The sequence below is a fragment of the Sorex araneus genome, chromosome 6 (genome assembly GCF_027595985.1).
Source record: "Sorex araneus isolate mSorAra2 chromosome 6, mSorAra2.pri, whole genome shotgun sequence".
NCBI classification, from domain to species: domain Eukaryota; kingdom Metazoa; phylum Chordata; class Mammalia; order Eulipotyphla; family Soricidae; genus Sorex; species Sorex araneus.
The window spans coordinates 85963138-86104658 of NC_073307.1; the positions used below are offsets into that span (position 1 = coordinate 85963138).

At 52.3% G+C, this 141521-nt stretch overlaps 3 protein-coding genes across 3 annotated transcripts; 2 read left to right on the forward strand and 1 right to left on the reverse strand.

The window, feature by feature from the left end:
* The first annotated feature begins 31776 nt into the window (after positions 1-31776).
* Positions 31777-59461, forward strand: CCND2 (cyclin D2). Its single transcript, XM_004610442.2, has 5 exons — positions 31777-32234; positions 34124-34339; positions 37174-37333; positions 45837-45985; positions 53855-59461. Exons 1-5 carry the CDS (start codon positions 32040-32042, stop codon positions 54002-54004), a joined length of 870 nt encoding a protein of 289 aa, XP_004610499.1. The 5' UTR covers positions 31777-32039; the 3' UTR covers positions 54005-59461.
* An 11751-nt stretch (positions 59462-71212) lies between these two features.
* TIGAR (TP53 induced glycolysis regulatory phosphatase) lies at positions 71213-99731 on the forward strand. The gene is made up of 6 exons (XM_055142071.1): positions 71213-71361; positions 78631-78668; positions 83124-83245; positions 88103-88180; positions 95525-95635; positions 98016-99731. Exons 1-6 carry the CDS (start codon positions 71330-71332, stop codon positions 98451-98453), a joined length of 819 nt encoding a protein of 272 aa, XP_054998046.1. The 5' UTR covers positions 71213-71329; the 3' UTR covers positions 98454-99731.
* An 11540-nt stretch (positions 99732-111271) lies between these two features.
* Positions 111272-121975, reverse strand: FGF23 (fibroblast growth factor 23). The gene is made up of 3 exons (XM_004610606.1): positions 121792-121975; positions 113757-113860; positions 111272-111703 (listed from the first exon to the last, which is right to left on the reverse strand). The coding sequence occupies exons 1-3, from the start codon at positions 121973-121975 to the stop codon at positions 111272-111274; spliced, it is 720 nt and encodes a 239-aa protein (XP_004610663.1).
* Between the last annotated feature and the right edge of the window lie 19546 nt (positions 121976-141521).

Genomic DNA, 141521 nt, shown 5'->3' on the forward strand with positions numbered 1-141521 from the left:
TGACAGGGATTCTTCTTTTCTTTCTTCCTCCTTCTCCTCCTCTTTCTCCTCCTCTTCCTCCCCTTCCTCCTCCCTCTCCTCCTCTTCCTCCCCTTCCTCCTCCCTCTCCTCCTCCTCCTCCTCCTTCTCCTCCTCTTCCTTCTCCTCCTCCTCCTCCTCTTCTTCTTCCTCCTCCTCCTCTTCTTCCTCCTCCTCCTCCTCCTCCTTCTCCTCTCCCTCCTCCCTCTCCTCCTCCTCCTCCCTCTCCTCCTCTTCTTCTTCTTCTTCCTCCTCCTCCTCCTTCTCCCCTCCCACCCCTTTCCTTTTGGGTACCACGGTTTGCAATACAGAAAGTGTATCATGTATATCCCTTTACCCACTTTCGACACTCAGTTCTTGCTTGTTCCAACTATTATCATTATATTGGTCCCTTCTCTACCCCAGCTGCCCTCTGCCCCACAGACTTGTGGCACGCTTCTGTATGTTTAAAAGTTTCTCATGATAAGAGGAAAAATTGTGGATCTGGAGAGACAGTATAGCGGGTAGGGTGTTTGCCTTGCATGCAGCCAACCAGGGCTCGTCCCCCGGGCACCCCTAGGGTCTCCCAAGCACTGCCAGGAGTGATTCCTGAGTGCAGAGCTAGGAGTAACCCTTGAGCATCTCCAGGTGTGATACCCCCACCCCCACAAAAAACAGGGGGAAGTTAACTGTCACTGTATCACTGTATCACTGTCATCCCATTGTTTACTGATTTACTCAAGCAGGCGCCAGTAACGTCTCCATTCGTCCCAGCCCTGAGACTTTAGCAGCCTCTCCTTACTCATTTTTCCCAACGATTGGAGGCTCTTTTCAGAGTCAGGGGAATGAGACCTGTTATTGTTACTGTTATTTGACATATCGGATACACCACAGGGAGCTTGCCAGGCTCTGCCGTGCAGGTGGGATACTCTAAGTAGCTTGCCAGGCTCTCTGAGAGGCATATATATATATATATATACATATATATATATTTCCCTTTATGATGATGTGTTCAAAAATATGTTCACTCATGCATGAGGCTTAGCCAGAGCATGTGGAAAGCGACCTGGAGCGTGGCGGAGGTGGGGTAGTGGAGGTCGGCTGCCGGGGCTGGGTCCCTTGGGGTGGGGAGGGCTTTCACCCACCCCCCCTCTGGGCACCCCTGGTGTAGAGTCCGGTGGCATGGTTATGGGGGCCTCACTTTATGCTCCCTTCCGGCAGAAGCAGCCGTGAGTTTGGAGAGTGGCCAATGAGGAGATTATCTCGTGCCAGCAGGAGGTGGTTTATGGCTTATGGGGGAAGTTAACTGTATCACTGTATCACTGTCATCCCATTGATCATTGATTTGCTCAATCGGGTGCCAGTAACGTCTCCATTTGTCCTAGCCCTGAGATTTTAACAGCCTCTCTTTACTTGTTCTTCCCAGCGGTGCTGCATTGAAGGCTCTTTCAGGGTCAGGGGAATGAGACCCATCATTGTTACTCTATTTGGCATATTGAATACGCCATGGAGAGCTTGCCAGGCTCTGCCATGTGAGCAGGATGCTCTCAGTACCTTGCCAGGTTCTCTGAGAGGGAGAACTAGGCTATAAGAGGTCTCGCAGCCTCGAATCTGGCCACGCGCTTCCTGGAGCATTGTTTTATAGTCTCTGGATCTCGGCCATTGATAGGATTACACGATGCCAGGGGCAGTTTGTGAGTGTGGCTGCCAAGCTACTGAAAAATGTGGAAAATGTGGGATCTGGGTGGAGGAGGCCCAGCAGCCTTGGAGATCTCAACCCCGGTCCCTCTCTCTCTCTCCCTCTCTCTCTCTCTTTCTCTCTCTCCCTCCCTCCCTCTCTCTCTCTTCCTCTCTCTCTTTCCCCCTCCCTCTCTCTCTATCTCCTTTTGTGCATTATGGTTTGCAATACCGAGACTGAGAAGTTATCATGTTTGTTCCTTTACCTACTTTCAGCACGCAGTTTTTACCCAGAGTGACCATTTCCAATTGTCTTTGTCCTAGAGGTCCCTTCTCCGTCCCAACTGCATTTTCCCAAGCACTTCAAGCAGGTTTCCAACCAGGGACCAATCCGCCTGGCCCTTGTTTTTACTGTCCTTGGGTATCAGTCTCATATCATGCTTCTTTATAGCCCACAAACGACTGCCATCATTCTATGTCTGTCCCTCTCCTTCTGACTCATTTCACTCAGCTTGATACTCCCCACTTACTAGCAAATTTCATGACTTCTTTCCCCTCCCTCCCCTCCCCTTCTATCCTCCCATCTCTTTCTCCCTCCTTTTATCTTTCAAGAATGATTCTCTTATTCTATTATTATGTAAACTTTTTTCTGAACATTTCTCTGGCCACTTGCCTATGCTGTCCACCCCTGGTCTTGGTAACTGGTCACTGGTCACAGATCTACTTCTCATGGCCTCCTTTGCAGTCTGTCTATCGGAGTGTCTTCTCAGCTGTGGCTTGTGTCATAGTTACCCAATAAGTTATACCGATAGCATATTTATCGATATAAATATACAAATACAAATATAAACGCATTATATTTATATCAGTATTATATATTGATATAAATATATTCCGCAGGTAATGTGGAACTTTGTGATCTTGGACTCTGGGCTCAATGGGACCTGGGAGCAGAGATCTCTGCCTGCTTCTCCCAATCTCTGGCAACCCAGGGGTCGCACCCATAAGCCACCTTCTGCCGGTGCCAGATAATCTCCTCATTGGCCACCCTCCGGAACTCACAGCTGCTTTTCCCAGAAGGGAGCATAACATGAGGCCCCATAACCATGCCACCGGACCCAGACCCAGAGGCCGACACGCTCCAGGCCGCTTTCCACACACTTTCCAAGCCTCACGCATGAGTGAACATATTCCTGAACTGCGCTACACACCATCATATACATATATATATATAATAAGGGGAAATATGTATATATAATAAGGGGAAATATATATATAAATATATATATATATATATATACTTCTCGTAGAGCCCGGTGAGCTACCGGGAGTATCCCACCTGCACGGCACAGCCTGGCAAGCTCCCCGTGGCATATTCGATATGCCAAATACAGTAACGATAACAGCTCTCATCTTCCTGACCCTGAAAGAGCCTCCAATCATTGGGAAATACGAGTAAGGAGAGGCTGCTAAAATCTCAGGGCTGGGATGAATGAAGACGTTACTGGCACCCGGTCGAGTAAATCAATCGATGAACAACAGGAAGACAGTGATATAGTGATACAGCTAGTTTTTTGTCATTTTGTTATATAACTGGTGAGATTTAAAGTGACCAGTTGGGAGCTGGTGAGTTAATTCCTAAGATCAGGTGTTTGCCTTGCATGGGGTTGACCCATAGTCAGGTACTACACCTGTCCCTTGAACACTTTTGGGGTGACTCCTGAGCACAGAGAGCCAGAAATAGCCTATAAGCTCCACTGGGGATGGCCCCAACCCCAAAATAAGACCAAAGGAAATGACCAATCAAAGTGCTTGGTTGTCCCATCATCCGTTCACACCTCCCCATAACATTGACACGGAGCATCTCAAACCCTTGGCAATTCTTGCACGCTGGGTACTCTTCGGATGTACCCCCACCCGCGTCCCAGGCACTCACTGCCCCGCCCCGGCAGCGCAGGGCTGAGGCGCTGAGCTGTGCCAGCCAGGGGGTTAGGAGTGCCCTCCCTCTCCTCCCTCTGTGGAGCCCCGCCGCCTCCAACCAAAGAGCCCCTCCTATCTTCGGTCCTCAAGCCGGAAGTGAGGCTTGCGCAGGCAGCCCAGCATCCCTGCCCGGGGCCCATCCTGCCCTTTGGAGGGTGGCCCGGGCCTCCTGGTGCTCCCCCTCCCGTGCTCCCTCCTCCCGCAGAGACAGCCAGAGGCTGGCACCGCTTCTTCCAGCCTGTGATTGGCACCCTCGAGCGTCCACCACTCTCCAGGCATCCGAGCTATGCCAGCGTGACTCTGGCCCGGGCGCCTGGCAGCCGCCGGGCCCCGCAGAAGGCGATTCGGAATGTGGCTGCGGGTTCGGTGGCCGTCAAGTGACGTCCTGGACGGGAGGCTGTGAAAGTCGCGCCTCACGGTCCGTGGAACCCACGAGACCAGCTGCCCGTTTAAACCCACAGCGGGGGCTGTAAGCGCAGTGGGGAGGGCGTTGGCCTCGCACGCGGCCAACCGGGGTTCGATCCCCGGCATCCCATAGGGTCCCCCGAGCACCGCCAGGAGTAATTCCTGAGTGCAGAGCCAGGAGGAACCCCTGAGCATCGTCAGGTGGGACCCAAGAAGCAAAAGAAATAAACAAATAAATAAAAATTTAAAAAAAAAACCCACAGAGAATGTGGAGGGGGCGCGTGGAGGAGCCCATGGATGGGGGTGGGGTGGGGAGGGGGCGCGTGCAGAGGGCGCAGGGGGGAGTTTTTCAGGGATGGAGATGTGTGGGCACGAAAGCACGAAGCACAGGGAGGTTTTGCTTTTATTTTCTAAACCTTTGTAGTAATTTTTATCTTTCTTTTTCTTTTCATTCTCGCCCTGGGGTTATTTCACGTGAATTTAAACTAGAAACAGTCTTCCAGAACGAAGCTGAGGGGCCAGGCGGTGATTCAAAGGGCCAGACAGAGCACCGGCTTTGCACACAGGAGTCCCTAGTCTATCCCTGGCATGGCACGCTTCCGTGAGCACTGCTGGGAGTGACCCTAAGCACTGCACCAGGAGTATCCCCTGAGCACTGCACCAGGAGTATCCCCTGAGCACTGAACCAGGGGTATCTCCTGAGCACTGCAAGTTATCACTGTCACTGTCATCCTGTTGCTCATCAATTTGCTCGGGTAAGCAACAGTCATGTCTCCATAGTGAGGGTGGTTGTTACTGTTTTTGGCATATCGAGTACACCTTGGGGAGCTTACCAGGCTCTGCCGTGCGGGCGGGATACTCTCGGTAGCTTGCCTGGCTCTCCGAGAGGGGTGGAGGAATCGAACCTGGGTGAGCCGCGTGCAAGGCAAACGCCCTACCCGCTGTGCTATCACTCCAGCCCCTCCAGGGATTCTTGTTCACTGAAGAAAAAAAAGGAAAGAAAACTGAAACACACCACAAAACAATGTTTAGCGTGATTCTACTTGGGGTTCGGTTTACAGTGCAAGGGACTGGACTCGGGACCTCCGAGCTGCCGGGTCACTACATTCGCCAGCTCTGTTTTGGTTTTTCCATCATGACTCAAAGAAGAAAATCAAAGATCTTCCTTCGTGGCAGTTGGGGAGGGGGTGGGTTATCTGTGGTCACCGCGGGAAAATGAGAATACGTTAGGACAACCTTTCTCTCCTCAGACTGGATGTAGTATTAATTAACCACGCTCTTGGTTTGAGTCCAAAGTCTCATCTTCAGATTGCACCTCAGGCTAGCGCTTCCCATCGTCTTTCAGGCGTTAGCTACGCCAACGTCAGACAGACAGACACACACACACACACACACACACACACACGGACACGGACACACACACACAGTCTAGGATTTTGAGTTTTGCTTTTTCTTTTTGTTATCTGGGAGGAGAGGCTGCGTGGTGGGGTGGGGGCCACACCTGGCAGTGCTCAGGGGCTACTCCTGGCTCTGCATTCAGGCATCACTCCCAGTGGGACTCGGGAGCTCAGACAGTGGCAGGGACTGAACTGGGGTAGGTCACACGTAAGGTGACAAGTGCCTTGCCCTCTGTGCTCTGTCTGGCTGAGTCTCACTCTTGAGCAAATAGAAGGGGAACTTAAAAGCTCTAGGAGAGAGGGATCCTGGATGCGGAAGGGGACAAGTTAACGATCCTTTCCACTGGGAACAGATCGATACTATGTTTGCCTTGCACATAGCTTACCCTGGTTGCATCCCCAGCAGCTCATATGGCCTCCTGAATCTACCGGGAATGATCCCTGAGCACAGAGCCAGGAGTCAGCCCTTGAGCACAGCTTGATTAGGGGCCCCAAACCCAATAATAATAATAATTACTCTTAATATTATTAATATTAAAAATATGAAGGTACCGGCAGAGGAACCCAGGTGTGTGGGACCCAGGGCTGAGACCTCCAAGCCTGCTCGGATCGGGACTGGGCCTCTTCTGTTCAGATTTCCCATTTTCCAGTAGCTAGGCGGTCACCCCCAGGGACTGCCCCCAGCACCGTGTAATCCCACCAACGGCAACATCCAGAGACTTAAAACCAAGCTCCTGGAAGCAAAGAGGCTGCAAAGCGGCCACGCGACATCTTATAGCCTACTTCTCCCTCTGGGAGAACCTGGCAAGCTACCGAGAGTTTCCTGCCCGCATGGGAGAGCCTGGCAAACTCTCTGTGGCATATTCATATGCCAAAGCTAGTAGCAATGATGGGTCTCATTCCCTGACCCTGAAAGAGCCTCCAATGCAGCATTGTTGGGAAGGACGAGTAAGGAGAGGCTGCTAAAATCTCAGGGCTGGGACGAATGGAGACGGTACTGAGACCGCTTGAGAAATTCGACGATCAACAGGATGATGATGATGATGATGATGAATTAATAAATAAGCACCCTCTCCCCCTGCATCAGGGGGTGGGGTGGACAGAAGGCAGAAGCTGGAGAGAGGAAAAGGATGATTTTCAGCAGTCCCCAAGGCAACGCTGTACCCACCTCCCGCCACCTCTTTTTGCCTCAAAGATGCCCAAAGTGCGGAAGTGCTAAGAAGAAGCAAGAAGCACAGGATGAAGCAGAGACGGGGGAGAAAGTACTTGGTGCCAACACAGGACCCGGCGGCACGACCAGGAAAACTTGGTCGATGTGGAGTTTTAGTTGGTGGCTGCTTTAATCGGTGCCACACAGAGTGATGACGGGTGCAGGGGCTCTGGGGGCCACGTCAGTCACACTCAGCCTGGCAGCTCAGGTCTGGTGGTCCTGGGAATGGACAGGGCTGCAGGGCTCTGGAGGGACACCAGGATGCCGGACGCAAGGCATATAGTCCTGAGGTCAAACTCAGGATCTTACATGTTGGAGAGGTGGTAAAACAGGAGGGCATTTGCCTTGCATGAGGTCAACCGGGCTTGGTCCTCTGCACCCCATAAGGATGGTCATTTACTGCTGTGCTGGGGCTCAAACCCAGGGTTTCATCCCCTGAGCTCTACCAGGGTGATCCCTGAACTCAGAGCCAGGAATAATCCCTGAGCACCACCAGGTGCGGCCTCTAGAAGCAAATCAACTCAGGGCTTCACACATGCGAGGTATGTGGTCTGCCCCTTCGAGGCACATCCCTGGCTGCTATAGGTTATCTATGCCTGTCTGTAGCCCTGTAGCACTGACATCCCATTGTTCATGGATTTGCTCAAGCGGGCACCAGTCACGTCTCCATCGTGAGACTTGTTATTACTGTGTTTGGCATATCAAATACGCCACAGGGAGCTTGCCAGGCTCTGCCGTGCGGGCGGGATACTCTCGGTAGCTTGCTGGGCTCTCCGAGAGGGATGGAGGAATCGAACCTGGGCCGGCTGTGTGCAAGGCAAACGCCTTCCCCGCTGTGCTATCGCTCTAGTCCATGCTTGTCTGTTTTTTAAAATTTATTTTTTGGGTTTTTTGTTTTGTTTTGTTTTGAGTCACTGTGAGGCACACAGTTACAAAGCTGTGTGTAACTGCTCTGTAACTCATGGTCGGGTTGCAGTCATGCAGTGTTCCAACTCCCATCCCTCCCCCAGGGTGCTTGTCTATTTTCGCAGTGCTGAGGTTTGAACTCAGGGTACCAGCGAAGCAGATACTCTACAGCTGAGCTACATCCCTAAGCCAGGCTTGCTCTTTGCTCCCAAGGCTCCAACAGGCTGGTGACAAGGTGTTGCTGGTAATTTGAAAAGCAGTGATCATGTAGAGTATCACTTAGGACAGTTGTTCTCATCCTTGGGGGGGGTTGGGGGTGGGTTGGGGGGGACAGAGCGGGCTCGCACAGACTGCTATGCTAAGGGTTTCATATCCCTCGTTGCAAAGGATAAAGGCGAACAAAGCAGCTTAAATCGCACAATCTAGTCCCGAGCAATAGTCCAGCGGGGGAGGGTGTTTGCCTTGCACGTGGCTGACCCAGGTTCCATCCCCGGCATCCCATAGGGCCCCCCCAGCACCACCATAAGTAATTCCTGAGTGCAGAGCCAGGGGTAACCCCTGAGCATCGCCGGGTGTGACCCAAAAAGCAAAAGAAAAAATAATTAAAACCTAAAAAATGAATAAATAGGAGCCGGAGCGATAGCACAGCGGGGAGGGCATTTGCCTTGCATGTGGCCGACCCGGGTTCGATTCCCAGTATCCCATAGGGTCCCCTGAGCACCGCCGGGGTGATTCCTGAGTGCAGAGCCAGGAGTGACCCAAAGAGAAAATAATTAATTAATTAATTAATTAATATTAAAAATAAATGAATGAATAAATAAATAAGCATCCCACAATCTAGACTGGCTTCAGCAGTAGAAAACGCCAGAGGTCAAGTTCATGCACTGGCTCCCTCTCTTGGGCAAGAGGGACAGAATCCTGCTGAGTCTTGTGGCCCGTCAGGAGAGCCCCCCGGACACAGCAATGGGTGCTGTTTGGCGAGTACTTCTCTCAGGGGCAGGACACACCGTGACGCCGTCCTTCACACGCTGATCCTCACAACAGCCTTATGAACCCCGGATGGGTACCATCAGCATACCTAGCCTGGGGTGTAGGAAACTGACGCCCAGAGATTCTCTGGGGGATTTTCTTTTCTTTTTTTTTTTCCTTTTGCTGCTACACCCCAGAGTGCTAAGGGCTTACTTCTGACTACAGATGTCACAGCTGCCAGCTTATGGGGGTGGGGTGACATATACAGGACCGGGGATCAAATCTGGGTGGGCTGCATGCAAGGCAAATGCCTTACTATCGCTCTGGCCTTCTAGAGAATTCTTCCACAGCAACCTTCCCACCATTCGCTAGGGAAACTGTGAAGCTGCCGCCATTGGAAGAACATCCTAGTGAAGAAAGCTCCCAACGCTGGACCTGACTGAACAATTAAGCACGTGTGCCACCATCTGATTGCTTTCCAGAGGAGTGAGCAACCCACTTGAACGCTTATATAGAGAGGTGCATGGGCAAAGTGCCTACCACAGCACCTGAGGAAAAGCAAGAGCTTCATAGAAAGTCCTTATTTCTTGTTTGTTTGTCTCTGAGCCACCCCCGGTGATGCTTAGGGCTTACTCCTGGTCTGCACTCAGGGAAGTGTGCCCTGGGGTGCTCCCTGCCCCCTGGAGGTGCTCAGGTGATCATATGGGGTGCCAGAAATCAAACCCAAGTCAGCCACGTGCAAGGCAAGTGCCCTACCCAATATACTATCTCTCCCGCCCATCAATATTTTGTTTTTTTGAGATGCTGTATCTAAGGTCTGGTTGTGTGCTGGGGAGAGGGGGATAAGAAGCTTGATCCGTGATTAAAGATGAAAACCCATGTATTTTAATAACCAACTATTTTTAGTGTTGTTTTCCTCCCAAAGCAAATTTAAGGATGTTGAATAACCACTGAGAAGTGGAGAGAAAGAAGAGTTATGTAATGTCTCTCTTGCCCAAACTCAAGAATCCTTTCTGATTGCCCCTGGTGGAAAAGCTATTATGAAAAGAAAAGGAGTTTCGGAACCAAAATTGTGGATGTTGGTCTGCCACTAACCAGCTCACTGATTTAATTACCTTTAGTTCTCAGTTTACTCATTTTTGAAATTGAATATCTGGGCACAAAGAGCTCCATTTTTTTCCAACTCTGAAACTGTGTGAAAGTAGAATTCTCTTTATATTTTATATATATGTATATATTTGAATTCTATCCAGAAATTATAAGACAAAAATTATGTAAAAGATTAAAAGTGATAAATTTTTAATTCTGGGAGCCAGTTTCCAAATTTGAAAAATTCTGCTTTTGTTAAGAGAAATTTGCATATAAGTGGATCAACATGGAAAGTATCATGCTAAGTGAAATGAGTCAGAAAGAGAGGGACAGACATAGAAAGATTGCACTCATCTGAGGAATATAAAGTAACAGAATAGGAGACTAACACCTAAGAATGGCAGAGATAAGGTTCAGGAGTCTTGCACCATGTCTTGGAAACCGGCCTCACATGCTGGGGGAAAAGGCAGCTCAGATACAGAAGGGAGAACAAGCAAAGGGTGTCGGGAGGACCCTCTGGGGCTGGGAGATACAAGCCGAAAGTAGACTATAGACCAAACACGATGGCCACTCAATACCTCTGTCGCAAACCACAACACCCAAAAGGAGAGAGAGAACAAAAGGGAATGCCCTGCCATAGAGGTGGGGTGGAATGGGGGGGATCGGATTGGGGGGTAGGGGGTCTCCTGGGATCATTAGTTGTGGAGAATGGGCACTGGTGGAGAGGGATGGGTACTTGATCATTGTATGACTGAAACGCAAACATGAAAATTTTTAAGTATGTAACTATACCTCACGGTGATTCACTAATTAAAAAAAAAAGAAATAAAATATAAAAATAGACAAAAAAGGTTTTTGGGTTTTTTTTTTTGCTTTTTTTGGGTCACACCCAGCGATGCTCAGGGGTTACTCCTGGCTTTGCACTCAGGAACCACTCCTGGCGGTGCTTGGGGGACCATATGGGATGCCGGGGATCGAACCCGGGTTGGCTGCGTGCAAGGCAGACGCCCTACCCGCTGTGCTATCGCTCCAGCCCCAACAAAGGTTTTTTAAATAAATAAATAAAATATATACACTTCACTTGTATCACTTGTCATGTGATCTTCCATTTGCTCGAGTGGGCTCCAGTAACGTCTCCATTCACCCCTGTCGTGTGCTAGTGTAGCTTAATAATATCTGCTCGCTCCAGGAACAGGAAGAGCCTCAAACCATTCATTCAGGGTTTTGACGAAGAAGTCTGATCATCAGGGGAAAAAAAAGAGTTTCTTGTCTTGGGACTGAGAAACAGTACAGTTGGTAGGGCCTTTACCTAGCCTTTGGCTGACCCGGGTTCAATCCCTGGCATCCCATATGGTTCCCCAAGCCTGCCAGGAGTGATCCTTGAGTGCAAAGCCAAGAGTAAGCCTTGAGCACCTCCAGGTGTGGCCCAAAAAGTAACAGTAACAACAGCAATCACAAGAGTTACTTGCTAGTGAGGTTCTTCCTAGCAGGCGCTTCTCAACCTTTTTTCTCACAGTGACCATCTTCCGACATTGCTTCCTTCCAATGCCCCTGACCCCATCCTACTAGCTGACCCCTAATCCAGAGCCATGATCTGCTGTTGGTGCAATTTCACTTCTGGCCCTTTGGAATATCCTGAGAGTCCACAGGGCAGGAAGGAAGCCAGGGGCTATGATCCTTGGTTGAGAAATGTTCCGGAGGACAGAAATATGAGAAAAGACTAAAAGTAAAAGAGAGGCACATTTCTGATCAACATAAAGCAGAATTTTCTTACATATTGGGAAGCTCACTTGTTAAGTTGCCGTGTGATGGTTGTTGGGTTTTCCAGATTACCTGAGTATTCTGTCATTAGAAATTACTCTTTTGTCTCTAGTAATCCTTTCTGTCTTAAAGTCTGCCTTTTTTTTTTCATTTGGTGTTTGGGGCACACCCGGCGATGCTTATGGGTTACTCCTGACTCTGCACTCAGGAATCACTCCTGGCAGGGCTGAGGGGACCACATGAGGTGCAGGGGATTGAACCCTGATCAGCCGTGTACAAGGCAAGCGCCCTCCCTGCTGTACCAGACCTACTTTCTTTTGTGTTATTTTGTATTTGTTTTGTATTATTTGTTACTATTTTATTTTATTATTTGTTATTATTATATATTATATAGGGCTGGAGCAATAGCACAGCGGTTGGGCATTTGCCTTTCACGCGGCCAACCCGAGTTCGATTCCTCCACCCCTCTCAGAGAGCCCGGCAAGCTACCAAGAGTATCGCACCCACACGGCAGAGCCTGGCAAGCTACTCGTGCGTATTCGATATGCCAAAGACAGTAACAATAAGTCTCAATGAGAGACGTTACTGGTGCCCGCTCGAACAAATCGATGAGCAACGGGATGACAGTGACATATATTATATACAATATTATATAACATGTAATATAATATATTATATTTAATATTATATAATATATAATACAATATATATTATAGGAAATGGGAAATTTTATAGTCTACTTCTCCCTCTGGGAGAACCTGGCAAACTACTCGGAGTTTCCTGCCCACATGGGAGAGCCTGGCAAGGTCCCCATGGTGTATTAATATGCCAAAACCAGTAACAAGCTGGGTCTCATTCCCCTGACCCTGAAAGAGCCTCCAGCACGGCATCGTTGGAAGGATGAGTAGAGAGAGGCATCTAAAATCTCAGGGCTTGGATGAATGGAGATGCTACTGAGACCGCTCAAGAAATTCGACGATAAATGGGATGATGATGGTGATGAATATATATTATACATATAATTTTATTATTATTTGTTATATAATTTGTTTTTGTATTATTTATTTTGTATTTGCTCCAAACCTACTTTGTTTTGTATTAGCATAGTCACTCTAACCCTCTATAAGTTAATATTTGTAAGATTTGCATTTCTCCACCTTTTTACTTTATACTTAATGGTTCTTTGACTTTAAAGTTTGTCTCTTTGAACGGATGAAGAAACTATGGTACGTCTACAAAATGGAATACTACACAGCCACCAGGAAAAACAAAATCATGAAATTTGCTTATAAATGGATGGATATGGAGAGTATCATGTTGAGTGAAATGAGTCCGAAGGAGAGGGGCAGTCACAGAATGACTGCACTCATCTGTGGGATATAAAAAATGAAAACTGTAATATGAGATTAATACCCATGGACAGTAAAAATAAGTCAGGCCCAGGAGGACTGGTCCATGGATGGAAGCTTGCCACAATTGGAAGGGCGAGGGAGATGGTAGTTAGGATGGAAAAGGGACCAGTTAGACAATGATGGTTGGAAATGATCACTCTGGACAAGAACTGAGTGCTGAAAGTAGATAAAGGGATACACATAATAACCTCTCATTATCTATATTGCAAACGGTAACAACAGAGAGAGAGAAAGAGAGGGAGGGACAGAGAGGGGAAGGGGAGAGGAAGAGGGGGAGAGAAGGAGAAAGAGGGAAGGAGAAAGAGGAGAGAGAGTGAGAGAGAAAGTGCCTGCCATAGAGGCAGGTGGGAGGGCCAGCAGGGTGTCGGGAGGGAAACTGAGGACACTGGTGGTGGGAAGTGGACACTGGTGAAGGGATGGCTATTGGGACACTGCATGACTGAAACCCAATCATGAACAATCTTGTAACTGTGTATCTCACAGTGATTCACCTGTCACTGTCACTGTCATCCCGTTGTTCATTGATTTGTTCGAGCGGGCACCAGTAAAGTCTCTCATTGTGAGACTTGTTACTGTTTTTGGCATATCCAATATGCCACAGGTAGCTTGCCAGGCTCTGCCTTGCGGGCGGGATACTCTCGGTAGCTTGCTGGGCTCTCTGAGAGGGGCGGAGGAATCGAACATGGGTCGGCTGCGTGAAAGGTGAACGCCCTACCCGCTGTGCTATCGCTCCAGCCCGTGATTCACCTAAAATAAATAAAGTTCGTCTCTTGTTGGATCCGCATGTCACTGGTTCATGCTTTATCTGTTCTGCCAATCACTTCCTTGTGATTTGAGTGAGTACTTGAGCCACCTACGTTCAATACAATTGCTTCTAAGGAAGGACATACAGATGCAACTGAGAGCATCCTTTGCATGTGAGAGACCCAGGATCAATCCCCTGGGAGCAGGCCCTGAGCACCCAGCCAGAGTACCCTCAAGCACATTTTTTGGATCTCAAAACCAACCAACCAACCAACCAAACAAACAAACACCCTAATAATAATAAAAACTCTGCCTCGTGTATCTTTTCCAGGAGAGTTTATTGGGCTGGGAAGCTAGTCTGAAGTCTGAAGTGTAGGTTCATATGTCTGGCGTGTGTGAAACCCTGAGTATGACCTCGGGGGGCTCTAAACCAGAGCAAACCTGGGAGTGGCTGCTGGTGACCCCACACACTCACTGCCACCCAATCCCAATGCCTCCCGGACTGAGCATAGAACTTTCCTGGCACGGGAGTGCCAACCCTCTCCCCCCCAACCCCCCCCAGCACGGCTCGGGAGAGCCCCTGTTAAAACACAGAGAGTCCGTACAGCTGATACGGTGCTTGCTTCGCTGGGACCTGGGTTCATTCTCTGACACCCACCTGGTCCCCCTGAGCCGTGCCAGGAGTGATCTCTGAACACAGAACCAGGAGTAAGCCCCGAGCATGGCCGAGTGTGGCCCCCAAACCAAAAATAAATAAATTTTAAATTTTTTCTGAATAAAAGTTTATCTTCTTAATGGGTGCCCTGGGGATTGCAATTAAAATCTTAACTAAAAACCAATGTAGCCCTGATTAATACCAACTTAATTGCAACAGCATACGAAATTACTGCTATCATACAAGACTGCTTTTTCTTCTCATTCTTTTATGTCATAATTGCCATGCAATGGCATATTTGTATATTAGAAACCTGCCAACATCATTTTATAATTATTGGCTTTTTCAGGAGAAAACTTTAACCCAAAAACCCACCCTTGTTAAACAGACTGTTATACTTGCCTGTGTAGCTACATTTTCTAGTGCTTGTATGTCGAGGGTTCTTTGTCTCAAATGATAAATCAACCTTGACTGAGTGTTCCCTACATGTGATGAGCCACTATTTTATTTTCAAGAATTTCTATCTTGGGGCTGGAGCTATAGTACCTCGGGCAGGGCGTTTGCTTTCCTTGCACGCAGCCGACCCAGGTTTGATTCCCAGCATCCCATAGGGTCCCCTGAGCACTGCCAGGAGTAATTCCTGAGTGCAGAGCCAGGAGGAACCCCTGTGCACCGCCGGGTGTGACCCAAAAAGCAAAAAAAAAGTTTCTATCTTTTGAAAGTATGACTGATTTGACTATCCTTGGGAGTTTTCCACCTCTCTTCTGCTCTCCTCTCTCTCTCTCTCTCCCCCCACCCCTTCTCCTTCTCTCTCTCCCTCTTTACCTCCCTTTCCAGCCAGCTGTCCCCCCTGCCATATGTATTTAGTATGCTTGCTGATGTCCCACTGATCTCTGCAGTTGTTTATTTCTTCATTCTTTTTTTCTCCCCATCGCTCAGGCTGAATAATCTTAACACTAGCCCGTTCTTTCTTCAGCGAGTCCAAATCTGCTCCTGAGGTTCACTCGTGAATGTTTTCCTTTTAGAGCTTTTCAAGCCCAGAATTCTTTTACAATAACCTGTCTCCCTGTGCATAGTCTCTCTTTCTTAGGCTTCTTTTGACTTATAAATGGTTTCCTTTAGCGCTTGGAATATATTCCAACATTTAAAATAACCGAGTTAGGGTCTTTATCAGGACGATATCTGAGTTGCCTCGGGGATCATTTCTACCGCCTGCTTTCTTCCCAGCGTGTGCAAAGCCAAACGTTCTTATTATGCATCTCACTTCTTTGGACTGAAAACCGGCCCTCTTAAAAAAAAAAAAAACGGAATCAGATAATAACCTTGCAGATCAGACAGTCACACACATACGTGCACACACACACACACACAAAGCCAGGCTTTGTCGGTGTTCCTACTTCGGCTGCCATTTATTCCGTTACCTTTCCTGAATTCCATCAAGTCTATTTTTCTGCTTGTACGCAACCCCTCAAGTGTCTGTTTAGTTTGCTCTGAGGTTATCTGATGATAAAATATTTCCTTAACTGCCTTGAAACAATATAGTCTCCACGCCTGAGCCAAGGGGCTCTGGATGGGGGCGGGGGCGAGCCTGCCTTCATCATTCTGGGAGGCAGTTTCCAAACTCAGTCTGAAGTCTCCTGTTCTGCCTGCACTAAGGTTCATAACCAGCAACTTCCAGGATTGAGAAGGTCTTTCTTTGGCCTTTCCCAACCCGAGCATCACTATGCTTGCAGCCTTCTCAGAATTCCCAGAATACTGAGGTTTACAAAACATGTATGGAGAGTACATTTTTATTTTATTTTATTTTATTTATTTATTTATTTTCTTTTTCAGTCACACCCGGCGATGCACAGGGATCACTCCTCGCTCTGCACTCAGGAATAACCCCTGGTGGTGCTCAGGGACCCTATGGGATGCTGGGAATCGAACCCGGGTCAGCCGCGTGCAAGGCAAACGCCCTCCCCGCTGTGCTATCGCTCCAGCCCCTGGAGAGTACATTTTTAGGTCTATCCATTACATTTTTCTTTAAAGCCAGCCTCTTGTTATTCACCCCAGTGGATACCGCCACCTCAGGGAGTTGGAACGTCCACCATTGTCCTTGATTGTCTCTGAGAAACGCGCAGTGGATAGCACTGTTTGCACCAAGTCGGGGGCAGAGACAAGCCTGAGAATGGAACTTGGTCACTGAACCGCTCTGTGAGTCAAATCATGACATTTCTCTGGGAACAAAAAAAAAAGCAGGAGATGGACAAAAGGAAAATCTATTTAGAGATGCACAAGTCACAGGCAGTAGGGTCTGGTTAAATAGAAAATTAAAAGCAAGGTACCGCGGGACTGGAGCAATGGCACAGCGGGGAGGGCGGTTGCCTTGCATGCAGCCGACCCGGGTTCGAGTCCCAGCATCCCATAGGTTCCCCTGAGCACCGCCACGGGTAATACAGTGCAGAGCCAAGAGTAACCCCTGTGCATCGCCGGGTGTGACCCAAAAAGCAAAAAAAAAAAAAAAAACAAAAACAAAAAAAAAAACAAGGCACCGAGTACAAAGGCCCAAAGTCGACAACATTCACAAGAACAAAGCACTTAAGGATGAATGGTCAGGGCCCAGAGAGATAGCACAGTGGGGAGGGTGTTTGCCTTGCACACAACCGACCCAGGTTCAATCCCCAGCTTCCCATAGGGTCCCCCGAGCAACGCCAGGAGTGATTTCTGAATGCAGAGCCAGGAGTAACCCCTGAACATTGCCAGGTGTGACCCAAACACAAAACAAAACAAAACAAAAAAGGAAAGGAATAAAGGTCATTTGGAGAAAGCATAAAATATCAACAGAGAGAACAGAAAGAGAAATAGGGAAAGTCTAATGATGCATTTTCAGTGGGATGAATCCTTAGCTTCTTTAGTTCAGGGGCTAAGGGTACAGTTTCAATACTAGGATAGTTCTGAAGCTTGAAAAATGCCTCAAAGAGCGTATGCTTTGCATGCAGGAAACCTCAGTCGAATCTCAAGCTCTACACGTACCCCACACACAGCTGGGTGTGACCCCAAATCATCACAGTCACTGAGTGACTGTGGGTGTAAGTAACCTGCTGCCTCTATAATTCTAAGAAATAACTGGCGTTTCTTTCTTGAACTTGAATGACTTGCACTCTGATTTTTAAATGCAATGCACCTGGAGAGATAGTATAGTGAGTAAGATACTAGCTTTGCTAACAGGCTGATGCAGGCACAGTCCCCGGCACCAAATCTGGAACCCCAAATCCCACCAGGAGTAACCCCTGACTGCAGAGTCAGGAGTGATCCCTGAGCACTGCTGGGTGTGACCCCCTACAAATTTTTTTTATTATTTTTTGTTCTTTGGGGTCACACCCTGTGATGCTCAGGGCTTACTCCTAACTCTGCACCCAGGAATCACTCCTGGGCGGGGGCAATAGTATAGCGGGGAGGGCGTTTGCCTTGCATGCGGCTGACCCCGGTTTGATTCCCAACATCCCATATGGTCCCCCGATCACCGTCAGGAATACCCCCTGAGCATCGGCAGGTGTCACCCAACCAAAAGTCACTGTCACTGTCATCCCGTTGCTCATCGATTTGCTCGAGCAGGCCCCAGTAACGTCTCCATTGTGAGACTTGTTGTTACTGTTTTTGGCATATTGAATACGCCACAGGGAGCTTGCCAGGCTCTGCCGTGCGGGCGGGATATTCTCAGTAGCTTGCCGGGCTCTCCGAGAGGGACGGAGGAATCGAACCCGGCTCAGTCTCGTGCAAGGCAAACATCCTGCCGCTGTGCTATCGCTCCAGCTCTTAAAAAAATAAAAAGGAATCACTCCTGGTGGTGGTCAGAGAACCATGGGGGGAGGGGCAGTTAGGATAGAGAAGGAACCACGATGACAATAATCGTTGGAAATAATCACTTTGGAAAAGAGCAAGGCGCTGAAAGGATGGGACACTGGTGCTGGGAACTGTGCACTGGCCGAGGGAGGGGTGTTGGAGCACTGTATGACTGAAACCTAATCACGAACCGCTTTGTAAGGGTCTATCTCACAGCGATTCAATTTTTTTAAAAACCTATTAAAAATATTTTTTAAATCTATTAAAAATAATAGGTGGGGAGGGGCTGGAGCGATAGCACAACAGGGAGGGCGTTTGCCTTGCACGCGGCTGACCCGGGTTTGATTCCCAGCATCCCATATCCTGTGCACCACCAGGGGTAATTCTTGAGTACAGAGCCAGGAGTGACCCCTGTGCATTGCCGGGTGTGACCTAAAAAGCAAAAAAATAAAATAAAAATAATAGGTGGGGAGACACACAAACTTAGACCCGAGCCCCTTGCTGCAGAGATGGCCCTGGACTTTGCAATAGGCCCTTTCTGCTGGGCCACTCCAGACAAGGCAGGTGCCGTCCCTCCGCCTGTGCCCTAGGATCCCTGGCAGCCGCCATTTTTTACAGGTCAGCGACAAGTGGCAGTGGTGGCAAACGCCAGGCCTCATGGGAACAGGGGCAGAATGGGCACTCCTCCTTTCCCCCACCCGGATGGGACTCCGAGATGACACCATACCCGGCCACCGTCTACTTAATCTCCCACACTGCCATGATCCAGAGACACACAAACGAACCTCAGACCCAAGCAACTTGCTGCCTCGACCTCTCCAGACCTTAATTATTAACATTTTAGAATTCCTAGAGCGCATGGCCACCCTTGTGGCCACATGACATTATATTGTATCAAGCAATACAAAACACATGGTCTGGCATAGCTTTTCTGGCAGCTATGAGGGGTGGTGGGACTGGTCTGGAAATATCGAAGGTAACTAAAGTAGAGAGAGAATACTGTGCAAATTGTCTGCCACATGGGCAGGGAGAGGTGTGGGATGGGGGGAGAGGGGGACATTGGGGATTTTGGTGGTGGGAAATGTGCCCTGGTGAAGGGATGGGTGTTTGTTTGATGACTGTATGACAGAAGCTCAAACATGAAAGCTTTGTTACTGGACCTCATGGTGAATCAATAAAAAATAAATAAAATTTTAAAAAAATAATAGGTGGGGGTGGGTGGGAACTGGAAGACCCCTGGAGTTCTTCTACATCCCCCAAAGATCATAACTCATACAAGTCTTCCTTCAAAGTACACTGCTGATTCCCAGAGTTGGCATCTGATCCCAACTTTAGTCAACTTTGAAAAATGATCTAGAGGGACCGGAGAGATATACAGCAGGTAGGGCGCTTGCCTTCTATACAGCCGACTCGGGGTTCGATCCCCACAGCCCAGACGGTACCTCAGTACCATCAAGAGTGATTCCTGAGTGCAGAGGCAGGAGTAACTCTGGAGGATTTCTGGGTGTAGTCCCAAATCAAAACAAAACAGCAAGCACAAATGACCTAGAGGCTGGATAGATAGAACAGGGGGTTTTGTTTTGCACGCGGTCAACCCCTGTTTCATCTCTGGCATGCCATATGGTCCCCTGAGCACAGAACCAGGAGTAAATCTTAAGAACAGTCAGATGTGGCCCAAACACCCACCCCCAAGAAAATGACCTGGGCACTGTCCAAACACAGTCCCTGACAATAGCTCTTTGTCAATTACTACGTTTCTCTCTCTCCTTAGGCACATTTTTTTTTTTGCTTTTTGGGTCACACCCGGTGATGCTCAGGGGTTACTCCTGGCTCTGCACTCGGGAATTATGCCTGGTGGTGCTCAGGGGACCATATGGGATGCTGGGAATCAAACCCAGGTTGACCACATGCAAGGCAAACGCCCTCCCCACTGTGCTATTGCTCCAGCCCCACCTTAGACACATTTTCAGAAGGAAACATCTCTACATAAGCGCAATTTCATAAATAACTTGCATCCAGGTGGATTTTATTGGCATAGAAAGAAACCCACACTCACCAACTGCCCCCGGCGCCGTGTAATCCCACCAACAGCCAACATCCAGAGACTGTAAGACCAAACTCCCAACATCTAATAGCCTTGTTCTCCTTCTTGGAGAACCTGACAAGCTACCAAGAGTCTATTTCCCACACGGGAGAGCCTTGCAAGCTCCCCATGGCGCATTCATATCCCAAATACCGTAAAAGATATACATATACCTCTCGGAGAGCCCGGCAAGCTACCGAGAGTATCCCGCCCGCATGGCAGAGCCTGGCAAGCTACCCATGGCGTATTTGATACATCAAAAACAGTAACAATGGGTCTCATTCCCTTGACCCTGAAAGAGCCTTCAATCACTGGGAAAGACGAGTAAGGAGAGGCTGCTAAAATCTTGGGGCTGAGTGTAATAGAGATGTTACTGGTGCCCGCTCGAGTAAATCGATGAACAACGGGATGACAGTGATACAGTGACAGAAAGAAATCCAATGAAGGGCGAATCTTCGAGGGTCAAAATAATGAAAAATGAGTTGGGGAGTGTGGGGTGTGAAGTGGGACACAGCAGGCAGCTTTGAGAGCTTTACTTGCTCATTCCTGGTTACTAGAAAATACCAGAAAATGAGGAGGGCAGCCTTTCTAACGATGACGGTGTGACAAGAGTTGCTTTCTCCCCTCCAAAGAGCTGCCTGATGCCCCAGCAATGCACGGTAGCCCAGAGTGAGCCTCATTTATGCCAGAGAGACTGTTGAGTCAAGTCGGAGAAGTGCTCGCCTTGAAATCAACTGATCTATCTGTATTGCAGACCATAATGCCCAAAAGGAGAGAGAGAGAGAGTATGGGGGAAATTGTCTGCCATGGAGGCAGGGGGAAGGTTGGACAGGAGGGTATACTTGGGACACTGGTGGTGGAGAATGTGCACGGGTCGAGGAATGGGTGTTTGACCATTGTATGATTGAAACTCAAACATGAAAGCTTGTCACTGTCTGTCATGGTGATTCTATTTAAAAAAAGAAAAAGGGAAAAAAAAAGAAATCAACTGATTCGGGTTCAAACCCTGGCACCACAAATGGTCCTCTGAACCCTGCCAGGAGTCACTCCCTGAGTGCAGAGCTAGGAATAAGCTCTGAGCACCACCAAGTGTGACCCCAAACAAATAAACAGACAAATAAGAACGAGCCCATTTAGAGACGCCCCCCCACCCTCCCAAGGCTCTGTGCTGTCATCAGATTGGAACTGCAACTTAGGAGTCAGGCTCCCAAGTCGGTTCTGTACCTGCGCTAAATAAGGCAGGGTTTGGGGCTGGAGCGATAGCACAGCGGGTAGGGCGTTTGCCTTGCACGCAGACGACCCAGGTTCGAATCCCAGCATCCCATATGGTCCCCCAAGCACTGCCAGGAGTAATTCCTGAGTGCATGAGCCAGGAGTAACCCCTGTGCATCGCCGGGTGTGACCGGAAAACTAAAGAAGGCAGGGTTTGAATTGCAGGAATAAGACCATCTTCTTTTAAGCTTTGAGGAGCGATTTCATCGGGCACCCTGGAACAGGCTGTCATCCTGCCGGTTTAGGATCTGGGGAAGAATACTTTTCAGCAGCTGACAACCTGCCTGAACTCACTTCCGTGAGGAAGGGAACGCAAAAGGGTTCCAATCAGCAAGAAATGACCACCTTCCAGATACTGAGCGAATGAGACTATTCATATACCCCACAATGAAAGAACTAGCACGTAAACCAAATTAAAAAACAACAACAACAACAACAACAAAAAACAGAGGATATGATGCCCGTTGGATGGTTCTAAAGAGACTGAGTTTCAGACTCGTTAGAGCTGAAAGATGATCATTTGTCACTAAATTCTGGAGACTAGGAGCTTTCAAAAACTTCCCAAATGGACAGACCCAAGCTGTCCCCAGCTCACCACTCCTGGTGGCAGACAGTATGGGAACCAGAGGCGAAGATTCTAACTTTAAATTAGGAGCCATTTCAATAGCAGGAGACTAATAACAAGGACAACAAAAAAATTTTTTTTTTGGGCATCCCTTTTTTTTATACGACATTCAAGCTCCTCATCAGAGGTCGATAGTCTGCTTCTCAGTGATTGAGTGTCAAGGCACAAGGGAATGAGCGACTCGGATATTCTGTATCACTGTCATCCCGTTGTTCATCCATTTACTCGTGTGGGCACCAGTAATGTCTCCATGGTGAGACTTGTTGTGACTGTTTTTGGCATATCAAATACGCCATGGGGAGCTTGCCAGGCTCTGCCGTGCGGGCGGGATACTCTCGGTAGCTTGCCAGGCTCTCTGAGAAGGGCGGCCATGGGCCGTGGGCAAGGCGAACACCCTACCCGCTGCGCTATCGCTCCATATTAGCTTCTCTAACTAAATATTAGCTTCTCTACCTAAAGGAGTGAGACGCTAATCAATACTGTCCTGTCACGAAGGGTGCCGTCCGAGGAGAACCAGATGTTCTAGGAAATAGAGCCCCTCCAGGAAAGGAATGCTGAGCAAAGGATGGATAAAAAAAAAAAACCCAATTTTTTTTAATTTAAAAAAAAAACTCAAGATTTGCATCTTTGACTACTTTCAAAGGACCAACCAAGCTTGGACCAGACGACCAATTCATCCCAACAGGTCATAAACAAAGGAAGAATATAATCGCAGAGAAATGTCAGTACCCTCCAAACAAAATCAAGCCAGGCAGCTCCAGCCCTGATGGCTTGACCAGATTGTTTGAAAGTCAAGACAAATGCCCATGTCACCAGCTTCAGGCAGCATGAAAACATGGTACCTCTTTGTGGTCCTAGAGTCGATTTTCTTTCTTTCTTTTTTTTTTTTTTTTAAAAATTTCATTTGTGGGACATCAGCGATTTCCCATGCTTAATCATTAGTCAGTGTGCTTCTCGTAGACAGAAGCTACATTATTCAACTTTTTCTTTGCTGCTTGCCTTCCAAAACATCCCCTCTCTATCTCGATGCCCAGAATTAAATACATCCCTCCCCCACCACACACACACACACACACACACACACACACACACACCCTAGCCCCAGATTCATCAGACTATTAGGGAAGGAAGGTCTCAATTTTCAGTCAAATAAATGAAGGAATAAATCACAAAAGCAAAAGGCATTTCTCCCAAACACAGAGAGCTCTGCCTACTTGCCTCCTCCACTAAAACCTTTTAAATTCTACCTTACAAATCTGAGGCATGCCCCGGACCAACTCTTAAGTCCCTTTGCACAGACGTGTAATGCTATCAGTTTAACACATATGTGATCGCTCGGCATGAATAACCTTGATGAATACTATATAGAATTTCAATCGCAGACTCCCAGACCCGGGCATATGCTGTGACTGGCTAAATTGGAATGACCAAGGCTGCAGCGAAGGAGGTTTTTCCCAAATGAGGAAGATTTTTCACTTATTGAAACTCCTCAGACAACCTGGAAAAAGGCTTGGGTGTCTAAATGGAAGGTCAGACTTTATTTCCTGAAGCATCGTTTTCCTCTCCAGTGTAGCAAATTTCATAGGGGTTCCATTACCGACTTACTTAAATCATTTGCTAGCTGACATGAAATTGCTGGTAATTACACTACAAAAGAGTAATTATACGATCCCTCCCCCTTTTGAAAAAAAAAAAAACAATTTTGCACAAAGGCAAGAAAATGTGAGCCTTATTCCATAGGATGGTAGGGGAAATTTTTAATCATCTATGACATTTTATTGAAATCAAGAAATGTCAGAAGAAGATAGGCTCAAAGGGAAGCGTTTGAAAATTGTGCGATTTATTGGATTCATACAAGGAGATCTGATGGGCTTCTCCTTGATATTTTTTGTGAGTTGAAATCATTTTAGAAAAAGCCACCCACAAAATGGCCTGCACAGATCCAATTTGCGATCTAGACATTCCCCTTGCAAAAACATGGAAAAAGAAAAAAAAAAGTTTCACTATCCTGAAATAATCAGTGGTCAAAGGATGCCAGATGTAAGCTATTTCATCGGAAACCTTGTGTAAACTAACCTAAGCCATTTGCTTTAGGACATCTTTCTTAACACCAGGAAAAACTTTTGGTCTAGGTTGGCTTTGCGACCGTCTAACTAGCTGCTTTCAAAAATGGAAACATATGTGGCTACGATGAAGATCTGAAGGTGAAGAAAGGCATTTTTTTGCTCCTTTGAAAAACTCCTGCACATTTTTTTCTCTTTCTGGTCAGCAAGAGGTCCACTCCATTTCGATGATTTTTATTTGCAATTTTCAAAAGTGTGAAATACAATTATCTTTGATTTGCATTTCCCAGGAAAACCCCTCAGCCTTAAGGTATCCATTTTTTTATCCTTAGTATCCAGTGAATTATAGCATTCATTTTTCCATTTTTATCCCTGACCATTTGATAACAGTTTTTTTCAAGAGAAACAAAATGAAGATTATACACACACTCTAAAATAGAGAAGGAAGGACATAGAGGAATTAATCACCATTATCTAACAGAACTTGAAGGAACTCAACCTCTGAATATCACAAAGAATTGTTTGGTTGATAGCTGATGGGACCACAGTGAAAGTGTGATTTGAGATGGTTAACAGCAGAAATAAGTTAGGATTTTCTGCTCCAATTTCACCTTTCACACAAACCCCTCTGCCCTGGATCTGTGCTCTTCAAAGTTGTTTACATAATGCATAGGCACAGACTTTTGTTTTAAGTTCCTGTAAAAGCAACTGCCCTTACTTAAAACTGAGCAAAGAGGGAATGCATTCCTCTTAGGAACCAAAATTCAACCTAGCTTGGATTGTCTAGTGTACTGACACCAACGCCTGCATTCAGATCAACTCCAAAACAGAAACAGCACTACCTATCAAACTCTAAAACAACCTGTTTCACACTTCAAAATTTCACACTTCTAAAGAATTCCAGACACCACCAAGAAAACAATTTCTGCCTGCTAAAATTTGCCATCAGGAAATATAAAAGCCCCAACAAGAAAACGATTTGTTCGGTTTTTATTAATTAGTTTTTAAAAGTTCGGAGAATATGAATTCAGTATGTTGTAGAATGATGTTACAAATCATGCAAACAGATGCTGGCAATCTTTGTGTTTAAAGATCAAAAACTAAAATAGAAAAATAAGGAATAAAATATTTACTACTGTTTTAACTTGGTTGTAACTAATACAGAACTGAACAAGACCATGAAATCAAAAGGATATTCAATTATGCTGGGAACCTGGACATTTTTAAAAGGGATGGTTTTTGACTTGGATAAAGTTGAAGTGTTTAAAAAACCAATAAAAACGGCTATTGATTCTTTTTTTTTTTTCCTGCTGGGGGTAGTCTTGACATTTAACTTAGAATTCAAATTTACTTAACTCAATCTCCCAAAACAAATATCTGAAATTAAATGGGGCGAACATTTAATTTGTATTTTTTTTTGTTTTTTAAAAAATTTCCTTTATCTTCTTTCTCCTCTCCACCTTCCAATAATTTATTCTATTTTTCTACTTCTGCATTCAAATTATTATTATTATTATTTTTTGGTCTGAGAACTCAAAACACAGCCCATTCAGATTGAGCTTTAACAAGGAAGTCTGGTATTTTTATTAATTTAAACTTTTTTTTTTACAAAGAAACCAAATATTTTGGGTTAGATCAGCAGCCACCATGAACAGAACAGAATTTTAAAAATAATTTTCAAAGAGGGAATGTTTTTTTAAAGGAAAAAAAATTCTGCTTAGCACCAAATTGTCATCTTTAAAAAAAACAAACACAAACATTGTCACAGCTCCTATCTGATTCAAACAGGAAACTTTTCCTTTTCATTTTAAACAGGTAAAATTGGCCCCTTAAATCCACATTTCCAAAACCGCCCCTAACCACTCTGCCACCAATTTCTTGCAACTGTTCACTAGATCACAATGAAAAATCAGTCCACGTGTTAAGAAGCTGCTCTGGGTAAACTTCAGAATCATCTCCACATTGTCGCCAAGGGTTTAAAAGAAAAAACACCCTCCCCTCCCGCCCCCCTCCCCAAAAGGCAAGGACCGGAAGCCCATACTCAAAACTCAGGGGAAAAAGCAAGGTGTGTCTGCAGCTGGGAGTGGTCAACCTTTGCCTTCTGGAAGTTTCTCCAGGCGACCGGCTGCTGCGAGGGTGCCTGGGAAGCCGGCGGGGGAGTCGCCCCGCATTTTTGCCCGTTAATTCCCGGCGTCCTCAATCGCTTATTTTAATTGCTTAAAAGCGAATTTCTCCACGCCTTTGGCCCGAACCTAGCAGAACTTCGCCCCAGATCCGTCCTCCCTCGCGGGTCCTCCCTCCCCGCGCGCATCGCGCCCCCCTCGCGGGCATCTAAATCGTGGACGGGGCGGGCGAGGCGTGTTTGTGGGAGGGGGAGGTGCGAGGAGGACTCGGTCGCGCGTGGGGTAAAAATAAAATTAAAATTTAATAAATTAAAATAATAATAATAATAATAAAACTAAACTAAAACCTCAAACCTCCTCCCCGACTCTTTGCCGGGAGACAGGGGAGAGAGCGGGGCGGCGGCGGGGGGCGTCGCGGCCGGCACCCCGCGCACGCGGCTCCCCGGCCCACCGCCCCTCTGCAGCGGAACTGGACCACAACCCCAAGAAATGAGCTTTTTCCGGAGCCCAGCTCGGCGCCCAACTTCCAAGTGAAAAAAATAAACTCCGGGGGGCGAGATGGGGGGGGAGGGAACAGGATAGTGGTGATGCGGGTGGGGGGGAAGCTGGGGGCGGGGGAGCCGGCAGGGGCGAGGCGGGGAGGGGTCCCCACTGGGGATCCTGGACTCCCGCCGCGCGCCAGCGGCCGGGGGGCCACGGAGCGCGGGGCCCGCCCCGCCGCGCGCCCCACCCACCCCCACCCCTACCCGGGCCCCCGCCGCCGGCCACCTCCCCCGCCGCTTCCTCTCACTCTCCCTGCCCCTTCCCCCCACGTGTGGGTGACGTCAAAATTCCGCGAAAAAGCCGCGTGGTGGCTCCCCGGCGGCTGAGGCGCGATTCCGCCGCCCAGCGGGCCCCTCCCGGGGGCGCCCCCGAGGGGGGCTGAGCCAAGGACTGGGGCGGGGGGTGCAGAAGGACCCGCCCGGCCCGTTTCTTTTCCTCCCTACTGGCGGGGACTCCGGCGGCCCACGGGCCGGGCGCCCCCAGCCCCGATCTTTATCGGACACCCCTTCCCTTATTTATGATTTGGGGTTTCTTTCCCCCCCTAAAGCGAATGTGTTTCCAGAGCTATTTGCGGCCTCCCGAGGCATGTCCTGCAGTTGAATCAGACAGGAAGAGGGGGAAGTTCGGTTCTTAAATTAAAAAAAAAAAAATTACCCGTTTCCCTCCCCCCACCCCCAGCCCACCCTCGCCCCCAAGCGGGTGAGGGGGTGGGCGCCCGTGGGTGCGCCGACGGCCAAGGCGCACCTTCTAACGCACCCCGCGCGCGCGCGCCTGCAACACCCGACGCGGGGGTGGGCGCGCCCTGCGGGGGTCCCCACTGAAACCCACCCAAAGGGCGGTCGCAATCCTACAGGCCCTCCACCCCCCCCCCCCCGCACATCCCCAGCGCCCCCCACCCCAACACTTCCCGGGCGCCTAGAGCCGGAAGGGGACTTCGACCTGAGGGTCGTTAAATCGCCGCGTGCCCGCGCCACGCCCGGCGGGTCCCCACCCAGCCTGCGTTGCGTCCCCTGCGCCCCCACAATCCCAGACCTTGCCCCCTCGTCCTCTGGCACGTCTTTCCCCACCCACCCCGTGCTCTCCGTTTCTTCCCGATCAGGGCACCCAGCCCGTCCCTCTTCGCGCGCCCCCGCGGCTTCTCTTGCTCCAGGGAACCCCGGGAGCTTGAAGCCGGCCCCCGGCCACTTGCCGGTAGCCTAGCCGTCGGGTTTTGCGTTTTGACTCGCTATGGGTTCCTCAGTGGGGGACCCCCGTAAGCACAGCACTACTTCTGGGGGGGGGTTGTGGAGGGCTGGGGCAAGGGCGAGGCCCCCCACCATCGCCACCCAGGTAGCTGTGAACTCACGACCCCCACCCCTCCCCTCCCCAGTCCTGCGCGAGCGCCCGCGGGGCTCGAACTTGCCAGGCTGCCCAGCCCCATGGCGACACCCACCAGGTGAGCCTGTGTGCCCAGCGCTGCAGGTTCCTGCAAAAAAAATTGTGCCTATAAACACCCAACACCCGGCTGCACCCTGCACCTACAGGGTTTTGTACATTTTCCAACCGAAACTCCACGACGGGAGAATTAGGGGGTGGGGGCGGCGAGCCCACAAGGGAGGGAATAAAAATCCCATAAAACTCGCGTTATATCCCACATGCTGCAAAGGCCGGAAATATAGGCTATGCATAGACGGACGTATATATATATATGTATATATATATATATATATATTTTCTTTGAGGGTGAAAAAGGGAAGCACCCAACTTCTCCCCCTCCCCCATTTTGGTACCCCCCCCGCCCCAGTTGTGACTTCAAAGCTAAAGCGCAGGGGTTCGAGGCCCTTCTGCAAACGCCCGCGTGGAAAGCGCGCGCCTTGAGCACCGCAGCCAACGCGCCTGACGTCCCGCGTGCTCTTGAACCAGCGCGAGCCGGGCTGTCGCACGTAGTCCGGGGGGCGACCCGCAGGGTGGGTGGGGGGGGGGGACAGCTACAAGCTTCCAGCCCGGGCCTCGCCAGGCCATTCCTGCCAGCCTCCGCACCCCTCTCGCGCCCCACCCCGGGGGCTGGAGAACTGAGCACCCACCGGGGCGCAGACTCCAGGCGAGGCTGCTCGCTCGGGATCGGGCCGATGGGCAGGGGGGACGCGAGCGGGGGAACCCGAGGGAAGCGAGCCTGCCCCGCGGGGCGCCTCCGAACTCGGGTCTCAGGGACCGAGCCAGGCGGCCACGAGGAGGGGGCAGACTGGGCGGGGTGGGGGGGGGCGTCCGCCCGCGCCCCTCCCCTTCGCGGGGCCACCGCCGCTCCCCGCTGGAATTCCAACGTAAAGCTAGACGGTGGGGGGCGGGGGGAGCAGGCGAGGGGTGCGGAGAAGGGGGCAGAGGCTGAGATTGCAAAGTCTGGACGACCCGCCACCCAGTCTCTCCCCAGGGTGGGCGAAGCCGCTTGGGCGACCACCCGCCTCTTCCCCGCGCCCCCTCCCCTCCCCCTTCCCGCCTTTCTTTTTTTTTTTTTTTCCGGGAGACCCAGCAGAGCCGGGGATGCTTTTTTTTTTTCCCTTTTTTTTTTTCCCCCTGCATGGAAGGAGAGAAAAGACCACTCTAGTTTATTAACGAGCACGGTCCAGAGGCTGAGCGCCCCGGCAGCTTCGGTCCCTGCCTGTCGGGTTAGATTTACCCTTAAAATAAAAAATAAATAAAATAAAATAAAATAGAAACCCACCTCCACCCTTACCCCCCAGCCCCCCACCCCCAGCCCCTCTGCAGCGTTTTCTCTGCTCCCCTCCTAGGTGGCTGGGCTGAAGTCTGAGTCCCTGGTGCACGGGGTCTGCAAATGAACGTACTTAGCAGCAGCGGCCGCCGGGCCACGCGTGGGAAGCCCCACGGTGACTAAAAGCAATAGGTGGGGGTGATCGGAAGCGGCCCCGTCTCCCGAGGGGCGCTCGCCGCACCCCGAGGGGCCTTTTCGGTTTGAGTTTGCAACTGGGTTTTTTCTCTCTACCCCCCAACTCTTTTCGGCGACCTCGTCTTCCACCCCCCCCCCCCCACTCCCCACCCCCATCTCCTTCCCCAAAGCTAATGGCTTCCCGGGCAATTAGACCTTTTCCTCGCCCGCCCCCCTGCCCTCCCCTCTTCTTCACCTACAGTAGATGGGAGACTAATTCCCCGGGCTCTAGATAAGGTCCGAGCCCCGCGCCCCCCGGGCGCCCCCCGGCCCGCGCCCCCTCTCCTCCGCCCGCCCTCGGCTTCCTTTTGATGTAGCGGGGAAACGCGACCTACTAAAAAAAAAAAAAAAAAAAAAAAAGTAATCTGCCCGGTAACAATCAGCGCGCAGTAGCGGGAGGCCCCGAGCCATTGGCTATGCAAATCGGGGGAGGGGAGCCGGCGCCCCAAACTCCGGCTCACCCTTTTAAAGCGATAGCCCTCCTCCCCCCGCCCCCGCCCCGCCGCCTCGGAAGGGGCCGGCCCTGCCCGCGTCCAGCGCCTGCACCTCTGCTTTCATTCGCTCCCCGCCCGCGCTCCCTTCGGCGTGCGCCCCCCCTTTTTAGGGAACCGAGCGCGCACGGCTCGCCCGCCCGCCCCCCCCACCCCCGCCGCTCCCCGCCCGTCCACCCCCACCCGGCACTGGCTGGCTCCCGGCGCCCCAGCTTGGGCCCCCCATTCTCAGCGCCAGAGAGGGATTCGGCTGGACCTCTAGGAGTGTCCAGCGAGCCCGGCCCCAACGCCATGCGGGCTGCACGTGCCAGCTCGGCCACCACGCGGGGTGGGGGTGGGGGTGGGGGGGTGGAGGGACACCCCCCCACTCCAAGACACCCCCCCATCTCCCAGTGAAATGGCACTGAAGGGCCGGCCGGGCTGCAGGGTAGAGGGTGGGGGGGGGAAAGAGGGGAGGTGGAAGGAGGTGAGGAAACGCGGGGAGAAGCAGCCTGGACACCCCCCACCCCCAAATCCCCGCCCCCGCAGCTGCATCTCCGAGCACATGTCGGAGCCTCTGCTGCACGGCGGGCGAGGCGTGACCCCCGGGGTGGGAAGGAAGGGGTGCGGGTGGCGCGGGGGCGCGCGGCCTCGGGGGCCCCCCCTTGCCCCCCTCCTCCCCTCCCCTCCCCCTCCCGGGCCGTTTCCTAGAAAGCTGTATCGGTGTGGCCACGCTCGGTGCAGACACCTCGGGCCGCTTGTCATCAGAGGCAGGGGCGAGGAAGCGGCTTTTTCCTGCGTGGCCGCTGGCCGCGGAGGAACCGCCGGTGGCCCTGCCCCCGGCCCCGGCCCGCGGGCGCCTCTCTGCCTTTCCCAGGGGCGCCCAGAGCGCCCCCCCACCAGCCCGGGACGGCTGCTTTTCTAGAGTCACATTCTATCACGTCGGGAAGCCGCCCCCTCCCTCCCGAGACCCAGCCCTTCCCCTCCTTCCCCCTCGGCGCACATGGGCGCGCAGGGGGGCGGCGAGGGGAGCGGGGGTTCGGGGGCCACGTTTTGTGGGGGAAGCAGCTTCGAAACGATCAGATTCAGAAACACACATATGGGGGGGGCACAGCCTGTATCTCTGGGTATGCAGAGGTTGCTTTTTTTTTTTTTAAATCACTCTTTTAAAAAATCACGTCTAGGACTTACTTCCAAATCGTGCTCACCCCATCCCGTCCCTCCTGCCTTCATCTTAAACTAGTTGGACGAGGAGTGTCCAGACCCGTTTTGCAGGGGCCCAAGAGTGTCCTCTTTGCTCTGACACCGAAGGGGACGAAATTAAAAGCGAATAAATGGGAGTCTTTTTTTATTGATGCGTTTCTCCCCACCTCACCCCCCCATCCCCGCCGGCCCCGGCCCCCAGACCCCGGGGAGAGGGCCTCGGAGAGCTGGGGAGCAGGGTGGCGGGGGGGCGGGGGGCCGCGTTTGAAGTTGGGTCGGGCCAGCTGCTGTACTCCTTAATAACGAGAGGGGGAAAGGAGGGCGAGATTGAAAGGAGGGGAGGGGCGGGAGGAGGGACCCGAGAGGGGAGGGAGGCGGGCGGGAGCAGAACTGCCCAGCCGGTTTGCGTCACTGCCTCGCAGAGCCCAGCTCGGCGCGAGTCGGGAGCGAGCCCCAGTGCGCAGGGGAGGGCCGGAGAGTTCGGAGCCTCCGCGGCTCTTCGCCTCCGCCGCCCAACCCTTCCCTCCTCGCCTCCTCGCCTTCTCTCTCTGCCCTTCAACTTCACCCCGCCGCGCCCTCCCCCATCCCGAGTTAGCCAAAGGAAGGAGGTCAGGGAGAATCCTCTCTCCCTTTCCCCCCTGTCCAAAAAACAAACCCCAACTTTTTCCAGTGCGGAGAAAGCGAGGGGAGCGCGTGGGCAGCGGCTGGCCATGGAGCTGCTGTGCTGCGAGGTGGACCCGGTCCGCAGGGCCGTGCGAGACGCCACCCTGCTGCAGGACGACCGCGTCCTGCAGAACCTGCTCACCGTCGAGGAGCGCTACCTGCCCCAGTGCTCCTACTTCAAGTGCGTGCAGAAGGACATCCAGCCCTACATGCGCAGGATGGTGGCCACCTGGATGCTGGAGGTAAGTCTGCGTGCCCCCACTTCCCCCCCCCGTACCGCGCCCCGAGTCCCGCGCGCGCCCAGCCGGCCACGCAGAGGGGGCTCCCCAAAACTCCGCGCGCGCCTCCCCCGTTCCTGGGCGCGCGCGAGATGACCCCGCGCCCTTTGGTGGTGGTGGTGGAGGTGGGGGGGGGGTGAGGGAACGCGTGGCTCGGCTCCGAGCCTTGCAGGATGCAAGATTCCCTGGGGGAGGGGTGGGTGGGGGGTGATCTGGCGCGACGCGACTGTCCCGGGGCGGGGTGGGGGTGGGGGAGCATCCCGCGCGCGTGCCTCTTCCAACCACCCCCCACCTCCCTCTCCAAATCCGGACCTGCCTTTGCAGAAGCCCGGGGAGCTTTCTGTGCAAGGGGAAGGCAGTAGAAGTTTGAAAGTGGGAGCCAAGTTTAAAAAAAAAAATTTTTTTTTTAAAGCAGTGCCCCCCCACCCCCCAAATGGGCCTCAAGCAAATGCGCGCTGGACTCAGGTTCCCACATGTGGTCGCGACTCCGCGTTGGCACTTGGAAGGGGGAGGAGAAGGGAAGTGGGGCGGGGGGGGGGAGGAGAGAGGGACGGGGGAAATTCAGGCGCCCCGGAAGTTACAGCGAAGAAGCTCGTGTGTTTTAGGGGCGCCCTAAGAGGACCCCGTCTTTGCCCCGGCTGCAGAGCCGCGCGCGGCGGCGTGTGCCCACGTAGGCACCGCGCGCGACCTGCCGTGGTTTCGCCATGTTGCTTTGCAAAAAAACTCGACTTGGAAGCGCTGCAGAAACGTGCCCCCACGCCCCCGGGCCCCCCCCACGCCCCCCTAATAACGGCGGCCTGGCCCCCCAGCGCCCACCTCGTGCGGGCTACTTACAGTTAGCCGCGCCCGTTTCCCCCGGTGCGGAGATTTGGGTGGGGGAGGCGCGGGTGGGGGGGGAAGCAGCGGGGAGGGGGAGGGGATCAGGCGCCCCTAAAACGGGTGGCGCCCCCCCGGGACTCCTCCCGGGGGCTCCCCGAGCCCCATTGTTCCCCCCTTTCCCCGCCACGCTCCCCCGATTGCTGCCCTTGTGGGCCGCCGCCGACTCGCCCGCCCGGGCTCACCTCTCCAAGTTTCCCCCGGGGAGTCCAGGGCCCCGGGGGGGCGACACGCGGACCTTTCCGCGCCCCGAAACCTGCGTTTCGGGAAGCCTGGCTCCTCTGGGGGGTTTTCACGCCGGAAAGTCTTTCCTAGGATATTTCCTCGATTTTTAATTAATTTTTGAAGCCGTCCCCCCCCTTCCCCTGCTCCGACTCCGGCGGCGGCCGCGGCGGCGGCGGCGGCGCTCCTCCTCCCCCCCACGCTCCCCCCCTCTGCCCCGCCGCTCCCCACCCACCCCTCCAAAAGCGGCGCCTGCACCGCCAGGAACCCCCCGCCCAATTTTTCCAATTGTCGGGAATGAGAGAGCAGGGTCTGGGGGTTCGAACGGCACCAAGCAGGGCACCCCCGGAGCCCCCAGAATATTTTTATTGATTTTTTGAAAAGATGACGAAATCCGAAAAAAGAGACTGAGGGAGTTGGGGCCAGCGCAGAAGTGCGGGGCCAGGCGCGGCGCGGCGAGTCTGCGGGCGTCTGCACGCGCCTTTCAGGGACCCCGACCGCTCCTTGAGGCATCTTTAGTTCACCTTTTGATTTTTCTTTCCCAAAGAACAATTTTTTTTTTTTAAAGACACCTAGGTCATCGCCCCGCTGGAATTAACTGTTTCCGGGGCTTCATTCTTCACTCTCCTCCCTCCCCCCCCATTCAATAATTGTGGGCTCTTTCCAGGAAGGATGCATTTTCGCCCTCTTTTCCCTTGATAATTATTTTCTCCCCGCACCCCAACCCCTTCCCCACCCACCCCTCTTTCCTACAGGTCTGTGAAGAGCAGAAGTGCGAGGAAGAGGTCTTCTCTTTGGCCATGAATTACCTGGATCGCTTCCTGGCGGGGGTCCCGACCCCCAAGACTCACCTGCAGCTGCTGGGGGCCGTCTGCATGTTTCTGGCCTCCAAGCTCAAGGAGACCATCCCACTGACGGCGGAAAAGTTGTGCATTTACACCGACAACTCCATCAAGCCACAGGAGCTGCTGGTAATGACAGTGCCCAACCCCCCTCCCTTCTCTCTCTCTCTCTCTCTCTCTCTCTCTCTCTCTCTCTCTCTCTCTCTCTCTCTCTCTTTCTTCTAGTCAGTGCATCCCCCGCAAAAAAAAAAAATCTGGGGGCTGCAGAATAACCAGCACCATTGGGAATATTCACACTTTGGGGGACCCATTGGGAAAATTCACACTTTTGGGGAGTTACCCCTCTGCAGGGTGAGATGCCACATTCATGAATAGGAACTTCCTGGAGATGTGTCTGAGAGGTGCGTGTGTGCGTGTGCGTGTGTGTGTGTGTGAATGCACGCTTGCGTGTCCCGAGCCGTGAAACACAGTGACATCACGTATGACTCAAACCCCCCAAATTTCAGTTGCCAAATTCTGAGAAGCAGCTCCACTTTTCTTCACCAGAGCTTGTGGTCTCGGAAGCCCCAAAACCCCAAGTTCACGATAGAGCGCCTTGAGACGCCTGCACAAACTAGCTGAAAACTCTGTAGAGCACCGCTTCCCGCACCTTTGCAAAGAGCCGGGGCGATCCGAGGTTGGAGATGGAGGAATCTCCGATTGGGGCTGGGGTCCACTGCAAAGGGGGGAGGGGGATGGCTGGTCCACACAACCCCTCTCCCACCCAGTCTGCACTCCTTTAAGACATCCATGTGGCGCACAGCGCGGGGCTGCTAGATTGCGCCGAGGCCCACGCTCCGCGGTCTGCACAAGGCCCCCCCCCTCCTTTCCGCTGCCTCCCCCTCCTTTACTGGCAAGGCCAGCCCCAGTCCGCGGGGCTCGGACGGGCGGCCCAGACTGAGCCCTTTGTGCGAGGCCTTCCTTTCTGGGGCTGTGCCGCCACCTAGTGGCAGACATGTGCAGGCGCGGGCGGCCCCGGAGAACGCGGCCAGGGGCCTGAATGACTTCACCTTTGAACCGCTGCCAGATTTGAGCAGCCAGCCAGTGTGGGTTTTGGTCCCAGAGGCCCGGGAAGGTGCTTTTTTTTTTTTTTTCTGGGAGAGCTGCTTCCTTCAAAAGGCTGCGAGACCAGTGCTGCATATTCACATGCACCCTATAAGAAGGAAGGGCTGGAATTTCAAGACTTTTTTTTTTTAATTCCAACTTCTCGAAAGCCAATTGCGAATTGTAGTATATCGCTGGGGTTTCTGTTTTGGTTTGGTTTTTTTGATGGGGGTCCCACTGGGTGGTGCTCAGGGTTGACTCCTGGCTCTGCACTCAGGGATCCTTCCTGGCAGAGCTCGGGGTACCTTGTGGGGTGCTGGGGAATCAAACCCGGGGCGGCCACATGTCAATCAAGTACCTTTCCTGCTGTTGGAGCTTCCTCTGGGCCCAGCCCTGCAAAGGTGACTTGACAGAAGGTAAAAGAAGAGAAACAAAACAGACGGTCAACGTGGGAACCACCTCCTTTGTTCTTCACACAGGAGACTCCATACACAAAACATCATCTCGCCTTTGGTCCATTTTGTGGGAACCTGAGGAGGGGCTGAGGAATTCCTCGGGACCCCCTCAAGGTTTCCATGCACACGAATATGGATTGCTTTAAGCAAGCCTGCCCATTACCCATACCTTATCCAGAAATTGGGAGCTGGATTTCACTAATGGGAGAAAATGGGTTCCCGGGGAGGGGGTGGGAAGGAAGGGAAGGGGGAGCAGCTAGGCCTCACCGCAACTCTGCCACATAGCCCTGGCTCTGCTCTCCCTGGTGAAGGTGAAGCCAACGGGGGCATTTGGGGTGCCGTGGATGGGCGGAGGCCATTGGCAAGCCAGCCAGGCCTTCCCTGGGGTTCATTGATAATGGATATGTTCCCTCTGAGCACGTGTTTGTAGGTTTGGGGGGCCTGAGATTCCTCCCTGCATCATCCAAGGGCTCCATGACCCTGGATAAGCCCCTTCCCGGGTTCCCCTACAGATGCCAGCGTCAGTGACTAACACCCAGGAGACACAGGGCACCAAGGCCTTGTTGGTGCTAGGACCCTTCCCCAAGTTTCCTGCACTACATGCCAGGGGAAGTTTCAAGCCCCCCCCACCCCGTGGCACCCATGCCATGGTGGCGGCTGTGGAATTGAGTCAGGCAACCTTAGTTTGCGCTTTATCTGCGTGCATCGTCTTTTCCCACCAAGATAAAACCAAACAGAAAAGAACGCTTCATCCTGGGCTAAAGACAGAACCGGTGAATTATTTCCCAAGGGCCACCGTGACCTAGTCCATGTGTCACAGTTCAGGGTGCCCTGCCCCCGAGTCAGGCCAGAGGGGAAGGAGCTGGAGCCGGAGTTGGAGAGGAAATGGAATACCACTGGGGGCTCCGAGGGCTCATGCCCAGGGTTTGGACGCCCACTTGGGACCCAGCAGCCCCCCCCCCACCAGGCTGAGCTCCCAGGCCTGGCTCTTTCAGCATCCCCCCACCGCCAAAAAAAAAAAAAATTCTCCGGAGGGAAAAAGAAATAGAAAAAACTGAATTCTTGGCAGCGGGCCGCAGGCCTCATGATTTTCAGTGGGGCCAAAGAGGGGGACAGCCTCGACTCCTCAGTTTTAGGGGCGCCGGGATAAATGGGGCTGCCCGCCTTACTACCCCCTGCATCCTTAGTATGGGTCGGTTCAAACCAGGTGGCCGGATAAACAGCAGGGAAGCCACTTGCCTTGCGGCCCACCCACCCCGTTCCATCCCTGGTGCCCGCTCAGCGCCCCCGAATCTGGCTGGGCAGTGATCCCTGAGCACCAGCAGGGGTCACCCGGGAGCACCGGTGGGCGTACCCCCCTCTCCAGACCTGGAGCCTGACCCTCCCCCTGATTGGCTCTCCTCCCTCTCCCCCCCACCCCTCCAGGAGTGGGAGCTGGTGGTGTTGGGCAAATTGAAGTGGAACCTGGCGGCCGTCACCCCCCACGACTTCATCGAGCACATCCTGCGCAAGCTGCCGCAGCCCAACGACAAGCTGCCGCTGATCCGCAAGCACGCGCAGACCTTCATCGCCCTGTGTGCTACCGGTAGGAGCGGGCGGGGGGTGGCCGGGGCTGGGGGCGGGGCGGGGCGGGGCGCCGGGTGGCAGTTCCCAGGGGCAGCCGTAGGTGGGCCCGCATCTGGCGCCGAGGGCCGCGATGGATTCCTGGGACTGTGCTAGAATCGTTCTCTTTCCACCGCAGACAGAACTCACGCGTGGTTGAGGGTTGGGGGGTGGTCGTGGTGTGTGTGGGTGGGGGGGAGGGTGCAGCTTGTGCCAGTATCCTTGATGCTCTCGTGTTCCGTGGGAAGAGTCGACACCGGCTCTCTGGTGGGCTTTAAGATCTTTCTGGGCGCTGGAGCCATAGCACAGCGGGGAGGGCGTTTGCCTGGCACGAGGCCCACCCGGGTTCGATTCCCAGTATCCCATAGGGTCCCCCGAGCACCGCCAGGGAGTAATTCCTGAGTGCAGAGCCAGGAGTAACCCCTGAGCATCGCCGGGTGTGACCCAAGAAGCAAATATATATATAGATAGATTAGATAGATAGATAGATAGATAGATAGATAGATAGATAGATAGATAGATCATCTGCGGAGGCAAAGGATGCCATGGGGATAAGCCCAAGAGAATTTCATGGGAGGTAGGGGGTGGGAAGGAGCAACTGGTTTAGGGACCCTCTATCAAGATGAACAGACTGGACCCAGGAATTCCTTTGACTTTGTGGCCTTACGCCCCGGAGCCGCCCCTCTGGGTGTGTGTGTGTGGGGGGGGGTAAATCTAGGGCTGCCTGGACTCCCCACGAGGACCCCCTCCTGCCAGGTAGACCCGGGTTGCTACATAGTTACTGCCCTGCGGTTCTTTTGACACTGTCTTGGCCAGTTTCAGCCCTGGGGCGTTCAGAGGATGTTCAAGAGGGAAGGGGACGCTCTCCCACGTCTGCAGGGTCCGTGCTCTAACTGATCTGCCCCTGCAGATCCTCCCCCCCACTCTCCACCCTCCGGCCGCGGCCAAGGTCACAGAGGGGGTCAGCTCAAATTAGCCAGATGGACATTATGTTGCGGGGCGCTGTCAGGACTCAGTTCACCGTCTTGCTGCATGACCTTCTCGAGCGGGTACAGATGCAGCCGTTCTCAGGCTGTGCTCACAGTCAAAAGTTCAGACCCTAACCCTTGGGTGACCTTGGCTCACCTCTCGGCCGGCCTGGGTGACCTTGGCCAGCCGGCCTCACCTTTCTGACCTGCGGGTAAGACCCTGCCAGCCGCCTTTGGGGTGGCTGGGAAGACAAGTGCCGACAGCTGGTGCTCTACGGAGCCACATATACGGGAGGACCCAGGGGTGAGGGGTGGGGGCGGGGGTGGGGTGGGGGTAAGAGTCCTCCCGGCCCTGCCCCTGCCTTAGCCCAGCTGTCAGCCACCGACCAGGACCCTGCACAGCCTTGAGCCAGCCTTCCTGCAGCCTGGGGGCGTGGGAGGGGCTTGCCCGCGAGCCCGGGGCATTCCTGCTACTTTTTAGGCCGTCAGGGACCCTCCGCTTCCTAGTCTGCCCCCGGGCAGCGGCCAGCCCGGGGCGAGTGGTCACTAGCTCCCTTTTCCCTCCCTTGCCGGGGGCCTGTGCGAGGGAGGGGTCGAGCTGCCCTTCTCTCCCCGGCCCGAGTACAGCTCAGTCCCCACCCCACCCCACCCCAAGCGTGCCCAGGGCTTGAGAGGCGGATTTCCGCTTTGCCCCCAGCCCAGCTTCTGGGGTCCGCCCCCCCCTCTCGCTCCCGGCCTCCCAGGAGCCAGGCGGAGGGGGCGGGCCGCGGCCTTCTAGCCCAGATCCCTGGCCTGGCTGCCAACTTTGGGGCCGGAGCAGGGAGCTGGGATCCGGAGGCCGAGGACCCAGCTCCGGGCGGGGAGGCAGAGGAAGTCTGCATGAGCTGTGGGCGGGCGCCGGCGCCTGGCGGGGGTGGGGGGGACCGTCCTGCCCTCACCCCCCCCTCCTCCTGGCAGGGGGCGTTTCTTTGCCGGCGGTCCTGCATTACTCGGAGCGGCCAGTCCTGGAACCCCCACCAGGTGGCGCTGCACAGCAGGGAGGAGCCGCGCTTGAGCCCCCTGCTCCCTTTCCTGGCCCCCTCGCCCCCCTCCTGCTGGGGAGCCTGGAGGAGTCCCCGCCCCCACGGCAGGAACTAGTGACCAGCTGCTTCAATGAGCAGATGTGAATGAGAGATCCGGAATTAGGCTGCGGGGTGCCCAGAAGGTGCATGGGGGTACGCGTGTGTGCACACATGTCAGTGCGTGTGCTTGCCTGTGCGTGTCTAGGGATGTGTGTGTGGGGGTGCACACGTGTGCATACATGCCTGTGCGTGTGCTTGCCTGTATATGCCTGGGGATGTGTCCATGGGGGTGCGCATGTGTGCATACATGCCTGTGCGCATGCTTGCCTGTGCGTGCCTGGGGGTGTGCATGTGTGCATTCTTGCCTGTGCGTGCATGGAGGTGTGCCTGTGTGCATACATACCTGGTTGTGCACTGAACTGAATGTGTGTGTGCCTGGGTGTACGTGTCTGGGTCTGGGTGGTGAGTTGGTGTGTGTGCCTTCCTGTGTGTGGGTGTGTGTTGCCTGGGTGTATGTTTCTGTGCGTGTGTGGGGGTGTGGGGGGGTGTGTGCACTCGTTTGCTGGGAACCTGCATGCATGGACCAAACCCGAAGAGTCTGGGGGACTCAGGAGGGCTCTCCGGGAAGGGCGGATGGAGGGGTGTCCCCTTCCTCTCCCGGCCCGGCCCACCGCAGGGAGGCTGCTGCCTGGTACCTCTCTCCCAACTCATCCTTGGTGTGTGGGGTCCCGAGTGGGGGCTCCCTGAGACCAGCCCGCCTGGCCCTCCCTCCCCTCGAGAAACGAGCTGAGCCCCTGCACTGCTCCCGCCAGGGGCTGTGTCTCTGAGGGTGGAGACCCCCGGGCCTGCAGACAAGGGAGGACGGAGGAAGCCGAGACTTGCACCCAGCAGGGGGGAGGGGGCCCTTGTCCGAGACCCCTGCTTGGCAGATGGTTCGAGCAGAGCCAAAGGCATTGAGTCGGAGCTTGGTGGGGAGGAGCACTTCCCCTCCTCCCTGTGGCTGCAGGCCCCCCACCCTTGGTGCATACTCTGGGAGCCCCAGAAACAGCCTCCACCATGAGTCTCCCCGGGCCCGAGGCCCAGCGAGGATGGAGCAACCCTTCCCCGCCACCAGCTTTTCCTAAAGACATTCCCCCACGTTTCACTCCGGAAGAGAGGTGTGGCCCATGCTGGGCAACGCAGGTTCCCCAGGTGGTCGCCAGGAAGCCAGAATTGAACCCCGGTCCCTGTCCATCACGGGCTGAGGAGCCCCCGCGCAGCTCAGAGGCCCTGGAGCTCTATTTTCAGTGCTCTCCTAGAGACAGTGTGTGTGTGTGGGGGTGCCATTAGAGGGCGCTCTCGAGCCCCTATGACTGTAAGATGAAAGGGGGCGGGGTGGGAGGCCAGGACTGCTCCCCTCCTCCCCCAGCAGGGCATGCCGGCCCCAAAAGGGTGGGGACGACGGTGGGCACCTGGTTCTGATTTCACAGGTGTGCCTGGCAGGATGGGGGATGAGGCATGCTGGGCCCCTCCCCTTCTCTTTGATCTGTGCACGGGGATCTCGCCCCCTAGTGGTGGACAGGAGCATAGCGCCGCGCTCCCGCCTTAACGCTGCCCCTCCGGAAACCCAGGTTTAAAATCGGTTTAGTCCAGAACTGGGATCTGCTTGTGTTCCGGTCCAGGGCGTGGCCAGGACGGGTCCCCATCTCTTGGGCACCCCGGGGCTTCTTCTTCTGAGCCGAATGCCATTTTCAGAGACGATTTCCACCTCCGAGTGTGTATCTTCCGTCACTGCCTTCCAGGGGTGGGGGGTGAACTCACAGCCCCTCCATCACCCGGCCAGAGAGCTGGGGTCGCCCCCCCCTCTGCTGCCTGTGCCCAGAAGGGAGGGAGGGAGGGAGGGAGGCCGTGTCCAGCTTCCAGCGGGTGGACTCTGCCCCTTGTCGACCCTGGCTGAAATAGACTGGGATGAATCTAAGGGTACATCGGGCCGTAGAGAGCTGCTTCTTACCTGGAACATATGGGGGACCCCTTTCCTTTTCCTGCGAGCCTCTCTGAGCCCCCCACTTCTGACAGATCAGCAGGTTTTGGGATTGGCCCAAGGTTCAGCTCTGCCCGCCCATGCCGGGATCCCAGTGTCCCACAGAAAGTTCCAGTGGGAGGGGCTGGAGTGATAGCACAGCGGGGAGGGCCTTTGCCTTGCACGTGACCGACCCAGGTTCGAATCCCAGCATCCCATAGGGTCCCTCAAGCACCGCAGGAGTAATTCCTGAGTGCATGAGCCAGGAGTGATGCACCCTGTGCATCGCTGGGTGTGACCCAAAAAGAAAAAAAAATTAAAAAAAAAAGTTCCAGTGGGGTTAAGCCGGAGAGACAACAGCGGGGGAGGGGCTGGTGTGGCAGGCACCAAGCCAGGTTTGGTCCCCGTCACCCCGTATAGTCTCCCTGAGTCATCCCTGAGCACAGAGCCAGGGTTTTGGCCATGGTGACAATGGAGCTGGTGGCTGGTAGAGGGTTGGTGGCACTGGGGGGAGGGGGGATCAGGAGACCCCTCTGAACTGGGGGTGAGCAAATGAGGCTCAGAGAAGATGGGTCCCTTGCCTCTCTTTGCTCAGAGGTGGCGGGGGGGGGGGCGGATCAGGAGTTCTTGGCTTATCCTGTGACCTTGGTGAGTGATCCCCAAGGTCTCCTCTGTCCTGGAGACAGTGCTCCACCCCTCCCCCCCGGAAAGTTTCTGGAGAAGTGGCTGTTGGCACCCATAGTCATACAGAACTGAGAGTTTTGGGTCTTTGGGGGAGAAACATACGTGCAAGCCTGAAGCGGGGAGAGAGTCTGTGATCTCTGCACTGTGGGGTGCTCAGGAAGTCACCAATGTCTCCTCCCACTCCCCCAGTCGAGCCGCTGACACACAGACTGTGACCTTTCATTCCACACAAGAGTGCGAAGGGGGCCGGAACCATAGTCGAGCGGGTAGGGCGTTTGCCTTGCATGCGACCGACCCAGGTTCGATCCCCGGCATCCCATAGGGTCCCCCGAGTACCAAGTAATTCCTGAGTGCAGAGCCAGGAGTAAACCCCTGAGCATCACTGGGTGTGACTCAAAAAGCCAAAATAGAGAGCATGGTGGAATTTCGGAGCAGGAGACCTCGAGGCTTTTTTGAAGGATTTTTGTTCCATGCATCTTATTCACTTATATATATAGTGTGTATACATATATATATGCATACATATATATACACACACATATATGCATACATATTTTTTCTTTTTCGCTTTTTGGGTCACACCCGGCGATGCACAGGGGTTACTCCTGGCACTCAGGAATTACTCCTGGCGGTGCTCAGGGGACCCTATAGGATGCTGGGAATCGAACCCATGTCGGCCGAGTGCAAGGCAAACGCCCTACCCACTGTGCTATCGCTCCAGCCCCTACGTATGTATTTTTTTGAGGGCGGCTGTTGGGTTCACATCTGAGCTTGGGGCTCAGAAATAACTCCTGGCATATCTTGGGGCGTCATATGTGTTGGGGGCAGGGGATCAAACTCGGGGAGGCCTTCTGCATGCAAAGCAGACGCGCCAGCCCGTGGCACCAACCCTAAAATTGCCTTTGATGCATTTGCAAAGTGTCTCCCATTTCACCCCGTGTGATAGGAAGCCCCCAGCCTGCGCCGCCTCCTCATGTCTGGGTGCTCCTTCCGCGGGGCACAAGTGCTCGAGGCTATGAGTCGAGCTCTTTCCCCCCATGCCCCACCCACTCCCCACCCCCACCCCGCCCAGGAGCTTCTCACTAGCGGGAGTGTGTGGAATTCCCCGTCTGCGGCAGGGCGCAGGTTGACTCAGCAGCAGCCCAGAAACAGAAGCAGGTCCCCTGTGTCCCCTCTGTCCCCTCCTGGGGAGGGGCTGCCCCTGGGACAGCCCCTAGCAGGGACCCTGTGACTCTGTTCAAGTGTATCGAAGGGGTCCAGAAGAGTCCCTCACACCTGGGGCCGGGAGGGACGGCACGGTGGGGACGGCACTTGCCTTGCTTGCGGCTGACCAGGGTTCGAGCCCCTGGCTCCCCACCCCTTGATCCCCGCCAGGACCAATCCCTGAGCGCAGAGCTAGGAATAAGCCCTGAGCACCACGGGGTATGTGTGTCCTTTCTTCCCAGAGACAGACAGACAGACAGACAGACACACACACACACACACACACACACACACACACACACACACACACACTTTGGGGGTCACACCCAGCGATGCTCAGGGGTTCCTCCTGGCTCTGCACTCAGGAATTACTCCTGGCCGTGCTTGGGGGACCCTGTAGGATGTGGAGGATTGAGCCCCCGTCAGCCCTGTGCAAGGCAAACACCCTCCCCGCGGTACTGTGGCTCTGGCCCCTCCTTGACATTTTCATCCTGTACCATATAGTTACATAGTAGCAAAATGTAACGGTTATGCCGACTGGCGCATCCTGGATGGATTTCCTGACCCACTTCAGACTTAACACGTGGGACCCCTTAGTAGACAAACTAGATGACAAGCTCGGTATTGGGGAGGGCTCCAGACACTTGGAGTGATTCTCGGGGTGCCTCCGTCTAGCTTGGAGTGTGCCCGTCCCGCCGCCTTTGGCTAGCCTGGCTGGTACTTGGAGTCACGCACCCCCCTGCTCCCCAATTTGAGCAGTTAGGAAGCCGGCGTCACCAGCAGGACCTCCGCCCCCTGCATTCTTCTTGGTGGCCCTCAGCCTGGGTGGTACTGGCTGGCCTGCTGGACCACCCATCTAATCCCTTTGGCTTCCAGAATTTAATTAATTGGCTAAAAATTTAAAAAAGGAAAAAAAAAAAGGAATTGGATTCTGCACGCAGCGAGATCACAAAGCCGGGCCGGGGGAGGTGAGCTTCCCGGGCGGGGCCCTGCCCTGACAGATGCTCCCGCCCGCCAGCCTGCACAGGGCCCCGGGCCAGCTCCTGGCCACCACCCTGGCGGCACCATGAATGTCACAGGGTGGAGCTAACGAGGTGACTGGGCAGGGAACCCTGTCCTGGTGACCCCATGTGAGAGGGACCTACCGCAGCGCAGGGGTGGGGGGGGGCAGGGAGACGGGTGGCAGGGAGTTAGCGGGCCGCGGGCTGGCAGCGCACCAGGGTCCCTGCAGAGGCCTCGGGAAGGAAAGGCCAGGAGCAGACGGACAGACGGACAGACAGACAGACAGGCAGAGGGTCTGTCTACCGGGGACGGGGTCGAGGTGATGGGAGCAGGGTACCTGGTGCAGGGGTCTCCTGTGACTCTAACCACAGCTCCACGGTGATCAGAATGGGTCGTGTGTGGGCTCTGGGGTGAGCGCTCACGGGTCCGAGCACACGCCTGGCAGACTCTCTGCGTGCCGGATTCCTGGGGTCCTCCCCCCGCCCCGGCACCACACAGTCCCCCCCTCCCCCCCACCACCACAGCTCCCCTGGGAGAGATCCAAAAACAAACCAGAAAAAAAAAAGGCATGTAAGGGCTGGAGCAATAACACAGCAGGGAGGGCGTTTGCCTTGCACGTGGCCGACCCGGGTTCGATTCCCAGCATCCCATAGAGTCCCCTGAGCACCGCCAGGAGTGATTCCTGAGTGCAGGAGCCAGGAGTAACCCCATGTGCATCGCTGGGTGTGACCTAAAAAGAAAAAAATTAAGGCATGTGGGGCCGGAGCCATAGGACAGCGGGCAGGGCTGTTCGGGGGACTGACCCCAAGAGGGTCCTGCAGGGGCCCCTGAGCACAGAGCGAGGAATAAGCCCTGAGCACTGCCGGTGCGAGCCCAGAGTAATCAGGAGGGAAGGCGGGAGTGCCCGGGGCTGTGTGGTGTGGCTGGTGCCTCCCTCTCTGCCTGTCACCGTCCCTTCTGTCCCCTCTTCTGCTGCCCTTGCTGCTGGGACTGTGATGAGGTGAAGGACAAGCCCATCACCTCAGGAGCACCCGTTCGGGACCCTCAGAGGGCCCAGGCAGCAGGCGGGGAGACGGGATGTGGACCAGAGAGGGAGTGACCTGCAACGAGGGTGGGATGCAGTGGTCATTGTGGGCAGCAGGGACCCGAGGCTGGCAGGGATGTCTTTATCGCCCCCTGCTGGCTGCATGGCAGAGCGGTGGCCGCCAGCTCTGTCCCTCTGAGACCCGGTGGAGGCGGGTAGGGGTTGAGCCCCACAGAATCCATCCTCATCCTGCACTTCTCTCCAGCCAGTCCCTCTTCCCGTTTGGGGGTGGTGGGCATCCCCAGCAGTGCTCAGGGATCACTCCTAGCCGGTCCCCGGGAGCACTCTGGGGTGCCGAGGAGCGAATCCAGTCAGCCGCACACCACCCAATGTCCTACTCTTGCTCCGAGCACCTCTTTTTTTTTAAATCCCATCAATAATGGGGGGGTCCTAGTCAAGGGGGCCCCCCTTAGACTCCCCAGCCCCCCACCCGCCCATCTCTGAGGGTCTGCTGCCCGCTCACCGCCTGCCTCTCGTCCCCGCAGACTTCAAGTTCGCCATGTACCCGCCGTCCATGATCGCCACGGGCAGCGTGGGGGCCGCCATCTGCGGGCTCCAGCAGGACGAGGACGTGAGCTCCCTCACTGGCGACGCCCTGGTTGATCTGCTGGCCAAGGTCACCAACACCGACGTGGTAGGTAGCCGTCCCCTCCCGGGACGGAGGCGGCCGGCCGGCTGGCTTGGGCAGCGGTGTGTGTGGAGGGGGGCGGGGAGTGTGCTACAGCACAGGTGGTTGTGGTAGGGGCTCGTTGCCGCTTTGTGGAAGAAATGTCCCAGGTCGTCCCCAGGGCCTCCAAGGCGGTTCCAGGGGCTGGAGCCATAGCACAGCGGGGGAGGGCGTTTGCCGGCACGCGGCCGACCCCGGTTCGATTCCCAGCATCCCATATAGGGTCCCTCGAGCACCGCCAGGAGTCATTCCTGAGTGTGTGAACCAGGAGCAGTGCATCCCCAGGTGTGACCCCCCCAAAAGACGACGACAACAACAACAACAACACAAAAGGCGGTTCCGGTCCTGGTCCCCAGCGGGAGCCGGAGAACATGGGCCCGGCAGCTAGCGCATCTTTGCCCCGTTGCCCTTGGTGACGCAAATTTGGGTCCGGATGGATCTTGCTCCCTCCCTGTTCCCTTCTGTCCGTGACCTCGGTCAAGGCGGCTGGCCTGCACAGCTGCAGCCTGTGGGTCTGTGGACTCGGGCCAGGGCTGTCACCCCCAGAAGTGGGGGCATGGTGGCCCACACACACAGGGGCCCACTCCTCGCTTCCCTTGTGCTCTGGGGGCTGTGGCTCACTTGGATTTCTCTTTTCCTAACAATTTCTTCGGGTCTGGGAGCCCCACCCAGTGGTGCTCAGGGGCGAATCCCAGCTCTGGGCGACGCCCGTGCCATGCGGTGCTTGGGGAGGGACCGTGCAGTGTCCAGGGTCAAACCAGGCCTCCGATCTGCATCTCCCCAGACCTGACACGCACTTTCAAGAGGATAAAGGGCGAGGGGGCGTGAGCGATAGCATAGCGGGTAGGGCGTTTGCCTTGCACGCGGCTGACCCAGGTTCGATTCCCAGCATCCCATATGGTGCCCTGAGCACTGCCAGGGGTAATTCCGGAGTGCAGAGTCAGGAGTAACCCCTGTGCATCGCCGGGTGTGACAAAAAAAAAAAATAAAAACTTTAAAAAGGATAAAGGGCTGTAGACAGATAGGTCCGAGGAACTTTCATTTTCCCTTTTATTTTCCCCGTTGTTCCTTTGATTTTTTGTTTTCGGGCCACCCCCAGTAGTCCGGGGCTTACTCCTGGCTCTGTGCTCACAGAGCACTCCTAAGCAGCACTCAGAGGACCCCGGGCGGTGCCAGGGATCGAACTTGGGTCGCCTGCATGCAACACAAGTGCCTTATCAGCTCTGCGCTTGCTCCCCGAGAAGAAACTTCTCTTAGCTAGTTCCCAGGACACTGTGGGTCCCAGAGCCTGCCGGTTTGAAGCTACTTGGTAGGGGGCCAGAGTGATAGTTCAGCGGGGACAGCATTTGCCTTGCACGCGGCCGACCCGGGTTCGATCCCCGGCATCTCACATAGTCTCCCGAGCACCACTAGGAGTAATTCTTGAGTGCAGAGCCAGGAGTTGTAACCCCTGTAACCCATCTCCACGTGTGTCCAAACAGCCAAAAACTAACAAAATACCATTAACAAAGGTAGGGAAAGACCAGGGGCGGAGTTAACCTTTTTGAGTGTCTCCCCGAGACCCCTGCCCGGAGGAGGGAATTCGGTCAGGGGGCGACTGGACACGCCCGCTGTCCCCATCCACCTTCAGCTTGTGACATTTTTGTTTGATACCGGCCTTGGTTGAAAGGCAGCTCGACAGTGAAGAGGGCATTTGCTGCTGACCCGGGTTCGATCCGCGGCATCCCATAGGGCCCCGCCAGGAGTGATTCCTGAGGGCAGAGACAAGAGAACCCCTGAGCATCGCTGGGTGTCCCCCAAAAAGAAAAGAGAGAGGGAGGGAGGGAGGGAAAGAAGGAAGGAAGGAAGGGAAGGAGGGAGGGAGGAAGGGAGGGAAAGAAGGAAGGAAGGAAGGGAAGGAGGGAGGGAGGAAGGAAGGGAGGGAGGGAGGGAGGGAGAGTGAGGGAGGGAGGAAGGCAGGCAAGCAGGCAGGCAACTGAGAGAAGACTGTGGGTTCTGAGGTGCTCGGGAGTCCTGGAGGGGTCTGGGTAGTGGGGGGCGGGTAGGGCCTCCCCAAGGCAGCCTTACATCAGCTTCTTACGTGCTGACTCCAAAACCGGCTCCTCAAAACTGGGGTTCCCAAATCCCGATGCGAAAGGCGCGCTTCCTGCCTGGCAAGGATGCTTCCTGCTTTGCAGCCCCCTCGAGCATCATTTCTCCACGTGGAGGAGCTGTGGGGGGTGCATAGGGTTCACTATGGGCACCCAGGGTAACCCATGGCCTGCGATGAGGGGGCCAGCCAGGGAAGGGGGGCGCGCGTGGGGACCGGAGGAACCAGGCTGAGAAACAGTGCTCGCAGGGCGAGTCTGAGCCGGCACCCAGCGCCTTTGGACCTGGTACCCTCCCTTCCTCCCTCCTCCGAACATCGCCTATTAAGGCTGTGTGGCCGGACCCCTTCCCTGACCCCCAGAGACAGGATCTTCGGCTCCAAGCTTTTGACCCCCGAGGCGGCAGGAGGCTCCCTGCTTATTTATAGCCCCGCTCTATAAATAAGAGCTCATTGGCTGCTCCCTGCTCCGGCACCCCTCAGGGGTTGCAAGCAGGCAGAGGTCACCCCTGGGGTGACTATGCCCCGCCCCCCTTGCTCTTCAAGCTTGCAAACCCGCCTGAGCTAGCAGCTGGCCCGCCTCACAGCTCTGATACTCTGTAGCCAGAAGGGGTGACAGCGGCTACAAGGGGCTTGTGGGGGGCAGGCGTTCCTTCCACCTCCCACCCAGCCCTTCTCACCCAGGGCCCCAGAGTTTAAGCTGGGCAATGTGTGAACTGAAACACGGTGGGCTGGGGAGGTTGGGCTGGGGAGGTAAGGCAGAGGTCAGAGGTGCAAGGACAGGACCCATCCTGGCAAGCGCATGGACTCCTGAGGCCCCCCCCACCTCCCCCCTGTAACCTTCGAGAGTCCGGGCTCCCGCTCAAGCCTGACACCTCGCCTGGCCCGCAAGGGGCTGGAGAGTAGTACAGAGGCTAAGGCACTTGCTTTGCACGCAGCTGACCCGGGTTTGATTCCCGCTCCCCACCCCCACCCCCACCCCACCCCCACCCCCACCGCAGGGTCCTCTAGCGCTGCCAGGAGTGAGCCCCGAGCACAGAACCAGGAGTGAGGCCCCCCCCACCCGAGCCTCACCGAGTCCTCCCGGCGGCTGCATGGGTGGGGGGTGCCGGGTCGGAAATGAAGGCTGGGATGGGAGCAGCCGACTCAGAGCCCTGCTACCCGAAGAGGGACCCTCAGGGTGGGCGGGAGAGATGGCCTTGCATGCGGGATGCTCGGGTTCATCCCCAGGACCACACGGCTCCCTGAACCCCGCTGGGGACAGTCCCAGAGCACAGAGCTAGGAGTCTCATCCCTCCTACCTCACCCCACCCCCAACTCCCACCACCACCACCAAAAAGGGAGGAAGTCTCATAAATTTATTTATTTATTTATTTATTTGGGGGCTTGGGGGTGGGGGGTTGGAGCCACACCTGTCAGTGCTCAGGGCTTACTCCTGGCTCTGTGCTTGGCCCCGGGCAGGGCTGCGGGGACCAGTCCTCCTCCTCCTCCCCCAGCCCTGCGCACAAACGTTCATATTAAAGTGACGGACGTGGTGGTCGCAACCGTGCCCTGCATGCAGAATGCCCAGGGCTCGCTCCCAGCCCTGCGACGCCCTGGGCACCAGCTGGCACCTGAGCGCGTGTCGCTCCACCGGGAGAAAACTAAGTGGACGCATGTGAAATAAAGTGTTACGCCCCCTAGGTGCAGCCAGAAATCAGTTTAGAGGGGTGGGGGCGATAGCACAGCGGGGAGGGCGTTTGCCTGGCACGCGGCTGACCTGGGTTCGATCCCCGGCATCCCATAGGGTCCCCCCCCCCAGCACCGCCAGGAGTGATTCCTGAGTGCAGAGCCGGGAGGAACCCCTGAGCATCTCCCGGTGTGACCCAAAAAGCAAAAATAAAAAAAGAAATCAGTTTAGCGGCAGGCGTGCGTGGAGCCTCATGTGACGTCACCAGGTGTGGCGAAGAAGCTTCATGGCCTGAGTCTCCACATGGGGGCCGGCTGTCCCTGGTCTATACGTGCGAGGCAGCGGAGTGGCCCCAGCCAAGACCAGCCTGGGGTACTCAGACCCAGACAGGAAGTGGGGCCGTGTGGTCTGTTAGGGGCGGAGATGAACCCCGGGGAAACAGCCCAAACCCCACTGTCCCCCCACCCCACCCTGGGATGCTACTCTCAGTAGCCCATCCCAGCCCACGCAGGCGGGTCCGCCTGGAAGGTCCTGGGGTCTCAGCAGGGCAGGCCACGAAGCTCCTAAGCCTCCCGGCACCGCGGGTGCGGGCAGAGCTGATCACATCACCCACAGCCCTGGCCCCAGGGCCACCCCCGTTCTGCCCCGGCCCCAAGCTCGTGCTCCCTGGGTGTCGAGTCACCCCCCCCCCCCCCGTGCACAGTTTTTCCTGCCCGTGGGCTGAGGGGGAATCAGACTGCAGACCCTCGGCCCCTGGCAGGGCCCACGTGCGCCTGAGAAACGGTTCTCAGTCGGTCCCTCGGGGCCGAGATAAACGGGGAACGCTCCGTTCCCGAGACCAAGCTGAGAGAGGCGCCTGACAGTTTGATGGGGAGCGAAGTCTCAGCGGGGAGGGTATTTTAAGGACTTTTTCCTTCCACTCCAAAGTGCTGCTAAAAACAGACACGAGCCAGAGTGACCGTCCTGCCCCGGGGGTGGGGGGGTGGGAGGGGAGGGGGATGTGACTTCTGAGCTTCTGATGCCAGCAGTGTCTTGGAAAGGGGCTGGGGGCTCATCACCCGCCCGCCTGGTTCCCTAGAGAAGCCGTCTCTGGGCTCACCCCCCCTCACCCCCTGGAACAACCGGGGGCTCCTCATCCGTCAGGTTTCATGCCAGCGCTTAATCTCACCGCCCGCTTGTGTCTATAGAACCCCTTGAGCCCCAGTGGTGAGTCAGCCCCGGCTCCTTGGGGAGGGAGGCAGGAAGGAACGGGGGACAAAGAGCGGCCGGCAAGTGCCTTGGACATCCTGGGGTCCCTCGGGGCCTTTTGAGAAAACTCCCGTGGACGGCTTCACACCAGCGAGATGTCGATGTGTGTTGCGGGGGATGGGGGGGTGGGGTCGGGGGTGGGGGGACCTTTGTGTGTTCCCTGGAGCCGCCGTTATCCCAGGGCAAGTCACCGAGTGACCTCGCTAGCTGGGCGTGGAGCAGTTCCCCGAGGGCCCCAAAGTCAAGGTGAAGGCTGTCTGTCCGGCTTTTCCATCCCGGTGCCGGGCCCTTCGTGGCCACGCCTCCGTATCAAGAACCTGGAGTGTCATCCATCGGGCCGCGCTGTGAGAGCCCAGCAGCCGGTCACACTCTTCAGGTGTCACCGTGGCGTCTGAGGAGCCGGTTGTGGGGTTTGAGGCTATTCCCAGACAAATTGGTGCAAGACACCAACTATTCGAAGGGGCCCCCCCAGATCCAACCAACCTGCGCTCTCGGGACTCTCAGGGCCGGAAGCACTCTGGACTCCTCCCTGGCTCATCATTTGCCGAGTCTGGGGATTTGGGGGGGCAGGGGGGCGGGGGAGGGGGGTCTGGTCTGAAGGTGCCATGTCTAGAAGGCCAGTGGGGGCGGGGGGCGGGTAGGGGTGGAGAGGGGAGCAGCAGAATCAGAGGCGCCTCCCCCCATATACACACACACACCCCGGGGTTGGCGGGGCGGCGGGTGGGGGGGTCCCTCCCTCATTGGGTATGCAAGGAAACGCGCCCGATAGCCCGGGAAGAAAGGCGGAATGAGAGAGTTTCCTAGCTTGGTCGCCGTCTGAGTTGGCCCCGGCTCCGGGGCTCATTCAGCCCTTTGTGTCGGCGTGGGAGGCCCGGAGGCCCGGGGAGTGAGGGATGCTCGCGCACGGGGGGCCGCTGCCCCCAGTTCCGTCAGCCCATTCATGCGGCAGGCCGAGGGGGCTGCGGTGCGCAAGGCTGGAGCCAGCCAGGGGAGGAAGTCGGGGGGTGCGGAGAGAGAAGGCTGCTGCCGGGGGAGGGGGTGGGGGGGAGGGGGAGAGGACAGGGAGGACGGGGAGGAGGGGCACCGGACCCTCAGAGCTGCCCAGAGCCACCTCTCTCCTCGTTCTGTTCCATCAGCTTGTTGGGGGTCGGGGATGGGGGCCGGGGGGGAGCATGTGTCAGCACCCAGGGTTGGAGCTTCCGGAAGAGGGAAGCAGGGGTCCCCCAAAGGGCCACCCTCCTCGTGTCTCCTAGCCCTTGATCTGCCTCTGGAGGCTCGAAAGATGGGGGAGGGGGTGTGGTGGGGGGGCTCTTTCCCATCCCTTGGGCCGAACAGGGGAGAGGTGAGAGGGGAGAGAGTTCTGGAAGCAGGCTGCCAGTTCCTCAGCCATAGGTCTCCAAAGGGAGAGTCTTGCTGGGGGGTGGGGGGGCAAGGGGGTCACCTTAGTCTCTCCCTGTGAAGTGACGCCTTCATGCTCTTGGAGCATTATAAGTCCCGCAGAACCTCTTCTCCCCACCGGACCCCCAGGTTCTGAGATGATCATACCCACCGCCCCGCCTCCTCTCCCCCCACCCCCCATCACTTTCATCTTTAGTTGGTGCTCAGGGATCACTCCTGGCGGTGCTTGGGGGACTGTATGGATGCCCGGGATCGGATCTGGGTCAGCCACAGACCAGCGAGCCCCCCCCCCCCAAAAGATTGGAGCTCCTAGGCACGAGTGGAGCCGTGAGGTGGGAAGGGGTTGGGTGGGGGCGTTGGTGTGGGTGGGAAAGCGTCAAGACCCTCCCTCTTTTTTTTTTCTTTTTGGGTCACACCTGGCGATGCAGAGGGGTGACTGCTGGCCCTGCGCTCAGGAATTACTCCTGGCGGTGCTCGGGGGACCCTATGGGATGCTGGGAATCGAACCCGGGTTGGCCGAGTGCGAGGCAAACACCCCACCCGCTGTGCTCTCGCTCCAGCCCAGTCAGGCTGAGTCAAGAGTAGAGGCACCCTGAGCCCTGAGCACTGGGTGTGCAGCCCCAGTCCCTGCAAAACGGGGCCCAGGGTGAGTGAGCAGAGGGGACGGACCATCTCTCCCTGGTGACAACCCCCACCCCCCTCCTGTGTCGCAGACACAAGCTTCGGTCTCGGCTGGCGTGCTGCTGCTCCCACCCCAGTGCAGCCCCACGCTCGGCGTCTCAGCCCTCCCAAGCGGGGCAGCGGCTCCAGCGTCTGGTTTTGAGTCAGCGTCAGGTCGTGTGTTTTTGAGGTCAAAGCGACGGCTAGCAACGGTTTGGTCGGCCGACTTGAGGCAGAGTGTTCCTGGTTGGTTAGAGGACCCCTATGGGTGGGGGGGAGGATGCAGGATTGGTCCAGTATAGGCCGGCCTGGACTCTGTCTGCCCCGCCCCCCGCCCCCGAAGGAGAAACCTGTGTTGTGCCCCTGGGTTACGGGGTCACTAGCATCTATGAGAAGACCTGGGGCTGTGAGATTCGCAAGTGCCTTTGGGGCACGTGGCTGAGGTAGCGCTTCCCCATGCCCTTAGCCCCCTCCCTGAGTGCTTGGCTGGTGGTGGTACCCAGAACAAGCACCCTTACCACCGCCATCCCCACTTGGAGGGGAGAGTGTGGAGAGACCAGCTCCTGCCCGCATTCCTCTGTGTGTGTGTGTGTGTGTGTGTGTGTGTGTGTGTGTGTGTGTGTGTTCGTTCATTCCCATGGCCCAGGGCATCTCTCTCACCTCTCGCTCTCCCAGACTCTTGTGTGTGTGTGTGTGTGTGTGTGTGTTCGTTCATTCCCATGGCCCTGGGGCATCTGTCTCACCTCTCGCTCTCCCGACTCTTCTCCCCCACCAGGATTGCCTCAAGGCCTGCCAGGAGCAGATTGAGGTGGTGCTGCTGAACAGCCTGCAGCAGTACCGCGAGGACCAAGGCGAGGGGGCCAAGGGGGAGGAGGAAGTGGATCTAGCCAGCACCCCCACGGACGTCCGGGAGATCGACCTGTGAGCAGCCCCCACCGTCAGGCCGGCGGCGGCGGGAGAGACGCCTTCTTCCATCCGGGCTCTCTCCTCCTCTCTGGTTCTGTTTTTGTTCTTTCGTGTTGGTTTTGTTTTTTTTTTTAGGATGCAACTTAAAAAAAAAAAAAGAAAAAAAATGTCTGCCACCCCCACCCCCTCCCCCACGTAGGTCCTATCGAAAGATCTTTTAGAAGTGAGAGAAAAGGGTCCTATATAAAAAAAAATGGAATCATTCGAAGCATTTGGTGATTTGGTGCCTATTTGAAGTACCACAAGAAAGGGAATCCCTTGTTTCTGCGAGCAGTCAGTAGTCAAGTGCTTACAGGAAAACCTGCAGAGTAGCTAGTGAAAAGTGTATGCTTGCAATACGGGACAAGTTAGAGGAAGCTTTCTTTGATTTTTTGTTTGTTTGTTTGTGTTTGATTTCCTATTATGTACTAGCCCATCCATCCCTTTTAGGATAAATGTCAAGGAACAGCATGTGTCAAGGATGGCACGGTGAGATTGCAAAGCATTGAACTCCAGAAGGAACCAGAAAGCATGAGCAGGAGAGGTGGGGGGGAGGGGCCGGGAATCAGTCTGTCAAATGCCCCTGGACCAGTTTGGACGGAGACACACCCACTTTCGATCCCCGCCATTCCAGGGGAGCAAGGCGGGCTCTGACACGGAAACATTGGCGCATCTCAAAATTCCACACCCTTTGCTGTTTACATTAGCTGCTACCTACAAACAAAACAAAACAAAAAAAAATGATGTTGGATTTCGACGGTTGGACCCAGGTGCTAAGATCTTGGGTTTCCTGCATTGAGTTATCAATGGCTGCTTCTTCCAAACTGGGTTCTACGCAAACACTGCCACCCCCCCCACCCCCCCACTGTTTGTACCCGAAGGGGCCGTCTAGTCATTGGGCCATAACCAAAACACGTGTGTTCAGGTGGGATCTGGCATGGAAACTTTTCTCTTTGTATGTTAAAGAGAGTAATGTGACCTTGGCATCCTTTATTAGGGAAAGAAAAAAAAAACTTTTTTTTTTTTTTTTGGTGCTGATTGGCGTGTCTGGTCAACAGTGTAGCATTGTTATAAACCATTCCATTCGAAAAAGCACTTTCAAACATTGTTTCCCCGAGGGATTAGATGGGATGGTTTATGCGTATCATGCTGAAAAGGAGACTCCGGACCCTTCTCCGGTGTCTTTCCCCCCCCCTTCCTGTCTCCACGCTGGGTTCCATTTCCCCTCTGGTCTCTGACAGGTTCTGGTACCGAGTTCTGGGGGAGCCCTTAGCAGGACTTAGAGACACCCCTTTCCGCCAATATTCCCATCACAACATTCCTCAGCAAAGCCTACATAAAAAAGCTCTGTTAGCATTTGGATGGCTAGGGACGGTCTCTAATTCTACCTTGCTAGCTCTCCTTTGGACTCGGAAAGGAAAGTGGCTTCCGTCAGCCTGGAATATTGCTCTCTTTTCCGGTTTTTTGGTTTGTTTTTTTTTTTTTTTTGGTTTATTTGTTTTTATTTTTCTTTGGTTCATTTCATAGCAAGGTTGTGTTCAGTGTACTTGAATTCTCACCCCCACCTCCCAGCCCCTCCACTTCTTTAGAGGCAAAGAGGTTGGAGCAACAATTTTTTTTTTTTTGCACAGTTACAATTGACAGGTAATGAAGCTAGATGTTAAAATATCTGCCTTCTCTATGAGAAAAAAAAACAGCAAAAACCAGAACAGGGCTTCTTAAAAACTTTATTTTATACACCAATTCTGCCTGGTTTTGTAGTCTGAGGGTTGAAAGATGGAGAAAAAAATCTTAAGGGTCTCTATTTTGTTTTTCATTTTATTGTGTTCAGTTTTTTTTTTTTTGCGCTGCTAAGAAGCTACATTCATCCTTCTTCCCATTAACAGTACCTAGCTGTAATGTTTTTTACAGTGTGCTGCTATTTTATAAACATTTTTATAATATATTATTTTACTGCTTAACGTCCTGAAGTAGTAGTTGGTTGAGATTTGAGTTTTTCATACTGGAAAACCTTTCCATAGTCTTGTTTTCTTGGTAGCCTATCCACGGTTGGGTTTTTGTTTTTTTTTTTGGCTTTTATTTTTTTTTTTTTTCGGTTGTTGTTGGGTTCAGTTTATTTTATTTTTCCTCTCTGGTCACATTCTTCAAAGACAGAGTATTCTTTTACCTCAGGTTTACTGGATTAAAAAAAAAATCAATAGCTACAAAAGAAAATGATTCACATTTTTGTTTTCATAATACCTCACAGTTTGTTAGTTACAGTTTCTGCTTGGGAGCCCAGCGTGCTAGACTCGGGGTGGAGGGGGTGAGCGGGGTGGAGGGGGTGAGCAGTGAAGACCCCCCCACCCCCCCACCATCCTGCTGAGAGTGGACAGTTGCCTGGATTTGGGCACCCCCTGGGTCTCAGCCCAGGGGTCTTTCCGGCCACCAAGGTCAGAAGGTCAGCAGGCTTCCGTCTGGACTCTGGTCCCCCTTTTGATGGCAAAGTGACAATGGAACAGGGGTTCTTGCTCCCCATGCGGCAGGCCCGGGCAGACCCGGTGCCCAGGCGTGGCTGCACTTCGGTATGCCAGGGGGGCGGGGAGAGACGGAAAAGAGATACCAGCAGGGTCCTGGGAGACCCTCTCCCTCCAGCCCTTTCCACAGCAGGGGGCTTCCTCGACCCGCAAGGGCCTTCCGTCCTGCACCTCCCCCCCCCCAACACACACATCTTTTTTCTCCTTTCCCGGACCTGGCCAGGCCCAGGTTTCGGATGCTCTCAGAGATCTTTCTCGGTCTGGGGGTGCGGGCAGCTAAGCCCGCAGCCCACCCGGGGAGTGCGGGCAGTGTGGGGTTCTTCTCCCACCCCACCCCCGTCCCTGGGCTGCAGCGGGCAGGCGCCCCGACAGCCTGGCCCTTGGCAGAGCGGCTCCGAAACGGTCTTGGGGTTTGGATGGCATTGAGTGGGCACGATTGGAAGAATAGGTGGGATGAGGGCTGGAGGAGAGATGGGGAGAGGCCGGTTCTCGCCAGAGATGGAAGAGAGTCTGTCTCTCTTGAGGGTTTGTTGGTTTGTTTGTTTTCCTTTTTTTTTTTTCTCGGTAGAAGGCTTTTGGATCTGGCGAGTTAGCGTGACCCTAAAATTCTAGGGAGTTTCCGGTGGAGCAGGAAGTGATGCTGAGATAGATGTGCAGGAGCCGTTTCGGAGAGGAGAGCCGAGAGGCGAGCCAGGCTCAAAGTCAGTTCCCAGGGACCCCACCGGACAGCCGAGGACAGACCTGTCCGGGAAGGGCTGCAGTCCCCCCCCAGCCCCCGCTGTCATCTGGAATTTGATGCTTTCCCTGGAGCGCCAGGGAGCACGGCAGCCCCTCCTTCTAGGGGGTGGGTTTGCTGGCAAGGAAGAGGCCCCTGCCCTCTTAACACCGGCGGGGCAGGCAGCACCCTGGATGTGTTTTATCGGGGTGAGATAAACCTGACCTTGGACCTTGGTTTCCTTGGTAGGAGTTTTTGTGCCAGGGAGTGAGTTCCAATTCTCCCCTGGGATTTTTATTTTTATTTTTTATCCTTTCCTTTTTTTTATTTTTATTTTTATTTTAATTTTCCTGTTTTTCTCTTTCTCACATCTCCCGCGTTTTAAAAAGGGGTTCTAAACCAATTCTGATCTTGTAACCTCGGTGACGTCTTTTCTCTCCTTCCATGATCTCTGAGGTGGGGGTGTTTTGCTCAATCAGCAGGGGTTGGGGCGGGGGGGCGGGTACCCAAGTTGTTCCCCTCAGTTGCCAAATTTTTGTTCCTTCCTCCTAGTCTTGGCCAAATTGTAAGGGGGCAGGGGTGGGGGATGTGGGAATTCCTAGTATGCCAAAAATCTGTGCTCAGCAGGTCCGAATGCAATGCGGATTCTGAACAGCCCCAAAGGTGGTGTCTCGGGCATAAAGTAGCTCCCCCTCCCCCCCAACTCCACCACTGTCCACCGTTCCAGGGGTCTCCTGATTCTAGGATTGCTCCACGACCCCTGCAGCAGCACGCCCCTCCCTGGGTCTTCCTGTCACGCCCTGCTCCCCATGGTCTCTGAACTCAACTCCTCCCTGGATTCATTGAGGGGAGGCTTCTAGGGGCTAATTGACCCCCCCCCCCCACTCAGGAGCCCTGGTCTTGGCCTGGCCCACCCCTTCAAGGCAGGATCAGATGGTTTTCTGCCAGAGGCCTGGGGAAGAAAGAGACTTAGACCTTAATCTCCTGTAAATAAGAGCCGGGGTGGGGGGGAGTTCCGGGAGATAGGGTTGCCAGTCCGTGGGACTTGGGACCCCAAAGGGTCCCTCCGTGTTTATCCTTGAGGCCATCTGACCCTGAGAGTAGCTTTCAAAGGGAAATGAATGCTGATCCGTGCCCCAAAGTCACCCAGCGCTGGTCGCTTCCTCCGTGGGGGCCGGGAGCAGTTTCCCTGGGGTTGGAGTCTGACGTCCCTGTGGACCCCCGGGGTGTGTGGGGGGAAGGAGGCAGGAATCAGGCAGAGGAGGGCACGGTCCACGAGCTTCTCCAGTCCTCATGGTTCTGTGGGATTCGGGATTCTCCACAAGCCCGTGGGGTGGGGGTGGGGGGTGGGGTGGGGGGGGTGAGGGGTCCTTTTCTGTCCGAACCACGATGCCACGTTTATATGTCTGCTTTATAGACCCGCTGGGTTCCCACACCTGATGCTTGGCACGAGACAAGCTCAAGGGTCTAGACGCATGCATCACCGCATCTTGTAGGGTGTTCACTGCAGCCTACTTTGGGGGAAAAAGTGCCTTACTGACTGTACCCTTTATGGTGTCCAAAATATTTTGACAGATGTCTGTCCTTTTAAAGAAAAAAAAAAGTTTTTTTGGGTTTTGTTGTTATTTTGTTTTCTGGTGGATTTTTTTTTTTTTTTAATGATAATGGGGTTTTATTCTTACCTGCGTGGGAACTCTGATTCCCCTGCACGTCTCCGGGCCATTGGATTTTTTTTTCCCATTAGTTCATGTACCGTGTACCTCAGATCTCTCTTTCTCATTTACAGTTCCTCATCTTGAACTTCTTTTTTTTATCATGATTATTATTTTTTTTCTTGCTTTAAAAAAAAAGTGTGATGCCATATAGAGTCAATGTTATTCTCTCACAATGTAACTCTATAAGAGGTGTGGGTGTTTATTCGGTCGGGAATGCTAGCAAAAATGCTAAAGTAGCATGATCAGTCTAAACAAGGTTTTTAGGAAGAAAGGAAAAAATAATGTTTTATTGATGATGGATGGTGACATGGTAGTCAGCTGCCATTGAAGAGATCCTATCTGTTCAGTGTTAAAGTGATTTTTAAAAAAAATAACCTGTTATTCTGACTAGCTTAAAAACAAAAAAAACAACAATAAATATGATGGATTTGAAAATGGTTTGGGATGCAATTAGGTTATGCTATTTGGACAATAAACTCACCTTGACCTAACTCTCTTGGCTGTCTGGATTTTTTTTTCTCTCTCTCTCTGCAGAAGGGGACAGTCTTCCTGGGCTCTGAGGTGGGAACTGGTGGTGGTGTGACAGGCACAGGGTCGAGTTGTGTCCGTGTCACTGCCATGGCAGGAGTTAGAGCCGTTTCTTAATCCTTTGAGGTCACCCACCCAAAAAACGCTCTGTCCCCCTGTGCAGGCTGGGTGAGTGACGGGTTTTCGGATGCTGGTCACCAGCAGTTAGTCCTTTTGGCTGGGGACGAGCAGCTTCGGAAAGGGCTCAGACCTTCCTAGGGGGCACCTCTGGGTCCTGGAGGCAGGGCGGGTGTGGGACTGTGGGCTGTGATCGATGATCCCTGGATTCGGTCCCCTCTGTTCTTCCGGGGGGCAGGCCACAACTGTCGTTGGTTGACGTGCAGAAAGGCAGGTAATAAGGGGACAGGGTGGGAGCCCTTGAACCCATCTCCAGGTTCCCCTACTTCCTGCTGGACCTCCCTTCCTCAGCCCAGGCCCTTACCCAGGAGCCAGGGACAGCTGCCCACGGCCACCCCATCACTACAATCATGTGTCTAGAAACATGTGTCAGCATGGCTGTGACAGTCCTGGGAAGCTGCTTCCCGGTTTCCGCCTGGCCTGCCTCTGTTTTGCAGGAGTCTGGGTGGGACTGGCCTTTAGGGAAACCCCACTGAAGCCAAATCCTGTCCAGAGAACCCCACGTCATAGGTCAGGGCCCTAAGAAAGTCCCGCTTGGTCCCCACCCGTATTCATTGTTCTCGGGACCAGCAGGGAGTACCTTTGGGGGAGTCGGCTGGACGTCTAGGTGAGGGGGTTCCCCCGCCTCTAGTGGCCTCTCCAAACCCTCCTGGGGGGTCTCTTCTCCAAGATCTGGCCCCTCCCTCCCTCCCTTCCCAGCACGGTGTGGTGGTTGCCACCCTGGTAGGAACACACCAGCAACGCTGCCTCTTCCACGGGCACCAGTGAGAGCCGGAAGCGCAAGGCTGGGATGAGAAAACACACGTGCCCCACTCCACAGGGCTGGGGGATGGTCCACCTCACGGCCCCGGTTCCTGCTCTCGGAAACATCGTCTACAACCGAATGCTCCAACTTCACCAGGGAGTTCCCTTTTCTGGACCCAGAAGTTGGTGATGGGACAAAGGCCTGGGCGTCTTGACGGTCTCCTTTTGGGGGGCTCCGAGTATTTGGGTGGGACTGGCGTTTAGGGAAACCCCACTGAAGCCAAGCCCCGTCCAGAGAACCCCACATCATAGGTCGGGGCCCTAAGAAGGTCCCGAGTACTCAATGGGGCTTCTAATGACTTACCAGGTGTGGGGGACTTAGATTTTTATTCCATGGAATGTCGAAATCATACTTTCTGGCGTGGATGGAGGTGTCCTGCCCGTCTCCATCTCTGTCACGAAGCAGATATTAAAACCGAACATGGCATTGAATGATATTTTTACCCCCCTGCTTATCCAAATAGTAAGAGCTGCATCAGCCAGGGGTGTGGCTCAAGCGGTAGAGCACGCCGGAGACCCTTGGCTTGATCCTGGCACTGCCCTTCCGGCTACCCAGCCTTCGGGGAAAGCCCTGACATACAGACACACAAGTGTCTGCCCTAACCATGTAGCTGAGTGGTAAAGCGCTTGTCTGGTGTGAGGCCGTGGCTTCAAGTATCAGAGCTGCAGAAAAACAAGGGCATGAGGTTCAGCCTATCCAAAAAGGCTGTCTGTAGCCTCTGTGTGTGTGTGTGTGTGTGTGTGAAGGCTGTCTGTAGCCTGTGTGTGTGTGTGTGTGTGTGTGTGAAGGCTGTCTGTAGCCTCTGTGTGTGTGTGTGTGAAGGCTGTCTGTAGCCTCTGTGTGTGTGTGTGAGTGGGGGGCACCGAATGATGTATGTATGTGTTTGTGTGTGTATGTGTGTTTGTGTTTGTGTGGTGCCTAATGAAATCCAGCCCCATGGGCAGGCTGGGAGGGTGGGGGTGGGGGTGGGGGGAGGGAAACTGGGGACATTGGTGGTGGGAAATGTGCACTGGTGAAGGGACGGGTGTTGGAACACTGGATGGTTGACACCCAATCAGGGACAACTTTGTAACTGTGTATCTCACCATGATTCAATTAAAAAAAAAGTTCAAAAGAGGAGTCCCCCCGCCCCCCCATCACTACCACCATTTTAAGACTCCCGAAGGCTGCAGAAGGGCTAAGTGTGGGTTGCGGCCAAGTTCAGAAGTTACCTCATTGTTTGTTAATTTGTTTGAGGAGTCAAAACCCATGAGAAGGTAAATGGGATGTTTAGAATGTTCAAAAGTTACAAATCCCCAGGCTACGGTTCCGTCATCACTTCCTCCAAAGTTGTTTTTATTATTCTTATTATTACTTTGGGGAGGGGAGAGGGGTGGAGGGCGCGGCAGCAGGGATAGCTCAGGGGTCCCTGGCGCAGGCTTTGCAAATGCCTTTGATCCCTGGCCCTGCACAGTTTCTTGAATCTCCCTACCAAGGAAGCCTTGGCTCTATCCCCTCCCCCTGCTGGCCCAGACCATTGAACCATCCAGCTGAATACCAAAACCATCTGAATCCAGTTCTGCCGAGAGTTACACAGTGCTTCAGGTGAGCCTCAGAATCCAAGGGACTTGTTACACACTCACTTTGCCGCTAAATGAATCGAACCACAAGGAGGCTTTCCAATCAAGGTGTGTGGACGGGAGGCTGACAGCCCTTTGTCAAGATCAGATCCCTGTAGATGGACCATCAGCTTCCTTGGCTTTGCAGAGGGGAGTTTGTGTCACATCTGGTCGTGCCGGGGATTGAACCCCGGTAGGTATGTGGAAAGTGCCCTACCTGCTGTACAATTTATCTGAGCCCAGACTGTCAGCTTTTTTAAAAAAATTTTTTCTTTTTGGGCCACACCAGCAATGCAGAGGGGTTACTCCTGGCTCTGCACTCAGGAATTACTCCTGGTGGTGCTCGGGGGACCCTATCGGATGCTGGGAATCGAACCCGGGTCAGCCACGTGCAAGCAAGGCCCTACCCGCTGTGCTATCGCTCCAGCCCCTCAGACTGTCAGCTTTAAGGAAGGCAAAGTCCTTAAAAAAAAAAAAAAAAAGCAGGGGCCGGAGCGATAGCACAGCGGGTAGGGCGTTTGCCTTGCACGAGGCCGACCCGGGTTCGATCCCCGGCATCCCATATGGTCCCCCAAGCACCACCAGGAGTAATTCCTGAATGCAGAGCCAGGAGTAACCCCTGAGCATCGCTGGGTGTGACCCAAAAAGCAAAAAAAAAAGCAGCCTTTTCTTGTTCAACAGCACTTCTCCGGGCTTCCCTCAGCAAATAGGGAATGTTCCAGACACATTTCAAAATCGGTTGTCCCAGTGCTTTCTCACCCCGAACTCACAGCTGGGGCAGGTCCCTATGGGACTGTGGAATCTCATTTTGACGGAAGAGCCCCATCGCTTGGAAGAACCTTCTGTTCACCTCTTATCCAAGCTGGTACAGTCAGTTCTGGAACCTGTCGGTGCCTTCTCGGTAGGTGAGTGGAATGGGGGGGCCTTGGTGTTGAGGTTTTCCGGTTCAAGCCTGGAGAGCTGTATAGTATTCCATTGATTTATCCTTTTAGTGGCTCTCTGCAAATCAAAGAGGTTTTACAGAAGGTTTTCTCTGATCCTACACTTCCTACTGCCTCATTTGCCTCATACCTTAAAACTTCGACTGGCCCTAAGGCCCTAAACCAGGATGCTGGGGGTCCATGTCCTTGTATAGAACTGCCTTGGTACTCTGGGAAAATCAAGACACTTCACCTTCTTGATCATCACTCCCCACCCCCATGCCTGCTGTCCGTGGGAGCACAGCTTCCTGGGTCACTCATGTACAGATGACACACCCATTGGCACAAAAAGGAGTGATGGAAGGCTACTGTGGTGAGAGCACATAAGGAGAGTTAAACTTCAGTGAGATTTGGGCCCAGCACCCAGCACCCTCCGTCACGGGCTGGCTGGATTCCACGGCCGCTGCTTGTTCTTTTATAAGGGCCTGAGAGATAATCCCGCTGGTAAGGTGCTGGCCTTGCACATGGCTTGAGCCAGTTTCCGAGTTCTGCCAGGAGTGATCCCTGAGCACAGAGCCAGGAGTAAGCTCTGAGCACCCAGGCGTGGCCCTGAAACCAAAATAAAAACGACATAAAATAAAAAGAGCCCTCCTGGAACTATTAGAGGGACTAGACGAGACAGGCTGGTCAAGTGCCTCCTCCCTAGAAAAGTTTCAAGATCAGACCCTCTAGGGAGACACAAATATACTGAATATAACCTTCTGTGGACTCTTTTGAAAATTGCTCTCCCCACAGATGTTCATTTTCTCCCAGGGCAGGAGTGGAAGGGGAGGGGCTCTCCTGTGGATCCTGATGGAGGACCCTCTTCCTTGACTCCATGTAGCAGAACCACAGCATGTATGGGCGGAGACCAGCTCTGGAAGAACAGGCTTGAGGCAGGGATGCTGCAAGAATTAAGAAGAGAGACAGAGGGGGCTGGAGCGACAGTACAGAGGGAAGGGCACTTGCCTTGCATGTAGTTGGTCAGGGTTCGATCCCAGGCACCCGGTAGGGTCCCCCTAACACTGCCAGGAGCAGTTCCTGAATGATAAAGATTCAGGAGTAACACCTGCGCATGGCCAGGTGTGACCCAAACACCAAACATAATGAAACGGGCTGGAGCGATGGCACAGTGGGTAGGGCGTTTGCCTTGCATGCGGCCAACCCGGGTTCAAATCCCAGCATCCCATATGGTCCCCTGAGCACAGCCAGGGGTAATTCCTGAGTGCAGAGCCAGGAGTAACCCCTGTGCATCGCCAGGTGTGACCCAAAAAGCAAAAAAACAAAACAACAAAACCCAAAACCAAAACCAAAAACATAATGAAACAAAAGGAGAGAGAAACAAGAGAGAAGAACCACAGGGTCAGGGGTCTCAGCCTCTTAGACCGAGAGCCTCCACTATTATCTGCCTGCAATCGTCATTGCTCAGACCAGGAATCATCAGAAGAACAACTCTCTTGGGTCAAATGCCTATCTTCATCTCTCCGGGTTAGACTTTTACACATCCCAGGGCCTTAGTATATTGGGACCGTTATATTTGTAAGAGACTTTCTCAAAGGGGAAGATTCTTCCAGAAGAGAGAGCACAGATAGAGCAGTTACAGAGCCCCGCCAGGAAAGCATTCTCCCTTGGGCCCCAGCATTCTGGGTTAGAGTCCCATAAACTACCCATCCCGTCCGTCTCTGTTCTCTCTGTCTGTCTCTGTTCTCTCTGTCTGTCTCTGTTCTCTCTCTGTCTGTCTCTGCTCTCTCTCTCTCTCTATTTCTCTCACTCTCTTTCTCTCTCACACACACACATCCCCCGATGAGGGGAGAGGGTCATTCTGTGGATCCCGATGAATCCTTGACACCCATGGCGGCAGTACCATAAGAATTTACCTCTCTTGGGCTGGAGCGATAGCACCGACCCGGGTTTGATTCCCAGCATCCCATATAGTCCCCCGAGCACTTCCAGGAGTAATTTCTGAGTGCAGAGCCAGGAGTAACCCTTGAGCATCGCCGGGTGTGACCCAAAAAGCAAAAAGCAAAAAAAAAAAAGAATAGAATTTATCTCTCTTGTTCACTTCCTCTTCCCAACCGCAGTTGGGCTCGAAGGAGTTTCTGTCCCCCCCACCCCCCTACTTGGTGACAGGCAGGAAGGCAAGGCATGAAAAGGGATTAGTGGCCGCAGGGCTCCAAATCCAGGGGAGCGCCCCTGCAGCACGGCAGGCGGGAGAGCATCTTTCAGCCCTCCGTCCGTGGCAAAGCCTTTCGAGTGGCAGATCTGATCGGGGAGAGGCGGCAATAATGGGGACCACTGGGTGACAGATGTCAGATGTCGGCGGAGTTGCTGCCAAAACAAATCTCCCTCCACCTTCGGGCATGAAGCGGGTGGAGGGCGGGGGCCCAGTCCCGCGGGCAGCCCCTGCCTGCTCTCTTGGATCGTCGGCCACATTATTATTTCTCAGTCACCGGACAAAGCAGATGGTTTGCCGTGTATCCGCGACGTCCTGTTGGCTGGGAAATTCTGTTCTGCCGTCAGGGTGCAGCATGTAATCTCTTCTGACAGTGGGTGGTGCAGGGCAGTCCCTGCCAGGAAAAGAATCCAGGGCTTGCTTTCATTAAATTTGCATCACTCTCTACGAATGCCAACTTGAACGCCACAGAAGGAGAAGCGCAAAGGAGTGGGGGGAGAGCAAGAACGCTGGGACAAGTGCGACATCACAGTTCGGTGTTGGGGGGGGGGCGGGAGGCTCAAGACTCGCTCCCTCCTCGTTGCTGGCTGGCATCGGCCCTGTCTGTTTCCTTTTCCTCGAACTTTCCCATTTCCTCTCTCTATTCTGGTGAGGCAGAACGAGCTTTAGCTTAGAATTATCAAGTGTCCTGATCAGGCAAGCCGAACTCATACCAAGACACGCATCAGCCAATATTTCCTGTAAAACGTTCCGTCTTGGGACTCAATTAAATAATCACAACAATATGTCCCTTTGCCTTAGCATGTGGGGGCTCCACATACATGAACAATATACACACATGTGTTGTTCTCTGCTGGCCTGTCCCTGGATGAGTTTCTCTGTGCAGGACATCTTTTTTTTTCAGTTTTTTTTAAATTTATTTTATTCTTTAGTTAGTGAGTCACCATGAGGGTACAGATAAAGATTCACACATTTTCAAGCTTGTTTTTCCCTCATACAATGTTCGCAAACACATCCCTCCACCAGTGCCCATTCTCCACCACCAGTAAACCCAGTATCCCTCCCACCCCCCAATCCCATCTCCCCCCCACCCCACCCTGCCTCTGTGGCAGGGCATTCCCTTTTGATCTCTCTCTCCAATTGGGTGTTGTGGTTATCTGTGCAGGACATCTTGCTTGATTGTATGTGTATTTTTTCTGAGAGCAAATTCTTTTTTTTTTTTTTTTGCTTTTTGGGTCACACCCAGCGATGCTCAGGGGTTACTCCTGGCTTTGCACTCAGGAATTACTCCTGGCTGTGCTTGGGGGACCATATGGGATGACGGGGATCGAACCCGGGTCGGCCACGTGCAAGGCAAATGCCCTACCGGCTGTGCTATCGCTCCGGCCCATGAGAGCAAATTCTTAATAGAACAGTGCCAGCATTTTTTTTTTAGCACAAGCATTTTCATTTCTTTATTGGCTGGCTTTTGGGGGGACCATACCCAGCAGTGCTCAGAGGCTATTCCTGATTCTGCTCACAGAAGTGCCCGTTGGCAGTGCTTGGAGACCTTATGCAGTGCCGAGACTTTAGCTGGGGTTATCCACTGCATTGTAGCATGGTAGTACTGTTGTCCCATTGTTCATTGATTTGCTCGAGCGGGCACCAGTCACGTCTCCATTGTGAGACTTGCTACTGTTTTTGGCATATCGAATACGCCATGGGGAGCTTGCCAGGCTCTGCTGTGCAGGTGGGATCCTCTCGGTAGCTTACTGGGCTCTCCAAAAAAGGGACAGAGGAATCAAACTCGGGTCAGCCACGTGCAAGGAAAATGCCCTGCCTGCTGTGCTATCGTTCCACTCCACATGCAAGGTAAATGCAAGGTTCGATTCCTCCGTCCCTTTTTTGGAGAGCCCAGCAAGCTACCGAGAGTATCCCACCCGCACGGCAGAGCCTGGCAAGCTCCCCATGGTGTATTTAATATGCCAAAAACAGTAACAACAAGTCTCATCATGGAGATGTTACTGGTGCTCGCGCGAGCAACTTGATGAACAACAGGATGACAGTGCTACAGTTAAAACAATCATAACCAAACATTCAACTTGAAATTTCAACGACTGGTGAAATGTATAACCTGCAACTTCAGTTCACAAGCAAGCCTGCATTTGATTACATTAGATTTATATGCCCCCTTCCCCCTACCACCATGCTACTGTTGAAAATATTTAAGTACCCAGGGAACTTGACTCCTAACCCACACTCTCCTCTTTTCTGAACCCACATTCCAAACATCTCAGCTACTTCCTCTCTTTCCTCATCTTCAGCGCAGTTTGTAATTAGAGGTTTGTGGGAAAACAAGAGCTTCAGCCCAACATTCAAGGCATAATTGAGCCGATAGAAAATTGTGCTAAATTTGGGGAGGGTCGATGAGAAGACTGTAGAGTTATATGAGCAACGGTGGATAGAGGGTATTGCCATTGGTGGGAAGGCTTAAAAAGGAGTCTTCGGAGGTAAAAATCAGGATTAGGGAGATAGTTTCCTGCCCACATGGGAGAGCCTGGCAAGCTCCGTGTGGCGTATTCATATGCCCAAACCAGTAACAATGATGGGTCTCATTCCCCTGACCCTGAAAGAGCCTCCAATGCGGCACCGTTGGGAAGGATGAGTGAAGAGAGGCTTCTAAAATCTCAGGGCTAGGATAAATGGAGACGGGACTGAGACCGCTCGAGAAATTCGACAATCAATGGGATGATGATGATGATGAAGAAGAAGGAGGAGGAGGAGGAGGAGGAGGAGGAAGAGGAGGAGGAGGAGGAGGAAGAGGAGATAAGGTGCTTGCTTGCCTTTACATGCAGCTGATCTGGTTCAATCCCGGGCACTGTGGCTGTCCCGGGTTCGATTCCTCCACCCCTCTGGGAACACCCGGCAAGCTACAGAGAGTACCTCCCCCACACGGCAGAGCCTGGCAAGCTCCCCGTGGCGTATTCGATATGCCAAAAACAGTAACAAGTCTCACGATGGAGACGTTACTGGTGAACGTAACGTTCACCAGTAATTGATGAACAACGGGATGACAGTGCTACAGTGCAGACAGGTCAATGCATAGAAATGCTTGGCAGGTAAATCATGAAACTGTGAGGGGAGCAGGAAACGAACCATAAAGACCTCTAAAGGCAGAGCCCGTGAGAGAAACATGAATGAGGGATGGGGACCGCCCTAAGCGCCACAGGGAGCAGAGCCTGCCGAGTTCTCATGGTGCCTCTTCACTTTATTTCTTTCTTTTAAAAAAAATTTTATTGAATCACCGTGAGATAGTTACAAGCTTTCATGTTTGGGTTACAATCACACAATGATCAAACACCCATCCCTCCACCAGTGCATGATGATGATGATGATGATGATGATGATGATTGGGCTGGTGCGATAGCACAGCGGGTAGGGCATTTGCTTGCACACGGCCGACCAGGGTTCGATTCCTTTGTCCCTCTTGGAGAGCAGTGCAATACTCACATGCTCCTTCACACAGTCCATGCAGCTCTGTAGGGGAGCAAACACTGGACCCTGGACCTCTCACTCCCATCTCCACCCCAGTACGTACAGATCCATATGGGGTGGGAGAGAGAGTTCATGGGATTTAGGCTCTTGCCTCGCATGCAGCCCACCCTGGTCCCAATCCCCTGGCACTGCGTATAGTCCCCTGAGCGCCACTAGGGGTCACTCCTGAGCTAGGAATAGCTCCTGAGCACCACTAGGTGTTGCCTTCGAACCAAAAACAGAAAGAAGAAAAAAAAAAAACAACACATATTTTTCAGATCTATACCTGTCCCTGAGTAACAATGTGAGAAAAACACATTTCTGCCCTTTTCTTTTCTTCTTTTGTTTTGTTTTGGGCCACACCTGGCAGTGCTCAGGACTTACTCTTAGACCTGCTGCCAGGGTTCACTTCTCATGATGCTTGGGGGACCACATGGTATGCCAGGGATTGAACTGTGCTGTCACTCTGGCCCCAGAGAAGCCTGTTTCTGACCATTGCTCATGGGTTAAGCCACAGACATTCAGGATGGCTTCATTACCTCGGCATACCCTCATTCTGATTACATCATAAGAAATACAAAGCACCAGTTTTCATTAGAAAACAAACAAACAAAAGAAACGAAGGCACAGGACCTGGAGAGATCATGCGTGTAGGCACTTGCCTTGCATGCTGCTGACCTTACCACAATGGTCCCCTAGCAATGAACTTGCCCTGTATCACCCCTGACCCACTATGAACCTAGAAGAATGGCTTGGTTCGAATTCTCATCTCCTGATGAAGCTATCAGAGAACTTGCACCATCCATCCTGGGGTTGTTCTGAGGATCAAAGGTAATCGTGCACATCATCCTGCAAACTCAAGTGTCCCGCACACGGCTTCTTATGTGTTAAATGGAGATTCAAGGTGTAGGAGTGCAAGCCCTGCCCTGCAAAACGTTTTGGTGAGAGGGTTATTCATGTGAGAGGGCTCTGAAGGCAGGAAGGAAGTTACCTTTCCAGGGCATTTTCCATAAACTTCTCTCTGGAAGACTTCATCCCTGCATCTCTTTCAGTAGAGAAAGCAGAATTTAAACCTGCACGACTGTTTTGCTTTACTTTCCTCTGTACCCTCTAACCACTGTCCTAGCAAAAAGGTTTTTAAGCTAATGTCTTGGAGTCCCTTGGGAATCATCCATTGCCTCTAGGGTTGCACCCAAGTTTATAGGTCTACATATTACTATTAAGCTTTCTTTTGACTTTTAAATCAGTACAATGCTTGTTTATTGATCCAGTTTATGAGAAATCCAGAGGGATTAGGATGATCTTTTCTTTTTTGCATCCGGACAAAGAATACAAATGCATTATCAAATGTTAGCATTTATCTTAAAAACAAGTGCAAGGCAAAGTCAGAATAACACTATTATGATTTGCCAGGTTTTTTTTTTTTTTCCAGCTTTTGGGCTACATACAGCGTACTCAAGGTTTACTCCTGGCTATGTGCTCAAGGATCACTCCTGGCAACGCTCAGAGGTGCCAGGGTCAAAGCAAGCCCCTACCCGTTGATTCTGTCCGTTCCAGTAAAACTATTTTAATTACGTTTTATCCTGTATCCTGGCTAGAAACTGTGATCCCATGTTACCAATCACGAAACCCGACGTTCCAGAGGTTAGGTAACACTCTCAAAGCCCTGTAAGGCTGCTAGAGAAAACATTTCTCGGATGCTCTTTAAAAACGTGAAACTACGGAGCTGGGGCTATAGCACAGCGGGGAGGGTGTTTGCCTTGCACTGGCCGACTTGGCTCCGATTCCCAGCATCCCAAATGAGCACCTCCAGGAGTAATTCCTGAGTGCAGAGCCAGGAGTAACCCCTGTGCATAGCCGGGTGTGACCCAAAAAGCAAACAAAACAAAACAAAACAAAAACCAGAAACAAAACACAACAATAACAAAAAACCCGTGAAACTGTTCAGAATCAGTGCAACGGGGAAAGAGAGATTCATTCAACTCCAATCATGATAAGAACCCATGGAGATTGACAGTGCAAAAGGAGAGAACGAAAAAGCACTAGAAGGATTTGAGATCGATCAAAGGTGCGGGGAGCAAGAGGAATTTGGAGCTCAAGGGTGAACTGGCCTGCGGGACAAACGAGATGAATCAGATTCGGCGGTAAAACCTGCGAGATTTCTGTCTGGGCGCTGCACACGGGAGCGGCCAGCCTGGCTGCGTGCCAGCCTGCGATCCCATCACGCCCAAACCCGCGCCGCATCTCCCCGGCGCCGGCAGGATGGAAGCTTGCCCGGGCGAGCTCGCGTCAACTGCGAACTCCGGGAGCCCCGCACGCACCTGCCGCGCGCCAATCACAGGCCCGCGCGCAGGTGACGCACGCCCCACGGAGGTGGGCGCGGCCTTCGGCCTGGCCAATCGCCTCCGAGCCCTCGGCCTCGCGCCACGCTGATTGGCCTGGCTGGGGTGACGTAACAACTCCTTCGGCCTATCGGGGCCGCGCCGGGCCCGGCCGGCGGGGCTGGGCGGAAGTGGTGTGGGCGAGCCCGCAGTGCAGAGACGCGGCGCGCTGGCGCGGTGCAGGGGCCGGAGCTGCCGCTAGTCCTCGCCGGGGCTCCCGAGAAGATGGGGCGCTTTGCTCTGACCGTCATCCGGCAGTGAGTATTGCTGTCTCCCTCTCTCCAGCGAGCGGGGTCCTGGTGGGAGAGGGGACCGCTGAGAGCTGTCACTCGTGCGCTCGTCCCGGCTTGCTGCCGCCGCCGCCGGTCGGCCTTCAGCGGGCTGCTTTCGAGGTCTGTGCTGGGGGCTTGCACCCCCCCGGGCTCTGGGCTCTGAAGGCAGGTCGGAGACGGCAGCCCGGGTTAGAGAGAAGCCCCCTCCTCCCCCGTGGGGTCCCGGGTAGTCGGTGACTCAGGGTTCCGCGTCACTCCGTGCCGAGCTCTACAACCCCGTCTCCGCGTTTCCCAGCCCAGAAATCGCTCCCCTCCAGATTTCAAAAGTTTGCACAGCATCTCATTACAAGCTAGTATTTTTTTTTTAATTTTCTTTCTTTCTTTTTTTTTTTGAGTTGGCAGCCTCTCGCTATTGCTACCCCTTTGCCCCTCCCCGTTGGCCAGGGCTTTCAGCCTCACACGCGGATTATCTAAGATTTATTTCTTTCCTCTATATGTTTCCATGACTGGCAGAGATAATAAAAGGGCCTCCTCCCTACTCTCAGCTTACCACATGGCGCCCTGAACGCTTTTTTTTTTTTATCAGTAGAGAACATGCGGCTAAATACCGATAGTGTCATTGAGTCTCTTGTCATGCTTGCTCTCGGTACTTATTTGTGGGATTTTTTTTAAATAGGAAGTGATTTAATTAAGAGCACAGACTTCTCAGGCTGATAGGTGAAGAATCTGTGCCTCATCTTTATGAGCCTTGGCATGTGGGCTTTGCCCTCCTGACCTCAGTATCCCAGTCTCTAAAGCGAGGCTGATGATAGTACCTAGTCAGTGGGTTGACAGAAGAAAGGTAAAGTTGGGGCAGGTAGCGGAGTGTAAGTATCTTTCTAAGGAGCCAGAGGGGAGCACTCAAATGGCTGGATGGAGCACGTGCTTTTGAGTGGAGAAGCCCCAGGCTCAATCCTCTGGGTGGGTGGGAGGGAAGTATCTGAGAATTTAAAGACTTCGAGGATGAGACTTGGATGGAGCCATAGCTCAGCGGGGAGGGCGTTTGCCTTGCACCTGCACCTGGGTTCGATTCCTCCGTCCCTCTCGGAGAGCCTGGCAAGCTACCGAGAGTATCTCGCCCACACGGCAGAGCCTGGCAAGCTCCCCGTGTCGTATTTGATATGCCAAAAACACTAGTAACAACAAGTCTCACGATGGAGACATTAACTGGTGCCCACTCAAGCAAATCGATGAACCATGGGATGACAGTGCTACAGTGCAGGATGACTCGAATAAGAGTGCAGTTCTCTGTTATGTAGCAGGTAAGCGTTGTGTTGACTCTAGATGCCAGTGGACTGAATTACACAGAGAAAGGCACCGTTTCTTTATGGAGCTCACAGGAAGTGCTAACAGGATGTAACCGCCAGCTTTAGCCGTCAGGTCTTCCTTGAGAATCAGGGCTGGAGGGAGAGGAGCGCAGGGAGGGCATTTGCCTTGCATACCTCTGACCTTGATTCCATCCCCAGCACTCCACAAGGTCTCCTGAGCTGGCAGGAAGAGTCCTGTTGCGTTGACTCAAATTCCATACCTCCCGACCAACTGTCATATGCCCGTGGCTCAGTTTCCTGTAATCTCCAATTGGTCAGATTGTCAGAAATTAATTGCAAAACAGCCTGGCACCTAATGTCTTATTAAGACATCAGCAGGGTCTTATTAAGACATCAGCAGGGATGGACAGAATCCATGTTCAGATAACCACTGTTTGTTAACAGCCTAAACATGCCTCAAGGGGCTGGAGCAATAGCACAGCGGGTAGGGCGTTTGCCTTGCACGCGGCTGACCCAGGTTCGATTCCCAGCATCCCATAGGGTCCCCCGAGCACTGCCAGGAGTAATTCCTGAGTGCATGAGCCAGGAGTAACCCCTGTGCATTGCCAGGTGTGACTCAAAAACCAAAAAAAAGAAAATAAATAAATAAACATACCTCAGAAAGATAGTAGGGAGTTGCTTTCCTTGCATGCAGCCAACTTTGGTTCAATTTCTGGCTCTAAATATGATCCCTCACCTGGAGGTGGATGTGCTAGGAGTGATCCCTGTCCACACAGCCAAGCCTTGAGTAAGCCCTGAGCAACCCCCACACTCCCCCTCCGCATTTCATTATTTAGGACTGATGTAACCCAGATTTCCTACAACTCTTGAGGTTCAGTTTTCATGGCAGACTTTGGAGACTGGGTTAAAACATCCCTAAAATTTATCTACCCCTGGAAGCAAAGACAAACAGACCTCCAGTTCCTGTCCTGCGACTGATTAAATCTGTGAACTTTAAGTAAAGTCATAAAGTGGCCCCCTGGAGCATTCTGTAAAACGCAGAGGAGTGGCTGAGAATCAAAGACTGAACTTGCTGATGACAAGTTTAGTCAATGAGCCCTAACGGGCCAACTTCTGATGATCCTGTTTGTTCGTTGTGTTTTGTGTCTGGCTTTGGGCCACACCTGCCTGTGTTCTGGCATCACTCCCGGGCACCGGATGGGACACCAGAGATCGAATCTGGCTTGGCCAACCCCCTGCAAAGCCAGTACCTGGTGTACTGTTGCTCCGGCCCAAAGCATTGGACACTTTGATTGAACGGTGCTTCTTTGGATCATGCAAGAAAACTTTTTATAAAGCATGAAAAGAAAACCTACACTGGTCCTTTTGGATATGAACACGTCAGTGTGAGCCAGTTTGGGGACAGAGTACCAAAGATACCAAATTCAAGTCTCTTTATATGAAACTAACTTCTCAAGGCCTTGCACACAGCACTGTGAAAACTCCCAGTGTTGCTCAGTTGGTGCTTGTCACCTATGCAATAAGCCCTAATAAGATGTTACTTGTTGGGGCTGGAGTGATAGCACAGCGGGGAGGGCGTTTGTCTTGCACGCGGCCGACCCAGGTTCGATTCCCAGCATCCCATATGGTCCCCTTGAGCACCGACAGGAGTAATTTCTGAGTGCAGAGCCAGGAGGAACCTCTGAGCATTGCCGGGTGTGACCCCAAAAAGCAAAACAAAACAAAGCAAACAAAAACAAAACAAAACTGAAAAAGAAAATCACCCTTGTCTTCCGAGAAATTAATTGGTGTAGAGGAATTGGGCTGAAGTAGTGACTGATTTATCTTAACTTACATTATCCTAATTTACATGATCTATCCTAACTTCCATTATTTACATTTCCATGTCCCGGTCCATCAGATGCTTAGAACACATGCCCCAAATAGCTCCTCGTCCATTTCCCGGTGGCCCCCTGAGGACCCGCAGCTTTGGAAGCCTTAGAAGGGTACGGCTGGGGAGGGAGCTGTAAGTGAAGAAGAGCTTGCCCCGGCCACAGCTGAGCTGTGCAGTCTGCAGGGCCTATAAACAGCCGTCATGAGACTTCCCTCTTGGCCTGCACACTTGGATTCCCGTGGGCTCGGGTGTTCTGTCTTGGAAAGGAGCCGGCTGCAGAGTTTGAAAAGGAGCGGTGCTGGGGCTGGAGCGATAGCACAGCGGGTAGGGCATTTGCCTTGCACGTGGCCGACCCGGGTTCAAATCCCAGCATCCCATATGGTCCCCTGAGCACCGCCAGGAGTCATTCCTGAGTGCAGAGCCAGGAGTAACCCCTGTGCATTGCCGGGTGTGACCCAAAAAAGCGAAAAAGAAAAATAACGAGCAGTGCTGTGCCTGCTCCCTTCTGATGAGAGTCTCCTGACCTTCCCGCCACCTCCTCTCCCTCCACCGGCTCCCCACCCCACGCCCAGCTTGGAGTGAAGTGAAGTAGCTGAATCATAAACCTGTTTTTTTTTTTTTTTCTTTTCTTTTCTGGGTCACACCCGGCGATGCTCAAAGAATTACTCCTGGCTCATGCACTCAGGAATCACTCCTGGCAGTGCTCAGCGGACCCTATGGGATGCTGGGGATTGAACCTGGGTTGCCCACGTGCAAGGCAAACGCCCTCCCCTCTGTGCTATCGCTCCAGCCCCTCATAAACCTGTTTCAGCCCCTTCTCTATATCTCTCCCCAACCGACTTTTAAACAGTGGTTCTAGGATTTTTTTTCCCCCCAAATCTTCTCAGTAGAGCTGATAAGAGCTATCAAACAATATTTGTGAAACGGTCTGGGGGAGAAGATGTTGGGAACAGTTTTTCCCGGACAGTGTTTCTCCATGCTCCCGTCATCCTTCACCCCACATCTGCCTGGACCCAGTTCAAAATGTGTCTGGGCACGTTGGAGAAAAACGTTCCCCAACAGGAAAGAGCGTTCTTTCCAGATGCCTACTCTGTGTTATTGATGACCTTTTTTTGTTTTTTTTTCTTCATTTGGTTTGTTTGCATTTTGGGGGCTACGCCTGGCGGTGCCCAGGGCTTACTCTGGGCTCTGTGCTCAGGGCTCACTCCTGGAAGGGCTTGGGGAGCCCTATGGGGTGCCAGGGAGTGAACTGGCTCAGCCACGTACAAGACAAATGTCCTACCCGGCCGTACTATTGCTTCTGCCCCATCTGTCATGCACATTTGATTTGAAGGTCACAGTGTCCACTCGAATGCAGCGGGTCTCCCCGTTAAAGCTCTACCAGCCTCTTCCTTATTCCCCGCCCCCCACGTCAGCTCCGAATTAAGAGTTGTCTCAGGACAGAATCCCCCAGTCTCTTCCCTCTCAGAGTGGCTGTGGGCGTCCGCCCGCTCTCTCCCTGATCAGCCACATCTCAGTGTGTCCCTGTCCGGTTCCCAGCACCGCGTGGACGCTGGAGCAGATCAGGGGACTGGGGGGACAGCGAGGGCCACTGGAAGGCCCAGCCGGCTCTGCCCCGTGCGGATTCCGTTGAGCTCGAAGATTCTTGGGAAGGAGCAGACAGACCCAGCTAAGGCCTCGCTGCCAGGGCGTGTGGTCATGGTCAGGGACACAGGAAATCCTGCACCCCTTGAAGTTCTTCAGAAACCAGATGCGTCCAGGCAGATCGATGGCTAAAGGCGGGACCTTTCTTCATGGCGCGTGCCTCTTGCACACACGGGAGAGTCCCAGCCACACCGAGCGGCTCCCTACTTGGTCCTTTTCTTCTGGGCCGCATCTGGAGGTGCTCTGGGCTTACGCCGGCTCGGTGCTGAGTGCTCACTCCTGATGGGGCACAGGGGACCACATGCGGCGCCGAGAACCTGACATTCTGGTAGACTGTGAACAGAGCAAGCGCCTTCATCCCTCTCGTCCCCCCGATGAGTTTTGACGGAGCCGCTCCTGGCCTGGTCTGTGGGGACCCTGTAGGCCCGGGGATTGAGCTTGGGCAGGCAGAAGCCTGTGTGCCCCAGCCCTTGGAGTTGTCACTTGGGCCCTTGGATGCCATCTTTTCATTTTTACTTATTTATTTATTTATTTATTTATTTGTTTTTTTTTTTTTTTTTTTTTTAGTTCAAGTACTGTGAGCTACAGTTACAAAGCTGTCATGTTTGAGTTTCGGTCATTGAATGATCGAACACGCATCCCTCCACCAGAGCACACGTGCCACCATCAATGTCCCTGGTATCTTCCCCACTCCCACCCCTTCTCCTCCCTCTGTGGCAGACAGTTTCCTCCCGTACTCTCTCTACTTTGGGGCATTATGGTTTGCAATACAGACACTGAGAGGCCACCATGTTTGGTCCTTTACCTACTGTGAGCACACACCTCCCATCCTGAACAACCCCTCCAACCATCACTGACTCAGTGATCCCTTCTCTGTCCCAGCTGCCTCCTCCCCCAGCTCCTGAGGCAGGCTGCCAACTGTGGGGCAATCTTCCCGGCCCTTGTCTCTACTGTTAGATGCCACCTTGAAGTAGCAATCTTTACCTCCCACTGGATTTGGGGAGGGAGTAAAGGAAGGTCAGCTCATAAGTTTACAAAGAAAGGCCCTCTGAGGCCATTTGCATCCTGCCTTCTCCTCTGATTAAATCAGGCTTTCCTAGGCGGATGGGGGGAGGGAGGAGGATACTGGAATGATGTAGGGGGCTGGTGGCAGCCTCAGGTGCAATTGGGGGGTACTTCCTGTGTGTTCTATTAAAGACGAGATTTCCAGAGGAGGAATGGTGCTGAGGAATGCAATTTTTTTTTCTGAAAAAAGGGACAGTAGATCAGATACATTTGGGGCCTCTGAATTTGCTCATCTGTAGGAGAGAAAGCCTTAAAGGAGGTGTTGGCACTTAGATACTGCGCCATCGGTAACTTGTATTCTGTCTTTTTTTTTTTAAGTTTTTTATTTAAAAAATTTTTTTTATATTTAAAATTTAAAAAAAAATTTTTTTTTGGGTCAAATCCGGCGATGCACAGGGGTTACTCCTGGTTCTACACTCAGGAATGACTCCTGGTGGGGCTCAGGGGACCATATGGGATGCTGGGATTTGAACCCAGGTCGGCTGCGTGCAAGGCAAACTCCCTACCCGCTGTGCTATCGCTCCAGCCCCACTTGTATTCTGTCTTCAGGACCTCATTTATCTGTCATATATATCATATATATGCATATAAATCTTTACCCAAATGTTTCTTCTCAGTGCCATATGTGTGTGTGTGTGTGTGTGTGTGTGTGTGTGTGTGTGTGTGTATACATCACTGTGTCACTGTCATCCCGTTTTTCATTGATTTACTTGAATGGGCACCAGTAATGTCTCCATTCGTTCCAGCCCTGAGATTTTAGCTGCCTCTCCTTATTTGTTTTTCCCAACAATTGTAGGCTCTTTTCAGGGTCAGGGGAATGAGACCTGTTATTGTTACTGTTGTTGGCATATCTAATACGCCACAGGGGGCTTACCAGACTCTTCTGTGTGGGCGGGATACTCGGTAGCTTGCTGGGCTCTCCGAGAGGCATATATATATATTTCCCTTTATGATGATATATTCATATACATATATAAAAAATTTCCCCCAAAGACATATTTTGGGAGTGACAGGTCTTTCTTAGTATATTTTAATAATTTAATAATTTATTCACAAAATGTATATATGCCTCTTTAATAGAATTTTCTAACCATTGCTTACTTAAAATTGGTTTATAGTGTGTCCATTTTTAATTAGGGGCCGGTTAAAAATTTGCATTCTACCACCTTGGTTCCAGTTGGCAGTTGCAAATACCAGCTTAGAGTCCCTTGTGTTCTGACAAGTTAAATTAAGAAATATGTTGTAAAGTTCAGATGCTATCTTTTTAAGTCTCCTTACTTTTGATGACTGATTTCTTTTTTTTTTTAATAATCTCAGCAGTAACAAATTTCTAACCAATGTTATCCCCCTCCCTGTCTGTTTTAGTGGAGAAACACAGCTGAACAAGGAGAGAGTCATTCAAGGTTGGTATATATATTCTTTTTTGTTTTGTTTTGTTTTTTGTTTTTGGGTCACACCCAGCGATGCACAGGGGTCACTCCTGGCTCATGCACTCAGGAATTACCCCTGGCAGTGCTTAGGGGACCATATGGGATGCTAGGAATTGAACCCGGGTCGGCTTCGAGCAAGGCAAACACCCTACCCGCTGTGCTATCACTCCTGCTCCAAGGTTGATATATTCTTTTATATGTTAGCTGTGATTTTGACATATGAGTGTGATCCCTGGGTCATTTGAGGTGACAGGGTGTACGGGTGGGTGGCTCTGGACTGGGATAAACTGGAGTTTCAGAATGGAAGCATCGTTATCAGAGAAATGACCATAGAAAGGTGGTCAGAGCAGATGCTAGCCTTAAAAGTCAGCCTCTGGAGAACTGGAGGTAGAGAGTGGGAGAGAGCTTGCCTTGGAACTGTGCCGTGTCCCGAGGCAGCTGATCCGAGTTTCATGGTGGGCCTCGTGGTCCTACAATAAGACTGCCAGGATTGAAACGGTGTGTGTTTGTAAGCATAGTTTACCCACTGGTGTTACCGGCAATTTTTCTGCTCGCATGGTCAGAGTATTTTTTAGTGGAATCAAGATGAGGTTTACAAAGAGAACACGCTCTCTCATGTGGTCTTGTTGCTTTAATTCTCAATCAATTGTTGCCCCCTTGCGCGGTGAGTTTGGGCTTGTGGTTCTGTTCTTCCTGGGATCCAGCTAGTCTGATGGCTTTTTGGCCTCACCTGGCTGTGCTCAGCGTTTCTTCCCGGCTCTGTGCTCAGGACTACTCTTGATGGACTCTGGGGATCACTGGAGTGCCAGGGATTGAACCTGGCTTGGCCACATGCAAGGCAAGTGCCTGACCCACTGTCCTATTGCTCCGGCCCTTAATCTGACTTTTGTTTTTTAATTTTTTTATTAGTGAATCACCATGAGGAAAAGTTACAGACTTACAAACTTTCATGCTTGCATTTAGTCATACAATGGTCGAGTGCCCATCCCTCCACCAGTGCCCATTCTCCACCACCAATGGTCCCAGCATCCCTCCCGCCATCCCCACCCTGTCCCCTCCACCCCACCCCGCCTCTGTGGCAGGGCATTCCCTTTTGCTGTCTCTCTCCTTTTGGGTGTTGTGGTTTGCAGTCAGAGTATTAAGTGGCCATAGTCTACTTTCAGCCCCTTAGTCTGATTTTTAAGAAACATCGTGGGTGAATTTTTTAGCTAGACGTGCTATTTCGGTGTTGTGATTTTTTTTTTAAAGCATTTTATTCAGGAGGGGCCAGGTTAGGCGATATCTGGAGTCTGCAGAGACTGATTTTTGCAGCTGTTGCACCCTCCCCTGGAAATGAGTGAGAATTATAAGCGGGACTTTCTTTTCCGACCGACTTGCACTCCACCTCACTTAGCCTTCAGACTTAACTTCCCCTCCTCCTCCTTTGCGAAAGTCATTTTTAGCTTAGGCAGTTCTAAGAGAGTTTCCTTCGCGCTTGGAGGATAATATTCTGCCGGTCGTATTTCCTTTTTTTCCCATTGACTTCCGTTGCTCCTTCCTAGAGTGTCAGCCAAAGGTTGTTTTATCCCAGGAGCCACTTCCGAAACCTCCGTCGGTCTTGGTTCTCTCTGGGTTCCTGTAATGGATCCAGAAACGCAGCGGAACAAGATTATCCTGGTTTGGAATGTACACCGGGTGACTTCTGTCTGTCGGTCTGACTCCCAGCGTTTCTGAGACGTTCCCCACCGTTCTCCTGCTCCCTGTTGCTCTCTGTCACGTCTCTCTTATTCTCCTTTACGCCTGGCATCCTAATGAGAGGGGAAACGTTTCCAACCTCCCCCTCATGTCTGCTCGGACAGAGCTAGGTTCCATCTCCTCCTATCTTTTTCTTTTTTATATTAAAAAAATATTGGAGGGTCACAGCCAGAAGTACTCAGGGGTTACTCCTGGCTCTGCACTCAGGAATTACTCCTGGTGGTGCTGGGGGACTGTATGGGATGCTGGGATCGAACCCTGGTCAGCTGCTCTACCCACTGTGCTATCTCTTCGGCCCCTCCATCTCCTCCTATCTGCAGGCATTCAGGACTATCATGCTTGCCCAGGTGAGTTCATGCTGTATTGCTGCAGTGACATCCCCCCTTAGCCATTAAGGGACCATTTCTCGTCATTTCTCAGCCCACTCCCCTCTCTCCCTCCCCCGGTTCTATTTTTTTTTCTTTTTTTTGTTTTTTCGGTCACACCTGGCGATGCACAGAGGTTACTCCTGGCTCATGCACTCAGGAATTACTCCTGGCAGTGCTCGGGGGACCCTATGGGATGCTGCTGGTAATCGAACCCAGGTTGGCCGCGTGTGAGGCAAACACCCACCCTGCTGTGCTATTGCTCCAGCCCCCTATTTTTCATTATTGAGGTGCTTTTTTTCTGTTTTGGGAAACTGTTTCTGCTGACTTCTTGCTCCTTCCTTAGTTTTCGGCAATTTGGTCTTCGTCTTCTCCCAGGTTCCACTTGAAATCGACGTCTTCTGATTTCAGTGTCGGCAGGGTTAATAGTTCTAAATCCGTTACTCATTGTTTCTGCTGATGTATTTGCATGGCGGGTTATCTTTTGCCTGCTAAATTAGTAGAAAGTTCATTAGCTTTAATTGAGACTGTTTTGCTCGGAAGGGGACTAGCACGGGGTTTGCCACCGAGCCAAGACGCCATTAGGCTCCATCGATGGCATCCGGGAGTTCTGAATTCAGTTCTCTCCACTTTTCATCCTCATCCTCTGCACAACCTTCCTCCAACCCCTCCCTCACGCTTCCTCTCGTCACTACGGACCTCTCTGTTCGCGTTGCCTTAAGAAGCAGGTTTCAGCTCCGGATCTTCTCGTCTCACTTGGCTTCTTGGAGATTTTTCCCCTTGGTCCCATGAATTCAGGGATGTAACACGCGTGTACATCCGCAGCGTAGTGCTTTTTTTTAGTATGAGGATTCTTTTTTTTTTTTAAATCAAATCACCGTGAGATACAGTTACAAAATGTTCATGTTTGAATTTCAGTCATACAGTGATTGAACACCCATCCCTCCACTGGTGCACATTTTCGACCGCCAATGTCCCCAGTATTACCTCTCACCTTTCCATCTCTCCCCCTGCCTCCATGGCAGACAATTTCTTCCAAACTCTCTCTCTACTTTGGGCCATTATGGTTTGCAGTACAGATAACGAGAGGCCATCATGTTTGGTTCTTTGTCTATTTTCAGCACACACCTCCCATCCCGAGCAATCCCTCCAACCATCACTGACTTAGTGATCCCTTCTCTGTCCCAGCTGCCTTCTCCCCCCGCTCATGAGGCAGGCTGCCAACTATGGAGCAATCTTCCTGGCCCTTGTCTCTACAATCCTTGGGTGTCAGTCTCATATTACGTTATTTTATACTCCACAAATGAGTGCAGTCCTTCCCTCTCTTTCTGACTCTTTTCACCTAGCATGATACTCATCATGTCCATCCACTTACAAACAAGTTTCATGACTTCATCTCTCCTAACTGCTGCATAGTATTCCATTGTGTAGGTGGACCAGAGTTTCTTTGACCAGTCATCTGTTCTCGGGCACTCAGGTTGTTTCCAGATTCTGGCTATTGTGAGCAGTGCTGCAGTGAACATACAGGTGCAGATGTTGTTTCTCCTGTGCTTTTTCGCACCCTCGGGGTATATTCCCAGAAGTGGTATTGCGGGGTAGTATGAGGATTCTTCAGTGTCTGGGCCACTTTCCTACCTGGCAGTGAGCTTCTTAGACATCTTCTTAAAGGAACAAGGGAGAAGAGGGCAAGAGGAAAGGAAGGGAAAATAGGATCACGTTGAGCATTTGGACAGTGGAGAGAACTGGAAGAGTGGGTTGAGGTGATGGTTCTATTGTCCAAACATCTCTCGAGAGTAGAGATCGCAGGTCAGAGCCAGCGTTAACAGAATGCAGTTAATGGAAAGGGATCACAGGTGCACGGGGTTGGGGGGGCATGGGGGGACTCTTAACTCTGAATTCTCCTCTGCATCTCATTTCCGCTAGGAAAGATGCTTTTTGCAAAGCCCTGGATTCTGCGGGCCATCCCTGGCTGATGACCTGCTGCAAAGTTAGGTGACCTATATCCTGTGTCCAAGGAGATCTTGGCATATACTCCGATAAATATCCTTATGTTCTCTTGACGTCAGATTCCATTTGCAGGAAACCGGAGCGATAATACAGTGAGGAGGGCTTTTGCCTTGCATGGAGCCAACCCAAGTTCGATCTTCAGCATTCTTTTGAGTCCCCCGAGCACCGCCAGGAGTAATTCCTGAGCGCAGAGCCAGAAGTAACCCTTGAGTATTGCTGAGTGTGACCCACAAAGGCAAAAAAGCAAAAGCAAGCAAACAAAAGAGATTCCATTTGCCTCTCCTACTTCTCATTTGTGCACGGTTCCTTCTCCCACCTCCAGGACAAGGCGTTGATGCACCTCTCTCAGAGACTGGCTTCAAGCAAGCAGCCGCTGCCGGTGTCTTTCTTGAGAATGTCCAGTTTACTCATGTTTTCTGCAGCGATCTCCTCAGGACAAAGCAGGTAAGTTTAGACTCGTCGGTTAGGCTGATGAGTTCAAATTCTTAATAGTTATGTAGCTTTCTTAGGCAGAGTCTCTTGCCCCTGTGTTGGCTGTCTTCACCAGGGCCCCTGGGAGAGGGGGCGGCTTGAGTTTCCCTCCCCACCCCGAGCAGAGCACTGGCAGCTGAAGACCTCTAGAACTCAACCAGAGCCATGCTCAAGGCCCCTCTCCACACATTCGGATGAGTCTCACACATGAAGGAACCGGCAGAGGAACCCAGGTGTGCGGGACCTGGGGCTGAGATCTCCAAGCCTACTCAGATTGGGACTGGGTGTACTCCACCCAGATCCCCCATTTTTCAGTAGCTTGGCAGTCACACCCACAAACTGCCCCCAGTGCCATGTCATCCCATCAATGGCCAAGATCCAGAGACTATAAAGCCAAACTCCTGGAAGCACGTAGCCGCATTTGTGGCCATGCAACCTCTTATAGCCTCTTCTCCCTCTTGGAGAACCTGGCAAACTACTAAGAGTTTCCTGCCTGCACGGGAGAGCCTGGCAAGCTCCCCATGGTGTATTCATATGCCAAAAACAATAATAATGATGGGTCTCGTTTCCCTGGCCCTGAAAGAGCCTCCAATGTGGCACCGTTGGGAAGGACGAGTAAGGAGAAGCTGCTAAAATCTCATATGGTCCCCCAAGCACTGCCAGGAGCAATTCCTGAGTGCAAAGCCAGGAGTAACCCCTGAGCATTGTTGGGTGTGAGATGTTCCTTGTCCCACTTGAGCAAGTTGATGATCAATGGGATGACAGTGATACAGTGATATGTAGCCTTCAAAAAAATCTGTTGGGGGACTGGAGCAATAGCACAGCAGGCAGGAGGTTTGCCTTGCACACAGTCGACCCAGGTTCGATTCCTTTGTCCCTCTCGGAGAGCCTGGCAAGCTACCAAGAGTATCCTGCCCATACGGGGAGAGCATTTGTCTAGTTCTCTCTCTTGGAGAATCCAGCAAGCTATTGAGAGTTTCCTGCCCGTATGGCAGAGCCTGGCAAGCTACCTGTGGCGTATTCAGTATGCCAAAGTAGTAAGAACAAATCTCACAATGGAGACCTTACTGGTGCCCGCTCGAGCAAATCGATGAACATGGGACAACAGTGCAGTGCAGTGAGTGCAGTGTGCTGTAGCTTACTTGGGCAATTTTAGAATGTCTTGCAAATACAAAGTGTAATCCGAATATCTTTTTGAAAAAAGAAAACATAACAAAACAAAAGGATAGAAAGAACAAGCAGAAATACTAGACAGGAGAATTTAAGTCTCACAGACATATGTTATTGAACTCTGTTTTTAAAAAACCAAGCTATGGGGGCTGGAGCACAGCGGGGAGGGCATTTGCCTTGCATGTGGCCGACCTGGGTTCGATTTCCAGCATCCCATGTGGTCCCCCGAGCACCGCCAGGAGTAATTCCTGAGTGCAGAGCCAGGAGTAACCCTTGTGCATTGCCGGGTGTGACCTAAGAAGCTAAATAAATAGAAATTTTTAAAAAATGGTTATGTTACTAGGAAGAAATAAACGATACCTTAGTAGTACTGCTAGGGGGGAAAAAAAAGAAGAAAAACTGCTAGGAAACAGATTAAGAATGAGCCCAGACCCTGGGTAATCCCCAGCATTCCTACCCCCCCCACACACACACTCACACACACACACTCACATCCCAGAAGATCACATTGTGGCTTTATTTCAGTTGCTTTCTGAAAAGGCAAATCTATAGAGAACAGAAAATAGATTCATGGTGGGTCACCTGGGGCTGAGAAAGAGTAGGAAGTAACTGCTACGGGATGTGGGGTTTCCTTTGGTGTAACAGAAATATTCTAAAATTAGATTGTGGTCATGGCTGGATACTTAATAAATTTATTCAAAATAGTTGAATTATGTACTTATAATCAGTAAATTATGTGCTGGATAATCTGTTACTTCAATAAAGCTGTCTTTAAAAAAAAAAAAGAAAAGAAAATGAGGCCAGATTGGTAGGAGCATTCGCTCAAAGGTTACGCATATGTGAGGCCTGAGTTAGTTCCTGGTATATTTGAGCACTGATCCATGAGCACCTCCTTAAACCAATCCCCTACCCCCCCCAAAAAAAGACTCCAGATTTTCAAAAAGATCCAGATCAGGTCCTGAAAGCTCAGTGGGAGGAGATTTTTGTGACACCCAGGAAGGGCTAGCAAGTTTAGGATTGAGGAGAAGATGGGAGAGAACGTGGGACAACTCTTCATGAGCTGGACGTTGGGCAGGACACGCCGACATGAGCGAAACCCAGATGCATCCCCGAAATGAAATGAAAAAGGGTGACACGGGCCTTTGGATGGCCCTGGTGTTGCGGCCGAAGCCTGGCCCACCCCCTGGCAGGAAATTCCTCCAGCGCCCCGGTGGTCTCGGTGGAATAAAGGAGGCAAGGCTGAGAATTTGGGGAGGTGAAACTTCATAACCGTCTGGGCCAAAGAGAGAAAATTGCAGCGGTCCAAGCCAGGAGTCCACTGTCTGCAGATTTGCCATTGCTTTGAGCATGGCCTCAAGGGCCCAGGGGACAAGGAGGATGAACGAGGCCAGGGGGTGCTGAAGCACCATTGCAAGTCCTGCGTCTGCCCCTGAGTAGTCGCGGGCCACGCCGGGGGAGAGGGCAGCGTGGACAGAGCCCACAGACACACCTCCAGGTTCTCCCGGGAACTGGCGCTACCAGACACACCGGGACCGCTTCAGCCACAGCTGACCGGTGGCCCTGAGCACTCAGCAGAGACGTCGAAATGACCCACAAGAACCAGATGCAGGGGGCTGGAGCGATAGCACAGTGGGGAGGGCGTTTGTCTTGCATGCAGCCAACCCGGGTTCGATTCCCAGCATCCCATATGGTCCCCCGAGCACCGCCAGGAGTAATTCCTGAGTGCATGAGCCAGGAGTAACCCCTGAGCACCGCCGGGTGTGACCCAAAAAGAAAAAAAAAAAGAACCAGATGCAGATTCTCCCACCGGAAGGAGGAGGACCCCCTGAGCGGACTTAGCTACAGCCTCTTCACCACACCTGAGTGGGAACGGCTGGCCGGGAGCAAGGGTTGGTGCTCACGCACTGAGTGGGGATGGATGAACTAGAACCTTCCCTGCAGGGGCCGAGGGGTGGGTCTTTTCGGGCTTGTGTGCTGTGTGGTCTGGGCCACACTCCTCACCACTGTCCCACGCTCTGTGAACCACGTTGGCGACACCCCAAGACCTTCCCAGACAGGCCCTGCATGTGGCTCGCCGGCCGAGACCCCAGCGGGTGCGGACGGGGCTTCCCAGAGGGGGTGATCCTGGCCCCCCAAGACTGTTGGCCCCAGGCAAGTACTTCCAACCTCATGTGTGATTGGGGGGACATGGGGAGGCACTTTGATTATAGATGGTAGATTTGCGGGGAGGGGACTATATATATATATATTCCTATGAATAGTGTCGATAGCAAAGGACTGGAGCGATAGTGCAGCAGGTATGGCGTTTGCCTTGCATGTGGCTGCCCCAGGTTCGATTCCTCCGTCCCTCTCGGAGAGCCTGGCAAGCTACTGAGAGTATCCTGCCCGCACGGCAGAGCCTGGCAAGCTACCCGTGGCGTATTCAATATGCCAAAAACAGTCACAACAAGTCTCATCATGGAGACGTTACTGGTGCCTGCTCCAGCAAATCAGTGAACAGTGGGACGACAGTGATACAGTGCTATATTTGGGTCCAGTCATCCCGTTGCTCATTGAATTGTTCGAGCGGGCACCAGTAATGTCTCTCATTGAGAGACTTATTGTTACTGTTTTTGGCATATCCAATACGCACAGGGAGCTTGCCAGGCTCTGCCGCGCGGGCTCGATATTCGGTAGCTTGCCGGGCTCTCCGAGAGGGGTGGAAGAATCGAACTCAGGTCAGCCGTGTGAAAGGTGAACGCCCAACCGCTGTGCTATCGCTTCAGCCCACAGTGCTATATATGTATGTATGTATATATATCACGAATCATGAAATCCCATTGATCGTCGATTTCTCAAGCGGTCTCAGCAACTTCTCCATTTGTCCTATCCCTGAGATTTTAGAAGCCTCTCTCCACTCGGCCTTCCCAATGATGCCACATTGGAAGCTCTTTCAGGGTCAGGGGAATGAGATCCAGCTGGTTACTGGCTTTCGCATATGGATACACCATGGGAAGCTTTCGAGGCTGTCCCATGTGGGCAGGGAACTCTCAGAACCTTGCCAGTTTCTCCCAGAGGGAGAAGTAGGTTATAAGATATCACTTCTGGGAGCTCGCTTTTAAGTCTCTGGATATTGGCGGTTGATGGGATTACCCACACCTGGGTTCCTCTGCCGCTACCTTCATGCGTGAGGCCTGTCCGAATGTGTGGAGAGGAGCCTCGAGCATGGCTGTAGCTAGGTTCCGGTGGTCTTTGGCTGCTGGGAGCTCTGCTCGGGGTGGGGAGGGAAGCTGGAGCCCATCCCCTCCGAGGGGCCCCGGGGAAGACAGCCAGGTGTGCGGGCAAGAGACTGCGGGCCACACCGTGGGCCACTGGGCTCCATCCACGCTGCCCTCTCCCCTGGTGTGGCCCGCTATTTTATATAAAATATATATAAAAATATTTTATTTAATGAAAAGGCGGGGAGTAGGGGAGGGGGCCTGAGGTGTCTGGGAACCTCTGGGTTAGGAGGTGACATCAGAGCTCAGCGTGGAGAGACAAACTGAGTAGCACCGAAGACTAGGGGAAATGATTTGTCGTTCTGGGTTTTATTCACTCCAAAAGCTTAACGTGATTTCTAGGTTTGGGCCAGGGCATTGTTTTGATGAGAGAAGAAAGCGACCTTTTTTTTTTTTTAATCAGACAGTGCTTGGGATTTTGGAGAAGAGCAGATTTTGCCAAAATATGACGGTGCGGTACGATGCCCGGCTGCGAGAAAGGGTAAGTCACCCCCCTGCTCTCAGGAGCCCCCTTTCTATTCTCTCCCGGAAGTTGGTCAGTGAATCCCTTCGATGCTCGGGATGTGGATTCCCCACACACAGTGTTAAGACTCTCTGTGGGGGGGCGGTGCTGGAGCGATAGCACAGCGGGGAGGGCGTTTGCCTTGCATGCAGCCAACCCGGATTCGATTCCCAGCATCCCATATGGTCCCCCGAGCACCGCCAGGAGTACTGAGTGCAGAGCCAGGAGTGACCCCTGTGCATCACCAGGTGTGACCCAAAAAGCAAAAAAAAAAAAAAAAAAAAGACTCTCTGTGGGGATGGACAAGATTCCCCACGCTCGGCCTCTGACCTCATAGGGTTGGCTCCGGTAGGAGCGGCCCCTGTGGAAACAAAGTAAACTCCCGAGAAAGTTTACTTTCCTGCATGGTAAAGAAACAGTTTCCAGTCCAGGTAAAGAAACAGTTTCCAGTCCACCTGAAAGGTTCTCCCGCCAGCCTCTCAGTCCCACATCCTTATTTGAAGCATCAAGAGAGGGCCTGGAGCGATGGCGAAACACCTGGGTTTTATCCCCAGCACCATCCGAGGTCCCCTGCGCCCTACCAGGAGTGAGCCCTGAGCACAGAGTCAGGAGTCAGCCCTGGGCCCCGCTGAGTATGGCCCCGGAACCACACAGAGAGAGAGAAACTCGAACAGGCTTCGTGCCCATTTTATGAATCAGAACCGAATCTTCCAGAAGTGGTGATTCAGCAAAAGCCAGACAGCGATTTCAGCCACCCGCCCCACTCCCTGCCCCAGAGCACTGTTTTTATTCTCTGCAACAAGAGCAAAAAGCTGGTTGCTGTCCCCGCCTGGCCAGAAGCATTTGCTTTTTTTTTTTTTCGGGGGGTCACACCCAGTGATGCACAGGGGTTACTCTTGGCTCTGCACTCAGGAATGACTCCTGGTGTTGCTCAGGGGACCCTATGGGATGCTGGGAATCGAATCCGGGTGGGCTGCATACAAGGCAAACGCCCTCTCCGCGGTGCTGTGGCTCCCACCAGCAGCTTGTTAGCACGGCTCAGATGCAAACACTTTGGGCGAAGACTCAGTCTTCTTGTCGTTTTGGGTTTTTTTTTTGGTCTCACCTGGCAGTGTTAGGGGCTTCCCTTGACTGTGCTCAGGGATCACTCTGGAGGACCTGGGGGAACCCGGTGGGATGCCGGATCAAACGCGTGCACGGCAGATCCTCTCCCTGCTGCGCCATCGCTCGGGGCCCAGACTTGCTCTCTTGCCCGGGAAGCAGTTCTCCAGGGCTGCGGAGACTCAGCCTCGGCCCTCAGCACAGCCCTGCCCGGCCCCGCGCTCCCCGGGGCGGCTCCCTCTCTCGGGTTTCACTCCCCGGGCGTGTGACGGGTCTGTCTCCCACCGGCCGGGCCCCTCTCGGTTTCTATTTCTGGGCCCCTGGTGCTTCCAGCTCGGAAGGGGACACCTGCCCTTTCCTCTACCTGGCTCGCGCTGTCCCCGGTGCTCAAGCCCACAGTCCCTTATCTCTGGAGCCAGGGCACAGGTGGGGGTGCTCGTCTGTCAGTGCTGGGCGTGGGGGGAGTCACGGGGACCATGTGGTCCCGGGGTCGGACCTGGGCCCTTCTGTGCAAAGGGCTAGAGAGCCCTTTGAGCGCTCTCTGTCTGTCTCTCTGTCTCTCTGTCTCTCTGTCTCCCCTCAGACCATTCGAGAATCTCCACTGTCCCTTTGTATACCCCATTGTCACGTCCGCCTCCAGATAATTCTGGAATCTTTCATTTTTCTGGAGATCCTAACATCTCTCTCCTTTAGTGCTTAATGCCAGCCATATGTATGTGTATGTATATATATGCCATGAGACTTACCACTGAGCCACATCCTCTGTCGCACACACATACACACACACACATATATATGTATGTGCATATGCATGAGAGTCTAGATTTGATTTCAAGAATGTCTAGGAAAAAAAATCAGCAAGCATCAGCACGCGTGTGGCGCTTCCACCAGCTACCGAAGACCTCTTGCAGTTCTTTGTGTTTGCTGTTTTGTTTTTTTTTTCTGTCTTGGGGCCACACCCGACTGTGCTCAGGGCTGCCTCCTGGCTCTGCACTCAGGGGTCACTGCTGGCGGTCTGCGGGGGACCATCCGGGGTGCCGGAGTGAACCCAGGTGGGCTGTGAGCAAGAGCCCCACCCACCGTGCCGTCGCTCCAGCTCAGGCTCTTGCAGCTCTGTCATCTCTTTCCCTGTTTGCGTTTTCGTCAGCAGCCAGAGTAATCTTTGGAAAAATCTGGCTGCCTCACCCCTGTAATAAAACCGTTCTCTACTTCCTTCAGTGAGCAAAGGTTATTCAAGCTCCAGCCTGCTTTCAGGAGAGCGTGTGTTCTGACCACCATCTGCCTGCTCCCGCTTCATTCGTGTTTAATGCCAACCACATATAGGCAGATATATAGGCAGATAACCATATATAGGCAGAGAGTCTCTGGCCCGCGCGCCTGGCTGTCTTCCCCGCGGCCCCTCGGAGGACATGGGCTGCAGCTTCCCTCCCCACCCCGAGCAGAGCTCCAGAGGCCGAAGACCTCCAGAGCCTAGCCACAGCCATGCTCGGATCAGGACTGGGCCTCTTCCGCCCAGATCCCCCATTTTCCAGTAGCTAGGCGGTCACATCCAGGGACTACCCCCAGCGCTGTATAATCCCACCAACGGCCAACATCCAGAGATTTAAAACCAAACTCCTGGAAGTTTCTGACATCTTATAGCCTACTTCTCCCTCTGGGAGAACCTGGCAAGCTACCGAGAGTTTCTTGCCCGCATGGGAGAGCCTCGCAAACTCCCCATGGCATATTCATATGCTGTAACCAGTAACAATTCTGGGTCTCATTCCCCTGACCCTGAAAGAGCCTCCAATGCAGCATCATTGGGAAGGACGAGTAAAGAGAGGCTTCTAAAATCTCAGGGCCAGGACGAATGGAGACGTTACTGAGACCGCTCGAGAAATTTGATGATCAAAGGGATGATGATGATATGTAAACATACAGATTATGCTTTATATATATAAAATTTATATATTAATGCACTGTAGCACTACCGTCCCATTGTTCATTGATTTGCTCGAGTGGGCAATATTAATGCAATAGACATATATTTTATATATATTTATACATTTATATATTTTATATGTTTATATGTATGTATAAATTTATAAAATGCATGCCTATTACATTAATGTATTAAAGTATATAAGTATATATAAAGAATATATATATATATATATGACAGGGGATGTGGCTTGGTGGTAAATCTCATGGCCTGCATGCATGAGAACCTTGACTCGATCCCCGGATTGTCCAGGAAAAAAATTTTAGCAAGCTTTAGCACACGTGTCCAGCACTGTGACTGGAATCTCCTCAGGAGTCCTACTTTGGGGGCTGGAGTGATAGCACAGTGGGGAGGGCGTTTGCCTTGCATGTGGCCGACCCGGGTTCGATTCCCAGCATCCCATATGGTCCCCTGAGCACCGCCAGGAGTAATTCCTGAGTGCAAGAGCCAGGAGTAACCCCTGAGCATCGCCGGGTGTGACCCAAAAAGCAAAAAAAAAAAAAAAAAAAAGTCCTATTTTGTCCGGAGTTGGAAAATCTTTATTTTTAGGCACTCACACTGCAGGGACAACCCCCCAGGCCCCCAGAGCTCGTCACGCGCAGGGCCACAGAGCCCGCCGGCCCAGCTTGCACTCTCCTTTCCCACGGAGGCTGCTGGCCCTGGCACCCCTGCTTCGTGTGGCAACCTGGACCAGTCCAGTCTCCCTCCCTAGAACTGGTACCCAGGTCCTCCTTGCCCTGCCCTCAGTGAAGCTGTGCGCCCCTCTGCCGGGAAGCCACCCAGATCAGCCTCTGCTTATGTCCAGGCTGGGCCATCTGCGGTCTCCCTCATTGCGGTCAGACTCCTGAGCTGTGGGTTCTGCTTCTCACTAGTTTCTCTCTCTCCGCCCCTTTTCATTTTCCCTTTCGGGACTGCTGTGCCTGCTATGCTGCATCTCGGTCAGGCGGGGGCGCCCTGGGTCGTCCCTTCCCTTCTCTCCTTCCCCAGCTCTGACCCTCTTACCGACCGCCTTTCCAGGCGACTGGGGTTGCCTTCATGTTCCCTCTCTGGAATAAAGGTGGTGCTAGATTTGGCTTCCAGATGTGAGAATGTGAACTTGAAGATGGGGAGAAGTCACAGGAGGTGCATATATGGCTAGTAGAAAAAAATACTATTTTAGGGGTCCGGGGTGTAGCTCACTGGTAGAGCATTTGCCTTGCACACGGACATGCAAAACCCCTCCACCTCTCCACCCCAGTTTTCAAAATTAACATTTTCCTGCTTACAGTTTCTGTCAGACAGTGGTGTTAAAATCCTTCAGAATTGTCAGTGCAAACCAGAGAGAATGATTTCTCTCTTCTAAAATAGGATGCATGTAATCCGCTGTTGTTGGGGAATGAGAATAAAAACAGACCAGGGAGAAAAAAATATCTACCCTGCAGTCACTTGACAACATTTTGGTACATGTGCTCCCGGTGTGGCTGAGTTCTTTTATCTGTCTGTCTGTTCATCCATCCATCCATCCATCCATCTATCCGTCCATCCATCTATCCGTCCATCCATTCGTCCGTCCATCCATCCATGCATCCATGCATCCATCCATCCATCCATTCATCCATCCATCCTCTTATTTGTATTTTTCTAAATGTAATCCCACATGTATTATTTTTAAATTTGTTTGGTTTGGGGCCCGTATCTGGTGGTGCTCAGGGCTTATTCCTGGGCGCTGAGATCAGGAGTTACTCCATGGGATGCCAGGGAAAGAACGTAGGTCCGCCGTATGCAAGGCAAACGCCCTCTCCGCTGTACTGTCACTCAGCCCTTATGATTATTTTGTCGCCAGTTTACCCCCATTATTCTTATTGCCTGTAATTGCACATTTGTATGGTTATGTAATTTCTCTTGACTGAGAGCTGTGACTGGCATCAGAGTTATGGCCAGAGTTTCCGCTGATGGTTAAACACCTGTGGAGACTGGAATGCTAGTAGATAGAAATGAAGGTAAGGTGCTTTCCTTGCATGTGGCTGACCCGGGTTTGATCCCTGGCACCCCATATGGTCCCCCTGCCCCCAGCCTTCCAGGAGTGATCCCTGAGTACTGCTGGGTATAGCCCCTCCCCCCTCCAAATAACAAACAAACAAAAAACCCACAAAAATGTTTAAACAAACCAACAGATGCCTTTAGTGCTATTTACTTGGGGGCAGGAAGATGGTCCGGGACATCAGCACGTGCCTTGCATGCGACTGGAGTAGCCACAACTCCGATTCATACCCCCGACACCGCCCATGGTCCCACACCTGAGCACTGTCAGGTGTGGCTCTGGGAGCCCTCACCCCCCAGTTCAGTGAAAAGACTGTTTGAGGGCTTGAGAGTCCGGGGCTGACGGTGCCTGCCTTGTATGCCGCTGCTCCAGGCCCCTCCCCAACATCACACGTGGTCCCCCAGCATCTCCGGGGGTCACTCCTGAGCACTGAACCAGGAGTAGCCCCTGAGCACTACCAGGTGCCAAAACACGACCCTCCTCCCCCCAAAAGAGCAGAGTCAATTCTTTGTATACCTAACTAATTTGTTTCTGAGAGATGAACTTTCTGAGCATACTTTTTTTAAAAGAGCCATTTTTGGTTCATTGTTATTTTGGTTGGGGGAGGTGGGACATTGGGCCACACCCAGCAGTGCTCAGGGCTTACTCCTGACTTTGTGCTCAGAGATTTTTTTTCCTGGCGGAGCTGAGGGGACCGTGTGTTGTCCGGGATCAAGCTGGTGTTGGCCGCATGCTAGGCAAATGTGTAACCCCTATGCTATCTTTCCACCCTGAATATGCTGTTTTTGGAGTCATATATTGTTTAATTTCCTTCCAGAAAAACTCTGCCGTCTTATACTGCCTAAAATGATCAAGCAAAACATTCTTTTTTTTTTTTCAGCTTTTTTTGGGTCACACTCGGCAATACACAGGGGTTACTCCTCGCTCTGTGCTCAGGAATTACCCCTGGCGGTGCTCAGGGGACCCTATGGGATGCTGGGAATAGAACCTGGTTCAGCCGAGTGCAAGGCAAACACCCTACCCGCTGTGCTATCGCTCCAGCCCTCAAGCAAAACATTCTTCCTCACGTTTGGGGCTGGAGAGACAGGACAGCAGCCAGGGCGCTCACCTTGCCCGTCTCAGGCTTGAACCCCGGCACCTCCTATGGTTCTGCGTGTTCCACCAGGCATGATCCTTGAGTGCCAAGCCACGAGTAAGCCCTGAGCATTGCTGGGTGTGGTCCCCATATGAAACAACAAAACCAAACAAAGCCTTCTCATGTTAATACGGTGTTTATACACAGCTCATGTGAAGGCTCTTTGTTCGTTCAGTTCATTAACTCATGAGAAGTGCCAACTTGAGTTTCACGTTATAGATTTCCCCTCAGGTAAACTTTTCCCTGTTTCCTTTGGATTGCACCATGTTGTTATTGTGTCATTTGTGTGTGTGTGTGTGTGTGTGTGTGTGTGTCTGTGTCTGTGTGACCTGGGAGTTTTCTTGAGACTCGGTCTCTGAGATGATTATTTAGCTTTAAAACCTGTAGATCTGACTTTAAATTTTAACTGTGCTCATTCAAATTAAAACAGACCCTGAGACAATAGCTAGATTCTTTTTTTTTTTTTTTTGCTTTTTGGGTCACACCCGGAGATGCACAGGGGTTACTCCTGGCTCTGCACTCAGGAATTACTCCTGGCGGTGCTCAGGGGACCATATGGGATGCTGGGAATCGAACCCAGGTTGGCCACATGCAAGGCAAATGCCCTCCCCGCTGTGTTCTCGCTCCAGCCCCAACAATAGCTAGATTCTAACCTGTGCGAACATCCGCGTGCCCGTTTGTCCGTGTGCAGGGTGGGGGGTACACCTGCCTCAAAGTGCTGCTGTTGGGATCAAATGAGAGAGTTTGTGCAGCTCACTTGAGCCTTGCCCAGGCCCCTCTCCAGCCCTGGCCTCTCTGCCAACCCCCATCTCTGTGCAGCCCAACCCTGCCACTGCTGGGGTTAGCCTGAGTGGGTGATTCACGACAACGCGTCAGGTCCTGGGGTCGACCCCTCCTGGGGGGAGTCGTTTCCTGGGGGGAGTCGGTCTGGCCTGGGACCCAGCAGGTCCCGACCCCCTTCCCTGGCCAGTGAAAGGCAGTTCTGCTCCTGCCCGCGAGGCTGTGCTCCATCCTGGCCTTCCACATGGCACTCCGCGCTGATGCTGTGAATTCACGGAGGCGCCTCTGTCTGTTGGGTCCTTGTAGAAGTACGGAATTGCAGAAGGGAAGCCGCTCAGCGACCTCAGGGCGATGGCCAAGGCCGTGGGGGAGGAGTGTCCGATGTTCACGCCACCCGGAGGAGAGACGCTGGACCAGGTATGTCTGGGGAGGGGGCGGGGCAGGGTGGGGAGCAGCGGGCAGGTCGATGAACTCGCCAGGGACTGTCGAACTGACATCTGATTTCTTTTCTTTCTTTTTTTTTTTTTCTTTTTGGGTCACACCCAGCAATGCTCAGGGGTTACTCCTGGCTTTGCACTCAGGAACCACCCCTGGCGGTGCTTGGGGGACCATATGGGATGCCAGGGATCGAACCCGGGTCGGCCGAGTGCAAGGCAAACTCCTTACCCGCTGTGCTATCGCTCCGGCCCCATGACATCTGACTTCTTGTGTACGCTCGGTTCCTGTGTGACAGCCGCCAGGCAGTTGGAAGGTTTTGGTTCATGAAACAGCTGTGTGATATGATTGGTTCCCCCCGCCCCCCTTTTGAAGCTGTCTTCTCTTGTCACCAAAGGTTAAGTTGGCAGCCATCACAGAGAGCAGATTGATGAACTCATTCATTCACTGGAAGGGGGGCGGCAGCACACGTGGTGGTGCTCAGGCTTATATCTGGCTCTGTTCTCAGGTTGTGGGGGCCATAGCAGGTGCCCCCATCGATCGACCTTGGGTCAGCCATGTACGAGACCAACACCTTACCCACTGGACCATCGCTATGCCCCACCCCCCAACAGATTGAAAGTGGTGCATTATATTATTATTATTATTATTATATATTTTTTGCTTTTTTTGGGTCACACCTGGCGATGCTCAGGGGTTCCTCCTGGCTTTGCACTCAGGAATTAGTCCTGGCAGTGCTCGGGAGACCCTATGGGATGCTGGGAATCGAACCCGGGTCAGCTGCGTGCAAGGCAAACGCCCTCCTCTCTGTGCTGTCGCTCCAGCCCCAAGTGGTGCCTTACTAGGTGGGACTGTTCCAGGCTCCTGTGGCAGGAAGGAGTGTCCTTGGCGGGGGAGGGCACTTGGGTCGAGCAGCCAGGGCGGGGTCCGAGGGGAGTCCGGGCAGAGAGGGGAAAGGGGACAGAGAGGCACATCTCAGGTTTGCCCGGACTTGACTGACCCCCGGCTCAGGTTACCAGCACTGTATAGTGTCCCCTCAGCAGGGCCAGGAGGCACCGCTGAGCACAGAGCCAGGAGCATGTGTTTATGGAGTGTACTTCCGAGTGTGGGCTATAAAAACAGGAAGAAGAAAGGGGCGGAGGGGGGAGGGGGCAGAGGCTCGCTCTCCCCGCCGTGTTCTCCCTTGAACACATACCTTCCTTGCTGGTCTCTGCTCCTTCACTCTTTCCGCTCTGGAGAAGCCCACCTTCTCTCTTGGTCATCTGCTTCTCCTTTGCTCTCCCCTTCACGGGAGCACTGTGTCACTGTCGTCCCGTTGCTCATGCATTTGCTCGAGCGGGCACCAGTCCCGTCTCCATGGTGAGACTTGTTGTGACTGTTTTTGGCATATCGAATACGCCACGGGGAGCTTGCCAGGCTCTGCCGTGCGGGCGGGATACTCTCGGTAGCTTGCCGGGTTCTCCGAGAGGGGCGGAGAAATCGAACCGGGTTGGCCGCGTGCAAGGCAAACACCCTACCCGATGTGCTATCACTCTAGCCCTTTATTCACTAACCAGAGGAAAGATTGCTTCTAATTGCATTGATGGGCCCCGTGTTCTCTTCTGGCCTAACCTAACTATTTTCATGAGCATCTGAAACTTAATTTCTATAGAAATTAAATTAAATTAAATTTCTATGGCTATATTATCAGGGCTTTGCGGTCAGGAGTTAGGAATTGAGTCTTACCTTTGTCCCCAGTGTACTTCCAGAGTTCCACAAATGGGTGTCAGTGGGTAGGGAGGGGCGCGGTGGCACTCCCACATTTGAGTCCGATAGGCTGTAGGCCGGAGAGACAGAAGTAGAGATGGGGCTTAGGTTGCCACGGTAGAAAAAGGAAAAGTAAAGCCAGGGCTGGAGTGGAGTGAGTACGGGGGGCAGTTTGGGTGCTTGCTTGCCTTGCACGTGGCCAACTGGGGGTTTGAGCCCTGGCATCGTATATGGCCCCCGAGTACTGCCAGGAGTGATCCCTGAGCACAGAGCCAGGAGTAAACCCTGAGCACAGAGCCAGGAGTAAGCCCTGAGCACAGAGCTAGGAGTAATCCCTGAGCACAGAGCCAGGAGTGAGTCCTGAGCACAGAGCCAGGAGTAATCCCTGAGCACAGAGCCAGGAGTGATCCCTGAGCACAGAGCCAGGAGTAAGCCCTGAGCACAGAGCCAGGAGTGAGTCCTGAGCACAGAGCCAGGAGTAAGCTCTGAGCACTACCGGGTGGGATCCGGAAACAATAAAGAACAAAAAAAAATCCAAATCAGTTTTCTTTTCTGTTTACGTTTCGAAGCTGGTCGTCGAAGTCACTTGATCTCACCTTTCCTCCCTTCCCTCTAGGTGAAGGCACGCGGGAAAGAATTCTTTGAGTTTCTCTGCCAGCAGATCCCGGAAGAACTAGACCCAAAGGGGCGGGTCTCCCAAGAAGGCCAAAGAAACTCTCTGGAAACGTCCTTGGTGGAGATATTCCCCTTCGGGAAGAACCGCGCTCCCGCGCCCGACCCGGATAGTGGCGCCCTGGGCCTGGTGGCCAGTGTGCTGGTGGTGAGTCACGGCGCCTACATGCGAAGTCTGTTCAATTACTTCATCACCGACCTTCAGTGTTCCCTGCCAGGCACCGTGACGGAATCCGAACTCATGTCCGTCAGCCCCAACACAGGCATGAATGTCTTTATCGTAGACTTGCAGAAAGGACCCGAAGCGAAAACAACAGTTCAGTGTGTGTGTATCAACCTCCAGGAGCACCTCAATGGGAAGACTAAAGCTCACTCCAGCTAGGGCCGCCTCCCAGCCTTAGACGGGGTGGGCGGGGGCTCTCCCAGGAGTGCCTTTGGCCTTCTGTCCCTCCTCTGCTAGCGACGCCTCAGAAACGGTTCAGGAGCTATTACGGCAGGTTATAAAACTCAGATGGCCGAGAGCCACAATAAAACACTACTGGAATACCGTTTCTTTCTTTCTTTTTTCTTTTGTTTTTGTGCCACATTGGCGATGCTTAGGGGTTACTCCTGGCTCTGCACTCAGGAGTCTCTCCTGACAGTGCTCAGGGAACCATTTGGGATGCTGGGGATTAAATTTGGGTCAGCCACATATAAGGCAAATGCCCTACCCTCTGTGCTCTCTCTCCAACCCCTGGAAGACCATTTCAGACAGCCTGATTCAAGTATAGCTGGCACTTTCAAGAGTGCTTTTACTATTACACGTATATTCAGTTCCATTTCCAAGTGGTGAATGGATAAAGAAACTCAGTATTGAAAATTGGGGGATTAATAGTTTAGTTACTATAGTTTTTTTCCCCATTTTTTTCTTCTTTTTATGGTGTTGGCATATTTCTTAATGGCCAAAAAACCCACAAAGAAAACCAAAAAAATCTAGCCTATTTTATTGACTTTCGGTAAGATATACTGTATGTTTTATACTATTTCATCTGAAGCTAGAAAGGGGTAGCTAATTATAATTCCCACTGCATATTTATAGTGACAATATGTTATATTTTTGAAGTCTTTTAAATTAAAAGTATTATCTTCCTAAGTGTATATCACTGTATCACTGTCATCCCGTTGTTCATCGATTTGCTCAAGCAGGTGCCAGTAACGTCTCCATTCGTCCCTGTCACATGCTACTGTAACCCAGTGGCTTACTGGGGGCTCTTTCAGGATCAGGGGAATAAGGACTGTCGTTGTTACTGTTTCTGGCATATCGAGTACACCACGGGTGGCTTGCCAGGATCTGTATATAAAGTTAAAAAAAAAAAACCCTAAACATAGAAATCAGCAAATACTAAGACAAAAGTCAGCATTTGACTTTTCCTTCTTATCATAACACCACGACTTACACAGTTGTTCCTAATACAGTTGCTCGAGGCATTCAGTGTTCCAACACCAGACCCGCCACCGGTGTGTCCTTCCTCCACCGGTGTCCCCAGTTTTCTGCCCCCAACCCCGGCCTGCCCCCTCAGCGGGCACAAACAAATGTACTTCATTGTGCTTGTTACAACACAAACGACAAATGGAACTGTTAAAAGACAGCTCAATAAAAGTTGATTTGTGATCACCGCTACATCTCGCTGTGATGTCACTGAAGTCATTGTCTGAGGAGCTGCCGTGCTGATTAGTTCTAGTCGAGTCTTCTGTATTATTATTTCACTGTATCACTGTCATCCCGTTGTTCGTCGATTGACTCAAGTAGGCACCGGTAACGTCTCTATTACACTCAGCCCTGAGATTTTAGCAGCCTCTCCTTACTCGTCTTTCCCAACGATTGGAGGCTCTTACAGGGTCAGGGGAATGAGACCTATTGTTACTGTTTTGTTTGTTTGTTTGTTTTTTCTTTTTGGGTCACATCTGGTGATGCACAGGGGTTACTCCTGGCTCTGCGCTCAGGAATTACTCCTGGCACTGCTCAGGGGACCATAGGGGATGCTGGGAATCGAACCCGGGTCAGCCATATGCAAGGCAAACGCCCTACCCACTGTGCTATTGCTCCAGCCCCTATTGTTACTGTTTTTGGTATATCGAATATGCCATGGGTAGCTTGCCAGGCTCTGCTGTGCTTACAGGCTACTCTCGGTAAGCTGTGCTCTCCAAGAGGTATGTGTACGTCTGTTACTGTATTTGGGATATGAATACGCCACGGGGAGCTTGCCATCTCCCAAGTGGACAATAGACTCTCGGTAGCTTGTCAGGTTCTCTAAGAAGGAGAACTAGGCTATTAGATGTCTCGCGCATTATTATTTAAGCTCACTCAATTGGATGGTCTCCTGTGCAACTTTCCCATCAAATTTTCTGTGTTCCTACAGGGCTGACAGTACCATGAATTTTGGAGGTGTCCTGCGGCTGCCCACAGCCAGGAGCTAGAGAACTGGAAGTATTTGGTGGCATGGCCCCTTGATGAGGCTCAGCTGTAGAGTGGGGCTCGATCTGTGCTGGAGGGGTCAGGTGTGGGTAGGGCCTGCTGGGCCTTCAGAGAGAAAAGGGACACTGTTTGCCCCCGTCCTGAGAAGGCCCCAGAGGCATCCGCCAGGAACGGTCTACTGGGGGCGGGGGGGAGATTCAGGAGCATTGTGTGTTTTCCAGACGAGCCGTAGAGCTGGGCTATTTCTGTGTGGGAGGATGAACTGTTGAATGTCTCACTGGAGGGCTGGGAGTGTGGATCAATGCAGATTGCATACTGATTGGGTACTGTCATTAGAAATTAAAGTCTTGGGGCTGGAGCAATAGCACAGCGGGTAGAGCATTTGCCTTGCACACGGCTGACCCGGGTTCGATTCTCAGCATCCCATATGGTCCCCTGAGCACCGCCAGGGTAATTCCTGAGTGCAGAGCCAGGAGTAACCCCTGTGCATCGCCGGGTGTGATCCAAAAAACAAAGAAAAAAAAAGAAAGAAATTAAAGTCTTGTTTGATTAAAAATAGGAAGACATGTGAGCCAGAGATCGAAGAACCACTATTTCATCTCTACAGGCTGACGAATTTAGCTGGAGGAAATCTCTAAGGAAACTAAAGTTAATAGTTGGACCACTCAGTGATCCCAGAATAAAGGAAATTCTTCCAAAACAAAGTATGAAAAGTGTTTTCTTATGAACCACAATATGGGTTTGGTTTTTTGTTTGCATTCGTGTGTGTGTGTGTGTGTGTGTGTCTTGAGGGGGGCGGGGTAACTGTTCCTCTTTTTTCAAACAAAGTATGAAAAGTGTTTTCTTGTTAACCACAACATGGGTTTGGTTTTTTGTTTGCATTCGTGTGTATGTGTGGATGTGTGTGTGTGTGTGTGTGTGTGGATGTGTGTGGTTAACGGTATGTGTGTGTGTGTGTGTGGTGTGTGTGTATGTGTATGGTAGCGGTGTGTGTGTGTGTGTGGTAACTTGTGTGTGTATGTGTGGTAACTGGTGTGTGTGTGTGTGTGTGTGTGTGTGTGTGTGTGTGGTAACTGTTCCTCTTTTGTCCACCAGGTGGCAATGGAGCGAAGGGGTTTTATACCTGCTATTGATCTCTTAAAAATCCTAGTCTAAGTTAAGGCTGAGACATAGTGCAAGGGGCAAAGCCCTTGTCGGGCACCGGGTGAGCCCTGGTTTGATCCCAGGTACCCCGTAGGCCTCCCTCGCACCACCAGAGGTGATCTCTGAGCACAGAGCTGGGAGTAAAGCCTCAGGCACTGCCAGGTGTGGCCCCAAAGCACAACCCAACAAAATGCCTCATCTAAATGCAAAGTGTTGTTATGCGTGGGTCGCTTTTAAAGATCGTGCTGGTGGATGTTATCGCTCCTGAGCTTTCAGGAGGGTTACTCAGTAGGTGTCACTTTAAGACTGAAGTTGCACTGAGTTGAAACTTAGTGGAAGATCACGGGAGTCTTCCACTAAGACTTCCACTGATGGATCTCAGTGTCACCCTGCTCCCCCTGTGTGCAGCAAGCCAGCTTTTCTTTTTTTTTTCTTTTTGGGTCACACCCGGCGATGCACAGGGGTTACTCCTGGCTCTGCAGTCAGGAGTTACTCCCAGCGGTGCTCAGGGGACCCTATGGGATGCTGCGAATCGAACCCCGGTGGGCTGTGTTCAAGGCAAATGCTCTCCCCGCTGTGCTATCGCTCCAGCCTCTCTGTCCATATTATTTGTTTTCGTATTTCTTGGAGCTCTGTTGAGCTGTATAAAGCTCTAGTTACTTAGAACCACCACATTGAATAAATATGGCCCATTTGATTTATTTTCCTTTTTGTGGACTTTTTATTGTATTCTACTTCCTTATAGAAACAGTGCTTCAGGGAATAGCTTTGCACATCGTTCCCTGGTCCATGTCATAAATATTTACGCAGCTCCAGGATGACAAGAAATCACACACATAGTTTTCTTTCAAATGTTTTTTTTTTTCCCCAGAATGGTGGCACTTGTTCAGTGTCTGGTTGAGTTGGAAAGTTCCTGTTTGCCACCTTTTTTTGTCAACACTTTATCAAGTGATGGCAGCTGATGAAATTTTGAAAAGTATTATTTTAGAGATTTTTCTGTTTGCAGAGAACATTTTTTCCATGTGGGTACTGGCAGGATTGTCTCAGGCAGTCGCTGCTATAAATTCTTCGCCTGGTTTTCTCTGGGACTCACTTTTCCTTAGTGGCAGCCGTTGCTGCTATTGCAAATATCTTCCAGTTCACTTGTGTGTTCCGTGTGTTTCTTGGGATTTTTATTTTCATGTCTGTGTTTTGTTGCTATGTGGGGACGCGTCCATGCTGTACTTGTGTCTGACTCCTGGCTCTGTGCTCAGGGATCACTCCTAGTGTGGATTGAGGGGCAATGTGTAGTGCTGGGGATAGAATTGCATTGGCTATGCATGCAAAGCCCTCACCCTACCCTTTGTATTATCTCTCTTTTTAATTTTTATACCAAGCTGCTTTGTTTGGCCTTTAGGAACTTATTTTCTTTTTATTTTATTTTTGAAATTTTTAAATTTTTTTTTCTTTTTGGGTCACACCCGGCGATGACCAGGAATCTAGTTTCAGGGATCCCATAGGGAATGGCTCCATGCAGGGCAAGCAAGTTACCTCCTGCACTGTCTCCCCATTGGGTACTTATAGTCAGCCAGACTCTTCCCAGCATGCCTTGTGGTGTTTCCTTTCATCATCATCATCCCGTTGATTGTCGAATTTCTCGATCGGTCTCAGTAACGTCTCCATTCGTCCCGGCCCTGAGGTTTTAGACACCTCTCTCTACTTGTCCTTCCAACGATGCTGTGCTGGAGGCTCTTACAGGGTCAGGGGAATGAGACCCAGCTTGTTACTGGTTTTGGCATATAGATACACCATGGGGATCCTGCGAGGCTCTCCCATGTGGGCAGGAAACTCCCAGTAGTTTGCCAGGTTCTCCCAGAGTGAGAACTAGGCTATAAGATATTGCGTGGCCTCAAAGCGGCCTCCCGCTTCCGGGAACTTGCTTTTAAGTCTCTGGATGTTGGCCATTGACAGGATTATGCAGCGCCGGGGCAGTCCCTGGGTGTGACCGCCTAGCTACTGGGAAATGGGAAATCTGGGCAGAGGAGGCCCAGTCCCGATCTGAGCAGTCTTGGAGGTCTCAGCCCCGGGTCCCACACACCTGGGTTCCTCTGCCGGTTCCTTCATGCGTGAGGAGAGCTCCCGGTGGCTGAAGACCTCCGGAGCCTAGCCACAGCCATGCTCAAGGCCCCTCTCCACACATTCGGACAGGCCTCACGCATGAAGCTGTTTCCTTTATGTAGAACAACATCATCTGTAAAAAACTAAGGCACACCGAAGGGCTTGTGCACTCTGGGCTCTCCGGGCAGCTCTGTCTCACCGCCCGTGTTTGGTGCTCTGGAACCGCCTTGTGTGGCTGTTGGTCAAGGGCAGGCGATGGAAGGAAGAAGGCCAAACTGGTTGCTCGATCAGTTTATTTCATTATCTCTCTCTGCTTCTCTCCCGGCTCTGGATCTCTCTCTGGATCTTGCCCCCCAACTCACTCTTACAGTCTAGTTAAATCCCCCCAGCATGAGGGAGTTGGGGCGTACACATAGGTGTGATCACAATCAATAGGGGTAAGCTTCCTTCCCCTCAGGGGATGCTTCTCCTAGGACTGATTCTCTTTCGGCAGGAGGATCCACCCAAGGGCAGAGTCCCATGGGTGTGTTTCTCCTCTCCTCATCCAGCAAACATATAAGCGTTCATAATATTAATCATTTTGTATAGACACAATAAGAAATGCATTAAAGCTTATAGAATTGCTCTCCTGGGGCCATCTCGATCTCAGACTACAGGGTCCTAGTCTCGTCATTACTTTTGGATCATGACAGCTTTTGTCCATGATCAAGCTCTTAACTTATAGTTAAGCATTAGGCACTTTGGCCAGGCCCATCTCGATGCCAGGGTAGCACACAACTCACCGCTTGCTCTGGGTCCATCTCGTTCCTCGTCGGGACCCTGCTTTTGGGGGTGCTAGGAAGTAAGGGCAGCTGAGGCTTAGGTCGAGAGAACAGATGCCCAGGAGGAAAATATGTAGAGTCAAATGACTCCCAGGTTACAAAAGCATAGCATTTGCTACAGTCTTCCTGTGTCCATACAAAAAGGACTTGCTCTGAATAAACTATGCAAAGGACTCAAAGAGAAGAGAAAAACAATATTTATAAGTCAACAGAACACTAAGAAAGAAGTTACAAATAAACACAGAGGAATGGGAGCACTGTGACAGGAGTAACCCAATAAACCTAAACTACCTGAGGCTATGTTATCCTACAATCATCCATGCAGTTGAGTTTAGTCATTTTTCTATTTGTTTCATAGGAATTTTGTTTCAGGGTTTATCCTGCTCTGCCGTCTTTTGGAATAGTTGAATATTTCTTAGTGTTTTCTTTTAATATTTCTATTGACATTTTGCCAGCAACTCATTTAGCAATATTATTACACTTGAAAACAGTCACAACATGAAATTTTCCTAGCATACTCATAATATCCTGATTTTGCCATGTCAGTTATACCTCCATAGAGTATAAACCCCACTGTACTTTGTTATGATTTTTGCTCTGAAGACTATTTTAAAGAAATCAGGGGCATAGGGGCCGGAGCGATAGCACAGCAGGTAGGGCGTTTGCCTTGCATGCGGCTGACCCAGGTTCAATCCCCAACATCCCATATAATTCCCCAACCACTGCCAGAAGTAATTCCTGAGTGCAGAGCCAGGAGTAAGCCCTGAGCATCGCTGGGTGTGACCCAAAAGGCCAAAAAAAAAAAAAAAGGAATTAAAGATAAAATTATATGTGCAACATTGTGTAATTATATGTATAATCTAATTACATGTTGCAATTATATAAGCATATGAACTGTACAATTTATCATGTAATATGATCTTAATTACATAGAATGCATACAATGATATGCTTTAATATCCTATAATTATGCACATATATTAGGAGGCAAAATCAGAGCAATTATATGTTGTTGCATTTTGTTGCACTTTTTAAAAAACTCATTCTCATGTTTACTATTTCTGATGCTTTTTTTCTTTTCCCAGAATTTCCCACTTGGCATTTCTTTTCAGCTGAGAAATAAATCCTATGAAGTTTTCATTTCACTGTGACTTTGTTCCACCCTGGTTGGCAGGTGGCCTTTTCTCCTCCCGTCCTTTCCAGGGTGCCGTCCCATTGTCGTAGGGCTCCCAGGGTTTAGGATAAGGCATCAGCTGTCCTTCCCTTGTTCCCTTACACTGCGGAGCACTTCGTGACTCTGGGTGTCATCCTGGCCGGGTGGGTGTCTTGAGAAGCCCCATCTCCCCTGCGTGTCATCTCGGCGTGTGCTGCTTAAGTGCTACAAGTGCTTTGTGCAGGGGAGGCCACACACACAGTGGAGTTGTAGCAGGGAGCCTTGGGTCACCCCCAGCAATGCTTAGCCCAGTGAGTCAGTCTGGACCCATCTGTGTCACGCTACTCAGTACCAGCATCACTCACAGGGGACCAGAGCCGTCCTGGGCGTTTGGAGTTGGGGATTGGAACCAATCCATTCGTTTCCCCCACTTTAGGGAATAAATAAGTCATTATATTTTCTTTTTTTTTTGTTTTTGCTTTATTTTGTGTGTGTGTGGGGGGGGATCACACCCGGTGATGCACAGGGGTTCCTCCTGGCTCATGCACTCAGGAATTACTCCTGGCGGTGCTCGGGGGATCCCATGGGATGCTGGGACTCGAACCCAGTCAGTCGTGTGCAAGGCAAACGCCCTACCCGCTGTGCTATCGCTCCAGCCCCTAAGCCATTATATTTTCAAATAATTCTTTTGTGTGTGTGCGCACGCATGTGGGGGTGGAAGTCACGTCTGATAGTGTGCAGGGTTCACTCCTGGCAGTGCTCAGAAGACCATAGGGCTGGGGGTTTGAACCAGTGCCACAGGCAAGGCAAACACTACCTTTTGCATCATTTCTCTGGTCCTCAAAGAATTCTTATTCCCCAACATGTATGCTCCTTTGCATCTGGGACTCCACTTATTTATTTATTGAGGCAGGGAGGGGGAAGTACCTCATTGTACTCGAGGGCCTGGGACCCATTCCTGGCAATATTTAGCCCAGTGCGGAGGTTCTGATGGTTCCACACTTGAACCTGGCTATGCAGTGCTGTTCAGGCCACCCCCACACCCAAAAAAAAAAAAATCCCTCCTGCCCTGCCCCCGCCCTCTTTCTAGCCAGGGTTATGCCCAGCAGTGCCTGGAGACCATGTGGTGTGAAGATAGAATTCAGGATCTTTCTCATGTGAAACAGGTGCCACAGAGTTTTGAGTTATTTCCCTGCCCCAACGCACACGTATTTTGGACCAGGTGATGGAATTAATTCCTGCAGAGAAAAAAAAGATGCTCTCTAGACAGTTCCATTCCTCACATTTGGAAGAGTTTATTTCTGTCTTTGAACACTCTTCGTGGGGTAAGGATGAGAGAAGGGAAAGGGAAAGAAAACTCACAAATCACCTATCTGCTCTCTTCAAGGGATGGTTTTAGTAGTGTTCCCTGTTTATGGGTCGTCAGCGTTTAAAGCAGTTCAGGCCAGTATGAAAAGCGGAAGTCTTGCCTTTTGCTCAAACAGGGATAGAACTAGGAGGGGTCATATTAAGCAAAGCCAGAGAAGGATAAATAACTGGGTGATCTCACTCAGGCTTGGTTTATAAAGAAACAAAACATGGGGAAAAAAATCAAATGACAATAACCCTTGGGCTTTCTTCGCTATAGAACTGAGGTCACCAAAAGTGGGGAGAGGGCGGGGGAAGGGAGAGGACAGGAAGTGATGCAAGGACAGTGGTCAAGGTATAATAACTCCAAGAATGTAAATGTTAACATGTAACCACAGCAATAATAAAGTCTTTCAGACCAGATATGTCATCATTATCATCATCATCATCATCATCATCCCGTTGATGGTCGAATTTCTTGAGCGATCTCAGTAACGTCTCCGTTCGTCCTAGCCCTGAGATTTTAGAAGCCTCTCTTTACTCGTCCTTCCCAAGGATGCTGCATTGGAAGCTCTTTCAGAGTCAGGGGAATGAGACCCATCATTGTTACTGGTTTTGGCATATGAATACAACATGGGGAGTTTTCGAGGCTCTCCCACTCGGGCAGGAAACTCTCAGTAGCTTGTCAGGTTCTCCCAGAGGGAGAAGTAGGCTATAAGATGTCATGACCATGAGCTTCTGAGAGCTTACTTTTAAGTCTCTTCTCTGGATGTTGGCCATTGATGGGATTCCACAGTGCCGGGGTGAGGGGTGGTGGTGGCGGGCAATCCCTGGGTGTGACCGCCTAGCTACTGGAAAATGGGGAATCTGGGCGGAAGCGGCCCAGTCCCGATCCGAGCAGGCTTGGAGGTGTCAGCCCTGGGTCCCACACACTTGGGTTTCTCTGCAGGTACCTTCATGCGTGAGGCTCGTCCGAATGTGTGGAGAGGGGCCTTGAGCATGGCTGTGGCTGGGCTCTGGGCTCTGGAGGTCTTTGGCCACCAGGAGCTCTGCTCGGAGCGGGGCGGGAAGTTTGAGCCCACTCCCTTCAAGGGGCCCTGGGGAAGACAGCCAGGCGTTTGGGCCAGATATATATTTAATAATCTATGATTATATATACTATATAATATATGATAATATAATATATACATAATGAATAATCACTTGCCCCTTCTGACTTTCAGAAATTTGGGGAGGGTTGGGGAGATAGTACTGCAGGTTCAGCTCTTACCTTGCACGCAGCCAACCTGGGTTATATCCCTGGCACCACCACACAGGGGCTTCTGAGTCCCACCAGGACTAACACCTGAGCACAGCGCCAGGAATAAGCACGGAACATGCTGGGTTTGGCCCCCAAGCAAAAACAAACACAAATAAATGCCTTAAAAACAAAAGCAAAGTCATCTATTTTCTTTTCTTTTTTTTTAAACTATTTTTTTTATTGTTTAAATTTTTTTTAAGTATTTTTTTATTTTCTAAGTCTAACTTTGAAAACTCCCTTGGAAAAGTCTGTTTTGTGGTTTCCTAGAAAGAAGGCTCCTAAGATGGGCTGGTGACTTTAGAGTGATTTGCGTCCTTAGGCTTTTATTTATTTATTTATTTATTTATTTATTTATTTATTTAGGTTTTTGGGTCACACCCGGCGATGCACAGGGGTTACTCCTGGCTCTGCACTCAGGAGTCACCCCTGGCAGTGCTCAGGGGACCCTATGGGATGCTGGGAATCAAACCTGGGTCGGCCGAGTGCAAGACAAACGCCCTACCCGCTGTGCTATTGCTCCAGCCCCCGCGTCCTTCGGCTTTTAAAGGGACACCCTAGACGGAGGCTCCCCCCACTCAGTGGACTTTGACTGGAGGGCACTTGGAGACCATCCAGATGGTGGCCCTGACATGAAGTCCTTTCAATTCCATTTCGAGAGGAAGGGGGTAGGGTGGAGCTCAGTGAGGAGAACCATGACAGGTGTGAGCTGGTGTACATTTAAATTCAGGGATGGCACCCTGACATTTTCTGCTACTGGGTCAGGGAGAGATTCAGGGAGAAATTCTGGTGACCCCCAGCTCATAGAGAAGACATGGGCGAGAGGGCTTCACTGTGACCCTGGAGATGACAGGTACACAGTGCAGGGGCCATCTGAGAGGTGGACATGCTCAGACCTGTGGGTCTTTTTCTTCAAAGACAGAGATCTCTGTCCAGGAAATGTATTCAAGCTAGAGTGACAGAAAATCCACTATTGATTTTAGAAACAGGATAGTTCTCAGTGATTCTGTTCAGGTTCATCCAAGTCACATCTGATTTGAAATGGAAGAAACTGGGATCATTTAAAAATCCTAAAGTGCTTTCTTGAGTTTGGAGTTTGCTTTTTTTTTTCTTTTTGGGTCACACCCAGTGATGCACAGGGGTTACTCCTGGCTCTGCACTCAGGAATTATTCCTGGTGGTGCTCAGGGGACCATATGGGATGCTGGGAATCGAACCCGGGTCAGCCGCGTGCAAGGCAAACGCCCACCTGCTGTGCTATTGCTTCAGCCCCTGGAGTTTGCTTTTTTTCTGGAATCTCCACCCATCGTCTTCCATAACCCCCTGAATTCTCCTGTTGAATTCTCTATGTTCTTATGTCGCAACACAGAGAGGAAAACGCTAGCAAGTGCTAAGAGAAATTTTATTTTTCTTTCAGACAGCAGAAAGGAATAAGAGAGTTACATTTTTATAAATATCTATAAATATAGAGTGAGAGGCAAAAATCTTCCAAATAAATAAATAAATATTGTTGCATGCTAAGGGATAAGGACTTTGGAGGGCTGGGGGGTGGCGGGGGTGGGGTGGGGGTGGGGAGATAACTTTATCTTGGCCAGAGAGAAAACCATTGATAAATGTTGCTGAATATGAGATTACAACCAGTTTTCTTTCCAAGTCTGGGATTTTTCCGGCTGGTTATCAGTATTGGGGGGTTTCCAACCGCATTCCTCCATGCGGACGCCTCCAGTGGGAAATGAAACCGTGCAGAAAGCGTTCGCCATTCACTGCTTGCTATACAGTATCTGACAAGGGTCTTAGGGTCGCGGGCTAGGGACCAGTCTCTCCAGGTAAGCAGAGACACTTCAGGTGGGAACCATTCAGTGTTTTTCCCCTGAGTAGCAGGAACAGATTTGTTTCTGGGGTCGGCGATGTGATGACCGTGGGGAGAAAAATGCGGTGAACAAGAAAAGGAGCGGTTGGTGCAGAACATCGGCTTCCCTGGTTAATATCCGAGCTTTGGGTGATGGAAACAGGGAGTAATTGGGGGTCCTCTTTTTTTTTCTTTTTGGGTCACACCTGGCGATGCACAGAGGTTACTCCTGGCTCTGCACTCAGGAATTACTCCTGACGGTGCTTGGGGTACCATGTGGGATGTTAGAGATCGAACCTGGCTCTGCTGCATACAAGGTAAATACCCTACCCGCTGTGCTATTGCTCCAGTCCCCCCTTCTTAGATTTTTGACCTGCCTCCCACCATCCTGGGGGCGGGGGCGGGGGGGGGAGGGACGGGGCACCGTGGCAGACAGCATCTCCTCCCCTCGGGAACAGTGAACTCATCTTGCAGATTCAACTGAGGAGAAGAGAAGCAAAGGCAAGAGGAGGACTGAGGTCCCTGCAGGGCAGGGCGGGGAACCCTCCATCCGGACTTATTACCGTATTTCACAGCATAACTTCCATCAATTAATTTATATGCCCCCCGCCCCCGTTGCAACCATTATGTGACACTTTTATTTCTTTTTAAGTGCTGACATTAGTGGAAAAAGGAAAAAAAAAAGGCACTGGGGCTGGAGAGATAGGGAGGGCGCTTGCCTTGCACGCAACCAACGCGGCTTCCAACCCCGGCATCCCATAAGGTCTCCCTGAGCCCCACGAGGAGGGATTCCTGAGTGCAGAGCCAGGAGTGACCCCTGAGCATCGCCAGGTGTGCTCCACCCCTCCAACACCAAACGTTTAGGCGGTGAAATACGGTAACCCAGAGAAGAGTTGGCGGGGGGCCCATTCTGTACTGGGGGGGGGGAGTGGGAGAGAAGCAGCAGCTAAGCCCGGGGCTACCCCCCACCACCCTAATCCAGTGGACCCTGTAAAGCCGCAGCCGGAGGCGGGGTGGCCGGGTAGCAGGGGCGCATCGCCTAGGCGTAGACGGGCGGGCACCTGCGGTCGGCCGCGTGCGTGCGGAAGCGGTTGCTGCGGATGACGCCCAGCGGGTCGCTGGCCACCACGCTGTTGTCCTCGGCGCTGGGCAGCTCGTGCGAGCAGGAGGCGGCGGCGGCGGCGGGCCCGAGGCGCGCGCGCGGCCGCAGCACGTTGAGCGGGTCGGCGTCGCCGTTGTCGTGCGCGCTGCGCGTGTGGCGGCGCGGCGCGGGCGTGTGGAAGCGCGCCAGGGGCACCTCGTTGCGGCGCGCCAGGAACTGCGCGTAGGGCGGCGGGTTGGCGCCCGGCTGGAAGGCGCGCTTGGGCCGGCCCAGGCTCACGAGGAAGCGGTGCTGCGGGGACTGGTACACGTCGTAGCCGTTCTCCAGCGTGCGCTGCTGGAAGCGGCAGCTCTCCGGGCTGAAGTGGTGCTGAAAGGGCCAAGAACCCCGCCCCCCAACAACGGCAGGTGAGCGACGGCCGCCCAGATGCGCCCGATGCACCCCCACCTCCAGGTGCATCGTCGCCCGGAAGAGGGGCTGGGGGTCTTTGCTCCTGCCTCTCACCCAGCCTGGCCAAGGTGGCTTGCTGACTTAGGGCTGGGCAGAGCCAATAGTCCCTCCCGGGTCCCGGATCCTGCAGAGATGACCCCATGGCACCTGACCTTCCCCATCCCCTCGCGTTTTCAAGTTCCTTTTGGACCTGGACAGTGGAGGGTCCATCTCAGGAGATAAGGTGCTGGGCCCTTGGGCTGCCCTGCCCTCTGTCCTATTGCGCGGGCCCTATGGGCCAGATACTCTGGCATTATTATTATTATTATTATTATTATTATTATTATTATTATTATTTTGGGTCACACCGGAAATGCTCAGGGGTTACTCCTGGCTCTGCGCTCAGGAATTACCCAGAGATGCTCATTGGTTATTCCTCGCTTTGCATTCAAAATTACTTCTGGCATCACTAGGGACACCATATGGGATGCTGGGGATCGAGCCTGGGTAGGCTGCGTGCAAAAGCAAACGCCCTCCCCACTGTACTACCGCCCCGACCTCTCTCTTGCACTGTTGCAGATAATTGATGGGCAGGTAGTTTGGCTGCAGCCGTAAATCATCAAACTGCAAAGTTGTGACTTTTGTGTGTATGAGTGTGTGTGTTTGTTTTTGGGCCACACTCATTGCTCAGGGGTTACTCCTGGCTCTGCACTCAGGAACGACTCCTGATAAGTACCCTATAAGGATGCCGGGGATCAAACCCGGGTCAGCCACGTGTAAGGCAAGTGCCTTCCCGCTGTACTGCAGCTCCAGCCCCGGTTGTGGCTCTGAGAGAGTCTCTCTGGGTGTGTCTGAGGGAGAAGAGCCTCCCTCGAATAGCAGCTCTACATGAGCATCCCTGCAAGGTGCCTGTGTGTGTGGGGAAATCCTGGGCGCACCCACCTGCAGCTGTCAGAGCTGAGGGCAGAGATAGGAGAGTTGAGATCTGTCCCACAGGGCTGTGACCCATCCCTCATCAAGAGTTCCAGGAGAAGAGGCTGAAGTTTGAGTTTGGGGAACTTGGCCCAGATCATGAAGGTGTAGCAACAGGATTCGAAGCCCCTGTGACTTTGTGCCCTTTCTGATGCTCTTCACAAGAGCTGCATTAAGAGAGGCTCCCCCCAAGGGGCTGGAGCGATGGCACAGTGGGGAGGGCATTTGCCCTGCACGCAGCTGACCCAGGTTCGATTCCCAGCATCCCTTAGGGTCCCCCGAGCACTGCCAGGAGTGATTCCTGAGTGCAGAGCCAGAAGGAACCCCTGTGCATCGCCGGGTGTGACTCAAGAAGAAAAACAAAACAGGCTCCCCAACAGCATCCGTGGGGCTCTGCTAGACCCCAAAATGGGGACTGACAGGCAGAGAAGAGCAGCCCCGACTCTAGACGCCAATGGCTTGGGTCCTGACCCCAGCTGTGGAAGCTGGAGCATCTAATACATAGACTGAACTGAATGGAGAAAACATCACCACAGAAATGGAATCTTTAAGCTTGAAAAGTCTACATTCTTGGGGCTGGAGCAATAGCATGGCGGGTAGGGCATTTGCCTTGCACGCGGCTGACCTGGGTTTGATTCCCAGCATCCCATAGGGTCCCCTGAGCACCACCAGGAGTAATACTGAGTGCATGAGCCAGGAGTAACCTCTGAGTATCACTGGGTGTGACCCAAAAAGCAAAAAAAAAAAAAAAAGAAAGAAAAAAGTCTACATTCTGGTGCCGGAGAGATAGTACAGTGGGTAGGGCACTTGCCTTGCCTGTAGCTGACCTGGGTTTGACCCCCAGCATCCCATAGGGACTCCTGAGTCCCACCAGGAGTGACCCCTGAGCACAGAGCTAGGAATAAGCCCCGAGCCCCGCCAGGTGTGGTCTTAAACCCAACCACCCCCACCCCTTTGCAAATGCATGTTCTACCTATGCACTGATTTGCAAGTCATGACGCCCCTCAGTAAAGAAACTCACCGAACCAAAAATGTTGCCTTTGAAGTCCATGCAGAGGTATCTTCTGCTCATCACTCCTGTGATCACCACAAACCCAGCACCCTCAGATCTGATCAACAGGGCACCTGCGGAGAAATTCAAGTCAAACCTCGGCAGTGCCTCCAATGACCACCTTCAGTTCCTTCCTGAAAATCCAACCACGGGATGTCTCTCTCCATGGGTCGTTACTTCAGAAAATGACTTTCCCTGCTAGGGATTAACCCAGGGTTTCACACATGCCTGGCAAAGGCTCTATCACTGAGCTATGTTCCTGAGTTTCCCTTGATTAATTTTAAAGAGCCGGTGACTTCCCACCGCCCTCCCCTTGTACTCTGCCAGTGTTATGGCTTCTGCACATACCGTGTATCCACACAGTTGTGTGTGTGTGTGTGTGCGCACGCACACACACACACACACACACACACACACAGCTCCTGTGTCATTTTCTCTGTGCAGGGAGCCCTCTGAAGCTCTCATTCTTTTTTTTTGTTTGTTTTTTAGATCACACCTGGCGATGCACAGGGGTACTCCTGGCTCTGCACTCAGGAATCACTCCTGGCGGTGCTTGGGGGACCCTATGGGATGCTGGGAATCGAACCCGGGTCGGCCGTGTGCAAGGCAAACGCCCTCCCCGCTGTGCTATCGCTCCAGTCCCAGCCTCTCATTCTTTTGCCTGAACTATATGCGTGTTTCTGCCTGGACAGGGCCCTTGGCTCTGGCCTGGCTCATTTCCTCTTCCTGTGTGTGACGGTGCTGGTGACATGCTTCCCAGCCCTCTATTTTTGTGACTTCTTTTTCTTGGGAGGGGGGTGAGTTTGGGGACCACACCTCATGATGCTCAGAGGTTATTCCTGGCTCCATGTTCAGGGACCGTATGTGGTGCTGGGAACTCAAACCAGGGTTGGACACGTGCCAGGCGGGCCCCTTAGCTCCTGGACGATCTCGATGGCCCCGCTTTTGTGATTGTTTAACTGCAGAGTGTCTTTCAAGGACCCCAGTCGTCGAGTCTGATTTTCCCTGCATGGAGCAGAGTTGAGAACTATATTAGCTCTGCTCTATCTCTCCCTTCTCCACTCCGCACTCCCCTGCTTTGAGATTAGCCGCCCCCGAGATGGCCTTTCCTCCTCACCATCCTCTGATTCTGGGCTCCTGGTTCTAACTCTGCTCACATCTCTGGCATCCCTGGAGTGAGCGCCCTGGGAGGGGAGTGTTGTTCTTTCAGTGGCAGAACTGGGGTCCGGATATTTCCTTTGGGTCTTCGTTGCTGTTCTTTTTCCTTTGCTCATGTGATGAAGTCACCTCGGGTCCCCCCTGGTCTTTCAGTGTCCCCCTGTCAAAAACTAGTCAGTTCCCAGGACCTCTGCCTCATTCATCTGACCTGCATCTTAAGTGATGGAGGAATGGGTTTTAAGCATGACCCTGCTGTTTGGAAATTTTTGTAAATGACTGAAGTCTTAAACATTCTGTTTTGGGGGCCAGAGAGATAGTACAGGGGTAAGGTCCTTGCCTAGCATGCGGCTGACCCAAGTCTGATTCTTGGTACTGTGTCGGGTTCTCTGAGCACTGTTAGGAGTGATGTTCTGAGCGCAGAGCCAGAAATAAAACCTCAGTACAGCCAGGTGTGAAGAGAGGAAGGAAGGAAAGAAGGAAGGAAGGAAGGAAGGAAGGAAGGAAGGAAGGAAGGAAGGAAGGAAGGAAGGAAGGAAGATAGGGAAGGAAGGAAGATAGGGAGGGAGGAAAGAAGAAAAAAAGGAAAAAAAGGAGGGAGGGAGAGAGGGGAAAGGAAAGAGGGAGGAGTGAGGAAAGGAGGGATAGAGGGAGGAAGGTAGAAAGGAGAGAGGAAGGGAGAGGGGAAGTGAAGGAGGGAGGGAAGAAAGGAAGAAAGAAAAAAGGGGGGTTTCTTTGCATGCAGCTGACCAGAATTCAGTCCCTAGCACCCCCATATACTCCTCCAAGTACTTCCAGGAGGAATCCCTGAGCACAGAGCCAGGTATTTTGTATCTAGAGAACACAGCAGGGGCTAAAGCGATAGCACAGTGGGTAGGGTGTTTGCCTTGCATGCGGCCAACCCGGGTTCGATTCCTAGCATCCCATATGGTCTCCCGAGCAGGAGTAACTCCTGAGTACATGAGCCAGGAGTAACCCCGTCCAAAGCTGGGTGTCAGACACACACACACACACACACACACACACACACGCAGAGAGAACACAGCAGCAAGAACTCTGCCCCAAGTCCTACTTCCTTACCTAACATTTTCTGTTCAATATCATTCCTTAAAGTCTTTGGGGCTACCACTCTCTGCCGACCCGGAAGTCCCGCTTACTTCTGCTTCCACTGTATCCCTGAAACTGTTCCAGGAGAAGCCCTGGGCCCTGGGCCCTGTGTCAGTCAGGACAGGGGCTTCTTGATTCTACTCCCCCTAACGCACTCCTGTCTTGTCACCTCAGGCAGCCTAACAGAGGAACCACACGCAAAGCACTGCTTTGCGGGTGCATAGACTTGGGTTTGTTTTTTTTTTTTTGGGGGGGGGAGGTGTCACACCCGGTGATGCTCAGATGCTCAGGGGTTACTCCTGGCTCTGCACTCAGGAATCACTTCCTGGCGATGCTCAGGGGACCCTATGGGATGTTGGGAATCGAACCGGGTTGGCTGCGTGCAAGGCAAACACCCTCCCCGCTGCACTATAGCTCCAGCCCCAATAGACTTGGATCCAACCCGAGGCCCCCTCCACCCATGAGCAGGGCGGGGGCCGAGGCTGCCTTGGGCTCAGGCCCCTGTAAGGCCCCGGCAGAAAGCAGGCCAAAGGCATCTCAAAGCAACGTGAGCCAGTGTGCAAGTTCATAAAGCCTGAGGGGTAGGTCGCTCTCCCCGTCCCTCATCAGAAAGCACCTCTCTCTGCACTGCCAGAAGGATGGAACAAACTCCCAGCTGCCATGGGAACCAGGCTTCAGGCACTCGACCTCCTCCAGTGACTGACAGGGACATACCTGAGCACGTGACCCAGGAAGCAGCATGGATTGGACTCCAGGGATGCTTGTCCCGCCTCCTCCCCCTCCCCACTTGGCCTGAAGACATTGCCAAGCACAGATGCACCCAAGTGATGGTTCACAGCTAGTCCACAGCCCTGCTGCTTAGATAGGTGCCTGCAGTGGGGAGGGTGTTTGCCTTGCACTCGGCCGACACGGGTTCGATTCCCAGCATCCCACAGGGTCCCCCGAGCACCGCCAGGAGTAATTCCTGAGTGCAGAGCCAGGAGGAACCCCTGAGCATTGTCCGGTGTGATTCAAAAAGCAAAAACAAACACACACAACAACAAAATAGATAGGTGCCTGTCCTTTGGGCTGGAAAGGGTGGGAAACCAGTGCTCGAGGCCAGTTGTGACCTGTGTCACCAGCTGTTCCAGTTCAACACTTGTGTTCTCCTATAGAGTAGAACCAGTTCCATCTTCTCCCCCACACCACTCCCTCCTCATCCCTCCCATTCTCTCCCTCCCTCCCTCCGAGACACACACACACACACACACACACACACACACACACACACACACAGAGCAGTGCATAGGGCTTACTTCTGATTCTGAGTTCAGAGATCACTCCTGGGGCCCCAGGTACCATAGAAGGTACCAGGGGTCAAATCCAGCTTAGCTGGGGCTGGAACAATAGCACAGCGGGGAGGGCGTTTGCCTTGTATGTGGCCAACCCGGGTTCAATCCCCAGCATCCCATATGGTTCCCCGAGCACCACCAGGAGTAATTCCTGAGTGCAGAGCCAGAAGTAACTCCTGAGCATTGCTGAGTGTGACACCCCCCCCCAAAAAAAAAACCCAAACAAACAAACAATAAAACAACCCAGCTCAGCCACTTTCGAGGCAAGCACCCTATCCGCTGTACTGTTGTTCTGGTCACCATTTACATCTTTTAGACACAAAATTAGTCTGTTTTTGTTTTTGCTTATTTGTTTGTTTGGGGGCCACACCCAGTGTTGCTCAGGGGCTACTCCTGAGTGCAGGAGTCACTCTTGGCACTGCTCAAGGGACCATATGGGATGCCGGGGACTGGACCCAGGTTGGAAGCTTGCAAGGCAAACGCCCTACCAATTGTACTAAGTCGCTAGCCCCACTAGTCATTATTTTTAGCCTCTAAACACAGTATTTTTCAAGAGACTAGTAATATTTACAACAGCTGCCTCATTGCAATCTCTGCCAGAAAAGGTGAACGGTGTTGTTACTGCCTCTTTCTGCCCTTCTAGTCAGTAAATGACACACAGAGTCATAGACTTAAAAGGCGTCTCAAGCTCTTCTAGAGAGTCTTTTGAAGGGGCCCAAGGAGGGCTCAGCTCCAAGTGAATTAAGTGCCTGCAGGAGAAGTGGAGGAAGGGAAGACACGGGATCTGGACAACGGTAGTAACCAGTGCAAGAAGCATCTCCTCTCTGCTATTTCCTCAAAACAGGGCTGATGGGGGCTTGGCGGCGGGTCTCCATGTAGCAGGACTGTGAGGAGATACGGCACGGCTCCCTGGCATCAGCACCAGGGCCTTGTAGGGGCATCGTTTCATGATGGGACTTGGTGATGGCACTCACTTGGTGATGGCTTGTTTCCTAAGACGGTTGTCAAATAAACACACTTCACTGGGAATGGAGATCAGTTACAATGGGGTGGGGGTGAGGGGTGGACATCCACCCCCTCCATAAGAGGCGAAAGCATTAGTTCAAAACCTTTCTTTCTTTCTTTCTTTCTTTCTTTCTTTCTTTCTTTCTTTCTTTCTTTCTTTCTTTCTTTCTTTCTTTCTTTCTTTCTTTCTTTCTTTCTTTCTTTCTTTCTTTCTTTCTCTCTCTTTCTCTCTCTCTTTCTCTCTTTCTTTCTTTCTTTCTTTCTTTCTTTCTTTCTTTCTTTCTTTCTTTCTTTCTTTCTTTCTTTCTTTCTTTCTTTCTTTCTTTCTTTCTTTCTTTCTTTCTTTCTTTCTTTCTTTCTTTCTTTCTTTCTTTCTTTCTTTCTTTCCTTTTTGGGTCACACCCGGCGATGCACAGGGGTTACTCCTGGCTCTGCACTCAGGAATTACTCCTGGCGGTGCTCAGGGGACCATATGGGACACTAGGAATCAAACTCAGGTTGGCTGCGTGCAAGACAAACACCCTCCCCGCTGTGCTCCAGCCCTGTTTCACTTTTCTTAAAGAGATCATTAGAACCCCACCACCATTCCTCTGCAGGTTAGTTGAGCTGCTATTTATAGCTGTCAGTGTTCTTCTCTTTGGGAGAACTTGTCATCTGAGTGTAAAATTTCTTCTAGATAATATATGTGGTGACTTAGTTGAATAGTGCAAAAGGTGAGATGGAACGACCAAAATCTCCCACCCCTCTCCCTACGGCCCCCTCCCCGCCCCACCCCAGCCCCAGCCCCTAAGTTTGGCTTAATTTTTGGAGTCATACTTAGCTTCCATGCCTATGTGATGTAACAAAGCCCCATTGCTCTGAAATAAAAATTTGGAAGTCTGTTCAACTCATTCTGTGTCTTTAAATCATTCCAGCTAGTTCTTTGTGTCTCCTTTGGGGCTGGGGCCAGTGATATTTCAGGGGCAAGCCCTGCTGTTCAGATCACCTGCTCAATAAGCTGAGTGCTGCGTACTGAACCCCCCCACCCCCGCCAGTCCTCTGCCCTCCACCCTCCGCACCACGCACTATTTGATTCTATGTGTTTTTCAGAAACTTCTGACCTTGGGGGTTTCCATGACTTTTTGACAAGTGTTAAAAGCATTCTCAAGCTCTTTCTGCAGCCCTTTCCATCCCTGGGGATCAAACTAATGGGCCTTCATCCTCTATCTCTCTCCTTTTTGGGGGGGTCACACCTGGTGATGCACAGGGGTTACTCCTGGCTCTGCACTCAGGAATTACTCCTGGCGGTGTTCAGGGGACCCTATGGGATGCTGGGAATGGAACCCAGGTCGGCTGCGTGCAAGGCAAACGCCCTCCCCGCTGTGCTATCACTCCAGCCCCCTGTCTCTCTTTTTAATTTCGCCTGCACCATGCAGTTGAAGCTGGGGTTCTCTGATAGGTAGAAAATGGTATTTCCCCCAAGTCTATACTTGAGCTGGGGGACAGGTAGGGTGGAAGGTTGTGAGTGGGGTGAAGGCTGTGTTTCCTTTTGCAGACAAAGCTTTGCCCAGTATCACTTCTGTGGAATCAAATGAGCCCTGCCTTGATTTTCTTCAAGTGTGTCCAGATACCTTGCAGATTTTTTGCCATGGGTCATAAAGTTGGCTTCCAAGATGTTGACTCCTAATTGCAGTTCTATCCCTAAGAATCCTAGGGCCTCTTTGGAACTGGGAGAGACTTTGCATTCTGCCTTTAGTCTCTTCTTACCTTTCACTGATCACTGGAAGCTCAGTACTAAGGCAGCGTTGGCTTTGCACATAACCTGTCAAAGCCCCCAGGTTTTGGGTTCCCAGTGAATCAACTGGAATTTTGGATTCCCAGTGAAATCAATGACTTGCACACAGCAAAGCCATACAAAGTGCTGGCGAATATTTTTTTTATAATAAAGGAGAAAAATCTTCACTCCTGGAAGCTTTATCCAATTAAAGATTAAAATTAGTCTTTCATTCCTCTCCTGGCTCCACATTTTTGGGATGCATTTTCAATATCCATTGAGTGAATCTTACATATTCTAAAATAGAGAACAATTGTCTTTTGACATGCACCCCCACCTATTACTCCATGATGGATACACTCAAAAGGGATCCCCACTTGAATCATAACGAATTGATGAGCTCCTGTGGATTGTGACCCAGTTTTCCACAGCCTAATCTTTAGAGATTTCCCAGTTGCCTCATGTTCTCAACCAAATCCAGGGATGAATCTGGTGGTTCCAGACAAAAATCACCAACTAGTAACAAACTGGCTATCTCCAAGGCCTCTGGTAGACCTGTTGTATGTTGGATGGATGAATGGTGAGTAGGTGAATGGATGGATGGAAAGAAGGATGGATGGGTGGTAGGCAATGGATGGATGGAGAGATGGAGAGATGAAGGATGAATAGAAGGATGGATTGATGGAAGGTAGATAATGGGTGGGTAGATGGATAGATGGAGGGTAGTTAGGTGGGTGGTGGGAAGGATGACTGAATAAATGCAAGGCTAGATCAGGGCATACAGGAATTGTGCACTTGCTCAGCCTTACTGGGACAACAAACCCGGAGAATCTGTATATGCCTGAGAATTTGTACACTAGAAGGTCAAAGTTGGAAACTGTCCTAAGTGTTCAGTTCCACCCTTCAGTCTGATCATTGGAATCTTCTTTCTCTTTGTTGACCCAGTCGAAAGGTCATGAGCTGAAACTTGGTGCCTAAAAGTGCCCTGTCATCTCCCCCCACCCCACCCTTGAGTTTCTCTCGGTATCTATTTTTGATGCCTTGGATGGGACAAAGACAAAATGACTATTATGCAAAGAGGCATGAATACGGATAAGAAAAGTGGCAGCATCTCTCAAGTGTTAAGCACACACCACACACACACACATACATACACACATACACGGATTCTATATAAGAAACTAGAAGTGGGGCTGGAGCGATAGCACAGCAGGTAGGGCGTTTGCCTTGCACTCGGCCAACCCGGGTTCGATTCCCAGCATCCCATATGGCATATGGTCCTCTGAGCACCGCCAGGGGTGATTCCTGAGTGCAGAGCCAGGAGCAACCCCTGTTCATTGCCAGTGTGACCCAAAAAGAAAAAAAAAAGAAACTAGAAGTCTGGGGGCTGGAGCGATAACACAGTGGGTAGGGCGATTGCCTTGCACGCGACCAACTTGGGTTCAATTACCAGCATCCCACAGGGTCCCCCTGAGCACCGCCAGGAGTGATTCCTGAGTGCAGAGCCAGGAGTTAACCCCTGTGCATCGCCGGGTGTGACCCCCTCCCCAAAGAAACTAGAAGTCTGAAATAACCACCTGGTCCAGCCCAGGGCCTCCCAAGGTGGACGCAGAGTGGCTCCCCCCTTCCCCCCGCCCGAGCACGCCCCACTCACTGTAGACGGTCTGCTGCGGGGAGCCGTCGACCAGGCCGTCCTTGTGGATCTGGAGGTGGTAGCTGTTCCTGGCCGTGGCCGTGTACAGGTGCGTCAGGCCGCCCCAGCTGGACGCCAGCATCGGGGAGGCTCTGTCCACGCAGCCCAGGAGGCCGACCAAGAGACCCAGGCGGAGTCCCCACATGGCTCCTCTCTGACTGGCTGGCGCTGGGCTTGAAACCTGACTCCGCGGGGCCTCTCTGGTCGTTTCCTCTCTTCTTCCTGGCTGGCCTCGGCCTCCTCCAGGATCCCAGGCTGCCCTCCCTTCCCCTCCTTTGGGCCCTCCGACTTTTTAAAGGCTTAGTCGTGACATCAAACAGGAAAAAAAAAAACCCCGCTGTCCACATCCTCTGTGTAATCAGCCTGTTTGAAAGGCGAGCAGGGACCTCGGAGGCAGGTCAGTCACTCACACACACACACACACACACACACACACACACACACACATGCACGCATGCACGCACACACCCCTCAATTTTAAGCCAAGCAGTGAATGATGTGTGGGCAAAAGTTATCTGCTGGTCTGGGTTGGGTGCTGACCTGTCCCTCTTCCACCAGGAAATGTGAAGGCAGCCAGCGGTTCCCAAAACCCCGCGCAGGCCCGCCACCTCTCGGCTCCTCTGCAATTAATCTCCCGTCGAGTCAACTCATTTTGGTGTGCTCAGTTGTTTTCATAGTCCCATCAGGAACTCCGTCCCCCGGCGCTTGCCCTGTGTAGCTCTAAGTGGGCTTTTTGGAGGATACACAAAGACAAGTCACCGTCAGGCCCCGAAAGCCTTGAACCCCTCCTCACAGGGAAAGGGGAGTGGAGGGCAGAGGCCCCCAGCCCCAGGGGTGCCCTCTGGGGGAGACGCCCACTTTCCTAGGATGGGGAGAAGGGAGAAAAGGCTTTGGGTCACGACACTGCTAAGTGCTCAGACTTGACCTCTCAGTTTCCCTAGCTGGGGCTGCCTTGGGCTCCACCACACCACTGCCCGGGGGGTCTCCAAGAGTATGGCTGTAAGTCCAGAGGCTTCGTGAAGAAGGGGGCATTGCAGGCTGAGCCCAGGGCTCAAGAGCTGAGCAACAGGCGGCTGGAGCGATAGCACAGCAGGGAGGGTATTTGCCTTGCACGCGGCCAACCCGGGTTCGATCCCCAGCATCCCATAGGGTCCCCCGAGCACCACCAGGAGTCATTCCTGAGTGCAGAGTCAGGAGGAACCCCTGTGCATCGCCGGGTGTGACCCAAAAAGCAAAAAAAAATGCTGAGCAACATTGCAGGGTGAGCCCAGCATTAGAGTGTCTGGGTGCCGGGCTCTTGGCAGGTTCTGTTCTTCGGGCCCATGATGGGCGGTGTGGGAGGCTAGCTGTCACGTGTGCAGTCCCATGAGGGGTCAGCACGGCCGCACACACCAAGAGGCACTCACACGACTAGGCCACCACACTTCCGGTTTCCCGTTGTTCCAGAACATGTGGGGTGTAATGGGATAGACACGGGGACTCAAACCAAGGTCTCGAGGGATTCCCCAGACTACCCCAGAGCCAGAGAAGGACGAGCATCCTCATGGGTGAGGAGAGATAGCCCAGGGCTTAAGGCGCTTGCCTTGGGTCCACTGGCGCTGGTACTGCGTAGTGCTTCCGGCATCCCCAGGAGAGACTCCAGCGTCAAGCGCTAGCAGTAGCCCCAGAGAATTGCCGGCTGGGACCCTCAAACCCAATACTAGCCCTCCAAAAGACAAATACCTAGATGAAAGTATGACACATGTGCTCTCATAGGGGCCCAGGTGAACCAAGGTGACCTCTTGCACCAGAGCTTGTTCTTGGGGTTTTCCAGAGACCGCCCCCCTCATTCCTACAAGATAGGGGCGGAAGACCAGGGGAGGGCCAGAGGCTGTGACTCTCATGGGGAGACAGTGGGTGGCAACCCTTCTCTTCTCTGGCCTGCTTTGCTGGCAGGAACTCTTGCCCCGGGGGCTTCAGGTCCTGTCTCCATCCCTCTTGGACACGTCAAGGAGAAGAATCTGGCTGCAAGGATGGGTGGGAACTGGAGGGCGGCTCCATCGTTGGGCTCCTTCCTTCCTTCATCTCCTGGCTCCTTTTTCCCAGAATCTTCTCTCAAAGGGGTGTCCGGGAACCTACCTCCCCCCTTCTCCCAAAGGGAAGTCCCGTCACCAGTTCCCAAAAGAACGTGTCCTGACGGGCATTAGGCTCTGATGAAAAGAGGTCGAATGGGACTGGAGCGATAGCACAGCGGGGAGGGCGTTTGCCTCGCACGCGGCAGACCCGGGTTTGATTCCCGGCATCCCATGCGGTCCCCTGAGCACCGCCAGGAGTAATTCCTGAGTGCAGAGCCAGAGTAACTCCTGAGCACCGCTGGGTGTGACCTCCCCCCCAAAAAAAAGAAAAGAGGTCGGATGAATCAAGACAGACGCAAGACTGAGAGATGGGAGATGTTCAAGGAGGCTCCGGGTTCCTCCCTTGAGACTCTTGGACTCAGAACTCCAGTCCCAGGAGTGGGACACCCTCAGCCACTGTTCGTGGTCCCCCTTGTCCTCATGTTGTGGCTCTCATTTCAGCAGAGGGCTTTGCTATCTTCTTGTACATCTAATCCCTGGGTGTGACCCTAAAACCCAACACCGGCCCCCCAAAAGATAAGTCCCATGATGAAAGTATGTGTCATGTGCTCTCATATATGGGCACAGGTGAAACGGAGGTGGCCTAGCAGGTGGGAATCTACGCCTGACAGGATGAAGGGTCATGTCTTCTCAAAGCTGTCCTGGGACAGAGGGTGGCCTTCTGGAGGCTACAGTCTCGCGTTTTATTCTCTGGGCAGTTAACACCTGCTTCTGTCTTTGGTTGGAGCCTCCATTGGACCCACTCATCTAACATACAACTTGCGTCCACTCACCCAACAGACAGCTCTGCCCGGGAAGCCTCTTGTGGGCGGGTGTCTGGTAGAACTTCTTCAGAGTCACTGAAGAGTTGAAGAAGTAGATTCCTCATCTCCAAGGAGCTTACACTTCACTGGGCCGCATATTCTTTCTCTCAGTTTTACTCTTCCAAGTGGACATGGCACATTTACCTCAGCTGTCCCCTTGTGAGACTCACAGTGACCCCTGAGGGGACCAGGAGGTCACTTCCGGAACAGTTTACCTCAAGAACCCCTGACTTCCGGATGAATGCCACCACAGTCTTTCTTTTCTTTCTGAGGGAATGAAAGGAGAGAGAGACAGAGACAGAGACAGAGAAAGAGAGAGAGAGAGAGAGAGAGAGTGAGAGAGAGAGAGACTTGCACTCAGGAATTACTCCTGGTGGTACTGAGAGAGAGAGGGAGGGAGGGAGAGAGAGAGTGAGACAGAGAGAGAGAGTGAGAGACAGAGAGAGAGACTTTCCAGCTCATTTTTTAAATTTGCTTTTTTTGGGTCACACCCGGTGATGCTCAGGGGTTACTCCCAGCTCTGCACTGAGGAATTACTCCCGGCGGTGCTCGGGGGACCCTATGGGGTGCTGGGAATCGAACCCGGATCGGCTGCATGCAAGGCAAACGCCCTCCCCGCTGTGCTATCGCTCCAGCCTCCCAGCTCACTTTTGACACAGCAATTGCAGGACGGAGGCCCAGGAGAAGGCTTGTCTCCCAAGCCCTGAGCAGGAGCACTGGAAACCCAGCCAGCGACACAGCCTAGGAAGAAGCTTGCGGCCAGGCGGGTAAGGAGGTGCCACTCCAGGGGTTGACTGGGAAATGTTTTCACTCTCACCACTGGTGCCCATGAACCCCCACATGAGCCCCCAGGCCCTCTGATCTTGCACAGCTGTGCGTGGGGGCACAGAGAGGTCATAACTCTTGATGAGAAGGATGTGCAGCTCAGCACTCTTTGCTTAAACCTTCTGGAAATTCGTTTCCAGGACCGGAGGGGCAGCTCAGTGGGCCGGGCACATGCAGGTGTACTTTGCATGCAGGTGGACTGGTTTAGTCCTGAGCACCGCATCGGGCCCTCTGTCAGGAGTGACCCCGGAGTCCAGGGCCCACCAAGCGTCCACCCCGAGGACCACAGATTCTGGCAAGACCCTCCCAACGAAGAAGAAAATATCCTGTGATTTTCAAGTTTGTAACATTAAACCTTATTACCTGTTTTGAAGTCCTAAGTACGGTGGCAGGGATCGAACCCGGGGCTTCCCACATAGAAAAAATGAGTTCTTCATATTTTTTAATTTTTATGGGCTGGAGCGATAGCACAGTGGTTGGACGTTTGCCTTTCACATGGCTGACCCAAGTTTGATTCCTCCGTCCTTCTCAGAGAGCCCGGCAAGCTACCGAGAGTATCGAGCCCGCGTGGCAGAGCCTGGCAAGCTACCCGTGGCATATTGGATATGCCAAAAAAGTAACAATAAGTCTCTCAATGAGAGACATTACTGGTGCCCACTCGAACAAACCGATGAGCAACGGGATGACAGTGACAGTGACAATTTAAAACGTTGAATTATCCTAGTGAGATACATAGGTACAAAGTTGTTCGTGATGGGGTTTCAGTTATATAATGTCCCAATGACTGTCCCCTCACCACGGTACATTTCCCACCACCAACATCCCCAATTTCCCTCTTGTTTGCCACCCTGTCTTCCTCTATGGCAGGCACTTCTCTCTCTCTCTCTCTCTCTCTCTCTCTCCCTCTGGGCATTATGGTTTGCAATACAAACACCGAAAGGCTATCATTAACATCCCTTTACCTACTTCTATATATCCCTTTTATCCCTTTACCTACTTTCAACACTCAGTTTTATGTTTTTGTTTTTTGTTTTTTTGCGTTTTGGGTCACACCCGGCAGTGCACAGGGGTTACTCCTGGCTCTGTACTCAAGAATTACTCCTGGCGGTGCTCAGGGGACCGTATGGGATGCTGGGAATCGAACCTGGGTCGGCTGCGTGCAAGGCAAACGCCCTCCCCGCTGTGCTATTGCTCCAGCCCCAACTCTCAGTTCTTGTCCAGAGTGATCATTTCTAACAAGGCATGAGCTCTTCTGGCTGGACAACATCCCAGGCCCTAACGAACTCTTTATGAACTTAATACAGAGCATGAAAGTTTTCCACCCTGCCCCTGGGTCACACCCAGTAGTGCCCCGGGGCCACCCTTGGCTTTGTGCTCAGGGCTAGTCCCTCATGGGACCATGTGGGGATGGTTGTGGGTGGAATCTGGGTCTCCTGCACTCGAGGCCTGCACTCCAGTCCTATACGCCATCTCCCTAGCCCTCGGCTTAGGGCCTTGCAGTGCTGGGGCTTGCCTGACCCGGCCACCTCATCAGTGCTTGGGGGTCTTCAAGCTGCACCTGGCGATGTTCAGGGAAAAGCATGTGGTGCCAGGGACTGAACCAGGGTTAGCCACATGCAAGCCAAGCAGCTTAACCCTTGTACTCTCTATCTGACCCCCTAGTCTGCTAACTATATTTTTTACACCTTTGACATACTGACTTTTATTTTATTTTTTTTCTTATTTATTTATTTATTTATTTATTGCTTTTTGGGTCACACCCGGCGATGCTCAGAGGTTACTCCTGGCTCTGCACTCAGGAATCACCCCTGGCGGTGCTCAGGGGACCATATGGGATGCTGGGAATTGAACCCGGGTTGGCCGAGTGCAAGGCAAACGCTCTACCCGCTGTGCTATCGTGCCAGCCCCTATTTATTTATTTTTTTAAATTGAGTCACCATGTGGAAAGTTACAAAGTTTTCAGGTTTAAGCCTCAGTTATATAATGGTCGAACACCCATCCCTTCACCAGTGCACATATTCCACCACCAAGAATCACAGTATAGTTCCACCCCGTGCTAACTATTTTGTCTGGCAGACTCCTTGCACAGAAATGTCAAAGGTCTGCAGCATTGTCTTAATGTCCTGGGGCTGGCCCCCAGGTCCTCTAACATGCAAAGCACGCTCTCTATGGGAAAGTTACATTCCTGTAGCTCTCTCCACAATGTTTTGGGGTCTCCCGCTCCATGCTCTGGGGGTCATTCCTGGCAGTTCTCAGCAGCCAGTCAGATTGACAGTTTCCACCGTACTATTCCCAACAGTTTCCAGCGGTTCCATGCCAGGGCTCTGTGGTGCTGGGGTCAGCAGGGCCATAGCCGGTGGTGCTCAGGGATGTGACATCCTGGCATTGGAGGGGGATCCTGTGCGGGCAAAGTGCGTGACCCTGAGTCCTTTACCTTCTTCTTCCTCCTCCCACTTTTGAAGACAGTCTCTTTACATAATGGGTCTGGTTTGCTTTTCAAAAGATTTTCTTTTTTAGGGGTGCTGGAGCAATAGCACAGCGGGGAGGGCGTTTGCCTTGCATGCGGCCAACCCGGGTTCGATTCCCAGCATCCCATGTGGTCCCCTGAGCACCACCGGGAGTAATTCCTGAGTGCAGAGCCAGGAGTAACCCCTGTGCACTGCCAGGTGTGACCCCAAAACAAAACAACAACAACAACAAAACAAACAAAAATTTTCTTTTTTTTAATTAAAAAAAATCTTTTGTGAGGGGCACCATATGTGTTGCCAGGGATTGACCCTGGGGTGGACCGCACTCAAGGCAAACTCCTTCCATGCTGTACGATTGTTCCGACCCCTCAAAAGACTTTCATCAGGGCAAACTCACTTGCCGCCCCTAGAAACGGACTCTGCTCAAACCTCATACAAAGACTTATTGATTCCAAGAAGACGAGATGACACCATGAGTCCCTCTGTCGGCAGACATGGTGGTCCTTATTGCTGGGCCCCCAGCCTCTCCACCCAGTGGGCCCCTCCTGTCTCCTCTCTTGCCTCTCTGAATGGAAACCCACCTGGAGTTGCCTCTCCTGGGGGGGTGGGGTGGGGAATTCCGGACTCATTCCCTTTCCCTGTGGGTCTCATCTCTTTCCTCCTCCTCCCTCTACCGGGCCCCATTCTCCAGTGAGGGTGACGGAGGGATCCCTTCCTCACTCCACTTTCCTCCTTGTAGGAGTCGCAGGCACACAGAGTCTCAGAATTACATTTCAGGACCTTGTAGTCGTCCTCATTTCAGTTTGGACAGTGAGGAAAACTTGCTCGTGTTCCCCAGGCTGTGTTCATGGCCTCAAATTAGAATCAGGCCTTGATAGCCAGAGTCCCTTCCACCACATGTTTAGTCTTGTATCACTGTCACAGTATCATGGTCATCCCATTGTTCGTTGATTTACTCAAGTGGGCACCAGTAACGTCTCTATTCCTCCCAGCCCTGAGATTTTAGCAGCCTCTCCTTACTCATCTTTCCCAGTGATTGGAGGCTCTTTCAGGGTCAGGGGAATGAGACCTAGCATTACTGTTTTTGGCATATCAAATACGCCATGGGTATTCAATATGCCAAGCTTGCCCATGCGGGTATGATACTCTCGTAGTTTGCTGGGCTCACACATATACATATATAGTAGTATATATGTATATTACTCTCTATTATTTGTTGCCTACTGCCTGAACTCTATCAAATATGGTGTGGTAATTATGGAAAATGGGTAGGAAGTGTCTTGTAATGTCCAGAAATCGGCCTGGAGCGTGGCGGCGGTTGGGTAGTGGAGGTCGGCTGCCGGGGCTGGGTCCCTTGGGGCAAGGAGGTGTTCTCACCCGCCCCCCTCTGGGGCGCCCCGAGTGAAAAGAGCCTGGACTCCGTGCCAGGCTGTTTATTCTTGTATCCATTGAAATTCATTGTTTTTTCCTTTTTGGGTCACACCTGGCGATGCTCAGGGGTTACTCTTGCCTCTGCACTCAGGAATGACTCCTAGTGGTGCTCGGGGGATCATATGGACGCTGGGGATCAAACCCAGCTTGGCTGTGTGCAGACAAGCACCCTGCCCGCTGTACTGTGGCTCCCTGGTCACACCACCTGAAAGGTTTTATCTGCCACCGTCTCAAGTGCCCCCATTTCAGAGATGAGTTCCTTCCGGTGCCTGCAGTGAAGGTTCTAGAAAACCATCCCTCGCACGATTCCTTTTGCCTCCAATCCTCAACAAACCCTCACCACCCTGGACTGTGCAAGAGGAAGAGCAGGTTTGAGGGGGGAGCCCCTAACACCGTCCTCTCAGCGTCACCTTCAAGCTCTCCGCTCTGCTCTTGGTTGAGCAGGGGACTCGGCTGGAAGGTGGAGGAAGGAGTTTCTTTGAGGCGTCTCCGACGATGAAGCCAGCATAATTCAGCCCGCTGGCAGGACTCGCTCTCTCTACTCCCAGAAAACCAGCTGCTCACCTGAAACCCAAAGGATTGCCTTCTCTGATGATGTGCCCTCTCACTCATGTCTATTTATATTAAGGAACATAGTTAGGAAAGGCTATTGCTCTCTGGACACATCTGTCCTCAGTGTGGAAAACTGTGCCCTTCTTTATTAAAAGCATACCTTTTCTACAGTCAGTGTACATTGATGGTCTAAGGAAGGCAGGTAATAACAGAAAATTAAGTATTCCTTATATTCCCGAGGGTACAAAAAAAAGCACACTAGAAATGACATCTGCACCTGTATGTTCATTGCAGCACTGTTCACAATAGCCAGATTCTGGAAACAACACGAGTGCCCGAGAACAGACGACTGGTTAAAGAAACTTTGGTACATCTACTCAATGGAATACTATGCAGCTAGGAAAGATGAAGTCATGAAATTTGCTTATAAGTGGATGGTCATGGAGAGTATGATAATTAATGTAATGAGTCAGAAAGAGAGGGACAGACATAGAAGGACTGCAATCATTTGTGGAATATAAAATGTCATAATAGGAGACTGATATCCAAGGACAGTAGAGACAAGGGCCAAGAATATTGCTCCATGGTTGGAAGCCTGCCTCATGAGCTGGGGGAGAAGGCAGCTGGGATAGAGAAGGGATCACTAAGTCAGTGATGGTTGGAGGGGTCGCTCGGGATGGGAGGTGTGTGCTAAAAGTAGATAAAGGACCAAACACAATGGCCTCTTAGTATCTGTATTGCAAACCATAATGCCCAAAAGTAGAGAGAGTAAGAGGGAAACTCTCTGCCATAGAGACTGGGGGAGGGCTGGAGTGGGGGTGGGGGAGGGATACTGGGGACATTGGTGGTGGAAAACATGCACTGGTGGAGGGATGGATGTTCCTTTCAATCATTGTATGACTGAAACTCAAAAAGCTTTGTATCTCATGGTGATTTAATAAAATTAAATAAAAATCAAGTATTTCTAATGCTTCTGGATTGGACATACATGAGGAAAGTACTGCTTTTTGAAAAGTGTGATTTCACTTACTTTTTAAATGAGTGAGTAAACAAGGGGGTAACAGCCTTTTTGGGGTGTGGGGGATTAGATCACATCCTGAAATTCTCTCTTTCTATTTTTATTTATTTTATTTATTTATTTATTTGCTTTTTGGGGTCACTCCTGGCAATGCACAGGGGTTCCTCCTGGCTCTGCACTCAGGAATTACCCCTCTGGTGCTCAGGGGACCCTATGGGATGCTGGGAATCGAACCTGGGTTGGCCACGTGCAAGGCAAATGCCCTCCCCGCTGTGCTATTGCTCCAGCCCCTATTTTTAAAGTGAATTTATTTATTTTCTTGTTTATTGGTTTGGGTCCATAATGTGCATTCACACATTTTCTCACACTAGTTCGAGTTGAGTTGCTGTACTTCTGTATGAAATGTGATATTGATGATTCACTCCACAGGATTCAGGGCTTACTCCTGGCTTTGTGCTCAGGAGTCACTCCTAGCAGTGCTTGGGGAGCCTTCTGTGGCACCGGGGGTCGAACCCAGGGAGGCTGCAGAAAGGCAAGTGCCCTTCCCATTGCATTATTCCTACCCCATGCTCTGAAATTCTGAGACATGGCATCACTTCAGGAAGTGCTTGAGGAGACCATGTAATGCTAGGGGTTGAACCTGGAACTCTCACTCAAAAACTTGTGCCCCAACGCTCTGAGCACTGTCAGTGGAGGCTTCTTTTTCTTTGCTTTGTATTTTTGGGGAGGGCCACACCTGGCGATGCTCAGGGGTTCCTCTTGGCTCTGCATGCAGGAATGACTCCTGGTGGTCCTCAAGGGACCACAGGGGATGCTGGGGATTGAATCCCGACTGGCCATGTGCAGGGCAAGCACTCGCCTCTGCCCTCTGAACTAACGCTATGCTGCCCCCTCACCTTTAACTTTTTTTTCTTTTTTTGGGGGGTCTCACCCGGCACAGGGGTTACTCCTGGCTCATGCACTCAAGAATTACTCCTGATGGTGCTTGGAGGACCATATGGGATGCTGGGAATGGAACCCGGGTTGGCCGCGTACAAGGCAAACACCCTACCCGCTGTGCTATTGCTCCAGCCCCTTAACTTTTTTTTTTTAAGTGAAATTTTATTGAGCAAATACTGCTTTCTAACTTTGACCAACTTTTAAGAGTTTATGTCTTGGTTGAGTCCTTGCAAGCACTCAGCTCTCTCACCCATCAGCTAATTTACAGTTTGGGCCTTGGGTGGGGGGCTCGCCCAGCTGTGCTCTGGACTTTACTCCTGGTTCTGAGCTCAGTGATCACTCCTGACAGGGCTAGAAGGACCCTGTGTGGGGTGCTGGGGCTCGAACCCTGGTCAGCCATGTACCAGGCACGTTCCCTACCTGCTGTAACCATCCCTCCGGCCTCCGTGGAGGCATTTTTTTCATTGCTGCACAGCTCCCTGAATTGTGTTTCCTAGAAGCTCTCGTGTTCGGGGGTGACACGAGAGGCACCAGGCATGACACCTCTCTGCCCGAGGGGGCCGCAGCCTCGGAACTGATTGCTTCGGGGCTGTGGGCAGTCAGTGGCTGTGGCCGTCTGTCCTGTCGAAGACGAACAAGAGGACAGACTTGCTCTGAGCCAGAGATGCTTTGGTCGCCCCTGTAGGCAGAGGATGAGTGACAGGTGCTTTTCCAGTCCGACTCTGGCTCCTGGGGAGCCCCTCTGAGGACGCCAAGGATGGATGGGAGAAACTGCAGCGCTGGGGCTGGAGTGAGAGCACAGCGGGGAGGGCATTTGCTTTGCACGCGGCCGACCCAGGTTCGGTTCCCAGCATCCCACAGGGTCCCCTGAGCACCGCCAGGAGTAATTCCTGAGTGTAGAGCCAGGATTAACCCCTGTGCATTGCTGGGTGTGACCCAAAAAGCAAAAAAAAAAAAAAAAGAAAAAAAGAAATTGCAGCGCTGCGCCCAAAGTTAAACAGCCGCGGGGTTTAGGCGTCACACCCTAAGTGTCACATCACAAGGAGTCCCATTCTTCTGGCGACAAGCCCCTCCCACTGTAGCTTCTTCCCAAAGGATACTCACCTGCCCCCTCCCATTTGCCTGACCTTTTCAGCATCCCCAGTAGATAGTACATCCCTCATTTTATTTATTTTTAATTAAAATTATTTTTATTGGATCGCCGTGAGCATAGTTACAAGCTTTCATGTTTGAGTTCCAGTCGCACCATGATCGAACACCCATCTCTCCACCAGTGCACATTCTCCACCACCAATCTCCCCAGTATACCGCCCACCCTTTCGAGCCCTCCCCCTGCCTGCATGACAGACAATTTCCCCCATACTCTCTCTCTCTCTCCCTTGGGGCATTTGCTCGAGCAGGCACCAGTAATGTCTCTCATTGAGAGACTTGTTGTTACTGTTTTTGGCATATCGAATACGCCACGGGGAGCTTGCCAGGCTCTGCCGTGCGGGCTCGATACTCTCGGTGGCTTGCCGGGCTCTCCGAGAGGGGCGGAGGAATTGAACTCGGGTCGGCCTCATGAAAGGTGAACACCCAACCGCTGTGCTATCGCTCCAGCCCTTTGGGGCATTATGGTTTACAATACCGATACCGAGAGGTCATGTTTAATCCTTTATCTACTGTCAGCACACGTCTCCCATCCCGAGCGATCCTTCCAACCATCACTGACTCAGTGATCCCTCTGTATCCCAGCTGCCTTCCCCCCCAGCTCATGAGGCAGGCTGCCAACCATGACAGCCCTCATTTCACCCCAGGAAAAATAGCTGGGGATCAAAACGCACTGGGGTGATCGGGGTGGGCGGCAAACCCAGCCCTTGTGGCTCTGGATTCAGGAGTCTGACAGCCACACCTCACTCAACTCTGACCCTCGATGCTGGCAAGGACTGAAGCCAGCAGGGCAGACCCAGGGGCCAGTGGTACACGGGGCACCTGCTCCCTTCAGTGAGGAACTGGGCAGTTTCCAAGTGGGAAAGAAGGAACAGAGGCTGGAGTCCTTGTGCTTGCCCGGGCTGCCTTGTACATCAAGCATGTCCTCTGCTTCCTGGACTAGAACCAGAGGGTGGGAAGAGATGCTCCAAAGCAGAGCATGTGTCCTGTGGAGGAGGGAGCATGTGTGTCTGTGTGTGAGAGAACGTGCGTGTGCATGTTAGAGTGTGTGTCTGTGAGAAAGTGTGTGTGTGTGTGGATGTGTGAGTGTGGCATTGTGTGTGAGGATGTCTCTGCATGCAAGACTGTGAGAGTATGTGAAAAAGTGTACCTGTGTGCATGCGTCTGTGTGTGAGACAGTGTGTGTGACAGAGTATGTGTATGTATGTGAAAGTACAGAGGTGTGACTGTGTGTGTGTCGGTGTGAGAGTCTAAGAGCATTGTGGGTGAGTGTCTGGGTGTGAGTGTATCTATTTGTATGTGACTGTCTGAGAGTGTGTCTCTGGGTGAGAGTGTGTGACTGTGGCTGCTCTACTGTGTGTCTGTGAGAAATTGTGTGAGTGTGTGTGCACGAGAGAGCATGAGAGGGCTGTGCGGGTGTATCTGTGGCGAGTGTATAGTGAGTGTGTCTGAGAAAGTGTGTCTCTGCTTTCAGCACACATCTCCCATCCCGAATGATCCCTCCAACCATCACTGACTCAGTGACCCCTTCTCTATCCCAGCTGCCTTCTCCCTAGTTCGTGAGACATGACTTCCAACGACGACAGCCTTCATTTTACCCCAGGAAAATGAGCAAGTCTGAGAAGTGTGTCTCTGCGTCTGTGTGTGTGTGTGTATCTGTGAATGTGTGTGTGTGGTCGGAACTGATGAGTGCTCGGAGGCTGTCTCTCCCTCAGGATGTCACGCAGCCCACGTCGGGGAGCAAACATCCTGGTGCCCACTCGCCTCCTCGCCTGCAGCCCGTGACCTGGCCACCCCCCGCCCCCCCACCTCCAGGCTGTTATCTCAGGATCTCAGGATCCTGGACCTCCCCTGCGGCCCGCCCCACCTCCCCCCCTCTCCGAGGACACGTAGGCACCACACATTTCTGAGAGAGCTATTTCCAGTCATGGGGCAGTTCCCTCAGCCTCCAGCCCGTCAGGGCAAGGCCGGCTGCGAGCTGCTGTGGGGACAGGCAGCCTGACACGTTGTGGCTTCAGCAGAATACAGGATGCGGGGGCTTCCGGGGGCAGGCATCCCCTCGGCCTGCCGGAGGTCACGGTTGCTGAGGCGTGGGGGTGGCGGCAGACAGGATGCTTCTGCCACATGCTTGGTGCTTCCAGGCCCGGCCAGAGCGCGGCCGCCTCACACCTCCAGACACTGACCCCCGCGACCCCTGCTGAGGTCCCAGTCCCTTTGCTTAGGGTGACCTGAGCCCTGAGGGGGGGAATGCAGGCCCCAGCTCACACACTCTGGAGTGGGCCTGGACCAGGCGCTGGTCTCTCTCTCTCTCTCTCTCTCTGTCTGTCTCGCTTCTTTTTTTTTCTTTTTGGGTCACACCCAGCGATGCACAGGAGTTCTTACTGGCTCATGCACTCAGGAATCACTCCTGGCGGTGCTCAGGGGACCCTATGGGATGCTGAGAATCGAACCCGGGTCGGCTGCGTGCAAGGCAAACGCCCTCCCCGCTGTGCTATCTCTCCAGCCCCAGGTGCTGATCTCTTATGTGATCTCGCTGAGCCTCCGTTTTCTCATCTGTTCAAAGAAACAGAGAGCTCGGGAGGGCCCTGTGATCTCAATCGAATTCTACCTCAGCTCTCTCACTTCCTGTGAGGGCGACGAGAAAGGCTGTGATCCTCGTTTAGAGACACAGAAACAAGAAGAGCTCGAGAAAGGGACTGACTCCGGTGTCAAGGGTTGTTCCCAGTTCCTTTTTTTTTTTTTTTTGCTTTTTGGGTCACACCCGGCGATGCACAGGGGTTACTCCTGGCTTTGCACTCAGGAATTACTCCTGGCGGTGCTCAGGGGACCATATGGGATGCTGGGATTCGAACCCGGGTTGGCCGCATGCAAGGCAAACGCACTACCCGCTATGCTATCACTCCAGCCCCGGGTTCTTCCCAGTTCTTCAGTATGGGCATGCTGGGCGGGAAGTGAGGTGGCATTGCCCAGGGTTCTGAGAATGGGAACTCCAAGTTCATGCCTGACGTCGGGGGGGGGGGGAGAGGGTCCCGCTCCATTTCTGGGGTCATCAGTCTCCCTCAGCCATGAATTACTGACCCAGTGTTTGCTTCTATTCCCTATACTTCTCCAGAGGGCTTATAGCCACTTTTTTTTTTAACTTTACTTTCCAGGGTGCTTGCCTTGCACACGGCCGTCCCGGGTTTGACTGTTTTGCCTCTCTCAGAGAGCCCGGCAAGCTACCAAGAGGATCCCGCCTGCATGGCAGAGCCTGGCAAGCTCTCCGTGGCATATTCAATATGCCAAAAACAGTAACAACAAGTCTCACAATGGAGACGTTACTGGTGACAGCTTGAGCAAGTTGATGAGCAATGGGATGACAGTGACAGTGACTTTTTTATTGGGCTGGGGCCATAGCACAGCGGGTATACATAGTATATATATATACTACATATTTGCCTTGCACGCAGCTGACTTGGGTTCAATTCTTCCATTACTCGGAGAGCCCAGCAAGCTACCGAGAGTATCTTGCTTGCATGGCAGAGCCTGGCAAGCTCCCCGTGGCATATTCAATTTGCCAAAAACAGTAACAACAAGTCTCACAGTGGAGACGTTACTGGTGCCTGCTCAAGCAAATTGATGAACAACGGGATGACAGTGCTACAGTGCTACTTTTTTATTGAATCACTGTGAGATAGACCCTTACAAAGCTGTTCATAATTGGATTTCAGTCATATAGTCAGTGTTCCAACACCCATTCCTCCCCCAGTGTACATTTCCAACATCGGTGTTCCCAGGTTCCCTCCCATCACCCCCTCCCCCACCCCCTGCCTGCTTCTATGACAGGCACTTTTCTTTTCTCTCTCTCTCTCTCTGTCTGTCTTTCTGTCTTTCTCTCTGTCTCTCTCCTTTTGGGCGTTGTGGTTTGCAGTATTGATATCAAGAATATCCCTTTACTGAATGTCCTGCCACAGAGGCGGGGTGGGGTGGAGAGAGGACAGAGTAGGGTGGGTGGGAGGGATACTGGGACCATTGGTGGTGGAAAATGGGCACTGGTGAAGGGATAGGTACTCAACCTCTGTATGACTGAAAAGCAAGTATGAAAGTTTGTAAGTCTGTAACTATACCTCACAGTGATTTACTAATAAAAAATTAAAAGAAAAAGAAAAGAATATTCCTTTACCTACTCAGATCCTGTCCAGCGTGATCATTCCCAGCTATTACTGTCATACTGGTCTCTTCTCTATCTAACCTACCCTCTGCCCCAGCCCCCCACACACACTTGTGGTTAGTTCCAGCCATTGACCAGTCCTGCTAACCCTTATTTTCCCTGGCCATGGATATTAGTCTTCTGCTGTATATATATTTTATATACCACAAATGAGTGTAGTCATTCTATACCTGTTCCTTTCCCTCTGACTCAATTTCACTCAGCATGATCCTCTCCATGACCATCCATTTTTAGGCAAATTTCATGACTTCATTTTTCCTAACAGCTGCATAGTATTCCATTGTGTAGATGTGCCAGAGTTTCTTTATCCATTCATCTGTTCTTGGGCCCTCAGGTTGTTTCCAGATTCTGGCTATGGTGAATAGAACAGCAATGAACATAGGAGTGCCGATGGTGTGTCTGCTGTGTGTTTTTGGCCCCCAGGGCATATTCCCAGGAGTAGTATTGCTGGGTGAAATGGGAGCTCAATTTCTAGTTTTTTGGGGAAACGTCCATCTTGTTTTCCAAAAGGTTGTACCAGTCGGCGTTCCTACCAGCAACGAAGGAGAGTTCCTTTTCCCCCACATTCACGCCAGCATGTTGCTCTTTTGGATGTGAGCCCATCTCCCTACAGTCATTCTTTTCTTTTCTTTTTTTTGCTTTTTGAGTCACACCCAGCGATGCACAGGGGTTCCTCCTGGCTCTACACTCAGGAATTACTCCTGGCGGTGCTGGGGGACCCTATGGGATGCTGGGAATCAACCTGGGTCGGCCACATGCAAGGCAAACGCCCTACCCGTTGTGCTACCACTTATCTACTTTCAGCACAAATCTCCCATCTTGACCGATTCCTCCACTCTTAACAGTGTACATGTCATGTTATTCTTTCCCTGAATCTTTTTTTAAATATATAACTTGGGGTCCATACTTGGAGGTGCTCGAAGGCCCGGGGTCAGTTCCTGCAGTGCTTGGCAGCCAGGCTAGGGATCCAGCCCAGAGCCTTGCTCATGCCTTGGGCTCTGACATCTAAGCCCCATAGAGACACACCCCCTGATTAGATTTTTCTGATGATGTCACCACATCAATCCATCCCAGAGCTTTTCAAACCTCTTTCTCTCTGCAGTGTGCGTCCACCTCTTTTCTCACACGCGTTCGAGTTGAGTTTCTGTACTTCTGTATGAATGCGATATTGATGATTCACTCCACAGCGTACTATTTACCATTTCAAACTTCTAGGGGCTGGGGAGATAGTACAGCAGGTAGGGCATTTTCCTTGCATGTTGCTGACCCCGGGTTAAACCCCGGCATACCTTAGCCCCCTGAGCACTGCCAGGAGTAAGTTCTGAGCACAGAGCTATGAGTAACACTGAGCATTGCTGGGTGTGGTGCAAAAATCAAACCAAATTAAAACAAACTCCAACAACCCCCTCTATATTCTGGTCTGCTTTTCCCTACAGTCTAGAAGGCCTGGGGGCATGATCTGGCTTGGAGAACACCCAGAGGGCAGAGGACAAAGGGCACTAGGTCGTTTCCTCAACATTCCCACCAACTTAGAAAGTTTTTCTACTGGCAATTGTATACTCCTTCTTGAATACAGTACCTGGGCCCCAGTCATCCTTTCTTTATTTCTTCCCTTTTTTCAAGCTTTTTAAAAAAATTTTATTGAATCACTGTGAGATAGTTATAAGCTTTCATGTTGGGTTACAATCTCACAATGATCAAACACCCATCCCTCCACCAGTGCACATTTCCTACCACCAATATCTCCAGTATACCCCCCTTTCCCACCCTCCCCCTGCCTCTATGGCAGACAATATTCCCCATACTCTCTCTCTACTTTTGGGCATTATGACTTGCAACACAGACACTGAGAGGCCATCATGTTTGGTCCATTATCTACTTTCGGCACGCATCTCCCATCCCAACTGGTTCCTCCAGCCATCATTTTCTTAGTGATCCCTTCTCTATTCCATCTGCCTTCTCCCCTCCGCTCATGAAGCAGGCTTCCAGCTATGGGGCAATCCCCCTAGCCCTTGTATCTACTGTCCTTGGGTGTCAGCCTCATGTGATGTTATTCTATACTCCACAAATAAGTGCAGTCCTTCTATGCCTGTCCCTCTCTTTCTGACTCATTTCACTTAGCATGATACTCTCCATGTCTATCCATTTATAAGCAAATTTCACGACTTCATCTCTCCTAACAGCTGCATAGTATTCCATTGTGTAGATGTACCAAAGTTTCTTTAACCAGTCATCTGTTCTAGGGCACTGGGCTGTTTCTAGATTTTGGCTATTGTGAACAGTGCTGCAGTGAATATATAGGTACAGATGTCATTTCTACTGTGCTTTTTTGCATTCTTGGGATATATTCCCAGAAGTGGTATTGTGGGGTCATATGGAAGCTCAATTTCTAGTTTTTGAAGGGTAGGAACGGAGAAGTGCATGGTAAAAAGCTGGGGGAAAAAATCATGTCATGGCTCCTTCCTGGAGCCGCGATTTTTCCCCAGCTTTTCACCATGCACTTCTCCAATCCTACCCTCAAAGATCTTTCCAGGTGAGAAATGTATACAACCATCCAGGAAATATGTACTGAGCATCTCACATCTACCAGACAAGTGCCCGATGACGCCTTCGATGGCAAAGAGATGTCCTCCTTATCAAATGCTGTATGCCTAAATCTCTGGGAGCTTATGCAGAATATTTACTAATACTCAAAGATAAGACATGTGGTTTGATGGTTGTTTACTTAGGGAAGCAAGCCCCGGTCTGGCCAGTTGGTACAGGACATCTTGTAAATATTGTGAGCGTGTTGGGGCGTGTTGGGGTATGACTCAGGGTACTGATAGATCAAAGGCAAACCAAAACTCGGCGTGTGGACAGTTTAGCCTTGAGGAAGAGCAGGAGGGACAAATAGATTGTTCTAGGCAGGAAACCTTGTGATAGAAGGTTTTCACCTGAGGCATTCTCTGTCTGAGAGCTCTCTCTCTCTCTCTCTCCCTCTCTCTCTCTCTCTCTCTCTCTCCCTCTCTCTCTCTCTCTCTCTCTCTGTCCACCCCCATGCTCTAGGAAGACATCAGAAGGACGCGTTAGAGAATCAACGGCCCCAGGACTTGTGCCACAGAATTTGTGAAGGAGGCATGTTCCCAGGGCGCCGGGCAGCAGAGGGAGAGCCTCTGACCGGCCTGGGGAAGTCGGGCCGGGCGTCGCAGCACAGTTGGCTGTGCAGTGGAGCCTGGGCGATTGGATGGAGAAGGTGAGATACAGGAGACCTCATTTCCTGTGACTGTTTTCCTATCATGGTCACACCCAGTGGAGTGCAGGGGTGGAGTGGGGGGGTGTGGAGTCTGGGTTCACTCTTCTGTCTGGGCCCTTGACCTGCTGGTTCAGTCCCTACAAAGCAGTGCTGCTCCGGTCTGGGGTGCTCGGGAAACACCAGGAAACACTGTGTGGCGCTGGAGGGTGGAACTCAGGGCCTCACATGTGTGAGCAGGTGCTCTCCACTTGACTTCTCTCTCTGGTTCAAGACATCATCGTTGTTGTTGTTGTTATTATTATTGGGCTGGAGCAATAGCACAGCAGGTAGGGCATTTGCCTTGCATCCAGCCGCCCCAGGTTCAATTCCTCCGTCCCTCTCGGAGAGCCTGGCAAGCTACCGAGAGTATCCCGCCCGCACGGCAGAGCCTGGCAAGCTCCCCGTGGCATATTTGATATGCCAAAGCAGTAACAACAAGTCTCATAATGGAGACGTTACTGGTGCCCACTCGAGCAAATCAATGAACAACGGGACGGCAGTGCTATAGTGCTATTATTATTATTGTTATTATTAATTGAATCACCGTGAGATACAGTCACAAAGCTTTCATGTTTGAGTTCCAGTCATACAACGATCAAACACCCATCACCCTACCAGTGTACATTTCCCACCACCAATGTCACCAATGTTCCCAGTATCCCCCTTCCCCCGCCCCCTGCCTCCGACACAAATCCCACCCCTCCCCCTGCCTCTATGGAAGACAATTTTCCCCATACTCTCTCTACTTTGGGGCATTATGGTTTGCAATACAGATACTGAGAGGCCATCACGTTTGGTCCTTTACCTACTTTCAGCACACATTTCCCATCCTGAATGATCCCTCCAACCATCACTGACTTAGTGATCCCTTCTCTATCCCAGCTGCCTTCTCCCCCAGCTCATGAGGCAGG

Bases quoted from the DNA above. Each gene is read 5' to 3' on its own strand.
- CCND2 (XM_004610442.2), top strand. From the start codon at position 32,040: ATGGAGCTGCTGTGCTGCGAGGTGGACCCGGTCCGCAGGGCCGTGCGA. The intron at 34,340-37,173 runs GTAATGACAGTG...CCACCCCTCCAG, and splicing joins TCAAGCCACAGGAGCTGCTG to GAGTGGGAGCTGGTGGTGTT. The intron at 45,986-53,854 runs GTAGGTAGCCGT...CTCCCCCACCAG, and splicing joins AGGTCACCAACACCGACGTG to GATTGCCTCAAGGCCTGCCA.
- TIGAR (XM_055142071.1), top strand. From the start codon at position 71,330: ATGGGGCGCTTTGCTCTGACCGTCATCCGGCA. The intron at 71,362-78,630 runs GTGAGTATTGCT...TGTCTGTTTTAG, and splicing joins GCTCTGACCGTCATCCGGCA to TGGAGAAACACAGCTGAACA. The intron at 95,636-98,015 runs GTATGTCTGGGG...CCTTCCCTCTAG, and splicing joins GAGGAGAGACGCTGGACCAG to GTGAAGGCACGCGGGAAAGA.
- FGF23 (XM_004610606.1), bottom strand. From the start codon at position 121,975: ATGTGGGGACTCCGCCTGGGTCTCTTGGTCGGCCTCCTGGGCTGCGTG. The intron at 113,861-121,791 runs GTGAGTGGGGCG...ATTTCTCCGCAG, and splicing joins CCCGCAGCAGACCGTCTACA to GTGCCCTGTTGATCAGATCT. The intron at 111,704-113,756 runs GTGAGTTTCTTT...TGGCCCTTTCAG, and splicing joins AAGGCAACATTTTTGGTTCG to CACCACTTCAGCCCGGAGAG.